The sequence below is a fragment of the Lampris incognitus genome, chromosome 2, assembly GCF_029633865.1.
Source record: "Lampris incognitus isolate fLamInc1 chromosome 2, fLamInc1.hap2, whole genome shotgun sequence".
NCBI lineage: Eukaryota > Metazoa > Chordata > Actinopteri > Lampriformes > Lampridae > Lampris > Lampris incognitus.
The window spans coordinates 33,658,851-33,776,990 of NC_079212.1; the positions used below are offsets into that span (position 1 = coordinate 33,658,851).

Genomic DNA, 118,140 nt, shown 5'->3' on the forward strand with positions numbered 1-118,140 from the left:
GCTGCTAGGCTCGGACGAAGGTGGGTTCCTTTTCCCGCACGTTTTCTTGCGCCAGCTCCCGTCTCCTGTGCGCGCGGCTTTGGCTAACTCCCCGTGTCTGGCCGCTGGTGACTGCCGAGGTTTGGCTGAGGAGGCCGATCGGGTCCTGCTGGCTACCAGACGGTTCTCTGTGCAGAGTGTGGCATCGGAGCCTCTGCAGCCGACGTCGGAGGACGCGGACCCGGCAGTGGTGGCTCGAGTGACTGCCCGGAGGCGGCGCGGGAGAGGCCTCTGTTTCTTCCACCAGCGGTTCGGCGGCAAGGCGAGGCGCTGCGTCCCTCCGTGCACGTTTGAGACGGCGGGAAACTCCAGGGCCAGCGCTCAGTAGCAGCTGTGGGCGCTGGTGGACGTAGTGAGCTGCTCTTCATTAAGGACACGATGTCAGGAAGACGGTTTCTGGTGGACTCAGGCTCGCAAAAGAGCCTACTACCTCCTGCTAAGACAGACAGGTCGGCCGAAGGCGGCGGCCCACAGTTAAGTGCAGCTAACGGTTCGTCCACTGCGACGTTTGGCACAAGGTTGGTGACTGTTTGCTTCCACGGGCGCCATTTTGAGTGGGACTTTGTAGTGGCCGCCATTACTGTTCCTATTATCGGCGCGGATTTTCTGTGTGCTAATGGTCTGCTGGTTGATGTTGCAAACCGCCGTTTAATTGATGCTGTGTCTTTCGCCACTGTTCCGTGCGAGACAAGGGGAGCCGGGCCGTTAACACACGCTAACTTTTTAGCATTAGGGGATGTTTTTCAGCGCTTGCTGGCGGATTTTCCATCGGTGACTACGCCTGCCTTTTCCACCGCGGTTACTAAACACGGGGTAGAACATTTCATTCCCACTCTGGGACCGCCAGTTTTTGCGCGCGCGCGGCGCCTCGACGCGGTAAAATTGGCTACAGCTAAGGAGGAGTTCGCCATCATGGAGCGTCTGGGTATCGTGAGGCGTTCCAACAGCCCGTGGGCCTCGCCGCTTCACATGGTGCCTGTAATATTTGCTAGTAATATTTGATTTGCTAATGTCCCTTACGGCTTTCCGTAGCGCCACAACAAAGTCACGTGATGTACGTAACAACGTCAGTCGGAATCCGGTCGGTGAATAAACACCCAGCACGAGAGAAGTCGTCCTTGCTTTATTAATGTTATAAGTTAACATAGCCAGAGGGCACAGATCATTACATGGTGTCAGAGTAGCGGAGTTTAAATACCCAATATGGATTCGTACGGCGTTCCAGCTCCACGGATGGACTGGGAATCGGCGAACTTACCTGAAGCATGGAGACGATTTCGACAAACAACGGAGCTAATGTTCACGGGCCCCCTGCGCGGGAAGAATGAAGAGGAGAAATGCAGCTACCTCCTGCTCTGGATAGGGGAAAAAGGGCGCGATGTGCACAACACTTGGACACTCAGCGGAGAACAAGCCAAGAAGCTAGAAACGTACTACGATAAGTACACTGAGTACATCACCCCCAAAGCAAACCCGATTTATGCCAGATATAAATTTCATGAAAAGATGCAGGGAGAGAGTGAATCCTTCGAACGATTTGTAACTGAGCTAAAGCTCCTAGTCAAAGACTGTGGCTACCCAAATGCCGACGAGATGGTCAGGGACCGCATCGTGTTTGCCACCAACTCACCCAGAGTGAGAGAAAAGCTACTTAGCCAGGGAGCTGAGCTAACGCTAGAAAAGGCCATAGATGTAGCCCGCTCACACGAGCTAGCAAAGCAACAGCTAAAGTCTATGGGCCAGGGCAGCACACATGAAACGGTGCACGCAATAGGCAGAAAGACTTACAAACCGAACGCACCCAAAGCAGCTAACGCTAACTTCAGACAAAGGGAGGGTAACGTTAGCACCGCCGCCAGGGCGTGTAGCTATTGTGGAGGGCTACACGGCGCTAAAGCCACTTGCCCAGCTAAGGGTAAACAATGCATTAAATGCAAGAAGCTCAATCATTTTGCTAAAGTATGCAAGTCTAGCTCCCAGGGACAGACAAAGTACTACCGCGGCACAGTACATGCCGTCGGAGAGAACCCAGAAGAGTACACCACTGACAGAGAGCAGGAAGAACTGTACTTCGACAACATTACAGTGGAGAGCACCGCTGTGGGAGAACAGACAGAGCTGTACATAGACTGCATCTCAATAGAGAACAACGGAAAAAGCAACGAGCAGGCTTACGTAGAGGTTGGAATTGGCACACCTCCACAGAAGGTAAAGTTTAAACTAGACACTGGGGCACAGGCCAATACTATTCCCACCAACCTGTTCCAGGCGCTGTTCAAAAATGTGACACTGAAACCAGCAATACACAGACTCACTGAATATGGAGGAGGCGCGCTGAGCGTGAAAGGCACATGCAAACTCAAATGTAAGTACAGAGACAATGCAATTATGCTGGACTTTTACGTCATTGACACAAACGCCCCACCAGTCATGGCAATGAAAACATGCCGTGACCTAAACTTGGTAAAAATAGTGATGGCTGTGAGCGAGGAAAACAATGTCACATCACAGAGCATAATGGATGAGTATGCAGATGTTTTCCAAGGAATAGGAGAGTTCCCAGGCGAGTGCACCTTCCGCGTCACACCAGATGCAACGCCGGTCGTCTGCCCGCCACGCAGAATCCCCATCGCCCTACGCAGCAAACTGAGGGACGAGCTTGACAGCATGGAGAAAGGCGGCATAATCTGTAAGGTAACAGAACCCACAGAATGGGTGAACGCACTCGTCATTGTTGAGAAGCCAAAGACAGGCAAACTTAGAGTGTGTTTAGACCCCAGAGCTCTTAACAAAGTGATACAACGACCTCACTACCCCCTCCCCACGCTGGAGGACGCCACCACAAAGCTTGCTGGAGCTGAGTACTTTAGCGTGTTAGACGCGCGGTCAGGCTATTGGGCCATCAAACTGAGCACTGAATCCTCAATGTTGACGACATTTAACACAGTGTTTGGCAGGTATCGTTTCCTCAGACTGCCATTCGGAATCGTGTCCGCTCAAGACGAGTTCCAGAGACGCGTGGATGAAACATATGAAGGATTGGACGGTGTGACGGCCATAGTGGACGACATACTAGTGTTCGGCAAGACTAAAGAGGAACATGACCAGCGTCTCAGAGCGATGCTGAAGCGCACAAGGGAGCGAGGGGTGCGGCTCAACCCCGACAAGTGTCACATATGCGTGTCCGAGGTAAGCTACTTCGGCCACACGCTCTCACACGAAGGCATCAAACCAGACCCACACAAGGTGAAGGCGGTCAAGGACATGCAACCCCCACAGAACAAAGCAGAGCTGGAGACAGTCCTCGGCATGATCAACTACCTCGCCAGATTTGCTCCACACCTCTCACAGATAAACTCACCCCTCAGACAGCTTCTGAAACAGGACAGTGAGTTTGTGTGGGATGCAGTCCACGACAAGGCGTTCCAAGAGATGAAGAATCTCATTACACAGCACCCAGGTCCAGTACTCTCATATTTCGACCCGCAGAAAGAGCTGCGACTCCAAGTGGATGCATCCAAAAGTGGCCTTGGGGCTGTCATGCTCCAAGATGGCAAACCAATTGCCTATGCGTCCAAGTCACTCAACAGCACTGAAGAAAACTACGCACAGATAGAGAAGGAGCTCTACGCTGTGGTCTTCGGCTGCAAGAGGTTCCACGAGTACATGTATGGACGAAAAGTGATTGTGGAGTCAGACCACAAGCCTCTGGAGGCAATACTAAAAAAGCCACTGGCAGCAGCACCACCCCGGCTGCAACGGATGATCCTGGCGCTCCAAAAATACGACATCCAAATCATCCACCGCCCCGGTAAGGACATACCGGTGGCCGACACACTGTCACGCAAGTCAATAGAACACCACGACAGTGACCTACAGGAAGGGATGGAGGCCCAAGTGCACACAGTCCTCAGCAACATCCCTGTGAGCGACACAAGACTCACAGAAATCAAGCAGGAAACAGCGCAAGATCCACAGCTCACCGCACTCAGACGAGCCACACTCACTGGCTGGCCAGACACAAAGAAAAAGTGCCCGCCCAGCATCCAGGAATACTGGAACCACAGAGCAGAAATCTCAGAAATGGACGGTATCCTGTTCAAAGGTGAGAGAATCATTGTCCCCAAAAAGCTTCGCAAGGACATGATACAGCGCATCCATGCCAGCCACCTTGGCGTGGAAAAAAGCAAATGCCGAGCAAGAGACTTACTGTTCTGGCCTGGCATGGGGAAACAGATCGAGGATGCGGTAGCAGACTGCAGCATATGCCAAGAACGGCGCAGCGCAAATGCAAAGGAACCAATGATGTCACACGCCATACCCGAGCGGCCGTGGCAAGTGATAGGCACAGACCTATTCACATGGAACTCACAGGACTTCATAGTCACTGTGGACTACTACTCCAGATTCTTCGAGCTAGAAAGACTTTACAGCTGCACCTCATCTGCCGTCATCATGAAGCTGAAAGCAGCAATGGCTCGACACGGAATCCCCGAGACTATCATCAGCGACAACGGTCCGTGCTACAGCTCTGGTGAGTTCCGCAACTTCTCACAGACATGGGGTTTCTCACACACCACCACAAGCCCCCACTACCCACAGAGCAACGGCCTCTCCGAGAAGACTGTCCAGACGGCCAAACGCATCCTGGACAAAGCCAAAGCTGAGAACAAAGACCCCTACATGAGCTTACTGGAGTATCGCAACACACCGGTGGACAACCTGAAATCACCGGCACAGCTACTGATGAGTCGGAGGCTGCGGTCCATTCTCCCATCAACAGCAAAACACCTGCAGCCACAGATCGCCAGTCAGGAGGATGTTCACAAAAGGAGAGAGGTATGTCAACAGCGCCAGCAGGCATACTACAACCGAACAGCCAAACCTCTGCCCCACCTGCCCGCAGGCACACCAATCCGCTTCCGGCAGGAGGATGGATCCTGGAGACCTGCAACTGTGGAAAGACCAGCGAACACAGAGAGGAGCTACCACATCCAAACCAAAGAAGGTCAGATCTACCAACGCAACCGTCAACACCTGCGACAAAGCAGAGTGAACACTCACACTACGCACACACACACTTCACAGCAGACTGTTACCAGCGCTAACAACAACACACAAGCCCATCAGCAAGAGCATGCTGAACCTCCAGACACGAACAATCAGCGACAACCAGACACACAGCCTGGTTACACCACGAGGTCAGGTCGCACGATCAAACCAAGACAAATCCTTGACTTATGAATGTTAAAAAAAGATAATTTTACACCAACCTGTACTATACCTGCTATGTTTTGAAAAGAAATATTTACAGCGTTCACTTACCTTGTGTACCTACCTGCTGTTTGCAGTTACCAGTAATGAAATGAAAAAAAAGATGAAATGTTATTACGGTGTCACATTTAGACAGTGAAGGAAATGTTTTACACTACTTTGTTGCAGTCCAGTTATATAAGAGTTCCACTTTCATATTCTTTCTTATTAAGATTGTATTCGCTTATAAACGTGCTCAACGTGGTCTGTATCTCTGCAGAGAAAGCAGCACTTTTCAGAAAAAGGGAGATGTAATATTTGCTAGTAATATTTGATTTGCTAATGTCCCTTACGGCATTCCGTAGCGCCACAACAAAGTCACGTGATGTACGTAACAACGTCAGTCGGAATCCGGTCGGTGAATAAACACCCAGCACGAGAGAAGTCGTCCTTGCTTTATTAATGTTATAAGTTAACATAGCCAGAGGGCACAGATCATTACAGTGCCCAAGGCGGATGGATCGTGGCGGCCTTGGGGCGATTTTCGCCGCCTGAACAACATCACCGCCAATGACCGCTATCCCATCCCACACATACAGGACTTTTCCATACGCCTGGCAGGTACCACTATTTTCTCTAAGGTGGACCTGGTGCGCGGCTATCATCAGGTTCCCGTGCGCGCAGAGGACATGCCCAAGACCGCAGTGATCACCCCGTTTGGGCTTTTCGAATTCATGCGCATACCTTTTGGCTTGAAGGGGGCAGCGCAAACCTTTCAGAGGCTGATGGACTCGGTGTTGCGTGACCTTGATTTCGTGTTCGTTTATCTCGACGACATATTAGTGGCCAGTCCGTCAGCTGACGAGCACCTGGCGCACCTGAAACAGGTTTTCCGTCGTCTGGACGAACACGGCCTGATAGTCAACCCGGCCAAGTGTCAGTTTGGACTGCCGGTGATTGACTTCTTGGGTCACCGCATTTCGCCGCAAGGCGCGGTCCCGTTGCCTTCTAAGGTGCAAGCGGTGGCGGAATTTCCCCGCCCGGTCTCTGTTAAGGCATTGCAGGAATTCTTGGGAATGGTGAATTTCTATAACCGTTTCCTCCCTCGCGCTGCCCACCTCCTTCAGCCACTTTACGAAGCCCTGCGGCTTAAGAAGGCTAACGACCCTGTCGACTGGACTCCCGAACGGGTCCAGGCCTTTGACGGAGCTAAGTGCACCCTGGCTAACGCTGCCCTCTTCGCCCATCCCACACCCACGGCGTCCATAGCTTTAACAACCGATGCGTCTCACATAGACGTGGGGGCTGTGGTTGAACAGCGTGTGGCGAATGCGTAGCAGCCACTCGCATTTTTTAGCTGCAAACTGCGAGATAGCGAGCGCAAGTACAGCGTTTTTGACCGGGAGGTGCTGGCACTGCACCTTGCAACCCGGCTGTTATGTATGCACACATCGACAGTGCTGCATTTGATTTGGTGCTGTTCTATTGTGCTGGGATCGATTGGTGATGCCTGCGGGCTCTGGGTTGTTTGATCGGGTCTGCCTTTGATGCTGGGTCAGTCTAAATAAAGAATGGCACGGAGAGGTTGTGTCGAGCGACAGCGCTGTGTCCTGACGTGATTTAAAAATACAATACCGGCATTTCTGCTTCCTGCTGGAGGGTCGCCATTCATGGCTTATGTGGATCATAAACTGCTGACTTTCGCCATGTCCAAGGTGACTGGGCCGTGGTCTGCTCGTCAGCAGCGCCACCTAGCGGCAATCTCCGAGTTCACAACGGACATTCAGGATGTGGCCGGGACGTCCAACCCTGTTGCTGATTGTCTGTCGCGTGTGCTTGTGTGTCCTGTGCACCTCGGTGTGGATTTCGCCGCTATGGCTGCCGACCAGCCCAGCGACCCGGACGTCCTTGCCCTTAGGTCAACGCGTACCAGCCTCAAGCTGGAGGACGCGGTGATGCAGGAAGGCAGTCCTGCCCTCCTCTGCGATGTCTCCACCGGCCGTCCCCGCCCCGTTGTTCAAGTGGCCTGGCACCGTCGAGTTTTCGATTCGATTCACTCCCTCTCGCACCCTGGAGTTCGGGCGTCGGTGAAGTTGGTCGGTTCCAAGTTCGTCTGGCCTGGCCTCCGCAAGGACGTAAAGGGGTGGGCCGCTGCATGTGTAGCGTGCCAGCACGCTAAGGTCCACCAGCACACTAAGTCGCCCCTCGAACCGTTTCCGATCCCGGCCAGACGTTTCGACCACGTGCATGTGGACCTCGTGGGCCCTCTACCTTCTTCACAGGGTTTTACGCACCTGCTCACAATGGTGGATCGGACCACCAGGTGGCCAGAGGCTGTCCCTCTGTCCTCCACAACATCCTCGGATGTTGCACGCGCTTTTCTTTCCTCCTGGGTCCCCCGTTTCGGCGCTCCGTCAGATATCACCTCAGACAGGGGCCCCCAGTTCGTGTCAGAGCTCTGGTCGGCACTTGCGTGATCCTTGGGTGTGCAGGTACACCGCACTACCGCGTACCACCCTCAGGCTAATGGCTTGTGTGAACGTTTTCACCGGTTGCTCAAGGCAGCGCTGTGTGCTGCGCTCTCGGATGGTAACTGGGTGGATCGTTTACCTTGGGTTATGCTCGGGTTGCGTTCGGCTCCTAAGGAGGACCTCGACGCGTCACCCGCTGAGCTGGTGCTCGGTCAGCCACTCCGCGTCCCTGGGGAATTTTTGCCTGGGAGTTCCGCTCCTCGACCCCGTCCGGCCGTTTATCCTTTTTTGTCCGACAGCACTCGGGTTCCAGGCCCCGTTCACCACTGTTTTCCGCGGTCGTTCGTGCCTGCGGAGCTCATGTCGGCTCGTTTTGTTTTTGTACGGCATGATGCTCACCGCTCACCCCTCCAACCCCCATACGATGGCCCATTTCGGGTTCTTGAGACGGGTCCTAAGGGTTTTGTGCTAGATATGGGTGGGCGTAGGGAGCGTGTCACGCTTGATAGGCTTAAACCGGCGCACAGGGTGGCAGGCGAAGTTGTGTTTCCGGCCCAGGTTCCCCGTCGGGGTCGTCCTCCTTCCAGGACCCCGGCAGTATCTTCACGGGTTCAGCGTTCTGCTTCTCAGCCGGATTTGGACTGTGTTTCACCTACTGTTTCGGCTGAGGGACGGCGCAGCCGTTATGGCAGGCTGCTTAAGCCTCCAGTGAGACACTAAGTTTCTTTCCAGGAGTCCCTTCTGGGTGTTCGGGGGGGGGGGCTGTGTGGCGGACACTAGGGGCTATGCCTCTCACCCAGCAGGACTGTGAGCTGGGGGCGTGGTTTACGTTCCCGGGCTCGCCGGGGCAGGGTTGTTCCTACTGCAGTTGGTTTTTGGAGTTGAGGAATAAACATCAAACTCGCCTTGGTCTCGTGCGTTTTTCCTCATTCCTGCCACAGTCCAACATTTTCACACACTACATCAACTAGATTGCAGCAACCCGAAACTGCCCGAGACGTCGGTGATTTTATAACACGTTGGCGGATGCGTGCAGTGGCTGCTTCTACCAAATGTGTTAGAGCGTTTGCGTCTCGCGCGCTTTCATAGTTCGCGCAATATTCTACTGCGCCCCATGGTGGCTTGGTGGTGAAGTGCAGCCATACCATCATTCACGAGAGAAAATGGTGCACTTATTTCTTTTGGAAAACGTGTTTCCTTAAGCATATTTATCTCGTTGACGTAAATAATGCGCATTACGTTGAAAAATTCATTATTTGCGTTTAAAAAATTGTTGGTATTAGCAACCCCCGTAGATGTATGATTTTATTGCTTTCGTTGGAGCTCAGCTCCCACATAACTCGAACCCTGATAATAGTTATACAGTTATCCTTCACTAGAAACAAGGTTTTTTTTTGGGAGGGGTGTCCCTCTTTTTCTGTTCTTAGCCAATTACCCCTCTTCCGAACCGGCCCCGGTCGCTGCTCCACCCTCTGCCGATCCCGGGACAGCTGCAGACTACCACATGCCTCCTCCGATACGTGTGGAATCGCCAGCCGCTTCTCTTCACCTGAAAGTGAGGAGTCTCGCCAGGGGGACGTAGCGCGTGGGAAGATCACGCTATTCCCCCCAGCCCCCCGAACAGGCGCCCCTACCGACCAGAGGAGGCGCTAGTGCAGGGACCAGGACACATACCCACATCCGGCTTCCCACCCACAGACTCGGCAAGTTGTGTCTGTAGGAATGCCCGACCAAGCCGGAGGCAACACGGGATTCGAACCGACGATCCCCGTGTTGGTAGGAAACGGAATAGACCGCCACGCCACCCAGACGCCCCCAGAAAGAAGTTTTGCCTCAATTTTCAGTTCATTCTTTACATCAGGCACAGGCACACATGGGCAATGAATATGCAGGTTTTCCATCCATCCATTATCCAAACCGCTTATCCTGCTTGCAGAGTCGCGGGAATGCTGGAGCCTATCCCAGCAGTCATTGGGCAGCAGGCGGGGGGACTCCCTGGACAGGTTTTCCATCCAAATCAGTGAAAATACTCGGTGTAATGAATGGTTAGACGGAAAACCTGCACACGCATGGCATATGGTTGCCAAGGGCATCACTGTTTTTTTTTACCCCTTTGACTACACAAATTCAATACAATGATCCCAACCATCACACATGCATAAAAGAATAATAGAACCACTCTACAATAAGGCATACTTCGTCAAGCGTTTGCGTGATTACTTATTACTTTAATTAATATCTTTATGCATGCTCAATAATCCAGGTAAGAAAATCAAAGAAGGCCGAATCGGTTCATCTGGATACAACATTTATTGACAATTTTGGTCGTTATGCCACTGTATTATTTATAAGAGTGGGAATACCTGCAGTCAGTTGAGAGTGAAGAGGTCACTTAGGTGAGTGATGAAACATTTCTCTCAATAAACATTGTATCCATATGAACTGATTCAACCTTCTTCGATCATTGATTGACACGTTATAAATCAGTGAAAACATGTTATAAAGCATAAAGACTCTCCGGGTTGCCTGGTGGGGAGCCCACATTTGACCAATAAGAGTGTTTCCATCATCATTCTCTCAGAAAATATGACCAGTGAGGACTGACGATTCATGTTCTAACCAAGTCAATTTTCAATTTTTGCACAAGAGTGGCAGCAACTACAGTTACAGTGGTTAGGTAGTGGTCAAATTTAGGGTAGTGGCTAGTGAGGATTCGGCTATCTTCATCAAATCACTTGGTTTCTTGAGAGAATCCTATTAAGACTCTCATGAGCTCCCAACCTTGCCACCCAAAAATTTGTTTTGTCAATGCGTTATAACATCTTATTACAGATTTATAACACATTAACAAATGAGTTATTGATTAATAAAGTAACTAGTAACCACTGTTTAACTCCTTCTGTATGCCTTAATGTAAAGTACTGCTTCTTACACATCCAATACCCTGAAATATTAAAATACAGTGGACATACAGGCAATATTCCAATACTCTTTATTTCATTTGATCCATCTGTTTTTTCCATGTGCTTTACTCACACCCAACGTATTCACGAGATCCATTCATAGAGTTTGGCCAGGTTGTTGAATACTATGGGTAATACATTGATGTACTTTTGTTTAGGGCTAAACTTCAATCAGCCAGTACATAAAACTGAAAAGTGAAGATGAGAATGTTTCACCCAATTTACTGTAATTTCCTATCAACTAATTGTGCTTGTTGAGTTCTGCATGATTAAAAACATTGTTAATTTTCTGTTGTGAAGAAATGTTCCTTGGAAAAGGTCTCATATTAAATCACAAGGGAGCAGCAGTGTCAAACAGCTTTCTTTCTTCATTCAACTTTAACTGAACTTAGACTTGCAAATATATTAAAATACTCCCTCATAATATTAACTGGCATAGAACAGCTGGTTACTCCCAAACTCATCCCATGAATGGCTCTGGTTGCAGCATGCATCCCTGCCTTTCAGAGTGATAAGGAATAGTCATTCATATTCATCTCATTTGATGTTAGGCACCCAGTCATTCAAGTATACCTCTACAAATACATCCATATGTATGTGTGAAAATACATAATTTGTATATCTGTATGCCCATAAAACATCAAAATATACAAGAAAATTTCTAGAAATTCTCCTTTTAGTTTTCTTCATTCTGTAGTTGGTTTCTGTAAACAGTTCTTATGGTTTAAACTTTTCTTAAAAATCACAGTCACCCACTTTCAATAAATTAGAAAGTAAAATGCAATTAACCACCAGAAATGGTTAAAATGTTTTCTCCTTTCAAAATTAATTATTACAAACAATATTAATAGTTTGTTTTGTAGTTTTAACAGGCATCTTGTTTGCGTTTTATCGTCATAATTCATATGTTAAATAAAAATCAGGAATTAAACACACCAAAACACTACACACTTTAAAAAAAAAGTTTGCATTGTTTGAGAATTCAGTTCTTGGTTTGGCAGCTAAAGTGGCCATTTTGGGTCCAGGGAGGGAGGACTGAGAGGAGCACAGGAGGAATCATTTGCCCGGCTTTCATTATAGGACCATAAGCCTGGCTACCACTGTAGAAACAAGAGCACCCAGCGAGAGAGCTTGCTAGCAAGAGCTCTGTGGGACCAACACAGCCAAATATAGCTTCACTGGCCAGATTTGCAATTTAGGACCAAACAAGTTAAACATGGTTTGCTCACTCACCCAGCCTCTACCTGTAAGGTCAATCAGGGCTAACTGTGGTCAGGGCTTACCATTAGTAACCTTTAGCTTGGTTACTAATACGTGCTCAAATGAGGACACTTTCCTATTTGTTTTGCAACTTGTTGGCAAATATGATTTGATGAACTGGCTGTGGTTTCAAATTAAATTATTCCTGTGATGTGACCATTTAGCGATATTTGACCCTGCTATGGATAACAGGCCCCTGCGGTTGCTGAAGCCAGAAATTAGAGTAGAAGAACAATGCAGATAATCTCTCCATTAGTATGGTTATAATCACCTGATGTTGTGTTTTTTCAAATAAATTGGGTAAGACCTACAAACAGGCAGCGGTTAGGGCTCGGTATCAAACTGAAAATACCTATCAGTATTGCACTGATTTTTGTTGCCACTATAGATATTAAGGCATCATGTGTATTTAAATAGACATTAGGGAACTTAAAATGTCCTTCTTGGATTTCTTCTCTGAGATTTTTTAAGTATAATACAGACAATAGTTATTGTATAATGACTATCGCATTTCCCAGACTATTAGTTGCTGGTTTGTTTCTTTTTAACTCGTTTGGCTGGTCCTGTGACTTATATTCCAAAGCAATTTATGCCAAGTAATTTTGTGGGACAAATACACTGCATTTCCAATAAGGCCACTAGATTGCGCTGTTTAATCTTGTGACTCAATTGAAAACATTGTAGCAGAGTGATGCGCTGGTCGGGTGGGTTCAGGTAAGGTTACTAGAAAATATCACGGGTTCGGATGGGCGGGTCAAAAAGCGACAAAGCAGCACTCCGAGTAAGTTATAAATAACTTACAGAAACATTGCATGCAGCAGGCTAGGCTGTGCATTACTAGTCCACCTTCTTGTCCCCTCTCTCTGTCACTGTCTCTCTCTCAAACACACATATGCATGCACGCAAGCAGCTTTATCAATTTGCGATCATGGTTTTGGTCAATGCATGTGTTTTAGTGTTGAAGCTTCACCTACGAGTTTTTTCCCTAGCTTTTGTTTACACCGCCAAAACATTATTTGGTCAGAAAGAAGACGCTTTTGTGTGTTTGTGTGTGTGAGAGAGAAAGAGAGAGCGAGAGAGAGACAGTTCATATCTATAATGATAGGTTACTTGTTTTGCTGCTATTCAACAATAAAGAACACCATTTGGAACAATTTATCCATGTACTTAGTAGCCTAGACCCAGACACTATTAGGCTAAGATAAAACAGGCTATGCCTTGCAATCAGTGTATTATGCTGGGCAAACAACCCAACAATGAAACTGTGCAACACTACTCACTTTGCTGTAGCCTAGGCTAAATCTGGCGGTTTACTGTTTGGATCGGGTTCACGTTAACACATATTTTAGTGGGTTGGGCGGTGCGGCTTGGCTCTCATAACTGGTCGGGTGGGTGCAGGTATTAAAAAATCCTGACCCGCACATCACTACTGTACCATAATATAAATACGACTTGTTTTTAAAAGCGACCCCCCCCCCCCGCAACAACACGTTTTTTGCTGAGTGCAACTTGTACTCCAGTGCGACTAGTAGTCTGGGAAATACTGTATATATTTTACTTATCAGACAGTGGTATTTAAAAGTTATAGATTTAGACAGAGTTGATTTTAGACGTCAAGCATTGAGTACTCACAAAAGCTTACCGTAGCTATTTGCGTCGTTTATGCCCCTGTCATTTGCACCATTTTGTGCCCCAGAATGAGTATCGGCTAGTTTTTTGGAGGAGGCATGAAATGGCTGCCACCAGAAGATCAAGCAAAAAAAAAAAAAAAAGAAAAAGCGCAATACCTTTGACTCCACCTCTTCCTTTCCTAAGAGGTGTGAGAAATAAAGGGGCAGCCATTTTTGGTCTTGTGGAGGAAGTTGCAGTGGAGGGGTAGAAGTGAAATAGCCCGTTTGAAAATGCAAAGACTACATTTAAGGTTAAGGTCATGGTTTAGAGGTCAAGTAAGTGAACTAAAGGCAGGTTTTCCAAACCACTCTCCTTGTCTTCATCTTTAAAAAAACAACCTGTTTCCAAGTTCACTCTCTCCCCTTTTAATGCTCCTCTCCTCCGTCCACTCCTCCGGTTCAACACCTCCTCTCACATGACATCGGCTCGTTTGTCTCTGACTTTGTTCCTCAATTTTGTCCTAGCCTTGAAGGCAGCTGAATTGAATAGATGCTAGAGAAAGACAAAGAAAGACAGACACAGAGACATTTAGACTGACATTCTTATCACGTGTTACCAATTTCCCTTGAGAATGATGCAAGAACGGTGCAAAAACACAGCAAAAAAAAAAAAGCAACCATTAAAAACCAATCGATGAAAAATGTCAAATTCTTCCAGGTCAAAGATTAGTTGCTACACTAAAAGAGGCGGAGTTACCTTCTCAAATCGTGAAATCTTGCTGCTTTTCACGCCTGAGTCTAGGATGAGGGGTGGGCCCAGACCAAAGATGTCTCTCAAAAGTGGGTTAAACTGGTCAAAGAGATAAACCAAAAAAGAAACCTGAGTACATGGGTGATGGATAGAGAATTACACCTCTGTATATGGGTGTGTTCCCACTTGCTCCCTGCATTTCCAGCCCAACATTATCTCTTACACTTCTAATATAATCAATCTGTCTTTGGGTTGGTTGTTTTTACTGTAAGTAGAAAACCTTTCTTTGGCTTCTACACTTGTAGTATACACTTGTAGCTTTCTCTCATATGAAGTACACTGCCTTACATACTAATGTACAAAATGTGGTATGTAACGAAAGTTTTATCTATTAATTGTTTGGGGCCGATGCTTTTGTAAAGGACGCAGATGTCTTATGTCTGATACATTGGTTTGTGAGCTAACTGGTTTTGTTGTGGAAATATCTGCTATGTACAATTCCTTATTGTTGCAATCAAATGCGATTTTTGTTTGTGTATGTGCATATGTATCTTATTGCAGCTCTACTTGCTGGGCAATGGTTTCACCCACAGTGATCCTGATCATGTGTGTGTACCTGAACTGTACCTTACCTGTAGGTGGTGTCTGACTCCTGATTCCAGGATCTCTTTGAAGGCGTCATAAATCCGCCTCCTCATCCAGCCGTCTATGTACACGCCTTCCACCCCAAACTTGATCTTCTCCTCCATAAAATCATCGCTCTGTCACGAAAAGGAAAGGAGCGAGAGGGAGGAATAAAGACAGACGCACTAATCATAAATAGAGATAAACAAGAACCATGGCGTAAAACAGATTTTTAGCAGAAATGAATGGCTTGTAATATGATGGTCATGATGCCACCATGGCGTTTTTTTTTTTGCCTAGAGCTACTAATGTAGACAAAGGAAAAAAAGTACACTATAAAAATAATACAAAATAACAGCAGTGTACTAATATACACTCACTGGCCACTTTATTAGGTACACCTTGCTAGTACCGGGTTGGACCCCCTTTTGCCTTCAGAACTGCCTTAATCCTTCGTGGCATAGATTCAACAAGGTACTGAAAACATTCCTCGGAGAGTTTGGTCCATATTGACATGATAGCATCACACAGTTGCTGCAGATTTGTCGGCTGCACATCCATGATGCGAATCTCCCGGTCCACCACATCCCAAAGGTGCTCTATTGGACTGAGATCTGGTGAATGTGGAGGCCATTTGAGTACAGTGAACTCATTGTCATGTTCAAGAAACCAGTCTGAGATGATTCGAGCTTTATGACATGGCGCGTTATCCTGCTGGAAGTAGCCATCAGAAGATGGGAACACTGTGGTCATAAAGGGATGGACATGGTCAGCAACAATACTCAGGTAGGCTGTGGCATTGACACGATGCTCAATTGGTACTAAGGGACCCAAAGTGTGCCAAGAAAATAACCCCCACACCATTACACCACCACCACCACCAGCCTGAACCGTTGATACAAGGCAGGATGGATCCATGCTTTCATGTTGTTGACGCCAAATTCTGACCCTACCATCCAAATGTCGCAGCAGAAATCGAGACTCATCAGACCAAGCAACGTTTTTCCAATCTTCTATTGTCCAATTTTGGTGAGCCTGTGCGAATTGTAGCCTCAGTTTCCTGTTCTTAGCTGACAAGAGTGGCACCCGGTGTGGTCTTCTGCTGTTGTAGCCCATCTGCCTCAAGGTTCGACATGTTGTGCATTCAGAGATGCTCTTCTGCATACCTCGGTTGTAATGAGTGGTTATTTGAATTACTGTAACCTTTCTATCAGCTCGAACCAGTCTGGCCATTCTCCTCTGACCTCTGGCATCAACAAGGCATTTTCGCCCACAGAACTGCTGCTCACTGGATATTTTCTCTGTTTCGGACCATTCTCTGTAAACCCTAGAGATGGTTGTGCGTGAAAATCCCAGTAGATCAGCAGTTTCTGAAATACTCAGACCAGCCCATCTGGCACCAACAACCATGCCACGTTCAAAGTCACTTAAATCACCTTTCTCCCCCATTCTGATGCTCGGTTTGAACTGCAGCAGATCGTCTTGACCATGTCTACATGCCTAAATGCATTGAGTTACTGCCATGTGATTGGCTGATTAGAAACTTGCGTTAACGAGCAGTTGGACAGGTGTGCCTAATAAAGTGGCCGGTGAGTGTATGTGTCGGGTTCAATATAAGGGCAAAAGATAAATTCTAAGTATTGCTGTAGTGAGCAATAACAATCCAAGATCTACTAGAATGATGCTGTTCAAAGTCTTGACTTGAAGACTTCATGTTCGAGTTAATGGCAACATTTTCGTTAGATGAGGAAAATGGAGATTATTCCATCCATCCATCCATTATCCAAGCCGCTTATCCAAATTCAGGTCGCGAGGATGCTGGAGCCTATCCCAGCAGTCACTGGACAGCAGGCAGGGAGACACCCTGGACAGGCCACCAGTCCATCACAAGGCCGACACATTCACACCTAGGGACAATTCAGTACGGCCGATTCACCTGACCTACATGTCTTTGGAATGTGGGAGAAAACCAGAGCACCCAGAGGAAACCCACACAGACATGGGGAGAACATGCAAACTCCCAATCTTTCTAAAATAGTTGGGATGCATAGGTTTCATGGTCGGTAGGTACAATGTGAGACACCTGTATTGGCACATGGTATTTGCAAGTACTGAATAATTAATTGTATGTTTACTTGATCTGAGAAAACCCCAGTCTATTCATTTTTAGCCTGTCTACTAACAATTGGAAAAAAATGTCAAAAAAAAAAAATGCAAGATCACACACACACACACACACACACACACACACACACACACACACACACACACACACACACACACACACACACACACACACACACACACACACACACACACACACACACACACACAGTGTCCATACCTCTATATAGTGCAGAACCTCTCTGAAGATGGAGCGCTGTTTCCTCCTGTCATTTTTGGCCCGGTGTTTGTTGCCATCTGTGGCTAAGCCCTTCAGACACTCACACAAGCCCTCACTGTCTTCCACTTCAAAGTCCTACAAACACATGCCCCCACATACAGGGTAATATTGAGGCAGTTTACAGTGATTATTTATGCAAGGAGTATCAGGTGTTTGCATTAGTAGTGATTTGCGTGTGCGTGCACCTTGTTTGTCTCTTTCAGCGAATCTGTGTTTGTATGTCTATTCTTCCTTTGTGTATGTGTGTTTATATGCATGTTTGCAAGTGCTTACCCCATCCACATCTCGTCCAAGTTCCACAAGCAGGGCGATGGTCTCTCCCACTGCAATTCTGTAGTTGACATCGCTACTCTCCAGACAAGCCTGCAGCTTGGGCAGGTGACTGGAAGCCATAGAGAAAGCGAGAGAGAAAGACAAATATAGAAACAAAGAGGAAAAAAACATATGAAATGTACACGTAATACTAATAGCAATGAGACTGATTAACAAGAACAACAACGGTGCAGTGGGTTTTCTCCAGGTGCACCGGTTTCCCCCACCATCAAAAAGACATGCATGTTAGGGTTAGTACTCCTGTCTATGTCCTTGACTGAGGCACGGCAAGACGAACTGGAGTTGGTCCCCGGTTGCTGCACAGTGGCTGCCCACTGCTCCTAGCTACACAACTAGGATGGGTTAAAACCAGAGCGTAATTTCTCTATGGGGATCAATAAAGTATCTCAAAAAAAAAACAAAAAAAACAACAACACTGCCAATACCACTTTTTCACTGCAGATATCAATTCCGAGTATGAATCTTTAAATACAAGCCCAAGTACAATCCATTAACAATGCTGAATAGTGCACTTAGACCACTGGTTTTCAGTCAATGAGCAAAATAACAGAAAAAGAATCAGGTATTTTCCCCCCACCTTTAAAGAAATACAGGCTTCCATGTGCCAAAAATGCAGTAAATCAAGCCATTTTGCTTTTATTTGACATGTCACTTGTGGCTTTTGCCATCAATTTTAGTTTGGGGTAAAATTTCCAATACTCTGTCTCATCCTTTGGATGAGACGTTAAACCAAGGTCCTCACTCAATGTGGTCATTAAAGATCCCATGGCACTTATCTCAGAGTCAGGGGTTCCCCGGTGTACTGGCAAAATTCCCAACCTGGCTCTTTCCATCTGGCCACCTAATCATCCTCCCGTGTAAATGGCTCAACTGATTTTCTCCCTCTCCAACACAAGCTGATGTGTGGTGAGCGTTCTGGCACAAAATGGCTGCTGTGCATCACCCAGGTGGGTGCTATACAATGGTGATGTTCGAGATGAGATTCCCCCTTCACTGTGAAGCACTTTGGGTATCAAGATAAAGCGCTATATAAATGTAATCCGTTATTATTATTACTCCACTTTAGCCTGGTATCCGCCCAATATCTGATAGCAGTACTGGTGAATCCCTAATAATAATGCAAAACAATAGCTATAACAATACAAATAGACCAGTTATAAATATGTATTCATAAGCTTTTCTAAGCCTTTGCTTTTCTATGTGAATGCTCACTCTGGAGTATGGCACAAGGATTGTTAATCATATCTTGGGTCTTGGTCCAAAATAGGATTTAACGTCCTATTTCTACACTAATGATATTGAACTCACATGTCTAGCAGTACAGACAGTCTGGATGCGGGACAGATAGTAACCAGCAGTGCCCAGGCCTGTAGAGCGGCACTGTAGAGCCCAGGGTAGCCAGGTTTGGGGATGGGCAGTGTTCCTTCTCTGTTGGGGTAGGAAGACATAAACACGCCCTCCAAATGGCTCATTGACTTAATCAGATCCTGAGAGAAGCAAAGAGGGGAGCGAAAGAGACGGACAGACAACATCAGAAAAAGAGACAAGAGAAATGAAAGATGGCGAGTACGGGGGAAAGAGAAAAATGTGAGGGAAAAGCAACATTTAGCAGACAAATGGATGAACTGTCTACAAAGTAGGCTGGGAGTGCAAAACCTAAGCACAATTGTTTCTATCACTCTCCTACTGTTATAACCTTCAAAGCATAATGCAGTAAAAAAAAAAGCATAAAAAGGTGAAATTGAAAAATCCCTAAATTTGGCTAAGGCAGTCCAGGAAATCCCTAATGCAGAGACTTTCAATCTGGTTCTCAGGGACCCATGGTACTTCAGGTTTTCTATTCTCACAAGTAGTTCCATACGTTCACCTGTTGTGTCAGAGGTCTAAAACATCTGAAAAAACAGGTGACTGTAATAAACTCACTGGCAGAAAAGAAAACCAGGAGTAATGCAAGCCCCAAGGACAGGATTAGGAACCACTGTCCTGAAGAACCATCAAGTTATGATCCTAAATGGTTCAGCTAAAGTAAGTATGATGTGCTCTCACCTCTCCATCCTCAGCAGAAGAGACATAACAGCACATCCCCAGGGCTCTGGCACACTGGTGGAGACAAGAGGCCGGTCAAATACTCAAAGAATAAGCAAGGAATCAAACACTGACAGAGAGAGTGACCCACAATTTTCTATACTTGTTCCCTATGCTGCTGACACATCATGTAAATGCAGCCCAAAGAGAAACACTGTTGTACCATCATTTGGTTTTGGCCTTTTAGCAATGTATTTTAACAATGAATGTGCATCATACTGAGGGAAGGTTAATCAGCTCTAATTGTTGAATTTATTACATTATTCACAAAGTTAGTAACCCCATGATGAGCAATCTCTTAGATATTTAATATCAATCCAAAAATGCAAAAAGCATTTTACAACACATGAAAAAGTTTAAAATTCTACTTTCACACCTTGTGTAGATCACCAAAGCTACACTGTAACCACTTTAACTGTAATTCAAAGTTTCAGTCTCCAAGACTCAATTTTAAGCAAAACATCATCAACAATTTCATATATACTGCTACTGCAGCTATCTTAACCACTCACGGAGGCTCCGCACACAGCGAGTAAGACTTGAAGTTTTGGGATCACAATCAATCAATCAATCAGATTTTATTTGTATAGCACTTTTCATACAAATAAATGTGACACAAAGTGCTTCACACAATAAAACAATGAAATCAGTAACCCCCCCCTACAAAAAAATAAATAAATAAAAGTACAGGCAAATTCTAGAAAAGTATAAACAAGTTTAAAACTGAGTTAGTGAAATTAATAAGTAAAAGTACCATAAACACTGATTAATTAAAGGTAACAACAGAGCAGAATATATAAAAATAGCAAAATATATAAAACACACACACACACCCCTTATGAATTTAGCTGTAGGCTGTTTTGAAAAGTAAGGTTTTTAACCTGCTTTTAAATGTGCCCAGTGTGGGGGCCTCTCTCAGGTCCTCAGGCAGGGCGTTCCATCTACTTGGGGCGTAAATAGAGAATGCAGCTTCCCCTGCTCTAGACCTAGCACGAGGGATGGTTAAAAGACCGCTGCCATTGGACCTGAGAGTTCACAGGCCATAACATCCTTTTCATGCACTGAAATACAGTCTGATTCGTACTGGCTGAGTCACTTTCTGCCATCTTGTCTGCAGATGTTGATTTGGGTTTACATGTCTTGTCCCTTGTGTACTGAGGAGTGATACCAGTGGAGTTTCTCAGCATTCAGCTTACATGACAACACGCATCACTCTTCCAGCAGACTGCATGGCGCCTCTTTGTGGCATTAGGACAGCAATATAACAATTCCAACAACTTTCTCATACATGATCAATCATGGCTGAATAATCTCTTACAGGCTCTCATTATTGTGTCATTATATTTCCTAACACTTTAAGTAATTGCTCGATTATGAGTCACGTAACAGCTGTTAATTGACTCATAACTGAACATTTTTTTGCTTTTACCGACTACACAAGCGTAAAAGCACATTACTCCTTGTGCTTATGGTTGAAGTTGATTTGCGAAGATGTTTTGCAATTTCTAGGTTTGTCAAAATGTTTCATACACAAATCAATTTTAATGGACTACCTGGTCAAATAGAAAGTTATGGTCGGCAAAGTATCAATGAGGGTTTCCAATATTTGCTGAAAAAATGTTCAATAAAAATGTTTTCAGAAAACAAATACTTGGTGTGTTTTACTATGATCACTCAGCAACACATTTTGTTCCACAGAAGTATAAACAGAATCCCTTCAATCTTGAAAGGTTGAAAATCTGTCATTCTCCCCACTTTTGGAAATTTTGAGTTAATGTTTGCAGGGGTGGGGCTTGAACAATCACTTACCCTCTGGCGTGCTGATATGTTGGCACCACCATCAATAAGGATGGCGCTCAGTATGGGGCGGAGCATCTTGAAGCCCTCCTCCCCCTCATCTCCACCCCCGAGCTGGACGCAGAGCAGGGCAAAGACTGTGGCTGCTGCTGCCTGCTCTTCTCCACCACCTGGACCGACGGAGACAGGGAAACATAAAGACAAAGTAAATGTACTGAATGAGTGAACACGACTCCTGATGCCTGTGCTTCTCCTCTACCTCCTCTAGAAAGGACAAACTTAACTAATAAAGCTACTCCCTTTGGTCTCACCAAATAACACTCCAAGAATCAATTTTATCAAATAAAAATCAAAAGTAACACATCATTGTTTTCAGGAAAAATGGGCAAACAACAAAAGCACCACCCCCCTTTCGCCCATATTGTACTTGACCAATTACCTCACTCTTCTGAGCCATCTCGGTCGCTGCTCCCCCCCTCTGCCAATCCAGGGAGGGCCACAAACAACCACATCTCTTCCAATACATGTGCAGTTGCCAGTCCCTTCTTTTCACCTGACAGTGAGGCGTTTCGCCAGGGGGACATAGCGCATGGGAGGATCATGCTATTCCCCCCAGTCCCCCCCCCCCCAAACAGGTGCACTGACTGACCAGAGGAGGCGCTAGTGCACTGACCAGGACACATACCCATATCCGGCTCCCCATCCGCAGACACGACCAATTGTGTCTGTAGGGACACCCGACCATGCCGGAGGTATCACAGGGATTCGAACCAGCGATCCCCATGTTGGTAGGCAATGGAATAGACTGCTACGCTACCCAGATGCCCCAACATCCTTTCTTTTTAACATTCATGTCCAATCTCCCCCAACCTAGCAGTATACCTTTTGTGCAGTTCGGCAAGTTATCAATACCATGCATCACGTATCAGTATGAGTTGTGATTGTTGTTAAGTTCCTTAATACGTTAGTAATGTAAGTAAACATGCAGTCACGGGTGTGTTGATTGGGTATTTCACAAGGGCTTAAAATGTGGTTTCGTTAATCAGTACAGGAGGTGAAATCTATACTTTCTATGAACCACCACAAGAGCACATCGGACACAAGGCTGTTTTCCTTGAGAGCACAAAGATAGGGTGCCTGTCTGCATCCCTTTATCATGCGTAAATCTATCTGTATAAAACATCTTACATACTTTCTTAAAAAAACTCAAGTTATGTGTCTGCTTAACTTTCTCTCTTTCCATTCCTTCCTTCCTCTCACTTACACATACACGCACCCACACCTCACCTTTTTTCAGACTCCTCTCCAGACAGTCGCTGATGGTGAGGCGCCTCTCTACGAGAAACTCATACAGTACTCTGGAGGAGAAGGCCTGCCGCAGTGACTCCAGCGCTGCAATTCGGGTCTTAGCACTGGTGGGTGACAAAGGCGATGAGTCACAGGAGGGAGTTAATTCAGCTTTCACACCAACACATTTATTAATGCAGCACCTAATACAGCACATAGCCAAGCTGTCCCACTGCCTTGCTCGTCTTGTCATTTCTTTTTTATTTGTTCCTGATTTTCGTGGATGACCCACTAACCAAGTAACTGGGCTGCACAATTCTGGATTAAATGGGAATCACCATTTCTTTGGCTTCAAAGTGAGATCACAATTCTCACTCACGTTTCTCAGAGACACACGCGCGCACACACACACACGTCATAATCATCATCGGCGGTCACTCGGGGTCGAGTATGTCTGTCCTCCATCTGGATCCATCTGGGTCTTCAGGTGGGCATAGAGGTCGATCCTGGAGCCGCATAATGGGAGGACACCTGTGCATGACAGCTTTTTACGTGGAGTGGCTAATGCACCTGCAGCCATCACACGGTCCTCGGCAGGGGGTGGTCAGAGTCCAATGGCATGAAGAACAAAGACGATGGGAGACCGCCCTCTGTTGCAGCCTTCATCCGCCTTCACTGCCATTGTATACCATTGTATACCCATGCAATCCAACAAAGACCTCAACAGCGGAACTGGCAGAAGATGTCTCCAGGTGACAACGGCACCCATTATGCGGTTCCAGGATCGGCCTCTACACCCACCTGAGGACCCAGAGGGAGGGGGGTCACACTCAACTACGAGTGACCGCCGATGATGATGATGACTGCCGTTGTGACCTAGAGACATCTTCCACCAGTTCCGCCGTTGAGGTCTTTGTTGGATCGCACTTCGTCTGGAACCTCCCCCTTGACCTGTCTGCCTTGGGTGACCCTACCAGGAGCCAAGCTCCGGACGGCATCGCTCTTGGGATCATTGGTACATGCAAGCTTCTCCACCACGGCAAGGTGGCGATCCAGGAGAAGACAGACAGACAGACAGACAGACAGACAGACAGACAGACAGACAGACAGACAGACAGACAGACAGACACACACAAAATATAATATAAGTCAACATAAAAGGAAAAAGACTAACCTCTTATCCATGAGATTGTCTATACACTGTTTCAGTTTGTCTTCCATCTCCTCCTGGGCTGTCTGCTCATCTACAGACTCCACTCCTGACATGCACGCACACGTGCACACACACACACACACACACACACACACACACACACGTCAGGCCATTACTTTATTTCAAAGATTACTCTGGAATTTTTGTCTTTATCAGACAGCAGTGAAGAGAAACAGGAAGTGATGAGTGAAGAGAGAAGGAGAAACCATGTAGCAAAGATCCAGATTTGAACCCAGGACACTACAAATACGCCTGAGACAGTGTAGTACCAGCTTAACTGGCTGAGACAGCAGAACACACAGGCCTACGTTCTATGGACCCCACCAAGACTTACATAGCGGCAACAGAGGTACACAGGTTGACCTTCAGTGTGATGGGACCCACCGGGGCAATTCGAACCCTAACCAGCTTTCTCATGGTCAGGGTGCAGACTAGGGCTGTCACACTATTAGATTTTCACAACATGACAATCATGGCCAAAAGAATTCACAATAATGATATTATTGTGACAGCTATAGAAAATTTGAAAAAAAAATACTGCCATCAGTTTATTGTGCATTTTGTCTCTTTTTTGGCAAATGAATTACACTCAAACTACGAGTGTAGGAAGGTGGAGAGAGTCTGTAACCATAACTGTACAAAAGCATACAAAATGAACAATCAGAATCAGAATCATGTTTATTGGCCACGTAGGTTTGCACAAACATGGAATTTTGACTCCGGTTTCGTGGCTCTGTCAGTGTACTTAACATAGAATAACAACACTACAACACAACAATCTTCAAATATATATACAGAAGGATTGACTTATACGGGCAAAATAAGAGGTGATAAGGTGCAACGGTGCAGAGAATATATCAGAGATGCTTAAATAGATGTTAGCAGGTTACTTACATACATGCCTGAGGTTGATGGACATGACAGAGTGTACCAGTATACGTACAATGTACAGTACAGTATATACAAAATGGTTGGATTTATTTGACGTTGTTAAGGGTTAATTTGAATGACAGCCCACGGAAAGAAACTTTTTATATCTGGTTGTTTTGGGGTACAGTGCTCTGTAGCGCCTGCCAGAGGGGAGAAGTTGGAACAGGTTGTGACCAGGCTGTGACTGGCCTGCAGTGATGTTGCCTGCCCGTTTCCTGAGTCTGGAGGTGTATAAGTCCTGAATGGAGGGCAGGTTGGCACCAATGATTTTCTCTGCAGACCCGACTGTCCGTTGTAGTCTGTCCCTGTCCTGTTTGGTGGCCAAACCAAAGCAGACAGTGATGGATGTGCAGAGGACAGACTGGATTATTGCAGTGTAGAACTGAATCTGCAGTTCCTGAAGCAGGTTGAACTTCTTTAGCTGGTGGAGAAAGTACATCCTCTGCTGGGCCTTTTTAATGATTGTGTCTATGTTGGATACCCCCCTTAGGTCCTGGGAGATTGTGGAATACAGAAATCTGTAGGTTTTCCCCGTAGACACCGTGCTGTTGAGTATGGTGGGGGGGGGGGGCAGTGCTGGGGGACAGAGCCATAACATTGGTTGACAGGACTGGTGGGTGTGTGAATGTGAGTGAAAAAAACGATCGATCGCCGGAAAGAGATTTCTTATTATTTATAACAACATAATTTGGGCGATCACCACACTACCCAGTTACTGCGTCACGTCAGAGGTGTGTGTGTGTGTGGGGGGGGGGGGGGACAAAGCGAGAACGGAAAGAAACCGAAATGATTTAAGAAGCACTGGATTGTTAACACAGTATTATGTGTATTACCAACTTGATATCAATATTTCCATCCGTCCATTATCCAAACCGCTTATCCTGCTCTCAGGGTTGCGGGGATGCTGGAGTCTATCCCAGCAGTCACTGGGTGGCAGGCGGGGAGACACCCTGGACAGGCCGCCAGGCCAACACAGGGCCGAAACACACACACACACACACACACACACACACACACACACACACACACACACACACACACACACACACACACACACACCTTGGGACAATTTAGTACGGCCGATTCACCTGATCTACATGTCTTTGGACTGTGGCAGGAAACCGGAGCACCCGGAGGAAACCCACGCAGACACAGGGAGAACATGCATGAGCTTTATGTGATGTTTTATTTTGTCAGTGTGCCCAAAGTCAAGGTCATGCTGAGCGAACACTTCTGGCATGGAGTTCAGTTTTTCAGCCATCCCTTTATTTCATTTTTTAAATATCAGTTATCATCAATACCGGTGTATGGCAATACCCCTACTGCAGACAAGGGCTAAACTCTGCTCTGCGTGGTGGGGAAGTTCAGTGTCTCATATAGTTCGATTTACGCTCTCCACCATACTGAACACAAAGCTATGACATTTACTTTTGGTAATCCTGTAAGGAGAAAGCTCATAGGCTATCCACCTCTATGAGGTTCTGAGGAAAAGGATATAAATATTTGGTCATTGGTACAAACAGGTATATATGGGGAGATTAACAGTCATTCAATGCTGAAAACTGAAAAAAGCAAATAAAATAAAACAAGGGAAGGCCCAACTTTTTCCAAGCACATTTGTACAACAGCAAACACTTTATATAAGATAGGTAGGAAGTAAATAAAACAGCTGGCATGCATGTACATATCCGATTGTGTGGGAGTGTGTGTATATGCATACACATGTACCCACCTGTGCCTTCCTCCAGTATGGAGGCGGTCTCACTGGCGCTGCTGTAGTGACTCAGGATATCGGAGGCAAGGTCATCGTCACTGGCACCCGACTCGCCCTTCACCCCATTCCTACCTCCTGGAGAAGAGAAAAACCCACATGAACATTGGGGAGGTTGAGAAGGCGTAGATAGGAAGAAGAAGGTAAGTGGAATGAAGGGCAGGTGAGGGAGGTGAAAGAGAAGTTTGAGAGAGCAGAGCAGGATACAGACGGATGATAAAAAGGGGTGTAGGTTTGAGGGAGAGAGGGATTTAGTTGAGCAGAGAGGAAAGTACAACACAAATTGAGATGAGTGGAGAGACATTAGGTAAAGGAAGAAAGAACTGGAGACATTTAGACATAAATAGTGCCATAGTTTACACAGATGCAGCTCCATCCAGGTTAATTTTTTTTATATTTAAGATCTCCCCAAAATAGGTTTAAAGATGGGAATGCAACATATTAATAGCCAAACCTTGATAAAGAGGAATATATATATATGTATATATATATATATATACTATGTGTGTGTGTGCGTGTGTGTGTGTAGAGAGAGAGCTGATGAGTGCGCGATGCACGAAACAGGCCTGTACTGCAATGTATTAAAACTTTTTTTTCTGTATCTGCATTGATATTCCGCTCTTCATTAGTTGAGCGTGAGCACTTATAACGACACCATTGACGGTTTTGGAAAAAAAACCCACTATATATATATATATATATATATATATATATAATACACTTTTTAGGAAGGGTAATGTTCATGGTGACTGGCATATTAAGGAAAAAAAACAAAAACAAACAGGAACAATCCACAACACATTTCAACAATGTACTAAGCCACAATTACGAGGTGTTTTGGCCACAATTGCCTGGGAGGGCCAGGAAAATGAATGAAAATAATTATGAAAAAAAAGTTTTGTGCATTACAGCCTTTGATATTAGAGATGGCATCAACATTAAACCCACAGTGCAACCTGCCAAAACTTTATTTTGTTTTTGTAAATGCGTGGGCAGTCCACTCGCCTTAGTATATATGAGTGTTTTAATTATAAAATCTCATATTGTGGCGTCCAGGTAGCATAGCGGTCTATTCTGTTGCCTACCAACATGGGGATCGCTGGTTCGAATCCCAGTGTTACCGCCGGCTTGGTCCCTACAGACACAATTGGCCGTGTCTGCGGGTGGGAAGCCGGATGTGGGTATGTGTCCTGGTCGCTGCACTAGCGCCTCCTTTGGTTGATCGGGGCGCCTGTTTGAGGGGGGAGGGGGAACTGGGGGAATAGCATGATTCTCCCCACATGCTATGTCCCCCTGGTGAAACTCCTCACTGTCAGGTGAAAAGAAGAGGCTGGCGACTCCACATGTATGGAGGAGAGATGTGGTAGTCTGCGGCCCTCCATGGATCGGCAGAGGGGGTGGAGCAGTGACCGGGACAGATCTTCACGTTTCTCGCTTGGAAATTGTAAAACTCTCTGAGAATCTTAACTCTGTTTTAAGGCGATACACATTTGACTATTTTCTTAAGTCAAGTCAATTTTATTTGTATAGCCCAAGATCACAAATTACAAATTTCCGTCAAGGGGCTTTACAGAAATACAGCATCCTGTCCAGGCCAGGGTTCGACATTAACCATGGCCCGATGGCCCGTGGTCATAAAAAGTTACTCTGTGGCCACCATATATCCCCAGTAGGTGGCCCCCTGTGGCCACCAAGTCAAGGTTAAAAAAAAAAAATACCCACCACCCTTCGCAAATGCAACGTCACAGTTCCACAAACATCCCGATTCATTCACGTCTTTTAATTCAACATTCTACAAAAACAGCTAACAATAACTTAATTTTACTCGTCGCCAGCTAGCTGCTGATATGCCGGAGCTGCTTAAGTATGGGTTTACTAAGCCTAACGTTACTCAAGCTGCGAACATGAACATTACAGAAGAACCAGAAACACAAAAGGAATGAACAAACGGAACGGCGACGAAAATTTAGGAGTGAATGGAAGCAAGAGTTTAAGTGGCTAGAATACGACACATCTAAGGACGTAATGTACTGCGTTGTGCCGCCAGTTTCCTCAACAAGCCGAGCAGTCTAGCTCATTTTTCATTAGAAACAATGCCTTCAGGAAACACCACATCACAATTAATGGAAAAAGTGGACAAAACTTAAGGTGCACAGTTGCACACCTTGCAGTTACCTCGCCTGAAAATACAATACACCCATAGGGAGACAAATACATCATATGGAGAGTGGATAACGGGAGAAAATTATTAAAAATTTCAACATGGCATACTATTCTGTACGCAAGGCTCAGCGTTTTCGGTTTTTACCGATTTTCACCGAAAAATACCCAGACTTTTTTAAAAGGAGCAGATCGGTTTAAACTGATTTTCACCCGGATTTTATGTTTCCATGGATCCAAAAGTTGTTCCTTTTCGTGTGAGGTTATGTAACAGTGTCCTCTTGTGGCGAAATTCGGCATGCTGGATGGCTTTGAAAACTAAAAAACTGAAAATGTTGAGCCTTGTCTGTACGTAACGAACTCGCATTTAGTGCTTTCCCTGGGCTTATCGAACTCCACATCAAGAAAGGCGTAGACATGGTGCATGGATATGCAAACGACAAAGCTATAGCAAGGTGGGTTGGTTTAATTCTAATCTAGTTAGCTAGCTAGCTGGTTAGGTTTATATGCTGCAAATTAATGTAGTGCTAATGCTACTAAGTAGAGCAGCTACCTAAATTTATTGGACAAATAATGTATTGTTAGCTACTCTTCATCAGCAGTAGGCTATTGCTGGCTAGCTCATGTAGCATATTTTCTGTTTGTATTGCAGCTAGTTGCTCATAGTTAATGGTATTAACGTTGTTGTCGGCAACTTTACTGCTGTAGATTAATTCCCCACATCTACAATCACATCTGGGAACCAACAGATTGAACACTGGAGAAGATGTGCCAAGCCCGCTATATTTCGGTTCTTGCGGATTAGAATTCTACTGCTTTTTGTAATGTTTTTTTATTGCACTCATGACTGACGCCGGGTCAATGCTGGGAGGGAGGGAGCAAGCGAGTATGAGGCAGAGGGATGCGAAAAAAAACTGAACTGAGACTGTGAGAGAATATATGTACCATATCTTTACAAAAACTTGAGTTTTCAATTTAAATAATTATAAAAAAATATTAATTCTGCCCATGTATTTTGACAATTTTGGCTACAGTTAGAAGTATGTGTTATAGGTTTTCTACTACTTTTTGTAATGTTTTTATTGCAGACATGACTGACAGGCACAATGCTGGGAGAGAGGGAGGCAGGGATGGAGGGAGCAAGAGAGAGCGTGTATGAGGCAGAGTCAGGAGGGGGGTGCAAAAAAGAGACTATGAACTAAGAGACAGAATATGTATGTATGTTTACAAATGAACTTGGGTTTTCAATTTAAATAAATATACATTTTCATTTTGTTGATGTGTTTTCATTTATTGATGTGTCAGTGTTAAGTTGTGTTAAATTGCCTTTTCTGTGTTTTTACATTTGGGCCACCAAATTTAGGGGCTTGGCCACCAAATTTAGGAGCCTGGTGGCCCACGGGGCCAGTGCTTACAAATATTAGCGTCTATCCCTGCTGTCCTTAGACCCTCGCATCAGATATAGAAAACCTCCCTAAAAAAAAAAACCTTTAAAAAGGAGAAAAAAATAGGAAGAAACCTCAGGGAGAGCAAGAGAGGAGGGATCTCTCTCCCAAGACGGACAGACGTGTAATGGATGTCGTGTATACACAAGAAAACACACTTTACAGAAAACAACATTGAAAGAGGACAACAGAATTATATGATATATGAAGAGGATGCCAAGCAGTGTCCAGTCTTAATTATTAAGACAGTAGAAAAGCTGAGAGGGAAATTAAGTAGAGGAGACACAAGAGAGAAAATTTTTGCACGCGTGCATACAAATCCCATACAATGCACCTGTGACGCCTGGGATGTTTCCACAGAACCACTGTGCAAGTAAACTAGAGAACCACAACTACCTTTGAGCTTAGCAAACATTTTAATGGAGCATTTAAACATACAAGTTTCCAAAAATCCCCTGTCTGATTTCGCGCTTTCACAAGCAATGTGACTTCTACAAATTAATAGGGCCTCCAAACGATGATTGGTTAACTCCCAAAGTGAAAATAAAAACTCTTCCCTGCCGCAGACACTTTATTTGGCTGGTGACTGGCAGCAATACCCTATCCTGTAGTCTATTAAAGGATGTGGGTAATACCAGATTTACAGAGGGTGACTCTAGGATGGCTCTCCTCAGCTGTCTGCTTCTGTCAGTAACCATACACCAGGAGTGCTCTCCTTATAGACACGCACGCACGCACGCACGCACGCACGCACGCACGCACGCACGCACGCACGCACGCACGCACGCACGCACGCACACACACACACACACACACACACACACACACACACACACACACACAGGGGGGGGAATACAAGCCTGTTTTCCACATCTAAAGCTGAGAGAGTTCTCCAATTTAACGTTCAGGATTTGGTCAAGCTAAGAACTATGAACTGAACTACATTCAGGGTGTTTCCTGTCAAGATCCTTTGTTTTAAAGAAATAGAGGACAGCTTCGAGCTTGCACCTCTTAACTGAAAGGCTGCTCAAAATGCGATGTTTCTGTAGAAAATTCAAAAATAAAGGTACCACTTGTTTACAGGTCTCCAGTGGACACAGACCTAACCTTAGGGCTACAGCATGCTACATATGAAGTGTTGTCCAGAATATCTGATAGGGTCATTTAACATAGGAAAGCTTTCTGACATTTGAAATGAAAATTTCTACATCCAAATATCTCTGAAATCTATGTGCACTTTCCACTGGTGTGAAAATGAGCAGGGTTTCAAGTGGTCTGCAACTACTATCTGGTCATTCTTTACTCAAACTTCTGCTGCTGCGTCCGGGTAGCGTAGCGGTCTATCCCGTTGCCTCCCAACAGGGGATCACCGGTTTGAATCTCCGTGTTACCGCTTGGTCGGGCGTCCCTACAGACACAATTGGCCATGTCTACGGTGGGGAAGCTGGATGTGGGTATGTGTCCTGGTTGCTGCACTAGCGCCTCCTCTGCTCGGTCGGGGCACCTGTTCGGGGGGGGGGGACTGGGGGGAATAGCGTGATCCTCCCATGCGCCCAATCCCCCTGGTCAAACTCCTCACTGTCAGGTGAAAAGCAGCTGGCGACTCCACATATATCGGAGGAGACGTGGTAGTCTGCAGCCCTTCCTGGATCAGCATAGGGGATGGCGCAGCGACCAGGGTGGCTTGGAAGAGTGGGGTAATTGACCAAGTACAATTGGGGAGAAAAAGCCCCCCCCCCCCAAAAAAACCAACCTGCTGCTTTCGTGTTGACTGCTCACCACTCACTACCAACCACTTTGAGGAAAAACTCTTTTTAGATTTGACTTGAGTCTAGATCCCAAAGACTTCCTGTTTATGATCCCACCCCCCTCTATGACGGACAACTTCTCGTCCCACCTTTGTGTTTATCTAGTTTAGAAAAGGTATGAATGACTTGGCCCAAACAACCTGTCCAACATGGTTGGATGATGGATTATATGAACTAGTTTGTTTTGAAGCATGCAGAAATAAACCTTCAGTATAAATAAAAATTCACTACTTGTTTGTATTCAATAGTTGAGTGTCACATCTATGATACTGTGTCCCCTTGTCAACTTTTAATTCTATTCTGGTACTTATATATATATATATAACTTTGTTAAAAGAAACAACGGTAGGGATAGTGCTCCCTATCCCTACCATTGTGTTTAAGGAGCAAAATAATTCAGCAGGCTGATGATTACTTATAGCATGAAACAGGCTTGTACTGTCTCATAGAGAATTTACTTGACTAACTGGATTTTATATATTTTATTATTATTATTTATTTAATTTTTTTCCTGTGATCTTTTGTAAGTCTTTCATATACACTACCGTTCAAAAGTTTGGGATCACCCAAACAATTTTCTGTTTTCCATGAAAAGTCACACTTATTCACCACCATATGTTGTGAAATGAATAGAAAATAGAGTCAAGACATTGACAAGGTTAGAAATAATGATTTGTATTTGAAATAAGATTTTTTTTACATCAAACTTTGCTTTCATCAAAGAATCCTCCATTTGCAGCAATTACAGCATTGCAGACCTTTGGCATTCTAGCTGTTAATTTGTTGAGGTAATCTGGAGAAATTGCACCCCACGCTTCCAGAAGCAGCTCCCACAAGTTGGATTGGTTGGATGGGCACTTCTTTGAGCAGATTGAGTTTCTGGAGCATCACATTTGTGGGGTCAATTAAACGCTCAAAATGGCCAGAAAAAGAGAACTTTCATCTGAAACTCGACAGTCTATTCTTGTTCTTAGAAATGAAGGCTATTCCATGCGAGAAATTGCTAAGAAATTGAAGATTTCCTACACCGGTGTGTACTACTCCCTTCAGAGGACAGCACAAACAGGCTCTAACCAGAGTAGAAAAAGAAGTGGGAGGCCGCGTTGCACAACTGAGCAAGAAGATAAGTACATTAGAGTCTCTAGTTTGAGAAACAGACGCCTCACAGGTCCCCAACTGGCATCTTCATTAAATAGTACCTGTTAGAGCCTGTTTGTGCTGTCCTCTGAAGGGAGTAGTACACACCGGTGTAGGAAATCTTCAATTTCTTAGCAATTTCTCGCATGGAATAGCCTTCATTTCTAAGAACAAGAATAGACTGTCGAGTTTCAGATGAAAGTTCTCTTTTTCTGGCCATTTTGAGCGTTTAATTGACCCCACAAATGTGATGCTCCAGAAACTCAATCTGCTCAAAGAAGTGCCCATCCAACCAATCCAACTTGTGGGAGCTGCTTCTGGAAGCGTGGGGTGCAATTTCTCCAGATTACCTCAACAAATTAACAGCTAGAATGCCAAAGGTCTGCAATGCTGTAATTGCTGCAAATGGAGGATTCTTTGACGAAAGCAAAGTTTGATGTAAAAAAAATCTTATTTCAAATACAAATCATTATTTCTAACCTTGTCAATGTCTTGACTCTATTTTCTATTCATTTCACAACATATGGTGGTGAATAAGTGTGACTTTTCATGGAAAACACAAAATTGTTTGGGTGATCCCAAACTTTTGAACGGTAGTGTACATCCAATTCAATCTGTCCAAATCCATTTCTTCTTTGTGTTCTGTGTAGTTCAGAGACAAAGCAAGATAGACAAGATTGAGGTGGTTTGGACATGTGTGGAGGAGAGATGCTGGGTATACTGGGAGAAGGAGGCTGAATATGGAGCTGCCAGGGAAGAGGAAAAGAGGAAGGCCAAAGAGGAGGTTTATGGATGTGGGGAGAGAGGACATGCAGGTGGCTGGTGTGACAGAGGAAGATGCCGAGGACAGGAAGAGATGGAAACGGATGATCCACTGTGGCGACCCCTAACGGGAGCAGACAAAAGTAGCAGTAGTAGTAGTAGTAGCAGTTCTGTGGAGTTCTACCACACAGCCACAATCATTAATGAGAACTCACCCTCACATCTCTCCTAAATTGTTCATGCCATTTTCATTTGTTTAAACTGAACTTTTTTTTTAAAAGGCATTTTCTTCTAGTGTCCACAAAGGGATGACACCCTATGGATTTGGGCAATGCAGACTGTCAAAATCTGGACACTATTCAGTTCATCTCAGGCTTGATTTTAAACCATCATCTGCCTTCACATTGCAATGCGGCCATTATCATCATGGATCAAGAAAACTGAAGAAGCTGACAATTTTAACTTTTGTATCTCATGTATATAACAAGTGTAACCCCTGAGAATGCAAACTGCATCTTTGTTCAGCCTGTCTGTTTGCCTCCACTTCAAAATAAGCCTTGCACAACCTCAACAAGCCAATGGGGAAAAAAAAACAAAACTACATAATGTGCGATATAAGCATTTACTACGTATCTTAGAAAAATTGACAAAGATATCATCACTGCAAAATGCAATATAGCAGGATGGGATTCAAAGATGTCAAACTATTGACCTTGGGGCTGCAACAACAAATGAATCGATGAAATCGATACAATTCAATTATAAAAATAGATGGCAATGAATTTCACTATCTATTTGTTGGGTCTATTGGTGTATGCTGTTTCGCAGAGCTGGCTATGTCACTTCAAGAAAAGAAAAAGAAAAAAACATTTGCGGCAGCCAGGTGGCTCACCTGGTAGAGCGCGTACCACATGAGGCTGAGTCCTTACTGCAGCGGCCCGAGTTCGAATCTGGCCTGGGCCCACTGCTGCATGTCATCCCCACTCTCTCCCCTGCCATTCCTGTCTCTCTCTTGACTATCGCTGTCATATAAAGGTGGAATATGTCAAATAAATAAATAAAATTGAACCTTTGAGGCAGAGAAACTGTTCAACAAAAATTATCTGTGGCAGCACTTCAAATTAAATTCAAGTATGGGCAAGCTGCAAACCATTTAAAACCACTCTTGCATGGCACGGGAGCACCATGATGAGAGAACACCTGAAACGAAAACATGTTGGAGCCATGGATTCAACAGCAGGGTAAGTACAAAACTTTAATTAAACAAGTTTGTTTAATTATGTTTTGAAGTGAGGAATTGTTCATCTGACAACAGGTAGTTCTTCTCATTTATCTACATAATAGCCAGGGTTTGCTCACAATCCAGCTTGAAAAGTCTAAGTCAGTTTTTCAAGAAGAAAGCTAGCCTTAGCCAGGAGCATGTGGACATGCTAACATTTTTGCACTGCAATGCAAAATTTCTGGAGAGAGAGAGAGAGAGAGAGAGAGAGAGAGAGAGAGAGAGAGAGAGAGAGAGAGAGAGAGAGAGATAGTATGTGTGTGTGAGAGTGACTTGAGTGTGAGAAAGTGTTACTGCAGTGTTACAGTTAAAGCTATTTGATGTAGAAAGGCCTGTTAAAATGTAGTTTGTTTTACATTTTTCTTTTTTATTATTCATAATTTATTATTATTTTAAAAGCTCATATCCATTCACACAATGTAAAAAAAAAACAACCTGTTTTTGTGCACTTTGTCAAAGAAACAAACATGTATCTTTTGCACATGTAAAGCACACATTTAGCTCTGTTATTTATCCCCCCCTTTTTTTTCCTCCCCAATTGTACTTGGCCAATTACCCCACCTTACGCACCGTCCCGGTCGCTGCTCCACCTCCTCTGCTGACCCAGGGAGGGCTGCCGACTACCTAATGCCTCCTCCGATACGTGTGGAATTGCCAGCCACTTCTTTTCACCTGACAGTGAGGTGTTTCACCAGGGGGACGTAGCACATGGGAGGATCATGCTATTCCCCGTCGTCATCCCCCCCGAACAGGCACCCTGACCGACCAGAGGAGGTGCTACCCGCAGACCCAGCCAATTGTCTGTAGGGATGCCGGACCAAGCCGGAGGTAACAAGGATTCGAACCGGCAATCCCCGTATTGGCAGGCAATGGAATAAACCGTCACGCCGCCCAGACGCCCCATTTAGGTCTGTTATTTGTGTTGATATTGTCAATTGGAATAACATTTTGTTTTGTGAATAAAATTAATCGAAGAAATAATTGACAGATTAATCGATTATCAAAAGAGTTGTCAGTTGTAGCCCTAATTGACCTAGATCTACATTTCACAAAGATGTAGGTCCTACATCTTTGTGAAATCTGATATCCAGCTTCTAAAATTTGAGATTTCAGAAAACCTGGATTTCGGTGAAGAAATGCTGAAAAAAGATGCACTAAAATACCAGAGCCAGCAAGTGTGTGTCTGGATAGGGTCACATTTCTGTTTTTTTTTAAATCACTTATCAAGAAAACGAGGGATTAATGACTAGACTGATAGAGCACTGATAAACTGATACTATCTAGCAACTGAACCCCTAATGACAGATGACAAGAGATAGAGGAAGTGATTTTGCAATAAGCAAGAGATCTTCACATTTCAGAATACACTGCAAGAGGAAACTTTTGCAAACTACGCTGTACTGAAAATGGGAAAAATGCTAGGCTAACTAAGCTAGGCTAACTCTTTGTTTCCTGCTCACTCAGGACTTTCCACTGTTGGTGGGATTACTGGAAGCTAGAGTGTAGAGTGAGCATTTGTTTATTCATTCATTTGGTGTGTATCCAGAATGCCAATTCATTTGTCTTGCGTGTGTGTGTGTGTGTGTGTGTGTGTGTGGCGGGGGGGGGGGGGGTCAACCAGGTCACACAAGGGTGACCCAAAGGTAACAGTGCTTGTTTGCAGCAGTGCGAAATGGGACATGTAGTCTATCAATCAGAACTTAGAGAGTTACAATTAAAATAAGTTATTTTATTTTTAATATTTATTCCTACGCATCCTCATTAGAAGGCATAAATAGGGCGTCCGGGTGGCGTGGCGGTCTATTCCGTTGCTTACCAACACAGGGATCGCTGGTTCGAATCCCCATGTTACCTCCAACTTGGTCGGGAATCTCTACAGACACAATTGGCTGTGTCTGCAGGTGGGAAGTCGGATGTGGGTATGTGTCCTGGCGTCAGCACTAGCACCACATCTGGTCGATCGGGGGCGCCTGTGTGTGTGGTGGGGAGGGGTAACTGGGGGGAATAACACCAGCCTCCCCATGTGCTATGTCCCCCTGGTGAAACTCCTCACTGTCAGGTGAAAAGAAGCGGCTGGCGACTCCACATATATTGAAGGAGGCATGTGGTAGTCTGCAGCCCTCCCCAGATGGCAGAGGGAGTGGAGCAGCAACCGAGACGGCTCGGAAGAGTGGGGTAATTGGCCGGATACAATTGGGGAGAAAAAGGGTGGAAAAAAACAAGAAGACATAAATAGCTATTCAAGAATTGTCTTATCAAAACACTAACATTTCTATATTTACTAATTCTAGCTCACATTGACATTTTTGGCCTTTGCAACCAGTTATGAGCTTGAGTCGCTCATGTTCTGTGTCTATACATGCATACATATCTTGAAGACTAAGAAAGCTCACATGTATGAATGAGTGACAGGATTTGCCCCTGTATTTACAGCACCACCAATTTTGTAATAGCACAATGTGACAAAGTGGGTGAGAACACACCATTTGTCCCATCATCTCAAACATTACCAGGTGTTGGCTTTCCCTGCCACAGTGGTGCAGCCTAAACTCAGGTGCTACTGATTGACCCCAGGAGTATTTAAGCAGTTGCTTTGGAGTTGTTAGGACATCAGTGTGTAGATGTGTGCACATGATGTTAATTTAAGCTCAGTTGTTATGCATTGAGCTTTGTTCAGTTAAGCTGAGTTAACTGTTAATTTGTTTCTTTTGCTTTGTATATATTCTTTTGTTTCACATGTAGCTACACCCTGTAAATAAATCACTTTTGTTAAATGGAAACAGTTTTGAGTTTGCCTCCTACATTTTAGCCACTCGGGTCAGGCTTCCCCACAGTTGGTGGCAGCAGTGGCATCCAGGCCAGTTGGAGGCAGTGAAAGAAATGCCAACCTGAGAAAAACTTCAAGCCACTGATGTGCCTGAAGTTCATGATATCCTTGACCAGCACGGGGCAACAGTCAACTGCCAGATCAACTAGGTTGTGCTTAACTGTCCAGTCTTTGGCGACATCTGGTGCCGAAGCAGTCTGACAGGGGTGTCAGGATGGAGCAGGAAGGCAAGCAGCAGGAGCAGAGGTGGAATCAAGTCCAGCAGCAGTGTGCCCAGCTTCAGCAAGGGGTGCAGCAGGACCATCAGGAGTATCCGCAGCTGTTGGAAGGTGCAGCAATCGTCTCTAACCCCTCCACTGAGCTCAAGGTAGAGTACTCTGACAACCAAGCTATTTGGGAGAGGCCTGATACCCAGACATTGGGGGCATCCAGTGGAGAACATTTCAGTCAAATGAGGTTCCCTGACTGGAGAGGTCCAAGGATTCATGAAGAGTGGAAGAGCCAGATGCCGGTGCAGTACATAAACCACAGACTCTTTCCAGGGGAAGTGAGATGCTTCTGTTACGTCCCGTATTGTTTTTGTGTTTAATGTATGCAGGCCTGCATGTTGTATGGATGTGTCACTCTGTCCTGGTGTGTTGTGGTTTTGTCTCCCCCTAGTGTCTCCATAATTCCTTTTCTTACAGAAGCTGCAGCTTGGATCCACTGTCTATCAAACACACCTGCTCCGTATCACCAATTAGCCACGCCCTGCTCCTCCTCCTATATATAGTCCTAGCTTTTCCATTGTTCCCTCTCGTTCTCCTGGGTAGTGGCACTATCAGGAGGCGAGCGGTTGGTTGGTTGGGTTTTGTGTTTGTCTTGTTTTTGATTAAGACTATGAGTTAGTTTACCTCTGATCAACCTATGTTTGTTTGTTGGTTAGTTTTTCTTTGTTTCTTTTCTTGTTTAAGCTCATAGGGGACATTTGGGTAAGTTGGTAAGTTTAGACACCCTGGGGTCTACATTTACTTTACACGTAGTTTGTTTATGTTATTCTTCATTAGTTTAGCGGTGGGCACCAACCCATGTATTTAGGGGTGCTTGACGCCTGTTAAGGGGGGAGGGGTTTTCTTTTCAGTTTATAGTTTATTTGGTGCCACTGATTAGCGCCCTATGTCCCCCGTGTTGCTGTGTTTTTGTATTAAATAAATATTTCTTAAGTTGTGGTTCTTTCTGCTCACGTTGTGGTTTATCCTGCTTAAATTGTGGTTTTGTGAGGCTGCACCCACATTTGGTTTGTTCTGTTGTGGTAAATGTTGCGCCTTGGTCCTCTGGCCACTAGGGGGCGTAACATATAATGGGGGCTCGTCCGGGATATCTTTGATCCTTTTCACCCACAACAGATACGATCCATATGTTGGTGTGTAGTGCACACTTACGTTTAGGCTGACAGAGGGTAAGTGGTGCTGGCTGTTTGTGCTGTGGTTGTTCTATTAGTGGTTGTGTAGTATTGACCATGAGTAGGGCCCTACCAAATTCACGGTACATTTCGCTCAATTTCACGGACCTAGTTTCTCGAAAATCACAGATTTCACGGAATCTATAAGAAAAATGCGACATTTCACGGCAATTATTAAATTACACTTTTTATTCCCACAGGGCCTGAATAGCCCAGCCTACTGTACACAGCATAACCGTACTGGTGGTTTAATGTAAGCACTGAGCATCCTGCGATGGTGCTTGGCTTCATGCTCTGTCTCTGCGATGAAAATACTTGTCCATGTTTTGACACGGCCCTCTCCGCGTCCAAAGAGTTCGTCGGGACTGACAGACAGCGCCACGCTACTTTAGCAAGATGTGGTAGCCTAGATTCGGAGGATTTCCAAAAAGCTAGCGCTAGTAAAGTTGTGTCCACCTCTTGTGCGATGTGTTTGTAGTTCGGCAATTCCAGCCTACAGTTTTTGTCAAATCCAGGAATGTCCGTGCTGAGTGAGTTTAAATCCACCGTCAAAATAAGTATTTGTGCAGGGTCAAAAATGCGCACTGCTTTCAGGAATTCGGCCGCTGGTTGTTTAAATCTACTTTGCGTAATGTTCTCGTTTGACTCGTCTCCGAACGACCTTGTGGTTCTTTTTCGGCAGCCCTCTTTTTGTTTCACTTTCCAAGTGACGCTGAATCGTTGCTCGTCGACTGTGATCTAACGAGATATTACAACTCGTACAAAATAATTTCCCGCCATCAGCGTGTAAAATATGTTTTCCAAACTCAATTACTCTGTCGTCTGCAGTCGTGTTTTTTGAGGCTTTAGATTTCGACATCTTCAGTACGTTAGGGCCTAAGCTAACATGCTGGCGACAGCTAACTCAAACTATGCTAGTAACAACAATGATCATTGCGACCACCCCGGATGCTCATTTAACCAATCAATGTCTTAGACACGTGAATGCTTTTATTCGCGCATCCAAAATGTCAATCATGTCAGCACAGTATTTTCTCAAACTGGTTGCGCACTTAAATTCTGCATTTCACTGCATTTCACGGCAAATGGTCAATTACACGGGAAGAGGCTGATTTCACGGTCCGTGACGCGATTTTCACGGCCGTGAATTTGGTAGGGCCCTAAGCATGAGTGTATTCAGCCTGGATGGGTTTATCAGTAGTCCATCTGTGGACCTCATTGAACGCTGTAAGAAGGTTGACCTGTATGCCATAGCCGCCCATTATGGTATTGCAGTGTCCAAGAGTTTGAGTAAACCTGCTTTGCGGGAAGCAGTGGTTCATGGGTTGGTGGAACAGCAGGTGCTTGGCGCCGGCGATGCTGCGTCCCCTGACCCTGATCCTTCCCCCTTCCCTACGTCCGAGAATGACCCTATAGTGGGTTCTGAGGAGGTCTCGGAGGATGTCTCTAAGGAGAGCCATGAGGGCCCTGAGGGAGAAGGGGAGGAAGAGAGGGAGGAGGATAAGGGGGAGTTGTTTGGGAAGCCCATGTTGGGCGGGGCTTCTGCATTAACAGATAGGCCATTTATGGCACGGTTTTCCCCCATGCCTTCGTCTACTGGTGTAAGTGAGGAGTTACGGCGCACTTCACCACGGAATCAGTTTCAGCGTGAGGCACAGGAGAGGGAATATACCCATCTGTTGTCCCTCCGGAGACTGGAGTTAGAGATGGAGATGTCTCGACATAGGATGGCGTTAGAAATAGCTGCAGAGAAGGAGGTGAGGTTAAAAAGAATAGAGTTGGAGGCTGCTGCGGCCGCTGTGAAGTCTTCCCCCTCAGCAGAGAAGCCCTGTGCGCTCAAGTATAGCAGCGCGGATTCTTCAGTAGCCTTTAATGTGACCAAAAACATTACTTGGTCCCTCAGTTCCGTGAGGATGAGGTTGACGCTTATTTCGGCGCGTTTGAGCGGGTAGCTCACGCACTGAAATGGCCGAGAGATGTGTGGGCGCTATTATTGCAGTGCAAATTGACAGGAAAAGCCCAGGAGGTAATAGCCACACTCACTCTGGATGACAGTTTGTCATATGATGCCATTAAAGCTACCGTGCTCCGCGCTTACGAGCTGGTGCCGGAGGCGTACAGACAAAAGTTTAGAAATCACCGAAAGTCACCCGGTAAAACATTTGTGGAGTACGCCCGTGAAAAAGAAGCTCTGTATAAGCGCTGGTGCAAGGCTAGCAGAGTCACTTGACTTTGATGCATTATCTGAACTAATCCTCCTTGAGGATTTTAAAAACAGCTTAGAAAATAGCAGGATGGTGACGTATCTTAATGAGCAGAAAGTCACCACGTTAGCTCAGGCTGCTATCCTCGTTGACGAGTTTGTGCTAACGCACAAACACACGTTTGGGGTTTCTCGTCAAGACAACAAGAGCTGGTCTAATTCCCCTGCTCCACTTAAAGCGCAGTCAAGTCTGCCCAGCTCCACGACTCCCTCCAATAAGGAGCGGGAGTGTTATTTTTGCCATCGTGTAGGTCACATAAAACCAGACTGCCCAGTATTAAAACAAAAGATGGCGCAGACCAAACGCGTAAAAGAGGTGTCATTAGTGACTACTCTTCCGGTGAGGGGTTGTGATTCACCAGTGAACCCTGTGTTTAAACCGTTCCTATTGGACGGGAAGGTTTCTCTCTCGGGAGATGAGTCTGATCAGCGTTCGGTGCGCATCTTGCGCGACACCGGAGCTGCCCAGTCTTTTATATTGTCCGACGTGTTGCCGTTTTCTGAGGGCTCCTCATGTGGGTCTAGTGTGTTGGTGCAGGGTTTTGAAATGGGGTATAAGTCCGTGCCTCTTCACCAGATACACTTATCCTGCAGTTTAGCCAGTGGTATTCACAAGGTGGGTGTGCGCTCCTCGCTACCATTGAAAGGTGTTTCATTCCTTTTAGGTAATGACATTGCGGGTGGCAGGGTAGCTCCGCTTGTGGAGGTTCTAGATCGCCCAGTTGTTCTGCAGCCAGATACGCTGGCTCAAAATTTTCCAGAAATATTTCCTGTTTGTGCAGTCACTCGTGCACAGGCACGGAGATCGCCTGGGATTGACTTAGCTGACACCCTATTCTCTCCGGTGTTCTCTGAGGGGACTGTCTCCTCGCTGGTGCCTTCTCTGGATGTTTTCGAGAAGAGTGTTGAATGTAAAAAGGAGTCCGAGTGTGTTAAATCCCCTCCCGAGTCACAGTCTCTACCAATGACGAGGGAAAACCTCATTATAGCTCAGAAGGCAGATAACAGCCTCTCTAAATGTTTTGCCATGGCTCGTATTCCAGAGATGGCTAAAACGAAAGAGGTGGTTTATTTTATGGAGGATGGCCTTCTGATGCGGAGGTGGGCTTTGCGCTCAGATTGTGAATGGAGTGTTGTGTGCCAGGTTGTGGTGCCGCTTCCGTTCCGCCAGTCCGTACTGTCCTTAGCGCATGACCATCTCTGGGCTGGACATTTGGGGGTAACGAAAACTTACGACCGGGTGTTAAAACATTTCTTCTGGCCAGGGTTAAAAAAAGATGTGGCCAGGTTTTGTCGCACTTGCCATGTTTGTCAGGTAACGGGGAAACCGAATCAAGTGATTCCACCTGCTCCCCTGCATCCTATTCCAGCGTTAGGGGAGCCTTTTGAGCATGTGTTGGTGGATTGTGTCGGTCCTCTCCCGAAGACCAAATCGGGTAACCAGTTCTTGCTCACTATAATGTGCGTTGCCACCCGATACCCGGAAGCTATTGCTGTTAGGAAGATCACCTCGCAGACAGTAGTAAGAGCCCTGATCAAGTTCTTTTCTACATTTGGGCTGCCGAAAATAGTACAAACTGATCAAGGTACTAACTTCCTATCAGGCATTTTTGAACAAGTAATGAAAACATTGTCCATTACGCACCGGGTATCCAGCGCTTACCATCCTCAGTCACAGGGCGCGCTGGAGCGCTGGCATCAAACATTTAAGTCCGTCCTGCGCAAGTATTGTATGGAGACGGAGCGAGACTGGGACGAGGGGGTCCCGTTGGCTTTATTTGCAGTGCGGGAGACCATACAAGAGTCCCTGGGTTTTAGTCCCGCGGAACTAGTGTTTGGCCATACTGTCCGGGGGCCTCTGAAGGTTTTGAAAGACCAGATTACGGGCGGGAGCTCGCCTGTTAAAAAGAATGTGCTGACCTATGTGAGTCGCTTTCGTGAGCGGCTGCATGAGGCCTGTCAAATGGCTAGGGAAAGTCTCTCTGATGCTCAAGTCGGTATGAAACGCAAGTTTGACAAGGGGGCCGTCCAGCGGTCATTGCAGGCCGGTGATGACGTTTTGGTTTTGCTTCCAGTCCCTGGTTCTTCTCTACATGCTCGGTTCGCAGGTCCGTATCGCATTGACAGGAAATTGAGTGATACGGACTATGTAGTTAGAACTCCTGATCGAAGACGGAAAGCCAGGATCTGTCATTTAAACATGTTGAAGCGCTACTGCGCTAGAGGGGATGGAGCGTCCGAGACGTCTCCTGGTGCGCTAAGTAGGCCTATGCCTGCTGCGATGCTCACGACCGTCACTGCAGCGCCGGCCGAAATCATATGCGCTCCTCTTCCCGAGCGGGATGAGGATGGCTTGGCATTGAGTAAACTCCAGCAACAGACCCCTCGGCTGTGCAATTCGGAGATGTTGAGGGATCTGCCTTCTCTGATGCCTCATTTGAGTAATGAGCAGAAGTCTGAAATTGTTAGACTTATTTCTGATTTTCCCAGTCTGTTTGGAGACGTGCCTACTCGCACTACGGTTCTGGAACATGACATAGATGTGGGTGGGGGACGGCCTGTAAAACAACATCCGTACAGAGTGAATGCGGCGAAGAGAGCGCTGATGGAGAAGGAAGTGGCTTATTTATTAAAACATGATTTAGTCCAGCCTAGTACCAGCCCGTAGAGCTCTCCTTGTTCGCTGGTACCAAAACCTGACTCCACTGTTCGGTTTTGTACGGACTATCGTAAGGTAAACAAAATCACCGTCCCTGATTCTTTTCCCATGCCCCGGGTTGATGACTGTATTGATACGATAGGTTCCGCCTCCTATGTAACTAAACTGGATTTGTTGAAAGGTTATTGGCAAGTGCCACTTTCATCTCGAGCCGCAGAGATAAGTGCCTTTGTGACCCCTGACGCTTTTCTACAGTATTCGGTAATGGCATTTGGCATGAGAAATGCGCCCGCTACCTTTCAGCGGCTGGTGAATGTCGTTTTTGCGGGTGTGCCTAATTGCACCGCTTATTTGGATGATGTGGTGGTGTATTCATCTGACTGGCCGGCCCATGTGTCTTCCTTGAAGACGGTTTTCCAGAGACTGGCTGATGCCTCTCTCACTCTCAATTTAGCAAAATGCGAGTTTGGGAAGGCAACAGTGACATATTTGGGTAAGCAGGTGGGAGGGGGTCAGGTGCGCCCTCTAGAAGACAAGGTTGCGGCTATAGCTGCGTTCCCTGTGCCAAGTACTAGGCGTGAGTTACGTCGGTTTTTGGGGATGTCAGGGTATTACAGGGGTTTCTGTCGGAACTTTTCGACAGTGGCAGCACCTCTGACTGATTTGATTAGTCCCTTGGTTCCGTTTGTTTGGACTGATGAGTGCCAGTTAGCCTTCGAGAGCTGTAAAGCCCTCCTGTGCAGTGCCCCAGTTCTCAGTGCGCCTGATTTCTCTACCCCTTTCTCTCTCGAGGTAGATGCCAGTTCCCTTGGAGCTGGTGCAGTTTTAACACAGATGGATGCGGATGGCCTGGTTCATCCTGTTGGTTACTTCTCCAAGAAGTTTAGCAGTTGCCAAAGGCACTACTCGACCATTGAACAGGAGACATTGGCGCTGCTGCTGGCACTCCAGTTTTTTGAAGTGTACCTTGGCTCCAGTGCGGAGCCTGTGGTGGTGTTTACGGACCACAACCCTCTTGTGTTTTTGGATAAAATGTACAACCACAACCAGCGCTTAATGCGCTGGGCTGTTATGCTGCAAACATATAACCTTGTTATCCGGCACAAGAAGGGCACTGACAATGTGTTTGCGGATGCCCTTTCTAGAGTTTAAGTTTTGGTTGTTGGATGGAGTAGTAGTGGAGGTAGGGGTGTTGGTGTCGTCAGCCGTGGGCTGACTCTTTATAGGGGGGAGTGTTACGTCCCGTATTGTTTTTGTGTTTAATGTATGCAGGCCTGCATGTTGTATGGATGTGTCACTCTGTCCTGGTGTGTTGTGGTTTTGTCTCCCCCTAGTGTCTCCATAATTCCTTTTCTTACAGAAGCTGCAGCTTGGATCCACTGTCTATCAAACACACCTGCTCCGTATCACCAATTAGCCACGCCCTGCTCCTCCTCCTATATATAGTCCTAGCTTTTCCATTGTTCCCTCTCGTTCTCCTGGGTAGTGGCACTATCAGGAGGCGAGCGGTTGGTTGGTTGGGTTTTGTGTTTGTCTTGTTTTTGATTAAGACTATGAGTTAGTTTACCTCTGATCAACCTATGTTTGTTTGTTGGTTAGTTTTTCTTTGTTTCTTTTCTTGTTTAAGCTCATAGGGGACATTTGGGTAAGTTGGTAAGTTTAGACACCCTGGGGTCTACATTTACTTTACACGTAGTTTGTTTATGTTATTCTTCATTAGTTTAGCGGTGGGCACCAACCCATGTATTTAGGGGTGCTTGACGCCTGTTAAGGGGGGAGGGGTTTTCTTTTCAGTTTATAGTTTATTTGGTGCCACTGATTAGCGCCCTATGTCCCCCATGTTGCTGTGTTTTTGTATTAAATAAATATTTCTTAAGTTGTGGTTCTTTCTGCTCACGTTGTGGTTTATCCTGCTTAAATTGTGGTTTTGTGAGGCTGCACCCACATTTGGTTTGTTCTGTTGTGGTAAATGTTGCGCCTTGGTCCTCTGGCCACTAGGGGGCGTAACACTTCATTGTTGAAAAGGGAGCTCTAGCAGTTAAATGGGCTTTAGACACTTTGAAGTTGACCTCACTGGTAGAGACTTTGTGCTTGAGGCTGATCACATTTGCAGTGGAGTCAGAGAGGCACTAACCCAAGGACGACCAGCTGGTGTCTCTGTCCAGCTCTGTCGTTTTCAGGTCCGGTACAGACCAGGGTACAAGAATGTAATTGCTGATTTCCAGTTCCGTGACTCTGAGGAGTAACGGTCTGGGGGGGGGGGGGTTGACAAAGTGGGTAAGAACATACCATTTGTCCCATCATCTCAATCATTACCAGGTGGTGGCTTTCCCTGCCACCGTAATGCAGCCTAAACTCAGCTGCTACTGATTGACTCAAGGAGTATTTATGCAGTTGCTTTGGCATTGTTAGGGTGGTAGGACATCAGGGTGCGGCTGTGTGCACATGTTAATTTAAGCTCAATTGTTATTAGTTGAGTTTTACTCAGTTAAGCTGAGTTAACTATTGTTTCTTTTGCTTTGTTTAAATTCTTTTGTTTCACATGTAGCTACACCCTGTAAATAAATCACTTAAGTTAAATGGAACTGGTTTTAAGTCTGCCTCCTTCAGTTTAGCCACTCAAGTCAGACTTCCCCACACATGATTATTTGTTCTGAACGCAAATCTTTGGACATGGAAAACAAAAGCCCAATTTAAAAGTTATTACCCAAAATGTCCAATATCATCCTCAATGGTCCATCATATTGCTGAGCTACTCTCTGGGTCAACTTAATTCAAATTAATGATCATCTTACTTCATGTGGGTAGTAGTAACCATCAATAAACTACCCGGCCATTGCAACTGAGAAATCACAGATGATGGGTAATCATGTGGACAGTCTGATGCACTATACTACATTTTTTGTTGCTGCTGTTTTAAGGACAGGTCTAACGGTGGTCCTGTGTCCAAAAATCTCCAAAAATGAAGACAGTGAGTAAATTGATATTGTAACCAATATGCACAAGGGCAAAATCTAAGAAAATATAGATGCAGGTTGTACAAAAAAAAAAAAACTTTAATAACCAGACAGTGAATTTACTGTATGCACTAAAATGGGGACAGACAATTGCAGATGGCTCTAAGTGTCAGCTAAATGTGTACACTTCAACATCTACATAGCAATGCTAACGCACCTTTCTGGTGTGACATAATTCGTTCTTCTCTTCCAGATTAAGGTTAATAGATCCTGGAAAAGAAACTGATTAGTGGTTAGACTCAGGGCTGTACTCCAGGCCAGAGCTGAGAAAGTAATGTGGGTTAAAGTTCGGTTGTCTGACTTCAGGACAGCCAGCTGTAGAATCACTGTCTGCTCTTACTATGTTCCCAATCTCTACACCTAGGCTTAGGAGAACATTACAAAAAGCCAAATGCTGGTAAATCTTAGCTGTAGTTGGGAGGCTTGGCTACTGCACCAACCAATAAAGCAGGTACAAATATTCTTAAAACAGTTGTCTGGATAATTATTGAGTGTGGCAGATTAATTTGGAGCTTCAACCATCATGGCATGTAAAAAAAAAAGTTCCTACCCTGAACTGATTACATCAACTATTACATCAGCCAATTGATTACACCTGTTTCAGTAGGCTTTCCATCTCATGCAATGTTCCTGCTTTGTGGCTGAAACGCCCTTGATAATATCCACTTGTGTCAGTCACCAAGATGGCGCCATGGATGGCAGCCTCAGTTTGTTGATGTGCATTGTTTTGTATTGGTTTTTTTTCTTAAACTCAGTGTTTCGCTACAATACCCAGAGCTTTCACCAGAGAAGAGTTTATGAACATCAGGGAACTACTTTTACAGATTTATTCCCCAACTTTCTCATCCCATCTGCGGAATTACTGGACATTTTGGTCAAGTTGCCCTTACTTTTGTTCATGCAGTGAAACACCGAAGGAGAGGAAAACAAGCTGGCGCGCTCGTGCGTCTCAGCAGAAGTGGACTACGCACTCCTTTGCCAGGAATATTTCTCTCTAACGTGCAACAAACCAGATGAACTACATCTACTGGTGGGGAAGAATAAAGAGACTTTTCTTCATCTTGCGTTTTGCGCTTCATGGAAACTTGGCTGTGTGGATCAATCTGGTATTGATCCACACAGCCAAGTTTCCATCCGGTATTGATCCATTAGAGCGGAAATGGGTCACACAACAAGCTTTGTTTAGCATACTACATTTTTTACCTCAGACTGCTGGCTAGCGAAGCCTTTAGCGGAGTGTGTATGCAAATCACTCTCTAGACCGACATGCATAACTGGTCAGAAATATTCTCAGTGGTTAACCGGCTGGGGTGACCGATTAACGGTTAACTATTGACATCCCTATATTTGACCTTTGCGCTTTTCACCTCGGCTGCTGGAAAAATCTCATCAATTTCAAAATTTAAGCTTTCTTCTATTGGAGCTTAGGTGCTCTGAACAATAATATTAACCAAAGTTGAAGTTGTCCAACTAAGTTGGGAGCTGGCGAGTATTGGGCCAGATGTCCTACTTGCCAAAAGGAATGCAAAGCGCATGGCCTCTCTCAGGTGGCCTCTCGCTTCCTGGTGTAGTGATCGCCATGGGTCCATCAGGACCTTAGCATATAGCTGCTCTTACGCAAATGTGTCCACAGCAGCACCTTCTCATGGTACCTCCTGTTTTTACAAAGTCTGCTGCGGGGGCGACCAGGTTCCCGGCGGTATAACCGGGTGGGTCGATTGGACTCGTTAGCCTTAGTTGGCAGCCCATCTAGGAGAAGGACAACTCTGATTTCAAACCCAGGTAGATGAAGCTCGTTAGCCTTGTCAGGCAGTTCATCTAGGAGAAGGAAAACTTTGATTTAAAACCTCCGCTGCCTTGCAGGTATACTCGTATACAGGAAAGGCTTTGGGAAGAAACCCTGAGGGAAAATCTGCATCCATCTCCATTGCCAGTCGTCTCGCTAGTCTTGCCACTGGTAGTAGGTGGTCTTGGACGAGAGAGTGGGTTTGATGATGCGCAACTCTTCCTCACTTTATCGCGCAGGTCGTCTGTCATCCATCACAGGATGACTAGATGGTCCTTGTTGCTGCGACAGACGAATAACATTAACCGAATGTAAAAAAAAAGAAAAGGATAAAATGTTTAAAGGATGTTTTTGACAAGCTGCTGTTCATAGGTCTATAAAACAGCAAGTTATGGCTTAGCTTTGGCGATCCGGTGCTTATAAAACTTGTTTTCTTACAGAAAAGTGCTGACCAGGCACCCAACTCCTCCTCAGTGAAAAGTAATGGTAGAGCCTCAGGTCCATTGTCTTGCAAAATGGTGCCGTGGAGCTTTCAGAGAGAAAAAGGCATTGCAGATTACAATAAATGTTGTCCCACAGAACATGGTGTTTTTGCTCAGTATGTAAAATCTAAGTAAATATTCGGGGGGGGGGATTCTGATATCAAAATAAGTTTAGGTGATGATTGCTACTGACTAAGGACTTATGAGATGTCATGTGAAGCATTAAGAGAGGGAAAAAAATTATGTCAAGGTTTGCTATTAAAGGTTTTCTCATGGAAATAAACTGCAAATCTGTCTCAAAATAAGAGGTCTCTTTACAGACCTGTTCTCTAACAAGTATATCCTGAACTGAAAATTCAAAGACAAATTAAATTTAGGAGCAAAATCCACAGCAAACTAACTGAAGATGTCCACTTCTACTTTGAATTACAAGTTGGACCCACACCAGGGCAACTTTCAGTTGTCTTAAATAGCCGACTAAACCCATGTTAAGTTAAACACACCTTTGACGAAAACTTCACCAAACCTTTTGTGTGTGTATTATCAGTACTGATTGGTAATGTAGCCAATTAAAGCAATAAAATCCTCACTATCTACTCTGCTCACTGAGAAATGAGTGGACTCCAGTTCAAAGAGCCTTTCAAACAGTATCTGGATTCACTGGGTGCACGTTTCTCTATTGTCTTCCGTTCAATCCTCTGCACTAACGTGGGATGTTACTTCCACCACTGAAAAAAATAGCTTAGCTGAAAGAAGGAGAATTGAGGATATGTTTTTTGAATGGTTTCTTTAAGAGTAGATTAGAGCAAAGATTAGAAACCCAACCAGGCTGTAGTTTTCTGTCTGCCAATTGACGTCACAATATGTCACTTGTCAGAAAGGGGGAAAAAAACTGTTTCACTGCCGCCCTAAAGTACAGAAAGGATTGGGAACAACTGCAGGTGTTTTTCATATGCTATCCCTGTTGGGGATAGTGATGACGTCGACTTATCAGTGAATTCTCCCCTTTAACAGTTTATCTCCACAGGAAAAACCTGAAATGCAATGTTCTACAGCCCAGATTTCTTATGTAACATTTATTCTTGTTTTACATAGTAGCCTGCAGGTTTTCTTTCCCAAACCTCAGCTGAGATAACATGCTCTGCAAGCCCATATTATTTAGCCAGTCTCCTAGTGATCAACCTTCAGCCCCTTTCAACCACCCACATACACACCCACATATACTACATATATAAGTGGACAACGTGAAGTGGTGTGCTCTCAGCAATGTCTCACGTGTCGCCTCCACTGGACTCTATTACTTTTCCATTGCAATTACTCAGGCAGCTCTGCAAGTCATTCACAGCGACAGATGCTCTGGTGATTGACACATATGTATTCTGATACACCCACTGACTGAACAGGGGAAGGAGCTCGTTCGTGTGCTTGGGCAATGACCTGACAATATATAGTCTCCAATCATAAGACACAGGACTCCAAGTAAAATAATATTAAAAGGGCTTCTTTTTATCCATTTAGCTGTAGTTCCCTGTAGCATCTCCGTGTTAACCATCTTGTGGTAAATGAACAAACAGTCATGGTGCGAGTACAAATATGTAAACGCAGTCAATAATCTATCACTTTGTTTCTGCAGCAGGAATGCTAATTATTACTCACTACAAAACAAACAAAAGAATAGCTCGTAATCATATTCAAACATAAAAAGGTTGCCAAAACAAAAACAAAAAACAAACAATTGACACCAACACAACCAGGAAGAAGACTAGGTCAAAACCTAGTATATGGCTGGACCATGTTTGATCAATGTTTGAAATTGTGGCCAATTTCTTAGAGGGAGAGTCAGTGGTAGTGTCTATAATGTGAATTCCTGGATATTAAATGTTCAAATGCAATTTTCTGTAGTGGTGCCAGTAATATTTGTTGTTAAAGTGTACTGAAGTAGCATATCACATGACATGATTAAGCTACGTTCGAATAAAAAACAGGTTATAAATGCAGTTGCAAGAACAATCCTTTCACTTATATCTTGGGATGTTTTGATTTGAAAGAGAACGCAATTGTAATAACTATTCGAATTATCTGTTAACTCCCCCTCTTTCTGTGGATGTCTCTCATTTTTCTAAGACTCACTATGCATTGAGTGTTTTGTCTTGAGTTATTGTTATTTGGGAGTTATTGTTGTTTGGTGGGCTTTAACTGTCTACTCCTCCTTATGTCTCTTGGCGCTTGGAGCCGTTTTTTTCTCCTACTCTGCTCTATGCTGGACTGTTACCGTGTGTATCCAGATTTGGAAAGAACAGCAAAATATTCAGTTCTTAGCGTTTCAATAGTATCCACAAGCAGCAATATATTCCGTTTGTATTTATCTGCAGGGCAATCATGTAGCTTCAGTGACGTTGTTGGTCACTTGATCCAGTGGCCCAATCGGGTCAAACATGATTACTCAGTCAACCACTCTAAACATGATCACTCAGCGACATTCGCAACTGTAGGGCTGGCCCACCGGCTGGTCCAGCAAAAACAAATTGCACAGGTATTAAAGGGTAAAAGCACATTACTGATGTCAGCTGTAGGGTAGATCCCTAAGAGCAGCATGCACTGTGGTGACATGAACCACGTGAGCCTTGTGTGATTATGGCACATTGGCATGGTGTTACAGACATGAGAGAGAGAGAGAGAGAGAGAGAGAGAGAGAGAGAGAGAGAGAGAGAGAGAGAGAGAGAGTAGGAGAGACAGATAGATTTGTAAAACCCTGCTGGAAAGCACTGAATGAGTGAATGAATTCAAACATTTCAATGTCTGTCCATGTGAGGAAGAAGCTGGGAGAAATGTTAACCAAAGGGTTGAAGTAAGAGCAGCACTGTTGTCTCCAATGAACAGTAATCAAGTAAACGTTGCGGAAATCAGCCAGAAAGATCAGAGGTTCAAGTAAAAAATAGTCCTTTGAGGTGATGTTCACCTTATCAAATGGCAGTTAAGATCAGACTTGACTTGGGGCACTGAAGGTTGATGTGCATTGGAGCTGAAAGAATGACAAAGGACGAACTAAAGAAAGCCTAAAAAAAATAAGACAGTATTTAGGGGTCCTTGTTAAATGTACAAACAGTTGAGGAATTGATGAACTGGTCAGGTAAGCAAGTTAAGTATGCTACAGCTTATGAGTGGCTCTCACTTTCAGCATGCAAGAAAGTGGGATTTAATGACCGACTAAGCCAGGCTAAAGCTGTGTGAGGAGGACGGGTCAAGTATTGACAGTTACCTTTCAACGGCAGCGGGGCTCTAGCCGACAGCTGCAGCTGGAGAACCTCCTGACGGAGAGAACCTGAAGATGATGGAAGAATGGATGGATGATGGATGGATGGATAAAAATGGATGGATGGACAAAAGGGTGGATAGTTGGACAAAAGGATGGATGGATGGGCGGATGGATGGATGGATGAATAAAAGTGTCAATGGATAAATGGACAACAGGGTGGATGGTTGGATGATTGATAGAAGGTAGTATGGTGGAAAGACGTGTAGAGGAATGGGTTTATGATGAAAGGATGAGATGGATGGATGGATAAGTAGAACAAAAGATGGACGGATTGGTGAGGGGAGGATGGATGGAGAGGAGGGAGAAAAGAAATGGCAGGGTGATGAAAAGAAGTCAGATGGGACGAAAAGATGTGATTGCGAGGGTGGGATGACCAAGATTGCAACGAACACAACAAATCAAGGCCCTGTTATTTCATTGATGAAACTGAAACTAAATATTAAATTATTTTCATTTAAATAGATATCAAAACTGTGGAAAACAGCAGTGATTTTCTTCAACACTTCTAACACTAGCCTATTGATTGTAACAGAATGGTAAAAGTGAACTGGAAAGCCATAAATGGATGTCACAGTAGTCTTATTGAATACACACATTTTTGACACCAAGAAGTAGGTTTACAGGCATCCAGACAAAGAATGTTAGGTATTGAGTCCAAGTATTAATTTATTAGTCTACTTCAATCATAACACTTTCTGGAGGTGTGTGTGTGTTACACGTGATGTGTATACTGCCTGCCAAACTACGTTATTCCACAAGGCCATACAGCATGGTGGCGGCTCGCATCGCCCTCTTAGGCATGTGCATAGTCCGCACCACTACTGTACAATGATAACGGTGTTTGCTCTTCTACCAGACTCTCAGTCAGACAGAGCGAGAGACAGATGTACACACAGAAAGAGTATATGAACGTGCAAGAGTGGAAAATATCTATTAATGCCTTTTCATATGGGCCCCAGGTCCAAAGAAAGATCCATCTGCATACATGAGTCATGTCGAGCCACCTAACACGATTTTCACCTAACGTGAGCCGTTTGCAGTGACAGTAAACCGGCACGTGTTTTTATGGCTATGCACGTAAGGTTAACCTGACAGGTGTTCCGTTTTAGTTTATTTTTAGTCAGGTACACTAAATGGATCACATTTCTGTGATAACATGTCAATGTGTTTACAAGAGCCCATGATCTGACAAAGTTTTGAGTGCAGTCTGCACATGCAACTGCCAACGCAGAATGGCTCTGACACCTACAAAGGCTACCAATGCCACCACACTCCTAAAGCTGCAGAAAAATAAACAACGCATGTCACAAACCACAATGCAACATTCTTAAGAGATGGCTTAGTTCGTAGGAAAAACAAAGCTTTTTTTTAAAAGGTTTGCCCACCATATTGGCGTGGGTACCATGATAGATGCCACTCTTGCTCCAAGGTGTGGCAATCTAATTGCACAGCGTGTGACATTTCTTTTTACAACTGTCACGTTCAAAGCTATACAACTCAAACCTGGCGAGTTCCTGCGAGGAGGGACTTAATCGGCTAGTAAGGTGACGCTTTCACCCGTCAGTAAAACTTACCCTGCTTACTTGAGCCACGTTTCCCTTTTTTATTCCGTGGCATCGTCGAGCCGCACTTCAGCCGCTGCTGCCACAAGTCTCGGCGAGCTATCTGACGTTAGCTAGCTCGTTTGTTATCAATCAAAAACGGTCTCCCCTTCACGCGGATCCGACAGGCCAGTACGTCCGCAGCGGCACGACAGCAGAATGGTTCCCTTGTTCCGACAGCTGGAAAATCAACTCCCTCCTTATCGCTTGCGTTTACACATATGCTAACTTTAGCTAGCTTCTTCCACTGCTAGCCAATAAACACCACCACGTTTCCCCAAACTCTTTCCCTCTCTTCCGTGTAGGAGCCGAGAGTTGTTCGTGGGACGGAGGAGAGGGGGAAAAGAGACACGTCTCTCAACGTTTTTCACAGACTATTATCTATGATTGTCCCCGGGTAATCTATACCTAATTCCTGGTTGGGAGGGTATGTATTTTTCAAAAAGTTTAGGACGGAGTTTTGAACACGCCACAGTCGCGAGGTCCACCATCTTCTCCTCGGTAGCCGGTTATACCGCCGGCAGATGGGGTTGCCAGGTTATTTTTGTAACAACCACCTTCCCGGGATGCCAAAACTGAGATCAATTTTCGCTTATAAACTCACAATCAGACACGATTACATTAATCTTTTCATTAAAAAATACCCAACAGGATATTTTCATACTACAGCACTTGCAATCCCTAATACGTGGATTGAACATCCCAAAAACGACTGAAGATTGTCACGAGGTACAGAAATTGGGTTTATTCAAAAGACATTTTGTAAACAAATTAAAATATTTCAAATGTTTAAGAGAAGCATAATTTCAAATAGATGTTACGGAAAAGTTAAATTCTAAATTGGCCTACAATTATTCATCATCCACATTCAACCACAGTACACATTGAAAGTAGATTTGTTTGACAATAACTGAAAAACCTAAAGGTTATTGGTATAATTTCAGTATAAAATCTACATAATTACTTATAATACGTATCTCTCGCTCTCATATATATATAAAATGTAAGGCATTCAGACTCCATGAAGTTAGAAAAACAAGTCGTACACCACACAGAATATAAGAAAATGACTTTTCAAGTTAATCTATTAGTGTACCTTAAGCTTTTTCTCGAAGGTTTAAGATGTGTCACGGACAAGTGTGGACCTCAGGGTATCTCACAAAGCAGGATTAGCAAATTAGCCAGATAATTTGATTATAATGACAAGAAATAGCTTCTAAAATGTTTTCTTTGCTAGCAGTAGCCAATATGCATAACCAAATCATATTCTTAACCACTACTTCCAAGTTTGGTTTCACAGATTCAAATCAATAACACCAGGAAATAGCACCATCCTCTTCAGTTGTGTCACTGATGTGGAAACCATGACATTGAAAACATAATCATAGCAACCCAGGGCTCATATTAAATTTATCCAAACACCGACCTCACTCGATATTTTCACATGTGATTCACAGTTATCATTCATTTCCCACTTTAATAAGTGTGTTTTAGATTGGGTAAGATTTCTAAACTGGCCCTAGTAGGACCGTTTCGTGTCTGCTGCAATTAAGTGGCTAAAAAAATGACTTTGAAATTTGGCTCCATAATACTGTCTCAATATTAAAACTGCTAGCATGTCGTGCCAGCTTTCTAAAACTAGCATTAAAAAAAGAGGAGATGGTTTCAGTCTTGATACTGTGTGCTGTAAATGCAAAAAAAAAACATTTGGAAGCACATTGTTTTGGTCCAACAGCAAAAGAGTATATTAATACTATCATTACTTTTTAGTAAAACATATTCAGCACAATATTAATGTGCCATTGAATTGCAATATAAAATGACCACAGTTGAGCTGAGTAAAGTATTATTGTTTCTTGGGTTTTCATAGCCTGGATTAGTTGTTCTTTGAGAGTCCGTTACAGTGTAATAGCTACCTTGAAGGGAACTTCACTTATCGTTGTTTTGATTTATTCTTTTGCTTTGAGTTAAACTCTGCTGTACAGTAAATCTTCAAACCAATGAAATCTTGTTAAAAGTAGCATCCAAGCCCATATTCGTACATTTCCAAGATTTTCCTGGTTAACATTCATTGCCAATTTCCCACATCACCAGTGTAACTACTTCATAGTATACTATTGACCACTGACCACACTTCCCACGGTGGTTCAGTTTCACTTTATGCCATACTGGCGAAACAATGCTGAATGCATGTAGTGTTTTATGTTTAGTCTATTGACTACCGAATGTTTTGCACCCTTTAGTCATTAAACTACAGGATGCTTCCAGTATTATATGTGAGCTCCAGTTGTCCTTATACCATGTGTGCAAATATGTAAAGCGAAACTTTAAAAATACCTAATCGATACGGTTTTACTGCTATCACCATGAAAAATCTTTTAAACTTAATCTTTAAACATTTAATGCTTATAGTGATACTGGCAATAATATAGACGTGCTGGTTAGGTCTCATGAGACCAGCAGACAGACTTATTCTATAATAATTAATAAACATAATTCTTTTTTTTTAATCCAGATAATCTAATGAATTCAATACTTTTAGGCATTTCTGCCTCAGTCTGACATTGTGTTGTCAAAGGTAAACACAGGGGGGCAGCAATGGTGCAAACTCAACCTCTGGGGACTGTAAGAAAGCTGTGAGTGTGCGCGTGACCTCCAGTGGTTGACTGGCTGGTTGACTCATATATGGGAATGTGTGCCCTGCTTGTGTGTGAATGTCGTGCATATCTGCCTGCATGTGTCTTTAAATGTACATGTAGGAATCTTAGTATGAATGTGCATGTGTATAAATGTGTTATGGAAAGTTGAAATGATCACAGTATGCCTTTCTTTCTTCACCCCATTTCCAATAAAAACACTCACATCACCTGCCACCTATTGTAAACACCAACAGCCACAAAACTGACATTTTTGTTCACCTGGCACAGTATGTTGTTTATTTTGCACTAACTTGAGTTATGTTACTGCCTGCACACATGTGGACCTTTTATATTGGGCTAATATTTACCACCAATTCCCTGACAGCTACTCCATTAATGTCTAGAGACAGAGACCAGCTTGTTCTTAACGTTTGGACACATATAAATTATGTAATGCAAATACACTTGGAATGAACTGAGGTGACTGCACTTTCTAAAAATTGTTGTTGCCATGAAGATAGAAAGGCGATTCATGGTCATTTTGGCTTTCCAAATGTTCAGTGCATCTTTTCATGTGCATGCACACATGCATATGTGTGTATGTGTGTGCATGTATGAACATGTGTGTGTGTGTGTGTGTCTCCCATCCTAGCCAGAAAAGTAGTTGGTGGGTACAAAGGGCATCTTGCTGATGACAGCGGGAACAGCTTTTTTCCTGACTTCCACCTGCACAGCAGTTCCATTTTTAGCAAATGGCGTGTCAACGTAACCCATGGCAACGTTTTTCTTCAGGCAGGGAGAGGGGCAGCCGCTGGTTACCTCACCTACAGACAAAAGCCAATGAGGATGGAAGAAATGCATTGTGCTTGATATTTTCCCTTTGTCCGCATGTTTGAATGTTGTTCGTATGTTAAGGCATTTCTACCTAATAAGACAGTTTGCAGATGACAGTCAAAGGCCTAAACACTATCAATAAAAGATCTTTGGAGGAAAATAATTTAAGATGCGCTTTCTTCGTGTATGAGACTGACTTATTTGGCAGCAGACTGACTAGCTTACCCACATACTACTTTGTAGCTTGGTCACGTTCAAAAGAAGTTCAAAGGTTGAATCAGTTCATCTGGATACATTTATCTATTCATCTATCTATTTATTTGTTTATTTATTTATTTGGAATTTCCCCCCTTTTTCTTCCAGATTACATCTGGCCAATTACCCCACTCTTCCGAACCATCCCGGTTGCTGCTCCACCCCCTCTGCCGATCCAGGGAGGTCTGCAGACTACCACATACCTCCTTCAATACATGTGGAATCACCAGCTGCTTCTTTTCACCTGAGAATGAGGAGTTTCACCAGGGGGACATAACGCATGGGAGGATCATGCTATTCCCCCAGTTCCCCCTCCCCCCCGAACAGGCACCTCAACCGACCACAGGAGGCACTAGTGCAGCGACCAGGACACATACCCACATCCGGCTCCCCGCCCGCAGATACGGCCAATTGTGTCTGTAGGGACGCCCGACCAAGCCGGAGGTAACACAGGGATTCGAACCGGCGATCCCCGTATTGGTAGGCAACGGAATAGACCGCCACGTCGCCTGGACGTCCTTGATATGTTTATTGACAGATCCAGATGTATCCAGATGAACTGATTAAACCTTTGATTTTCTTACCTGGATTATTAAGTATGTATACAGACATTCAAAAGAGGTAGTTCACGCCTTCTGTCATTGCTTCAGTTCTAAATCACCTATTCATCATCCAGCAGAAATCCTTCTTTCTTCAATAGTCTACCCATCATTGGCTTGGGATGTCTGTGTTGTGTCTGATTACATCTCCATCTCTCTCTGTCTCTTTCTTTATTCTACTCTCTCCACCCTCTCAGCAAGTAGTGCCGATTGTGCACAACTTTTTGTTGTGATGAAAATTATGCCTCTAAATTTCATTAGTAAAAACATTTTTTGGGATACTTTTATAACTAAACAAAAGTATAATTTATGACCATTATGTCACTATACATTGTTTAGAAAGAAATTTGACTGCATTGCACAATTTCATTGCACATTTCTCTCAGTATCATTGGTAGTTTACTTGCCATGGAGCCGCACCACTGTTGAACCAATACATAAGTAACAACCACACACTCCCTTTTGCAAATCACAACTGAGTTATTCCCTCACCTATGACTTTTCCATCAGGGCTGAGTATGCGTGTGTGTTGTCTGACAGGAGGCCCAGTGGACACCAGGCCGACCCGCTTTCTTGCTGTCTTGGCCTTGATTTGGGGCACAATAATATCAGCACCGGGAAAATCTTTGGTCTGACGCCGGCGCTTTCCTGTGTGTAAAAGAAAAGGAATTAATACAACATAATTCAAGCTGCTTATTAAAGCCAGGAATTTGACTTCCATACTCATGTTCTTGTGGAGAACATTTTTCTCGAGTTTCTTTTTTTTTTGGCGGGGGGGGGGGGGGGCGACAAGTTTTCTTGGATATTTAAGATGCATCACTCATTCAAAGATGCGAGTGCTCACTTTCCAAGTCATTTCAACTGTTAACAGCCTGCCAGTTCAGCACTATGCAATAATTCATTATACATTCATGCTGTCTAGCTCTTGCTAATAATGATGGGCTTAACTGTTTGCTCTTGCCTTATAGTCACTATTAAACATATCCTCAGTATTATGTAATCCTAATTCTTAATCACAGAAAATAGAATCAGTTCGTTATGCCACAATACAGTGGCATAACGACTGAAAACATGAAGCCAATCATTGTTTTCGGTCGTTATGCCCTTGTACTGTTTATAAGGGTGGGGATACCTGCAGTCAGCTGAAACTGAAGATGTCACTTAGATGAGTGATGAAACGTTTCTCTCAATAAATGTTGTGTCCAGATGAACTGATCCAACTTTCTGTGATTTCCTTACCTGGATTATTGAGTATGCATAACCTAATTCTTAAAGTGCCATTCAAAGTGTTAAACATTGGTTTCATGCCCTGGAAAAAACAACACTAATAAAAACCCTTACCTATGGTCCAAACTAAGGTGGCCTCGACAGGTGTGGTGGTCTCGTCGATGTCATTACCATAGAGACAAAGCCCCGCCTCCAGCCTCAGACTGTCCCTGGCACCCAGACCAGCCAGCTTCACCTTGCTGTTGGCCAGCAGCTTCTCAGTCAACTCCACCACCCTAGACTGAGGTACTGAGATCTATGAGATACAGGGAGAGGGAGAACAAGAGAGGTTATGATAGAGAGAATGACAGGAAGAGAGAGGAGAGAGACTGAAAAAGAAAACGGGAGACAGAGATGGACAGACAGAGAGAGTAGGAGAGTGTATGTGGTTAAAGGCGGCAGATAAAGTGACTCCCACCTTCCTTCTGTTATCGGTAACAAGGGGAGAAATGGTGAAGGAGAAAGTGTGATGAACAGACAGATATTGCCTCCCACATCTAGCCTGTTTTCAATGAGGACCAGAAGCAGAATAGGAGTATAAAGTGAGTGTGAAAGCAAGAAAGAATAAATCCAAGACGCACATGCACTGTATCAAGACTCTCGGCACACTACTGACCATCAGTCAAGGTTTGACTTTCAAATAGAGGCCTGACAGAACAGTTTGTAATGAGATTGTAACGTCATCACGTCCTGCTTCAGGGCAATGCAAGAAAAAGGTTCTGTAGCTTGGTGGTGGCAGGACTCTTAAAAGCTGAAATCTGGATCATGGAGTCAGTGGACATAATGCAAATTGAGACACACATACCATTGTTGACCTCTTTGACTGGGTAGGATGAACACTGATGCAGTGGCAAACACATTCCTACTCAGGCAGGAGAAAGGACTGAAACTTGATGATATGGCGATGCTTCTGTTGGACAAGTAATCTACCAATTCTATGGTCAATATTACAGAAGAATAACGTTCCCATATAGATTGATGTTTTTGTAATACATTAGATTGTCTGTGTTAGCTTTGGTCCAACAATGCTGTTTTTAATGTTTACTGCTGAGCTGGTGAAACACAAGCAACAATGGCTGCCACACCTTGTTTGCAGTTCTTGCTGACAGAGAGAGAGAGAGACAGATCGAGGAAATCATGGATTTCAGCTCTACATATAGGTACAATGATAAGAATAGGTGTTCATTTGTTTTTTGTATTTTTCCCCCTTTTACTCCCAAGTTGTACATGGCCAATTACCCCACTCTCCCGAGCTGTCCTGGTCACTGCTCCACCCCGTCGATCCGCGGAGGGCTGCAGACTACCACATGCCTCCTCCAATACACGTGGAGTCACCAGCCGCTTCTTTTCACATGACAGTGAGGAGTTTCGCCAGGGGGAAGTAGCACGTGGGAAGATCACGCTATTCCCCCGTTCCCCCTCCCCCCCCAAACAGGCATCCCGACCGACCACAGGAGGCACTAGTGCAGCGACCAGGACACATACCCACATCTGGCTTCCCACCGCAGACACGGTCAATTGACCTTTCGCAAAGTCCCGCCCCCCTTAGTTACTGCCCGTCAAGCATTTCAGAACTATCCAGGCAGTAGCCGGAAAACACCAAAACATGAAGGAAGAAATCAGCGCATTGTGTGGGTAAAAGTAACAGTAATAATACGTTAGCTGTATTAGCTATCAATAATAGCTAGTAGCAAGCTTAGCTTGGGGCAGACAGGTATTTTTGTTGATTTTGGATGGATTAAGCTGGCCATGGGGTCTGCTATACTGCGAAATCTATTGCCGACATTGCACTTCTTGCGTTCTGGGTTTCGGGAAGGGAAAGAAAATTACACCCCCTCCAAACTTTTCAGATATCTAGTATCCGATTTGCAGATCCCATAGGCACACCGTTTCAGCATTTTGTTGTGTTTGAAAGCTTGAAAGACCGTTGCTAAGGTAGGATTGGACAAGCACCGTTCTGGGGCGGTACTTTGCGAAAGGTCAGTTGTGTCTGTAGGAACGCCCGACCAAGCTGGAGGTGACACGGATTCGAACCGGCGATCCCCGTGTTGGTAGGCAAAGGAATAGATCGCCATGCCACCCGGTGTTCTTTTGTTTGGTTTAATCACACCCATGTTAATAATAGTTACCAGATTTGTTTCTGAGCACTCCAGTTCCCAGAGACCCTTCAGAAGGAAATCGCATCACCGGTGTTATTTTGTCAGCACCTTCCTCACAACCAAACTTAGAACATGACTGAACCTGAGTTTTTAGCAACTGATATTGTAGTATCCTGGGCAAAAACATAGAGCACAAATAGTTTACATCTTCACCACAGCCAAATTTGGAAGAATAAGACAGGGACCGTACATAGCAGCGAGAGTGAAGAAGGAGCAAAGCTGTTATGGCTGACAAGCACATACAACAAATTAAGCTCGTAAAATACCTTTCACTACAGCAACACAACAACATCAATAGCTAAAACACAGGCTCATCCACTCGGATTTATTTTTTGTTTGGCAGTGGGAGGGTGCTGGCGAAAACTGTTAGGATTGTAACTTTTAAGGTTGGCAAGACAGGTGTTAAAATGGCACCACCACGACAAGTCTACCTTCGGCCATACGCCCATGTTAAAGCTTCACATTGTATTGTCACGTCTGCAAACAAACAAACAGTCCAAGCTTCACTGGCTGACCTTCTTAAACCAGCGAGAGGAATCAAAAGAAGTAAAATAGGCCCAAGTGGGTGAAGACAGAAGGAACCTCACCTCCACCCCGTCTTCTCCCGTGTAACCACAGCGGGTCACCCTACAGTCAGGAATGCCAAACACCGTGGCCAGGGTGGAGTTCATAAAGGTCAGCTTGGTGAGGTCCTCTTTCAGCCCTTGCTGGAGCACCTGGGACATGGATGGACCTAAACACAAACATTAAATTAGTGTAGTCACTCGGTTAGCTGGTAAATTGTTATTACTCTAAAGACCTAAATGGTCCTGGGTACTGGCAGCCAGTCAGTTAACAAATAATTTAGATGTGCAGGATGAAAGACCCTAAGATGATATAGAGATATTAGGAGGGTACCAAAGGAAAAACTGATTGACAGACTGAAAAATAAATTTTGTACAGAGGGAAAAAAGTAATCAAAACAAATAACAAGTGAAGAGTGAAACAAAGAGAGAAAGAGAATAAAAGAGAAAGAAGGTAGAAAAGAGGAAAAATAAACAATGAAATTATTTTACCTTGCAGAGCAATCAGTGCTTCATCCAGAAACTCCAGATCCACATCAAGACCTGCTGCTTTAAACTCTGCCAGTCTGGCCTGACACACACACACACACATTAATATGGATGACACACAGGTCTTTAACTGTTTTTCAGGTGTCTCATCTACCTCTCTGTTTGTCTGTCCGTCAACCTATCTTTCCAATTGTTTCCCAACTGGTCTATATATACTCAGTCTGTCTGTCTGTCTGTCCACATAACAGGATGTCTGACTATCCATTTGACTGTAAGTACCTTCATATGAGCAGAGTCCTTGTCAGCACAGCCAGCATTGGACACAACATAGAGGTAGCCCTGGTCGGTCTTGGTAACAATGAGGTCATCTATGATCCCCCCCTTCTCATTGGTGAAGAGGGACAGCGTACCCTGAGAAGTGTTGGAAGGTGAGAAGCCGAGAAAGTAAACGAGCGAATGACTGAATGAGCAAGCACGCATTAAAGCAGCAGGTAAACAAATTTCACCCACAGGTTGTCACTGATCCCACCTGGTTGTCCTTCAGTTCTGCAACATCCGCCACCACCAGAGACTCTATGAACTTTACTCGGGCTTTGCCGTGGACTTTGGTCTGACAGGAAACACAGAAAAGAGCGTTGTTTAGCAAAACACTGTCACTACCAACATGAGCCATTATTTTTAGGGTTTTTTCTGTAATGATGCTTGCATGTGAAAACGTTTTTGATGTGCAAAAGTTTGATCATTTCAACCAGCCCTCAGTATAGCATAAGATAGTCATTTCATAATGTTAAAGATATGCCTATATCTTTGGGTGAACTGACTTTACAAACAAGAAAACCTTAATAAAACGTTTTAATGCTCTTCATAAATGAACAAACTTGCTTGACATCATATTCCTGTGTGTCGAATGTGGCTGTCTAGTATGTGTGTGTGTGTGTGTGTGTGTGTGTGTGTGTGTGTGTGTGTGTGTGTGTGTGTGTGTGTGTGTGTGTGTGTGTGTGTGCAATGCAACACTCAATGTAGCACGTTTGCATTCTTGCAAGCGTGTGTACCTTTTACGCTTACCTGTAGCATGTGACTAACATCGAAGATGGCGCAGTGCTCTCTGGTGTGCATGTGTGAGGCGATGTGACTGTCTTTGTACTGGACAGGCATACTCCAGCCTGCAAACTCCACCATCTTGCCCCCTCGCTGTCTGTGGAAGTCAAAGAGCGCTGTCTTCTTCAAGGACGCCTGGGGATGACAAACAAAATACACCATAAATTTAAAAAAAATAACAGGAAGATTAAAAAGCGCTGTCCAGATATGATTAGTAGCACTGGAGAAAGTCTCGTGCAGCAGCTCTCACAGACAAACCTATCTGATGTTGTTATTCGGGGATTGAATCCATGTGACTCAAAATGATGTGATTACTACAAAGCATGTCTCGACAGCAGTAATAGTCATATCATTGACTAATGTTGTGGTATGTACTGTGCTGTAGTTGTGTCGGGTTTTTGTTTTGTTTTTTTTTACTTTAGTTTCCCTAGATGTGCAGAGATGCAAACTCATGGTGGGAGAAAACGGAGACAGGAACAGTGGTTGACATAAAATTACTGAGAAATCATTTAAGCATGTACCAAAGTTTTGAATAAAAAGGTGACTGTCACCTAAAAGTGACCAGTTCAGGGCATCCAGGTGGTGTGGCGGTCTATTCCATTGCCTACCAACAAAGGAATCACCAGTTCGAATCCCTGTGTTACCTCTGGCTTGGTCAGGCGTCCCTACAGACACAATTAGCCATGTCTGCGGGTGAGAAGCCGGATGTGGGTATGTGTCCTGGTCGCTGCACTAGCTCCTCCTCTGGTTGGTCGGGGCGCCTGTTCGGGAGGGTGGGGGAACTGGGGGGACTAGCGTGATCCTCCCATGCGCTACACCCCCCTGGCGAAACTACTCACTGTCAAGTGAAAAGAAGCAGCTGGCGACTCCACATGTATCGGAGGAAGCATGTGGTAGTCTGCAGCCCTCCCTGGCTCGGCAGAGGGGGTGGAGCAGCAACCGGGACAGCTCGGAAGAGTGGAGTAATTAATTGGCCAGATACAATTGGGGAGAAAAAGGAGGAACCCCCCCCCCAAAAAAAGCAGCCAGTTTGCCTCCCTGACAAGACAACTGAACTGAAGTCACCATGCAGATAGCCTACTGTTTGTCTCTCATGTGTGTCAGCTAATCCTCATGCTGTCCTGATCAATGGTGAGGGTGTCATACAGTCTAGATTAGGCTAGTTGTGGTGTAATAAGCTCTGATCAATGACGTAGCCTGAATTTTGCCAGGACCAATATGCCCCCAAACTAATATTAGGAGACAATAATGTAATACAGGCATACAATTTGCATCACTCATTAAATTCACTGACACACAATACAATAAGTATAACCCAAATGATCCCCACGATACTAATCCATTGGGTCCAGATAATATGACTCGCAGTGGAAACAAAATAAGTGTGTTTTATCAGTCACAGAGTCATACTTTTAGTATATTACATTTCAGTTTATCCATTCAATGACATATTTTAGCCACTGTTGCCGTCTGTTGAATCCAATCCACCAAGGAGAGGTTTAAATGAACTGTAGAGAGTGGCTCAGTGTAAAGAAGATTGTTCTATTCATTTGTACATTCAGTACATTAATCTTTCATCATTCAACCCATAAATGCAAAGTCCTTTGACGTACAGTATTACATCTTTCTTAAAAATCATGATTACTACAATAATATTTTCTAACACCTGCCAAAGGACTCGTTGTGCCCTACAAATGCAACAGGTTCGTTGTGCCTTCAGGTAGGAAAAAGGACCTCATTTCAAAAAGATTTCTTATTTCACAAAAAGGAATCATTGAAAAAAAAATCTGCAATGATTATTAGACAGCTTGTTCCATAAAATATGACAAAGTACATCAGAAAGAGCAGAGTTAGTCTATGTGATATTGTTTGTCTTAATAGCATATGGGTCTGGCATGGCACAACAGAATAGATAATATAAACTGAATAATGACAGAAATGTGAATTCTATTTTATTCTGGTGTGTGTGAGCGATGTTACAGTCTTATGTTCTACTTTGACCTTAAGCCTTTGAACCAGACAGGGTGGGCTTATCAGTGTAGCACCAGTGCATTGTGGGATGGAGAGTGCCGGTACTTTCTAAAAGGCACATCTAGTTTACGAAACCGGTCAGGTCCAAAGTCAGCTCTATCAGTCTTAAGAGGCATGTGTGCATGTATGGCTATATCTTACCATGTGTGCTGAAACACTAATCAGTCAGCCATAAAAAAGACAAAGCAATCAATAGAGAGAAGACATGTGCTCTGCTGCTTTACTGATTCGGGGATACACACCAATTTACACACACCTATATGTCACACAAATGGCTGTGCACAAACACACACCACACTCACTCAACTGCTGTTGGTAGAGCAGTCCATATGTTCGGCATCGGGAAATTTTTTTACCCTTTATCCTTTCTGTGCAGACTTATGATACTACGGATAAGAATAAATGTGAACGTGGACATTATGTACGTGTGTGAATTAATTGTAAAGTGCTTTGGCTGTTGCAGCTAGAAAAGCGCTATATAAAGTGCAACTTGATTGATTGAAAAGAGAGAAAATGTGTGGGGTTTTTTCAATTTGGATTTTATCTTCAGGGTTTGATTCATTATTGGAAGATTACCTCTTATTCATAGATAAGCAGTTCATATTGCCAATGCATTAATAGTGAGGAGTATTATGCGTGTATAAATGAATGAATGAATGGTCATTAAAGGACTAAACACACTGCAAAACTTTGCATTCAGCAATATCAGGCAATGGCTTAATGCAAGACCTAAAAGTAACAAAGTGACAAGTCATTCACTCGTGGTTTTAATAAAATCATCCTCCACAGTCCAGTGAAGCGAGCAGGCGGCCTGGAGAGCAGTCTGATGGGACAGATGTTCTCCATTAGGTCCGCATGAGCTAGCTGCAGTGACACAAATAAAAACGGTAGTTGTAATTATCACTACAAGGCCTATTTCTATGTTGTGTGTAAGGCCAGTACAGCTAGCGTTACGCCTCCATGCACGGTCACATTACAAACGTGATGCTGAAGAGGATCTGAGACGAGTCCTGCTACAGAATGGACACACAGGTCAACTGGGTCAATTTCCACGTGAACATTTGGTCGCATATTAGGGAACAGTTCGCCCGATTGTGTGGTACTTGATGGGTCCTGTACCTCTGAAGTCGAAGCTTGCCTCAGTTGCGGTTTGGCCCCAGATCCAAAACGGGCGACCCGTCCACTTTGCCTGGAAACCCGCAGACCGAATCCGGACCCCGCACCCCGGACCAGCACCCGAGACCACATTGTGTCGACAGTTTTAAATCCGAAAAAAAAACACGCACAAATCTGATTCTGCAACACTTTACGGTGCCGCCAAACTATTTGGACTCCGCACTCAGTTTTTCTGCTCTCGCTGCAAAAAAAAAAAAAAAACATCAAAGCGTGACGAGCTGCACGGCATTATGGGGAATGTAGTTTTGCAGGGTTTCTGTACCCTCTTGCCAAACTCAACCTCGATCATATTGAAACGTAGAGATAACAGTCTCATATCAGCGCAGTACGCTGTTTCAGAAAATGGACAGCATACCGCAATATGAGAGACCAAAGCAAACGATTGGACATTTTATCTCTCTAGCAAGAGGCACTTTTCCACCGGTCGGTGGACCCTCCTCCCGTAATGCTGGTCTGGGGAGAGACCCCACAGAGCTCAAACTGTTGGGTTGGGGATGACCTCACCAACACTTAACGCACCTGCTGTATATATGTGGCTATTTTAATTAACGTCCCTGTATTTTGACCATTTAAACCGAAATGTAGACAACTGATCATGTCTCTCATAATTTGGGAGTGAGCCTGGTCCCTTACGGATTTAGAAAGAGTCTTAGTAAAATAAAACTCAGCTGTGAAAACTGTTCACATCAGTCTGTACTTCACATGACGTGTAGTGTTGGTTATGATATGTCTGTGTTACTGAATTGTGGCATTGTCCAACCATTTTCTAACTTGAATTTCCTTTTACTCGTGTTAATGATGGTAATCTATTGAGCATTTACATTATGTCAATAATCCCAATAATCATACCATATTTAGATGTTTGTATGTTGACACGTAAATATATCTGCTAACTCTCTCGTAAGTCCCGTTGGATGAAAGGGACTGTTAAGGGAGAGAGTTAAAGTAAAAAAAAGTACATCATAAGAAAGAAAATAAAGAAAGTCTCTTTATTTTGTCATACCTTACAATGAATTGTATTCTTACAATGACATTTGTCAATGACATTTAACCCATCCTATTGTATAGGAGCAGTGGGCAGCTGCAGCGCCCGGGGACCAACTCCAGTTCTTCTTTCCACTGCCTTGCTCGGGGGCACAGGCAGGAGTATTAACCCTAACATGCATGTCTTTGCATACAAACGCCACACAGAAAAGGCCTGGGGTTTGAACCCAGGACCTTCTTGCAGTGAGGCAACAGTACATTTTTTCATTCTTTTATTTTATAGGAAAATTAAAAAAAAAAACATACATATTTTAAACTAATAGGGAAATAAAAGATCTCCAACAGATTGAACTCTGCAGAATCAAAGAGGATAAGAATTTAAAATTAAAACACAGTCAGGCGAGACAGAAAATAGACGTAACCTATAGGCTTTGGCATGGCCTGCAGCCAACAGGCCCCAAACCAAATCAAATAAAAAATACACATACAGTTAAGGTCAAAATTATTAGCCTCCTTCATGAAATCAAACAAAAACCCTTAACTTTTCCATGGAAATGACCATAACTAAAAGTGTTTATAGTTTAATTGCTTCTAAAAGAACCAAGACAAAATTTCCTCTAAGCTTCATTAAGATATTTTACTGATGCACTGAATTGAAACAAGAAAAAACAAAAATGACAAGGCCAAAATTATTAGCCCTCTGACAATTAATAGTCAATAGTGTAACCTTTCTGACTCACAACTGACAACAACCTCTTATGGTAGTTCCTAACTAGGTTGGCACATGTCTCTTGAGGGATCTTAGCCCATTCTTTCATGGCAAATTGTTCAAGCTCATCCAAATTGCATGGTTTTCGAGCATGGACATTAATCTTGAGTTCCCGCCACAGATTCTCAATAGGATTGAGATCCGGGCTCTGAGAGGGCCACTCCAGGACCTTTATTTTGGTGTCCTTCAAAAAGTTGTGGACCAACTTGGATGTATGCTTCAGGTCATTGTCTTGCTGGAAGACTCAGCAGCAACCTAAAGCTAGACTGGCAGCAGATTTCTTTACATTATCCTTCAAAATGTCAACATAGTCTTCTCTCTTCATGATCCCATGCATGCACCCAAACAAGGTTCACTGTGCCTGAAGCAGCAAAACAGCCCCACAGTGTTGTGCTCCCACCACCATGTTTAACTGTGGCAACTGTGTTTTTAGGGTTGAAGGCCTCTCCCTCCCTTCGCCAAACAAAAGCAACATCCATGTGCCCAAACAGCTCAAGTTTAGTCTCATCAGACCAAAGGACAGACTTCCAAAACTCATGCCCATGGTTCAAATGTTAACAGGCAAACTTCAGTCTGGCTCTGATGTGCCGCTGTGTGAACAATGGAGTTTTTCTTGGATGATGACCTGGAAGCCCACCACAATGAAGAGCCCTCACAACAGTCTTCCTTGAAACATCAAGTCCAGAAGAATCCAGTTCAGCAACAATCTTCTTGGCAGAGATCCGGGCATTGTTGTTGACATCTCTGACTATTTTCCTCCCAAAAGTTTTTGAAATCTTGCACTTTCGACCACATCCAGGTTTGTTTTTAACAGAATTTGTCTCCTTGTGCTTTGCAATGATGTAACATACAGATGTTATGTACGTTGCATCATTGTGAAATGCTTGGAAATGGCAGCATAGCCTTCCCCCTTAAGATGAGCATCCACTATCTTCTTTCTGAGTTCCAGACTGATCTCTTTACTTTTTGGCATGATGAAATTACTTCTTACCACGAATTTAAGAGTAGTCCCTCTCAATCAAGTGTTCAAGTGCCACTAGCCCTGTTCATTGGAGTCCCTTAAGTATTAAGTTCAATGCTGACTGATTGCTCAGGTGTGGTTTGAAAGCTGATTTATTGGTCAGGTGTGGTTTGAAAGCAAAAAAATCACATGGGGGCTAATAATTTTGACCACCTCAATTTTCACTACAGTTGGTATAAAGCAAACCTGAAAATTTATTTTTCATTCCAAAATGTACCAAATAGGGGTCTTAACATTGATGAATGTTTTACTATGTAAAATTTTATGAATGATGCAAACATTGGGCAGAATTTTAGGGAAATGTTCCATAGTTCCTTGGGGGCTAATAATTTTGACCTTAACTGTATCCTATCTCCAATACATCTTACCCCACACATTACACCATTTAATCAAAATCCAACCACCTGGCCACCATGCCAGGGCCTATCAGTACTAATCACAAACATTGAAACCAGTACTGGCTCTCCCTCCTCCTTTGAATAGAAAATCACTTCTTTGCATCTATGGGTGCTGAGGGTCTTACATTAAACCTTTTGAGCCATTCCCATTTCAGATATACTGATTTCATGGCCATGACAGTACTCCTGCAACTGTTGTCCCTGAAGGACTAACAACAACAACGATACTAAGAAGAAGAAACTTAATTTAAAGAACAATTTTCAAAATACATGTTATAAAGTGCTTTCTAAGACACAAATAAACAATAAGGAGTATATATTAAATTGGAAATAAAAAGAAGGATATGCTGATATGAGCTTTATAATCTTGTCATTGCCCAGACAGTAGATATTCAATAATCACTGCTTTGACTTTGTCTTTATTTTTGCTTTTTCAACCAGTCGGGGAGCGACCTGCATGAACCTGTTGGATAATATGTGATGTTGTTTTTTCTTCTTCCCAGCATTTGGCTAATTTCATTAATCGGAGTTCTTTAGGGTTCAGTGCCTGGCCCATGAGCACTTCAGCAGGGAACAAGGCTGTTGCAGTGTTCATGCTCATCTTTTAACTCTGTGTGTGTGTGTGTGTGTGTGTGTGTGTGTGTGTGTGTGTGTGTGTGTGTGTGTGTGTGTGTGTGTGTGTGTGTGTGTGAGCAACAACCAGAGGTTCCTGACTAAAATCTTTGCATGTAGGCAACAGCAGAAAATGTCTGCTTCAATAATAAAGGGCCCGTCAGTGATCTGAAGGTTGGACTGTTTCACATGATTAATTGTCAGGTATGTTTTTCTTCTTAACCGTGCCACTTTTTATGCTTTGCAAAGGAAATAGTCATTGCCATGATAAAATGACAATTAAAATAAGTTATTTTATATGATATGATATGTCTGCTGATGAAGCGGTGCTTTTTGTTGTCTTGGTTAAATCTCCTCCAGTGGCAGATAAGTCACCTTGTCATACTTTTACAGTAATGTTACCATGCAAAGACCAGAATTTTGTCTGTGAGTTTCTTGAGAGGCCCTTCATGGGTCACCCATCCTGATGCATATCACTTCATACCTGGTCATGGTCCTGGCCTAAAGCGCCCCTATATGGCTTTGAAAGTAATAGCCTCCATTAGCATGGCCCCGGCCCTCAGAGGAAACATGTCAATCTAATATTCCTGCAACCGAGTGAAGTTTCACCACAACCAGTCTTATAGACCTGTATGTCTCCACATTATTGGAAGGTTAAAATTCTCCTTTATGGGCCGACCCTCGTGCTCACAAAGCCTGAACAAAATCCCCTTTATAACTTGTTTATTCAGATCAGTCCACTCTGATAATGGCCTGATCGATAAGCTTTAATTCATGAAAAGTTTCAGTGGTTTTGGAATGAGAGGTTGCCCGTGTCACCCAAGGGCTTTAACATGGATATTTAGGTCTGTGTATGTTCCCGTGAACCCCTTCATGCCCTCCACCCTTATTACCGAGTCATCCTTTGGCCTAAGACCTAATAATACCTCCATGTGTCCATAGCTATTTTAAGCATGAGGGATTTCAGGGTGGAGGGGCAAAATGAGGGGTGGGGCTGACTCTGTCTCTCTCTTTATACATATAGATAGATACGTAGATCTATTTATCTTTCTGCTGTCCCGTCTCGCTGTCGGTCAATCAGTTGATTGTCTTCTCTCTGTTCTCTTTTTCTATCGCTCTCTCCTCCACCAGCCCTTTCATTCTCTCTGTCTCTCTTTCTTACACACACACACAAACATAAACACACAGTCCTCACATGCTCAAAATGGGAGAGGGAGGGGCTTGGGCTGTGGGCATTTGGGCTTCACTACAGTTGTTTGCAGAGATACACATACACACACACACACACACACACACACACACACACAGTAGGCGACACTCGGAGTGGGACTTAAACATAAAAACCTTGAAGTGTCTCTTTCTTTTGATACAACTGGGAATATATCTACTTGGAGCATTTGGATTCTGACTTTCAGCAAGATTTCGGGGATGGTTGTTTTAGCTGTGGGTGCTGGACCTTGTTGAGGAGGTGGTCTTCAGACAAACTTTTCACTGTATGCCGGGTGCTGAAACACACTACGGGAAATCGTGTGTTTGTCTGTGCATTTCTATAAAGACTTGGAGGGAATAAGAGAGAGACACACACACAGAAGAGAAAGAAAACTGTCAGACACTACAAGAGGACACACACACTCATTTAAAACCCTGTGGTCTTTCTCTCCAGGCCTTTTCATGGTGACAGAAGGTAAGTGGCACAAAGGTTTATATGCTGTTTCTGTTCAGTTAAACTGTATATTGTTTATAAAGGATGATCACAGCAAGACAGTAGGTGTGAGAGAGTGAATTGTACGTAACATAGACTGTGAAGCCAGAAAAAAAGTTTACACCGTCACAAGTACTTTCCTCGTCTGCCACTAGGCCACATTAGGAAAGCACCAGTCACGTGACCCAACAAGCCATCCGGGATACATTCAGCAGCACCACACATGATGTACAAATACTTAACATTAGAAATAACTTCCTAACACTGACTTCCAAGGATTAGGACACCTTCCTCTCCCTGTCTGAACTCACCTACTTATCCGCTTTGTTACTTTCTGCTTATTAGCGGGGAAGAAAAGTTTGAGTTGAAGTTAATTGACCACCAAGTAAGTCTGCACACTGTTACATTGTCAAAAAAGTAGTTACATACTTAATTTTCAACTAATTATATGATGCAAGATATCATTCTGTTCACACTGCAAAAAAAAGTTACAAATAGGTCATTTCTGTATATTACAGAGTAATTTACTGTTAAGTAGTCATATATTTAGTATTGCAAGTATTGTACTGCTTATGGCAGTCCACTGAGATTCAAAATGACATCCCTTCCATTGACAGAGGATGTATAGTTAGATGTGACAGCCACGGTGGCTATCTAGTTTGATCCAGAAGCCATGATATTGCTGTTTGTCATGGAGAGAGTGAACGGTCCCAGTCATTTATAGACACAGTGTATACAGCACAGTGTATGATCATGTGAAATCAGCCCTTAGTAAGGGAGATGACCCAGGAAGCCTGGGTACAAGTCTGGGATTAAAGGGTTAAGGTAGTTTAGGTGTACTGGATCAGCACCTCTATCTTGGGTGTCATAAATGTAGACTATATTTCATATTGGATGCAGTCTAGAAGTGGTCCGTCAACAGGAAGTTGGTCAGTAAGTAATTCGTAAAGCAGACAGGCAGGCATTACGTTACAGTGAACAGACAGTCACAGCCAATCAGGCAATGAGTTAGTCAGTAAATTTGAGCAACACTCAGTTTGTCAGATAGTAAGTCAGTAAGCCAGGCAGTCCGAAAGTCACTTGGTAAGCCAGTCTATAAGTTAGTTAGTTGGTCAATCAGTCGTTCAGTTATCCAAGACAGTCAGCCAGTTGATTGGTCAGGTTAATCAGATTGTAAACCAAACCGATTGTCAGCCACTTGGTTTGTTACTCAGTCAACCAGTCACTCAATCAGTCAGTTCATCAGTGAGTGAACCAGTCAATCACTACAATTTGTAAGTCAGCCCACAGTAATTCGGGAAGCCAGCCAGTTAGTTGGTTTGTCAACTAATCACGTCAGTCGGTTAGTCGTTCAATTGATTTGCAAGTCAATCAGTTTTTTCCCTTCGGAGTTTTTACACCCCAGTCAGCTGGGGTGATTCATTGTACCCATTTCTTTTTCATCTCCTCTCCCCCTTTTCCTTACCTCCTTTTATGCCGTGCTTGTGTAACTTTCAGGAGGAGAGATGTCGAGGCCTCCCTCCTCTCAGACCACCCCTCAGTTCTACAGGGTCAGCGACAGAGACCTCACCGAGATTGAGCTACATTCCGTGGACTCCATAAACGACCTCCACCGCATCCACCCCGAGCACAGCCACAAAGGTACACACACACACACACACACACACACACACACACACACACACACACACACACACACACACACACACACACACACACACACACACACACACACACACACACACATACACACGCACACAAAGTTCAAAAGCCAAGAAACTAAGAGCGTAATATCTTGGGTAATAGCTAGAAAAAGTATATCAGAAACTAAGGGTGTTTACATGTCTAGGAATACCAGCAGATCCTGGGATGTAAGAAATAACAATAATAATGATAATAATAATAAGGATGATGATGATGATAATAATAGTAATAATGATGAATAATAATTAAATGGCCATGTGATGGACTGGCGGCCTGTCCAGGGTGTTTCCCCACCTGCTGCCCAATGACTGCTGGGATAGGCTCCAGCATCTCGTGACCTTGATCAGGATAAGCGGCTTGGATAATGGATGGATGGACATTAATAAGTAATAAAGGGCGGCAAAGTGGCGCAGTGGTTAGCGCGGTCACCTCACAGCAAGAAGGTCCTGGGTTCGAGTTCCGGGGTAGTCCAACCTTGGGGGTCGTCCCAGGTCATCCTCTGGGTGGAGTTTGCATGTTCTCCCCGTGTCTGTATGTTTCCTCCGGGTGCTCCGGATTCTTCCCACAGTCCAAAGACATGTAAGTCAGGTTAATCGGCTGTACTAAATTGTCCCTAAGTGTGAATTTGTGTGTGTTGGCCCTGTGATGGCCCAGTGGCCTGTCCAGGGTTTCTCCCCGCCTGCCTCCTAATGACTGCTGGGATAGGCTCCAGCTTCCCCCCTGATCCTAAGAGGAGGCAAAGCAGTTTGGATAATGGATGGATGGGTGTATAATAATAATATCTTTGTACATAATGAATGCATTATAACAACAATAGAAACTTGGCTACTCCCATAAATTCCCTTGAATATAAAAGGAGTTACAGAGTAACACATATAAATTATGAACAAACAAGAAAACTAACAAAAAAATAAAATTGTGAAAAAATGTCCATCTTTGTACAGACTAAACGCTGTAAGGGACCGGTTGATTGCAGTGAAAGAAGGCAATCTACTGTATACAGATACTCATACAATGGACTTGTCCTGACTTGTTACTTGTGAATGAATGAATTCAAGTCATTGAAGTAATCAAAATAAAATCCAATAATTAATTTACTAGAGGCAACCAAAAAAAAAAAAAACAAGTAACAAAGTTCCTGCAAAGAAAATATTCTAACGGGAATTTACACAGATCTATGTATACTCCACTTTGCTCTGAAGGATAGTGAGCTTGGTCACTCATAACAAAGAACAGTGGATGTTACATTGGGCCCATAAGCTAGTTGTAAACATTAATTGTAATTTAATTTTTGAAATTAATTTTATACTAATTTCTTACAGGAATGAGGCCACCTCGTCCGCTGTCTCACCCCCCCTCCCCCAATGGGAACCTTTATTTCACGCAAGGCGCGGCTGCTGTCAATCAAAGGGCACATCCGATCAACAGGAAATGGCAGAGTCGTCTGCAGGATATGGTGACACCCAGCTCGACGCGTAGTACCAAAGCAATGGGCTGCGCCATCATCTCTCTGCTGCTGCTCACGGCGATGCTCATTCTCTGCTTTATAGGCAAGTCATATCACACCAAGACCACACATGCAAAGTCAGAATGGCCTAAGGCGCTACACTCAGGTCGCAGTGAGTCTCCACTGGAGGTGTAGGTTGGAATCCCACTTCTGACGACACTTTGACTAATGGCGCTTCCTAATCTAATATTCGTTGAGACCATTTTGGGTTGTACTTAGTCTGATGTGAAATTACAGGAATCTGTCCAATGCAGGAATTGTAATCTATCCCAAAAAAAACCCAAAAACAAATGCATGAAAATCCAATTTAAATATTCTCATTGTCCCAGAAATTTTAATCAGCTCATCTGGACACAATGTTTAGCGGGAGAAACATTTCATCACTCATCTAAGTGACTTCATCAGTCTCAACTGACCGCAGGTATCCCCACCCTTATAAACAGAACAGTTGCATAACAACTGAAACCAACGATCGATTCAAATGTCAGTTGCTATGACCATTAACTAGAGTTACAATGGCCATACTTCACATACAGGGGGCAGTACTATAGGGAGAAGCATGGGTGTGCTATGGGTTCCCCAGTTTCATCTAGAAAGAAAATAATAAACAAAGCCACTTTATTTTGTCATTGTACAGTTATATGGTTACAATGGAATTTGTTTGCTGCATTTAAACCATCCTATTGTATATAAGAGCAGTGGGCAGCTGTGGTGCAGCACCCGGGGACCAACTCCAGTTGTTTTTTTTAGTGCCTTGGTCAGGGGCACAGGCAGGAGTATTAACCCTAATGTGCAGGTCTTTTCGATGGTGGGAGGAAACGGGAGCACCCGGAGGAAATCCATGCAGACAGGGGGAGAACATGCAAACTCCACACAGAAAGGACCTGGGACAGCCTGGGGTTCAAACTCAGGACCGTCTTGCTGTGACGCAACAGTGCTAACCACTGGACCACCATGCCGCCCAATAGGGTGGCCAACTTGTATATGGAGGAAGTGGAAAGAGGGCTCTGATGTCCTATCCAGGGACACCACCTAGCCATTGGTTCAGATTTGTGGAAGACAGCTGTGTTAAAATGAAACCTCGGGATGTACCACATTTTGCCAACCACATTAACTCGGTTTACAACCAAATCAAGTTCACCAGGGAGGATGTGAAAAATTATAGGTTAGCCTTCTATGCCAAGAGGGAATGATCATCCCTGAACCGGGGGGGGGGGGGGTTGAGTACATCTGTCGACAGATGTACTCTTGGTCTTCACAATTCAAACCAGCGTTCCTCCCTATCAAGGATGTGTACACCCTCATCCTGAAAGAGTGGCCACTGGCACTTAGATGGGTTTATCATAGTACACATGACCACTGTATCTCTAGTTAATGGTCACGCCAATTTGAATATGAAACCGATCATTGTTTTTGGTCGATATGTAACTGTGCTGTTTATAAGGTTGGGGGATACACACAGTCAGTTGACACTGAAGAGGTCATTTGGACGAGTGGTGAATCGTTTTTCTAAATAAACGTTGTGTCCAGATGAACTGATTCAACTTTCTGTGACTTCCTTACCTGGATTAATAAGCATGCATAGACACTAATTCTTTGTATCTTCCTCCTCCAGTCCAGCAGGGCGGCGCCCTACAAATGCTGACTGAAGCAGTGAGGGAGAAACAGGTTGTTTCCACAGAGATATCGCAACTGATGCAGGAGCTCCTGGCAATAAGACACAACTTGACAGTCTTGAGAGGGGAACCTTGAAGAAGATGCATCCAATACAACTAAATGTACAGCCCTGAGGCCCACATCCAAATGTCTGCGTACACACTGCAATACAATATGCACACAAGACACAAATGGTCTCTGAGTGCGTAAATGTAGCAGTGCATTGCTCAACCATACCTCAGGCTATGTTTGGGCTCTGTTCTTACTTTTCTCTTTCTGCTGTCGCCTCATGCTGTACTCTCTCTGCTCTTTTCTTGTACCACTTAAATACACTGCTCAAACAAATAAAGGGAACACCTAAAAACACAATATAGACCTCGATGAATGAAATATTTGGTGGTCCTCATTCCACCTGGTGGAAATTAGACAATTTACCAACAGGTGAAACTGATTCACAAATCAGTGTTGCTTCCTAACTGGACAGGTTGATATCTCAAAAGTGTGATTGACTTGGAGCTACATTGCATTGCTTATGTGTTCCCTTTATTTTTTTGAGCAGTGTATATATTTCCACCTGATTTTGGTAGTGAAGGAAGGAGAGGGGTCAAAATACACTCACCTTGACCGCTGTTCACACACTAGGAATATGCTTTGGATGTGCTCACATCCTAAATATACAAGTCATAATACACTGAGACTCTTGGGCACAGCACTCTAGGGTGAGAAAACTGCATGCCATTGACAAATTAAACTCACAGTGAATAGGGTTTTGATCAAGCAAACTAAGACAAAAAATAAAACTTTTTTAAACATGTATTTGCTGGCCTGTATGTGTCCCTGTTGTGTGTATGCTAAAAAAAACTGTCATGTATGTTTGTGGGTATGTATGCCTAAAAGGTGAGCACGTGCATTAGTGAAATAGGCCAAAATGCTGGTTAAATCCCATAGGTTCTCTTAACCAACAAGCTCAGCCACCCATAAACAGCACGTCTCTTTCAAAGTTTTGAAAGGATAGTGTCCATTTGAAATCAGGTCAGTAACAATTCATAAATTGTGTTTTAAAGTAAGATTAAGAATGAATAAAATGTCTACATTTTATAGTAGGGAGCTGTCAATTCAAAGACTGTAATGTTGGTGACATTGTTGGAGACTGTGTCTTTATGCATGCTATGTAATCCAGGTAAGGAAATCACAAAGTTGAATCAGTTCATCTGGACATAATGTTTATTGAGAGAAACGTTTCATCACTCATCTAAGTTACCTCATCAGTCTCATCTCACCTGCAGTCAGTTGAGATTGAAGAGGTCACTTAGATGAGTGATGAAACGTTTCTCTCAATAAACATTATGTCCAGATGAACTGATTCATCTTTCTGTGATGGATGGCGATTGTAAAAATATTGAACTTCTCCTGAATGGCAATTTTCAAAGCATTAATAGTGAGTGCTTTGTTAACATGAAAATGACAAATAAACAAATGCGATACACAAAACTGTCAGATAGGACTTTTAATCAGGGAGAAAAAAAAACAAACAAAAGACATTTGACATTTTACAATGTGCTTAATAAATGCATTAGTACTTGGGCATTAGATGGACAGATCTATCTAGAACAGATATTTTACTTCTCATTCCTGCTCTCTTGACATCTCTCCCCAATCCATCCCAGGTAACAATGGCACAGGAAGTGCTTGAAGTGTTCACTGGAAGGATCGGGGTGGACATTCGCAAAATTAAGGTCAGAAGTCACAGCTGAAACTAGTGCATTCTTAGTGCCGTTCCCAAGCCTGGATAAATAGATAGGGTTTCGTCAGGAAGGGTATCTGGCATAAAACCTTTGCCAAATCAAATATAGTACACTATTACTACTACTACTATTTTCAGCTGCTCCCATCAGGGGTCGCCACAGTAGATAATCCGTTTCTATCTCTTCCTGTCCTCTGCATCTTTCTCTGTCATGCCAGCTACCTGCATGTCCTCCCTAACCACATCCATAAACCTCTTTGGTCTTCCTCTTTTCCTCTTGCCTGGCAGCTCCATATTCAGCATCCTTCTCCCAATATACCCAGCATCTCTCCGCCACATATGTCCAAACCATATCAATTTTGCCTCTCTTGCTTTGTCTCCAAATCGTCCAACCTCAGCTGTCCCTCTAATACTCATTCCTAATCCTGACCTTCTTCGTTCCAATGAAAATCTTAGCATCTTCATCTTTGCCACCTCCAGCTCCACTTCTGGTCTTTTCGTCAGTGCCACCGTCTACAAACCATACAACATATAGCTGGTCTCACTACCATCTTGCAAACCTTCAATTTAACTCTTGCTGGTACCATTCTGTCACAAATCACTCCTGACTCTCTTCTCCACCCACTCCACCCTGCCTGCACCCTCTTCTTCACCTCTCTTTCACACTCCCCACTTACTTTGAACAGTTGACCCCAAGTATTTAAATTCATCCACCTTCGTCACCTCTACTCCTTTCCTCCTGACCATTCCGCTGTCCTCCCTCTCATTCATGCATTATGTAATGTATTGATCCTACTGACTTCCATTCTTCTTCTCTTTAGTGTATTACTCCACCTCTACAGGCTCTCCTCAACCTGCTCCCTACTCTCACTACAGATCACAATGTCCTCCACGAACATCAGAGTCCATGGAGACCTCTGCCTGATCTCGTCCGTCAACCTGTCCATCACCACTGAAAACAAGAAAGGGCTCAGAGCCATTCCTTGATGTATTCCCACCTCCACCTTGAACCCATCTGTCATTCCTACCACACACCTCACCACTGTCACACTGCCCTCATACATATATCATGCACCACTCTTACATATTTCTCTGCCACTCCCAACTTCCTCATACAATACCACACCTCCTCTCTCGGCACCCTGTCATATGCTTTCTCTAAATCCACAAAGACACAATTTAACTCCTTCTGATCTTCTCTATACATCTCAATCAACATTCTCAAAGCAAACATTGCATCTGTGGTGCCCTTTCTTGGCATGAAACCATATTGCTGCTCACTAATCATCACCTCTCCTCTTAACCTAGCTTCTATTACTCTTTCCCATATCTTCATACTGTGGCTGATCAACTTTATACCTCTGTAGTTGCTACAGTTCTGCACATCACCCTTATTCTTGAAAATCGGTATCAATATGCTTCTTCTCCACTCCTCAAGCATCCTCTCCCGTTCCAAGATTGTGTTAAACAATCTAGTTAAAAACTCCACTGCCATCTCTCCTAAACATTTCCATGCCTCCACCGGTATGTCACTGGACCAACCGTCTTCCCACTCTTCATCTTCTTCATAGCTGCCCTCACTTCCTCCTTACTAATCCACCACACTGCCTGGTTCACTATCCCCACATCATTCAACCTTCTTTCTCTCTCATTTTCTTCATTCATCAGCCCCTCAAAGTACTCCTTCCACCTTCTCAACACACTCTCCTCACTTGTCAGCACATTTCCATCTCTATCATTCATCGCATGAACCTGCCACACATCCTTTCCAGCTTGGTCCCTTTGTCTAGCCAATCGCTACAAGTCCTTTTCTCCTTCCTTAGTGTCCAACCTCTCATACAACTTGCCATATGCCTTTTCCTTTGCCTTCGCCACTTCTCTCTTCACTTTACGCCACATCTCCTTGTACTCCTGTCTACTTTATTCATCTCTTTATCCCACTTCTTCTTTGCCAACCTCTTCCTCTGTATACTATGCTATACTTCCTCATTCCATCAGCAAGTCTCCTTGTCTTCCTTCCTCTGTCCAGATGACACACCAAGTACCTTCCTAGCTGTCTCCCTCACTGTTTCTGCAGTGGTTGTCCAGCCATCTGGCAACTCTTCACTACCACGCAGTGCTTGTCTTAACTCCTCCCTGAACTCCACACAACAGTCTTCTTTCTTCAACTTCCACAATTTGATCCTTGGCTCTGTTTTCACTCTCTTCCTCTTCTTGATCTCCAAAGTAATCCTACAGACCACCATCCGATGCCGTCTAGATAAGTTCTCCCCTATAACACCTTGCAGTCTCCAGTCCCTTTCAGATAGCAACTCCTGCATAAGATATAGTCCACCTGTGTGCACTTTCCTCCACTCTTATGTATCACCCTGTGTTCCTCCCTCTTCTTGAAATAGGTATTCACCACAGCCATTTCCATCCTTCTCGCAAAATCCACCATCATCCATCCCTCCACATTTCGCTCCGTGGCACCATACCTGCCCATTACCTCCTTTCCCTTCACCAAGATGCCCATTGAAGTCTGCTCCAATCAACACGCTTTCCTCCTTGGGTACCGTCACCACCACTTCATCCAATTCACTCCAGAATTCTTCTTTCTCTTCCATCTCACACTCAACTTCCAGGGCATATGCACTGATAACATTCATCACCACACCTTCGATTTCCAGCTTCACACTCATCACTCTGTCTGACACTCTCTTCACCTCCAACACACTCTTGACACACTCTTCCTTCAGAATTACCCCTACCCCATTTCTCCTTCCATCCACACCATGGTAGAATAGTTTGAATAAATCTCCAATGCTCCTGACCTTTCTACCATTCCACCTGGTCTCTTGCACATATAGAATATCAGGAATCAGGAACACTTTATTTGCCATTTCATTTCATGTACTTCCATACATGAAATGAATCAAAATATTGTTTCCACCAGCCCACAGCAGTGCAAAATGAAGACAAAAACACATATCCAAAAACTACAACAAGTGTGAGAGCACGCATACTAACTAACACATATATCTAAACTAACATATATATCCAGACTAAAAAAAAAAAATCTATATCTACCTTCCTTCTCTCCATCATATCAGCCAACTCTCCCCCTTTACCAGTCATAGTGCTAACATTCAAAGTTCCAACTCTCACCTCCACACTCTTACCCTTCCTCCTTCCCTGCTGCCTCTGGATATGCCTTCCCCCTCTCCTTCTCCTTCATTACATTACATTACAGTCATTTAGCCAATGCTTTTATCCAAAGTGACTTACAATAAGTGTATTTGACCTGCTCCGTTGCACCCCTCTTTCCTTCACCCAACAGTAGCATAGTTTCCACCAGCACCCTGCTGGCCAACCGTACCGGTGGCAGTCGTTGGTAACCCGGGCCTCGACCGATCCACTACAGGTGCTCACTCCTATCCATAAGGTGAACAACAGACCATATGGGTGTTTGCATCCAGTCTCAATTATATAAGATTTTTTTTCTCAACACAACAGTGGTGTTTTAAACAGGAAAACTGGGATTCTTAATCAACATTCTGATCTTGAAAGGACAAAAGTTAAATTAGATTTTTTTTTTGTTTTTGTTGCCTCGACTGCGACCGTGGGGCCAGCCCTACACACGCAGTTGTCCATAAGCGAGTGACTGAGTGAGTGACGGAATTACACGATTGGTCGTCCGACCAACGATGTCGCTGGCAAATACGGAAGTGAGAGTTTCCCTATTGGATGCGACTAGGCCTCGTTGCAAAAAAAAAAAGTCCAAATTACAAACACCTGCGCTAAAATACGACGGCGACGAGGGACAAAGAATTTTTTTTAACCTACAATGGCCCTAATACGCCGTCGTACTGATAGCCACACGCAGTTCGAGTAAAAATGATTAGCATCTTCAGAGATCCAAAGGAGTTGAATCAAGTGCAACTGGACTTGGTGTATATCCGTGAAGACGTTTCGCCTCTCATCCAAGAGGCTTCCTCAGTTCGTGCCTTTCTTCAGAGAGTTGTGGGTTAAGTGAAGCGCATTTATAAGAGGTGTCACTCCCAAACTTGCCTGTGATCATGACAGCAAATTGTAGCCAGGCAATTATTTCATATAAAAAAAACAAATCTGTGCTATTTAACCGTATAAATCAGGGTTTGAAAACTGCTGTTCGGTACAGCTGCTGTTCACGGAACTGATGTCAAAACAGCTGCTTTTTAAAACGTTGCACAAAAACAGCCACTTTCTAAATGTAGTCGTGGGCCAGCCATATACCTAGTGTCATTTTTCAATAGTCTGTTCAATTCCATCAATTCCATCAATGTTATTTCTTAACCTCGTGAGATGTTGTTTTCTCTTTTACAATGATTGTATGTAGGGTTTCCCCTCAGAACTGATGAAGTATTAGCACCCAATTTTAGAAGCCTTAAGAAGGTCAAAATGGACATGTTAACGGGGTATTTTCTGTCGCCTTATGATCGCGAACGCCGGACGCCGTATAAATCAGGGTTTGAAAACTGCTGTTCAGTACAGCCGCTGTTCACAGAACTGATGTCAAAACAGCTGCTTTTTAAATGTTCCACAAAAACAGATGCTTTCTAAATGTAGTCGCAGGCCAGCCATATACCTACTAGGTTTTAACCTAGTGTTATTTTTCAATAGTCTGTTCATGAAAGGACAAAAGTTGAATTAGATTTTTTCAACATAATTGACACAATGTAGAATATAATTCACACCACCATTACATTAAAAAATAGCCCTAGGCTGCACTAAAAGTGTCGCCATTATTCAGAAAGGATCTCACCCAGTTTACACCGAAATCAATGGCTTGCAGAACACAATTCTTTTTCACCCAAGCGACTCAAAAATTCAACAGGTTGGCTTTTGTGCTCTAATACTGCCATCTAGTGGGCATGTAGGCGAAGACACCACATTAAATGAACATGTCAAGTATGTTCATGTATACAAGCTCCATTTTTTCTCAATAAGTAACCAAAGACATGTAGGTCAGGTGAATCGGCCATACTAAATTGTCCCTTGGTGTGACTGTGTATGGCCTGTGATGGACTGGCGGCCTACCCAGAGTGTCTCCCCACCTGCCGCCCAATGACTGCTGGGATAGGCTCCAGCACCCCGCAACCCCCAATTGGGATAAGCGGCTTGGATAATGGATGGATGGATGAAAGTAACCAGTAGCCCACAAAAAATGCAGATGTTAAACATGTCACCGTAAGTCAATGTTAACTCTTAAACCCAATTCATCCATCCATTATCCAAACCAGTTATCCTGTATGTATATCCTTTATAAACCCAATTCAATCAATATTATTTTTTAATCTCAATTCATACACGGTAGGTTGAGTGAGGAATTGTCTTCTCTCCTACAGTGATCTTATGTAGGGTTTCCCCTCAGAAACTGATGAAGTAGTAGCACCCAATTTTATAAGCCTAAATACGTTCAAAATGGACATGTTAACGGGTAGCACCCAGTTTTAAACGCCTTAAGACGTTCAAAACGGTCGCGTTATAACGGGGTATTTTCTGTCGTTTTACTTGGCGCATTAATGCGAACGCCGAACTAAACACATTGGTCTAGTCCGCGTGTCGTGTAAGCGATTCAATTAATACAGCCACGCTTTCTTCGGAAGTGACGTCAGGATGGCCGGACGATCCGAAGGCAGCTGTTCAGATCGTAGTCTCCCCTGGAGGCGTGGGTTCGAATCCCACTTCTGACAATTCTTTGATTATTGGCGCTCTGTAAACTGTTATTCGTCGACGCCATCTAAAGTGTGTCGTCCGTAATCTGATGTGAGACTGAATGTATCCGACGCAGGGATTGTAATGTACCCCCCCACCAACGAAAAAAAATCATAAAAGCGGCATTTAAATACTCTTACTGTAATTAAGCATCGTTTGCCCTAGGAACAAATTTGCCTTGTGATGGCTTTTAAAATTTAAATATCCTTAGCCTACAAAATATGCAGTTGTTAATAATGTCACCGTAAATCAATATTAACTCTTAAACCCAATTCAATCAATGTTATTTCGTAACCTCGTGAGATGTTTTCTCTTTTACAATGACTGTATGTAGGGTTTCCCCTCGAAACTGATGAAGTAGTAGCACCCAATTTTATAAGCCTAAATACGCTCAAAATGGACATGTTAACGGGTAGCACCCAGTTTTAAACGCCTTAAGACGTTCAAAACGGTCGCGTTATAACGGGGTATTTTCTGTCGTTTGACTTGACGCATTAATGCGAACGCCGAACTAAACACATCGGTCTATTCCGCATGTCGTGTATGCGATTCAATTAATACAGCCACGCTTTCATCGGAAGTGACGTCAGAATGGCCGGGCGGTCTAAGGCGCTACGTTCAGGTCATAGTCTCCCCTGGAGGCGTGGGTTCGAATCCCACTTCTGACAATTCTTCAATCATTGGCGCTCCGTAACCTGTTATTCGTCGACGCCATCTCAAGTTTCTCGTCCGTAATCTGATGTGAAGCTGAATGTATCCAATGCAGGGATTGTAATGTACCCCCCCCAAAAAAATGCATAAACGCGGCATTTAAATACTCTTACTGTAATTAAGCATCGTTTGCCATAGGAACAAATTTGCCTTGTGATGGCTTTTAAAATTTTAATATTCTTAGCCTACAAAATACGCAGTTGTTAATAATTCACCGTAAATCAATATTAACTCTTAAACCCAATTCCATCAATGTTATTTCTTAACCTCGTGAGATGTTGTTTTCTCTTTTACAATGATTGTATGTAGGGTTTCCCCTCAGAACTGATGAAGTATTAGCACCCAATTTTAGAAGCCTTAAGAAGGTCAAAATGGACATGTTAACGGGGTATTTTCTGTCGCCTTATGATCGCGAACGCCGGACGCCGTATAAATCAGGGTTTGAAAACTGCTGTTCAGTACAGCCGCTGTTCACAGAACTGATGTCAAAACAGCTGCTTTTTAAATGTTCCACAAAAACAGATGCTTTCTAAATGTAGTCGCAGGCCAGCCATATACCTACTAGGTTTTAACCTAGTGTTATTTTTCAATAGTCTGTTCATGAAAGGACAAAAGTTGAATTAGATTTTTTCAACATAATTGACACAATGTAGAATATAATTCACACCACCATTACATTAAAAAATAGCCCTAGGCTGCACTAAAAGTGTCGCCATTATTCAGAAAGGATCTCACCCAGTTTACACCGAAATCAATGGCTTGCAGAACACAATTCTTTTTCACCCAAGCGACTCAAAAATTCAACAGGTTGGCTTTTGTGCTCTAATACTGCCATCTAGTGGGCATGTAGGCGAAGACACCACATTAAATGAACATGTCAAGTATGTTCATGTATACAAGCTCCATTTTTTCTCAATAAGTAACCAAAGACATGTAGGTCAGGTGAATCGGCCATACTAAATTGTCCCTTGGTGTGACTGTGTATGGCCTGTGATGGACTGGCGGCCTACCCAGAGTGTCTCCCCACCTGCCGCCCAATGACTGCTGGGATAGGCTCCAGCACCCCGCAACCCCCAATTGGGATAAGCGGCTTGGATAATGGATGGACGGATGGATGAAAGTAACCAGTAGCCCACAAAAAATGCAGATGTTAAACATGTCACCGTAAGTCAATGTTAACTCTTAAACCCAATTCATCCATCCATTATCCAAACCAGTTATCCTGTATGTATATCCTTTATAAACCCAATTCAATCAATATTATTTTTTAATCTCAATTCATACACGGTAGGTTGAGTGAGGAATTGTCTTCTCTCCTACAGTGATCTTATGTAGGGTTTCCCCTCAGAAACCGATGAAGTAGTAGCACCCAATTTTATAAGCCTAAATACGTTCAAAATGGACATGTTAACGGGTAGCACCCAGTTTTAAACGCCTTAAGACGTTCAAAACGGTCGCGTTATAACGGGGTATTTTCTGTCGTTTTACTTGGCGCATTAATGCGAACGCCGAACTAAACACATTGGTCTAGTCCGCGTGTCGTGTAAGCGATTCAATTAATACAGCCACGCTTTCTTCGGAAGTGACGTCAGGATGGCCGGACGATCCGAAGGCAGCTGTTCAGATCGTAGTCTCCCCTGGAAGTGTGGGTTCGAATCCCACTTCTGACAATTCTTTGATTATTGGCGCTCTGTAAACTGTTATTCGTCGACGCCATCTAAAGTGTGTCGTCCGTAATCTGATGTGAGGCTGAATGTATCCGACGCAGGGATTGTAATGTACCCCCCCACCAACGAAAAAAAAATCATAAAAGCGGCATTTAAATACTCTTACTGTAATTAAGCATCGTTTGCCCTAGGAACAAATTTGCCTTGTGATGGCTTTTAAAATTTAAATATCCTTAGCCTACAAAATATGCAGTTGTTAATAATGTCACCGTAAATCAATATTAACTCTTAAACCCAATTCAATCAATGTTATTTCGTAACCTCGTGAGATGTTTTCTCTTTTACAATGACTGTATGTAGGGTTTCCCCTCGAAACTGATGAAGTAGTAGCACCCAATTTTATAAGCCTAAATACGCTCAAAATGGACATGTTAACGGGTAGCACCCAGTTTTAAACGCCTTAAGACGTTCAAAACGGTCGCGTTATAACGGGGTATTTTCTGTCGTTTGACTTGACGCATTAATGCGAACGCCGAACTAAACACATCGGTCTATTCCGCATGTCGTGTATGCGATTCAATTAATACAGCCACGCTTTCATCGGAAGTGACGTCAGAATGGCCGGGCGGTCTAAGGCGCTACGTTCAGGTCATAGTCTCCCCTGGAGGCGTGGGTTCGAATCCCACTTCTGACAATTCTTCAATCATTGGCGCTCCGTAACCTGTTATTCGTCGACGCCATCTCAAGTTTGTCGTCCGTAATCTGATGTGAAGCTGAATGTATCCAATGCAGGGATTGTAATGTACCCCCCCCCAAAAAAATGCATAAACGCGGCATTTAAATACTCTTACTGTAATTAAGCATCGTTTGCCATAGGAACAAATTTGCCTTGTGATGGCTTTTAAAATTTTAATATTCTTAGCCTACAAAATACGCAGTTGTTAATAATTCACCGTAAATCAATATTAACTCTTAAACCCAATTCCATCAATGTTATTTCTTAACCTCGTGAGATGTTGTTTTCTCTTTTACAATGATTGTATGTAGGGTTTCCCCTCAGAACTGATGAAGTATTAGCACCCAATTTTAGAAGCCTTAAGAAGGTCAAAATGGACATGTTAACGGGGTATTTTCTGTCGCCTTATGATCGCGAACGCCGGACGCCGTATAAATCAGGGTTTGAAAACTGCTGTTCAGTACAGCCGCTGTTCACAGAACTGATGTCAAAACAGCTGCTTTTTAAATGTTCCACAAAAACAGATGCTTTCTAAATGTAGTCGCAGGCCAGCCATATACCTACTAGGTTTTAACCTAGTGTTATTTTTCAATAGTCTGTTCATGAAAGGACAAAAGTTGAATTAGATTTTTTCAACATAATTGACACAATGTAGAATATAATTCACACCACCATTACATTAAAAAATAGCCCTAGGCTGCACTAAAAGTGTCGCCATTATTCAGAAAGGATCTCACCCAGTTTACACCGAAATCAATGGCTTGCAGAACACAATTCTTTTTCACCCAAGCGACTCAAAAATTCAACAGGTTGGCTTTTGTGCTCTAATACTGCCATCTAGTGGGCATGTAGGCGAAGACACCACATTAAATGAACATGTCAAGTATGTTCATGTATACAAGCTCCATTTTTTCTCAATAAGTAACCAAAGACATGTAGGTCAGGTGAATCGGCCATACTAAATTGTCCCTTGGTGTGACTGTGTATGGCCTGTGATGGACTGGCGGCCTACCCAGAGTGTCTCCCCACCTGCCGCCCAATGACTGCTGGGATAGGCTCCAGCACCCCGCAACCCCCAATTGGGATAAGCGGCTTGGATAATGGATGGACGGATGGATGAAAGTAACCAGTAGCCCACAAAAAATGCAGATGTTAAACATGTCACCGTAAGTCAATGTTAACTCTTAAACCCAATTCATCCATCCATTATCCAAACCAGTTATCCTGTATGTATATCCTTTATAAACCCAATTCAATCAATATTATTTTTTAATCTCAATTCATACACGGTAGGTTGAGTGAGGAATTGTCTTCTCTCCTACAGTGATCTTATGTAGGGTTTCCCCTCAGAAACCGATGAAGTAGTAGCACCCAATTTTATAAGCCTAAATACGTTCAAAATGGACATGTTAACGGGTAGCACCCAGTTTTAAACGCCTTAAGACGTTCAAAACGGTCGCGTTATAACGGGGTATTTTCTGTCGTTTTACTTGGCGCATTAATGCGAACGCCGAACTAAACACATTGGTCTAGTCCGCGTGTCGTGTAAGCGATTCAATTAATACAGCCACGCTTTCTTCGGAAGTGACGTCAGGATGGCCGGACGATCCGAAGGCAGCTGTTCAGATCGTAGTCTCCCCTGGAAGTGTGGGTTCGAATCCCACTTCTGACAATTCTTTGATTATTGGCGCTCTGTAAACTGTTATTCGTCGACGCCATCTAAAGTGTGTCGTCCGTAATCTGATGTGAGGCTGAATGTATCCGACGCAGGGATTGTAATGTACCCCCCCACCAACGAAAAAAAAATCATAAAAGCGGCATTTAAATACTCTTACTGTAATTAAGCATCGTTTGCCCTAGGAACAAATTTGCCTTGTGATGGCTTTTAAAATTTAAATATCCTTAGCCTACAAAATATGCAGTTGTTAATAATGTCACCGTAAATCAATATTAACTCTTAAACCCAATTCAATCAATGTTATTTCGTAACCTCGTGAGATGTTTTCTCTTTTACAATGACTGTATGTAGGGTTTCCCCTCGAAACTGATGAAGTAGTAGCACCCAATTTTATAAGCCTAAATACGCTCAAAATGGACATGTTAACGGGTAGCACCCAGTTTTAAACGCCTTAAGACGTTCAAAACGGTCGCGTTATAACGGGGTATTTTCTGTCGTTTGACTTGACGCATTAATGCGAACGCCGAACTAAACACATCGGTCTATTCCGCATGTCGTGTATGCGATTCAATTAATACAGCCACGCTTTCATCGGAAGTGACGTCAGAATGGCCGGGCGGTCTAAGGCGCTACGTTCAGGTCATAGTCTCCCCTGGAGGCGTGGGTTCGAATCCCACTTCTGACAATTCTTCAATCATTGGCGCTCCGTAACCTGTTATTCGTCGACGCCATCTCAAGTTTGTCGTCCGTAATCTGATGTGAAGCTGAATGTATCCAATGCAGGGATTGTAATGTACCCCCCCCCAAAAAAATGCATAAACGCGGCATTTAAATACTCTTACTGTAATTAAGCATCGTTTGCCATAGGAACAAATTTGCCTTGTGATGGCTTTTAAAATTTTAATATTCTTAGCCTACAAAATACGCAGTTGTTAATAATTCACCGTAAATCAATATTAACTCTTAAACCCAATTCCATCAATGTTATTTCTTAACCTCGTGAGATGTTGTTTTCTCTTTTACAATGATTGTATGTAGGGTTTCCCCTCAGAACTGATGAAGTATTAGCACCCAATTTTAGAAGCCTTAAGAAGGTCAAAATGGACATGTTAACGGGGTATTTTCTGTCGCCTTATGATCGCGAACGCCGGACGCCGTATAAATCAGGGTTTGAAAACTGCTGTTCAGTACAGCCGCTGTTCACAGAACTGATGTCAAAACAGCTGCTTTTTAAATGTTCCACAAAAACAGATGCTTTCTAAATGTAGTCGCAGGCCAGCCATATACCTACTAGGTTTTAACCTAGTGTTATTTTTCAATAGTCTGTTCATGAAAGGACAAAAGTTGAATTAGATTTTTTCAACATAATTGACACAATGTAGAATATAATTCACACCACCATTACATTAAAAAATAGCCCTAGGCTGCACTAAAAGTGTCGCCATTATTCAGAAAGGATCTCACCCAGTTTACACCGAAATCAATGGCTTGCAGAACACAATTCTTTTTCACCCAAGCGACTCAAAAATTCAACAGGTTGGCTTTTGTGCTCTAATACTGCCATCTAGTGGGCATGTAGGCGAAGACACCACATTAAATGAACATGTCAAGTATGTTCATGTATACAAGCTCCATTTTTTCTCAATAAGTAACCAAAGACATGTAGGTCAGGTGAATCGGCCATACTAAATTGTCCTTTGGTGTGAATGTGTATGGCCTGTGATGGACTGGCGGCCTATCCAGAGTGTCTCCCCACCTGCCGCCCAATGACTGCTGGGATAGGCTCCAGCACCCCGCAACCCCCAATTGGGATAAGCGGCTTGGATAATGGATGGACGGATGGATGAAAGTAACCAGTAGCCCACAAAAAATGCAGATGTTAAAAATGTCACTGTAAGTCAATGTTAACTCTTAAACCCAATTCATCCACCATTATCCAAACCAGTTATCCTGTATGTATATCCTTTATAAACCCAATTCAATCAATATTATTTTTTTAACCTCAATTCATGCACGGTAGGTTGAATGAGGAATTGTCTTCTCTTTTACGGTGATTTTATGTAGGGTTTCCCCTCGAAACTGATGAAGTAGTAGCACCCAGTTTTAAACGCCTTAAGACGTTCAAAACGGTCGCGTTATAACGGGGTATTTTTCTGTCGTTTTACTTGGCGCATTAATGCGAACGCCGAACTAAACACATTGGTCTAGTCCGCGTGTCGTGTAAGCGATTCAATTAATACAGCCACGCTTTCTTCGGAAGTGACGTCAGGATGGCCGAGCGATCTAAGGCGCTCCGTTCAGGTCGTAGTCTCCCCTGGAGGCGTGGGTTCGAATCCCACTTCTGACAATTCTATTGGCGCTCCGCTGCTTGTTTTTTTCCCCCACCCGCATTCCGGGAAATCTGCCTCTTATTGGCTAGTACTCGTTGCCTCCGTTGATTAGGTTGGTTAAGGTTAGGGTGGGGTTAGGGATAGGGATACGGTTAGCCAATCAGAGATAGAGTAGGGGCGGGTCTTCCCGGAATCCAGGTGGGAAAAATAATAACGCAGCTCCGTAACCTGTTATTCGTCGACGCAATTTAAAGAGTGTCGTCTTTCATCTGATGTGAAGCTACGTTAATTATCCAACGTAGCGATTGTAATGTAACCCATCAAACAAAAATGCATAAAATCCGATTTAAATATTCTCACCATAATTAAGCATCGATTGCCATAGTAACAAATTTGCCTTGTGATGGCTTTTACAATTTAAATATCTTGTATTTGGTGATCTACTAAATTACAAGTTTTGTGTACTATAAAGTGTACTCGCAGTCAGTAGTTCTCAGGCTGGCTTGCATAGGATGTCCTGCACACAGAATAAAAAGGCACACTTTTAGCCCTGAGTTGTCCCAGTGTCCTCGACCAAGATGCTCTGTCACTACTGTTGAAGTCGCTGTTTTACACTGATAGTTCTTCACAGACATACACAATCATGTGCATAGTTATTATATATTCCCTACTTTACCTCCTTTTATGCATGCAAATTGTTTTTGTTTTATGTCTAGTTCTCCTCCTGCTCCTCAGAATTTTCATGCCTTCTAACAGACTTTGAATGAACCGATTAACAGCTGCATTCAACCGATGAAAGTGAAAAATACCCATAAAAGAGCTAACACATCAGGCCTGTACTCTGCAGTCTACACCCATCTACAGGCCAGTGGCCACTCTTTCAGGGACGAGGATGTGCACATCATTTATAGGGAGGAACGCTGGTTTGAACAGGGAGTCAGAGAGGGAACGACCATCCCTCAACCTAGGGGGTGGGGTGGGGGGATAAGAGTACATCTTTCGCCATCTTACAATGCTGTGATTGCCACTATTCCCCAATCCTCTGTGAATAGTATACATGGCCATTGTAACCCTAGTTAATGGACACAGTAATTTGCATATGGTCATTATGCCAATGTATTGTTTATAAGGGTGGGGATACCTGCAGTCAGCTGAGACTGAATAGGTCACTTAGATGAGTGATGAATCGTTTCTCTCGACAAAGGTGGCCATATGAACTGATTCAACTTTCTGTGACAAAAATAAATAAATAAAATTTACAAAAAACTTTTTTAAACATGTATTTGCTGACTTCTGGTAATGGCGGCATGTTGAGCAGTCGTGGTTTCTCCTGCTCGGTTGCTAATTCTACAACTTTAACACTTTAAACATTCATAACCGCCTTAAAAAGTAAAGCATCTCGTGATTTTAGGCTTGAATAAGCAAACATGACAAGGAAAAAGAACAAGGACGATCAAAAGACAACCGGAGGGCTCGGTAATGAAGAAAACGTGTCTGCAGCCAACTCCGAAGAGGACAGCACAGCACCACCTGCACAGGCGGGTAATACCGACTTCACTGAAAGCACAGAAAACTCCTCCACCTCGGACATCATGAAGGCAATACTGTCATTCAAACAAGACTTTCACACAGAAATGGACAGTGTATTGGCAGCAATAAAGAATGTTCAACCCGACATTAAGGAATGCAGCAGCCGCACTTCTGAGGCAGAGCAACGCATTTCCACAGTGGAGTATGCTATCAACAGTCTGCAAGCCACGGTGGATAAACTTGAGAAGGAGCAAAAAGTTTAGCTAATAAAGTGGAAGACCTGGAGTGCAGCAGCCGTCGTAATAATGTGCGCATATTGGGCATACCTGAGAAAGAGGAGGGATCAGACCCCTGTTCGTACATGGAGAAAAGGATAGCGGACAATCTGGAGATACCGGCCCCGGTTCTGGAGAGAGCCCACCGATTACCGAACCAAAATCCTGGCTCTATGCCGAGAGCACTCATATAGTCCATGGGCCAGAGCCCAAAATTTCCTATTTCGGTACACTCAAGGTGGCAAAACTTACTTATAATTTTTGAAAGGATCCATGTCTGTAGATGATATTTTGGTATGATAACCATTCCTGAGTGGCAGCTGTATCACAGTTATCAGCTCATGAAGTTAACCACCCCCTAAACTAAATTGCATTTTAGACGCTGGTGCATATCCTGGTTTAGCCTCATGGTCAGGACATTTTTCAATGTTCTATAATATTGTCTTTGGTATCATTTTAAAGGGGACCTTCTTAGCTTTCATTCAAGCCCTGTTGTGGATATTTCTCACAAATATAGAGGTCACTTGAGCTCTTCAACCCGTCAATAACACACATCTTTCTGCAATGTTCGCCTAAACTATATACTTTCTTTTAGCCCTGTGGCATCTAGGAATATCAGGGACACAAAACACAAAAACTGGAATACTCACAGGACTGTAAAGATTCAGGAAATGTATAATATACCCATACTATTTCATTGTGTGAGGTGATTGTGAACCTTAAATTAGAAGGGCATTATTACTAAGAAACTAACTAGACCAAAGCCAGTTAGTCCATGGGTCAGACCAGATATCGATATCACCCAAGGTGACACAACTTCACTGGTACCATTTTATTTGGTACACTAACAGAAGTAAAATAATACATGATAACCTTTCCAAATGAGCAGCTATTTCATTTTTCTTTCAGGAAACCTGTTTCTGTGCCTCTCACGATTGTGTATTTGCCCAGATTTTTACAAATATAGCATTTCAACACCCCTTGTACTGATTAGCCTAGCTTAAACTCTGGGACAGTTCTTAGTTGGCCAACAACCAAGGATAACCAGTACTGTGTACTTCCATTCATTGTGCTAAGCTAGGCTAACGTGCAGCCAGATAGCTTTCTACTAAACACATATAGAGGAAACTGGTATCTATCTTCTTGTCTCACTCTGGAGAAGATTGTAAGCTAATTTCCCATAATGTTAGCATGTTCTTTTAATGTATATGTTAATATGATTAGTTAAAGTGGCTACGAGGAACTTTCATCTTGTGTTGATTTTAGCGGCCTCATGTGGACAAAATACAGCTGTTGCATAGCAACTAGGTAATGTATCTATTTGTGGCTATGTAAGATAAATAATGGTAATATGACGCTGGTGAAGCAAAGTAAACTTTGTTTTAGTAGTGTTCATACACCTAAGTTACATGTATTTGTTTGTATGTGGCAGGTGAAAACTGACTGAATATGGCCACTGGTGAACAAGCAAGTTTTTACCCAATACCAAAGCGCCCACGGGTGGAGTGCATTATCCACTGTTCTGATGATACAGATAAGCTGGTTTCACTACAAAGTGTCGACTCATGGAGAACTCTGCTCAGGGCAGCTCAGATACGAAATCATGCACCAGTTTAGAAACTGGCAAAACACATTCCTGAGGGACAGATTCCAGCAATCTACCACAGAAAGTGTCGCAGTATCTTCACTATGAAGCAAATTCTTGATGGCCTCCTTGCAAAAGAAAAGAAAAGTTGTGTCTCTGCTGAAGAGAAACAATCTAAGAGAGTAGCTCGACATGCTCCAAGTACATCTAGGATTTATGATGCAGAGTGCATATTTTGTCAGAAAAACAGCAAATATTCCAAGAGACAGAATACGAGAGAAGTACTGGTGCAGTGTCGAGAACTGCGAGCTGATGCAAAGATCAGGAGTGCAGCCACAAAGAAAAGGGACAGCAGAATCCTTGCCATTGTGAGTAGAGACCTTGTAGCAGCTGAAGGGCACTACCACAGGTCATGCTATAGACTTTACACCAAAGAAGAGGTTTCCAAAGGAGAGGTTGCCAGCAATGAAGATGATGATGCTGCAGCCCAGTATGAAGCTGCTGTGAATAAGGCATACAATGAGCTGTTCCTCTTCATCAGGATGGAGCTTTTTGGCAATCCTCAAGTGATGACAATGACTGATCTCTCTTCTAGACTGGTAGCTTCAATGAACTCCCAAGGCATTGCCCAAGTCAAGGAATCAACCAAGAAGCACATAAGGCGAAACCTGGAGAGTGAGTTTGCTGGAGCCTTGCAGATATTCCCTGATGAGAAAGGAAAATTCCTCCTCTATCCCGATAACTTGTCCATGAGGGAACTTGCCAAAGAAAATCAGTCTCTCAAAAGGGAGCTGCAGACCCTGAAAAGTGTCAGTGCACAAGATGTTATAGCCAAAGCAGCCATCAAATTGAGAGCAGACATTAAAAGTCAAGATGTTCCTCAAACCTGGCCGCCTGAAGTCAAACCAGAAGCAGAATGTCCTACCATTCCAGAGTCGCTCATTATCTTCCTGTACTCTCTACTCACAGGCTCAAATGATCCTGATCATGCATCCCAGAGAGTGAAGTGCCTTCTGCAGTCATTTGGCCATGACATAGTATATGCAGTGACATGTGGTAATACCAAGCCTTCCAAGCACATTGTTCTGCCATTCAGTGTCAAATCGTTGACAGGAAATGTAGAGTTGATAAACATCCTCAACCGACTTGGTCACAGTGTGTCCTATTCACAGATGGAAGAGATCAACACTGCCCTGTGTCTCCAGAAACTCTCATCATCAGGGAGTGGCATTGCCCTTCCAGCTAACATCCATCCTGGCATATTCACAACTTTAGCCTGGGACAATATCGGCCGTCTTGAAGAAACTGTCAGTGGTGAGGGAACATCTCACAGAGTCAATGGGATTGCTGTGCAAGCAAAGCCAGGCAACCCACTTCCTGTCCAACCCATGCCCAGTGTTCCCAAAACAAAGAAGAGAAGCATTGATGGACCCCCACCAATGTTACCAACTTACAATGCTGGACAACGGGAAGGGCCACCACAAAGCAAAAAGTCAGATGCCGATACTGCAGCCAATACTAAGCTTGCCAGAGAGAAAAACCTTCTTTGGGTCCTAGCACGCATGTCACAACAAGAAGAACAGTCAGTCAGCAGCTAGACAGGCTTCAACATCCTGACTCGAGGAGAGATGACGGTCATCCCCGACAATATAGGCTATCTGCCTACCATCAATGCTCCAGCGACACAAATGTCTACTGTCAACGAGGTGCTTAACCAGTCACTGAGCATCATGCAGTGCTTAGGCCTGAGGAAGATTGTCTGTGTCTTTGACCAAGCCCTGTATGCGAAGGCTGTCGAGATCACATGGAAACACCATGACAAGTTCCATGATATCATCGTTAGGCTTGGGGTATTCCACACCATCTGCACACTGCTGGCAATAATAGGAAAGCGTTTCCAAGATGCTGGACTCAACGACCTCTGCATTGAGTCTGGCATGATTGCAGAAGGCTCAATTGCTGGTGTTATGGATGGCCGCAAGTACAACAGGGCAGTGCGACTACACAAGCTCCTGTATGAGGCTCTCATGCGACTGACCTTGAATGGTTTCCTGTCCTGGTTGGAAGAAACTCACAGGAATGACATGGTTCACCTGAATGAGACACTGAAGACCATTGACAGCCTTGGGAAAGAAGTCTCCCAACATGCTTTGAAGGAGGTCCTCGAGAACAGCTCTTGTACACGCATCATGGATCTATTTGAAGTCTACCGTGAGTTCCTTAGAGGTGGAAACGGCAGCCTCTCGAACTTCTGGATGTCCTATTTGGACAGGGTTGAAATCTTGTTGGGGCTCATCCGAGCATCCAGAGAGGGAGACTGGATGCTACACTTGGCTAGCATTCGAGCAATGATCCCATGGTGCTTTGCTTATGACAGGATGAATTATGCACGCTACCTCCCCTACTACTACGCCCAGATGTCTGAGCTGCCCATCACACACCCAGATGTGTACACAGAATTCATGGAAGGAGGCTTCTCAGTCCAACTGGGCTCCACCAATCCCTTTGGCCGAATCCCTGTTGACCAAGCTATAGAAGAAACGGTGAACAAAGACACCCAAACAGCTGGAGGGACAAAGGGATTCAGCTTGAAGCCAGGAGCTGTGACCAAATATTATCTCACAGCTGAGTATAGAAGCATGTACCTCAGACAGCTGAGAGACCTGACAGGTGAAGGCAGGTGCAAATGGTCTCATCCAGATCTACAGAGTCCAAGGATCAAGAGAGATGAAGCAGATGTCCAGTCTCTCATGGACCTTATGGAGAATAACTGGCTCAATCCTATGTCCCCTGATGAGATTGATTTGGTTAGCCTCTCCACTGGCAACATGGCTCCACCTGATGTGACCATAGATCTCTTGAGAGCTCTTGAGAAAGGAGAAGAGGCCTACCAAGCATTCCAGCAAACAAGGTTAGATGCAGACCCACCACCTGTGAAATTCCACGACAAGATGACCAAGTAAAGTCTGAAAACATTCTCCAATGTCAGCACAAAACAAGCTCATGGAAAGAAAGCACAGGATGTGGTTCTGAAGGCAGATAGAAACCTTTTCAGTCACATGATCCTGGTGGCTGAAAGCAGGAAGGTGAATCTGAAGGATGTCCTTGCCTACCCATTGGGCCCACTACCATGGGCCCTGGCAAATGCTGATGGGTCCTTACGAAAAACAAACAAGGCTGCACTTGCCAGAGAGCTTGAAAAGAATGTATCTCCTGCAGAAGACATCCCAATCCCATCTACTTCCATCATTGATGGGATGAGCCTGGTCCAAAAAATGAATGGCAACAACAAAACCTTTGCACAGGTGGCAGAGTCAGCCTTGACCCAGGTCCTCCATGAGGGAGCACAGAGTGGGAGGATTGATGTTGTTTTTGATGTCTATCACCAGACTTCGATCAAAGATGCTGAACGACTGAACCGGGGTGGAGACATCACTCTCCAGTACAAGAATCTTGCAGGGGGACACCACGTCCAGCAGTGGAGAAAATTTCTGTGCAGTTCCTCCAACAAGACCAGTCTCATCAAGTTTCTGGTGGAAGAGTGGAAACTCCCACGATACAGAGCTATGCTGCATGGCAAGGTGTTGTACATGACCTGTGAGGAAACCTGCTACAAGTTGACAGAAGATGGGTGTGAGGAAGCAGCAGAACTGCACTCCACACATGAAGAAGCTGACACCTGTCTGCTCCTGCATGCATTGCATGCAGCAAATGCGGGCTCAAAGTCAGTTATCATCACAGCTGAGGACACTGATGTCATGGTGCTTTGTCTTGGCTTCCAGAAGGACATCACCTGTCCCATCTACCAGAAGTGTGGGACTCAGAACCGCACACGGTTTGTCGACATCACCAAACTGGCAAGTTCACTTGGAGACAGCATCTGCGACAGCCTAATTGGCTTACATGCCTTCACAGGCTGCGACACTGTCAGTGCATTCGCTGGTCGAGGGAAGCTGAATGCCCTGAAGATAGTGAGAAAGCACACTTCCTGCCAAGAGACTTTTAGTCAACTGGGACAGACATGGAATGTGAGTGATGAGCTGTTCCAGAAAATTGAGCAGTTCACCTGTCGGATGTATGTTGCTAATAGCAGCACTGCTGGGGTGAACAAACTGCGTTACCAGCTCTTCTGCACCAAAAGGGGAGAGGTTGAGTCCAGCCAGCTGCCACCATGTAGAGACTGTCTCTTTATGCATGTTCAACGAGCCAACTATCAGGCAGCAATATGGAAGTGCTGTCTGCAGGCTAACCCTGTGGTGCCAAGCCCTACTGAGTATGGATGGACAGACGATGAAGGCAAGCTGGCCATTTACTGGATGCGCTCCCCACCTGCACCAGATGTGGTCTTGGAAATGCTAACATGCAAGTGTGTGCATTCATGCAAAATGCCAAGCTGCATGTGCCTGTCAAATGGACTTCCATGCACAGACATGTGCAGGTTACAGACCTGCAGTAACCAAAAACAGCAGGATGGTCCAGAACTGGACTTTGAACTTGGGGAGTCAGATGATGTGAGAAACGAGCAGTTTGATGAATGACAGTGTGATGATTCTGATGGTATTACTGTGGTAGTAGTCTATTGATGCACAGGATGTTGATTCTGGACTTGGTTACCCAGAGCTTGATAACAATAATGTAACCATATTCACATATACCCATTACCCTACCCATTACCATTACATATACCCACTAATGATATGGGATTACATGTATCATTGACTAAGTATATGTAAATGTCAATGTTGTTTAAAATATTAAAATAGTTCATTACCTCACTATGGTATTCCTTTTTATCATGTATTTTGATTGTGTATTTAAACAAATGTATAGAGACCAGTTTGTGACCTAACTGGCTTTGGTCTAGTTCTCATTTAAGGCTCACAATCACCTCACACAATGAAATAGTATGGGTATATTATACATTTCCTGAATCTTTACAGTCCTGTGAGTATTCCAGTTTTTGTGTTTTGTGTCCCTGATATTCCTAGATGCCACAGGGCTAAAAGAAAGTCTATAGTTTAGGCGAATATTGCAGAAAGATGTATGTTATTGACGGGTTGAAGAGCTCAAGTGACCTCTATATTTGTGAGAAATATCCACAACAGAGCTTGAATGAAAGCTAAGAAGGTCCCCTTTAAAATGATACCAAAGACAATATTATAGAACATTGAAAAATGTCCTGACCATGAGGCTAAACCAGGATATGCACCAGCGTCTAAAATGCAATTTAGTTTAGGGGGTGGTTAACTTCATGAGCTGATAACTGTGATACAGCTGCCACTCAGGAATGGTTATCATACCAAAATATCATCTACAGACATGGATCCTTTCAAAAATTATAAGTAAGTTTTGCCACCTTGAGTGTACCGAAATATCGTCTGGCCCATGGACTAATAGTGAAATGCTTGAATTATAAGGACGGAGAGGGCATACTTCAAGCTGCGAGGGTGAAGAAAGAGGTGATCTACAAAACAAAATAAGATTCCTCCCGGATCTGTCTGCAGAAGTTTACAAAGAGCAGAGACAGTACGACGACGTGAGAAAAAAGCTGCAGGACAGGGGGATCCTCAAACACCGCATAACTTCCCCGCCAGGCCGCTGCTGACCCACAGAGAGGGGACAGCCGTCTTTGACAGCCCGGTGGACGTGGATAAATACATCAGGGAGCTGGGAGAACCGGAACCTGGAGACTAATCAATCAAGACACTACAAATCCAACATTACAGTTAAGATATGGTAGGTTTATGATGCTTACACTAAGTTTAGCTTAAGAGACTTGAATTGGACTCATGTGTTACACCAAACTTCAGGTGTTTAAAGATAAAAACGGATTCATGTCTCATAAAAACACTGGTAGGCTATAGCTCAAGTTAAGATGAGAGCGAAAATTTTAGTTATAGGCTTAAACAATTTGACAATAGCCTCACTGTTTTTTCCCCTTTTCTTTTTTCCTTTAATTATATATATATATATATAAACGTGTTACTCTAATTACTTTTTACTTCGGTGTTTGTATATGTGCACGTGTGGTATATATATATATATATATATATATATATATATATATATATATATAGCCTACATATTCATAGATTTAGGTTTGAGATGTTATAAAACTTAAAACTAAGTCTGTTGTGGTTACACCGCCCCGAGCTGCCTCCCCCGCACGTTCAAGCCACTCCCCCAGCTCGGACGTGCCGGAAACATCCGAGCGCTCGGCTCGCGCTCTGAGGAGACGAGCGCTGCACTGCACCAGGTGTTTGCCATCATCCATCAGGCACACCTGTGGCAATCAGGCAGCCTTCTACAAGAAGCCCCCCCAGAACGTCTCTCAGTGCTTCGACGTACTGAACCCTGCGGTAAAGTTCTGACAAGCCCTCCAGCGGTCCTTGCATTCTGTTTATTCCCCAGTGTCTTATCTTCGTGTCTCTGTTTCCTCCCAAGACTCTCCCTCCGCGATTTCCACGGCTCCCCGCGTCTCCCTCGTCCCCAGCGACCTTCACGTTTCTCCCCGGACCTCTCCTGCGATCTCCCCCCTTGTCCCTCTATCTGGACCCCTCCTTTCGGACTCGACTTCCCGGATCTCGGACCTGGACTTTCTCGGACAACCCCTCTTGGATCACGGACTGGACTTTCTCGCCAGATGCACGCACATTTTTTTTCAACACCTCCTGGTCATTTACATACCGCACCACACATTGGCTAAAAACACTCACACATAGTTATACACGCAAACCACGGGACACCACACAGTTTATTCACACATCCCACTAACAGAGCGCCTTTTTTTTCACCATACATTTCCCTCCCACAATAAAACCTCCCTTTGTAGATTTTGACGTCATCTCGTGTCTGTCTGTCCTGGGTTTCGCCACACGGGTCAGGTTCTGGTGCGCGAGCATAACAGAACGTCGAAGTCATTATGGACCCAGGCAAACCCAAGGAGCGGACGGTCCTTGTGACGCCCCAGAGCCCCGTCCCCCTAGAGGCAGTAGTAAGAAGTCACAGTTGCCAACTTGCCTCTCTCCGCTCAGAGATTACTGCCTTCACCCGTGTCACCGGAGAGATCAGCGATCTTCAGTCCGGCTCCCAGGCCGCGACGAGCGCGTTAGATGCCCTCACCGCGCAGATCGCTGCACTCCACAGCGGTCTCCAGGATGCGCGACCACCCTGCCCTGGCCTCGGTCTCTGCCCCCAGCTCGGCCTCCGGTTTCCCCGTTTCTGGTCCCGACGTTCCCCCTCCTCCGAGTCAACCCCCACTGGACCCCCGGTGCGAGCCTAACCTCCCCTGCCCCAAGGCCTTCGGTGGGGAGTTCGAGCTGTGCAGGGGTTTCCTTGGTCAGTGTGAGCTCCTGTTCAAACACCAGCCAGCTAGGTATAGGACAGGAGAGACCAAGGTAGCCCTTGTCATGTCCCTACTCAGCTGGGCCATAGCGGCGGTAGGCCATACCGAGCAGCTCGCCTCGGACTATGGTGCCTTCCGCCGCGAGTTCAATCTGGTGTTCGACCGCCCAGCTGACGGGCAGGACGCTGCCGGCCGCCTCCATTCCATCCAACAGGGAGCCAGGTCGGTGGCAGATTATTCCTTGGAGGTAAGGATACTCGCGGCAGACAGTGGGTGGGATGACACTGCGCTCAAGAGCGCGTACAGGAGGGGGCTGAGCGAGCCCATCAAAGATCTCATCGTTCGGGACCGCCCTGCCTCCTTCAACGAGCTCGTCGCCCTCCAGATGGACGAACGGCTGCGGGAGCGGCGCCAGGAACGCGCCCCGCGCGCTGGCCCCTCCCATAGACCAACCCCCGTCCGTCCTACCGGTGCCTTCCCTGGGTCAGCGTCCCGTGGGCTCTCTCCACCCTCATACTCCCCCTCGCAACCCTGGGTGGCTTCTGGATCCAGGCCGGAGGAGGAGCCCATGCAGTTGGGTCGGTCACGGCTCCCGCTGGAGGTTGGGGAGCAGAGGATGCATGGCTGCCTCTACTGCGGGAGGTCGGGCCACTATATCAAGGCCTGCCCGACTCGCCCAAAAAGACCCGGCTCACTAGTGAGGGGTGTCCTAGTGAGCCTGACGACCCTTCCTCAGCCCCAGCCCAAGAAGGAGCACAACCACCTTTTTCCGGTCACTCTCACCTGGGGTAACCACTCTGTCTGTTGGTGCACTCCTGGATTCGGGGGCGGACGAGTGTTTGATGGACATCTGGCAGGCCGGCATTCCACTCGTCCCCCCCCCTAGACACACGGCTCACAGCCCAAGCCCTAGATGGTCGTTCACTTGGTAAGATCACACGCAGCACTGCTTCCCTCACTCTTTCGGGTAATCACGTGGAAGCTATCCGTTTCTTGGTTTTGCGCGCCCCTGGTGTTAGGAAGGCCGTGGTTGGAACGGCACGATCCCTACATCTCTCGGTCTACTGGGCGGATTTTGGGTTGGAGCGTTGCGTGTCATGCCAACTGCCTTCGCTCCGCCCACTCCCCGTCCAGCGGCCTCAGACCCGTGCCTCCTCCCACGGATCTCACTGGTGTTCCTTCCATTTATCACGATTTAGCCCCTGTATTTAGTAAAGACAGTGCACTTTCCCTCCCCCCTCACCGTCCCTATGATTGTGCCATAAATCTCTTTCCCGGGGCCGCCCTTCCCACCGGTCGGTTGTATAACCGTCCCGGAGAAGGAGGCTATACGCAATTATATCAGAGTCCCTGGCCTCAGGAATCATAAGGCCCTCGTCTTCCCCGGTGGCGGCGGGCTTCTTTTTTGTGGCAAAGAAGGAGGGCAGCCTGAGGCCTTGCATAGATTATCGAATGCTAAATAATATCACGGTGAAAAATAAATATCCACTCCCCCTTATGAGTTCCACGTTCGAGCCACTCACGCCACGGTGTTCACGAAGCTGGACCTGCGCAGCGCGTACCACCTGGTGCACATCCGGGAAGGGGATGAATGGAAGACGGCCTTCAACACCCACCTAGGGCATTTCGAGTACCTCGTTATGCCCTTCGGCCTCACCAACGCCCCGGCCGTCTTCCAGGCATTGGTCAACGACGTGCTCCGGGACATGCTGAACACGTTCGCGGTGGTGTACCTGGATGACATCCTCGTGTTCTCCAGGACTGAGGAGGAACACCACCAGCATGTCCTCCAACGGCTGCTGGAGAACAGGCTCTTCGTGAAAGCCGAGAAGTGCGTGTTCCACTCCGCCTCCGTGGAGTTCCTTGGCCACATCGTGGAGAAGGGGCTCGTCCGCACTGACCCCATGAAGACCCGAGCGGTGGAGGAGTGGGCACGGCCACCAACAGGACGCAACTCCAGCGCTTCCTGGGGTTTGCGAACTTCTACCGGCGCTTCATCAGGGGGTTCAGCCGTGTGGCCGCCCCCCTCACTGCACTCACCTCCAACCTCCGCCCCTTCTCCTGGACCTAGGAGGCAGAAGCCGCCTTCTTGGCCCTGAAGAGGCTGTTCACAACGGCTCCGGTGCTCGCCCACCCGGACCCGTGCAGGCAGTTCATCGTGGAGGTGGACGCATCGGACACGGGCATCGGAGCCGTCCTCTCCCAGCGGTCGGAGGAGGACCAGAAGATCCACCCGTGCGCCTTCTCCCGGCGTTTCAGTCCTGCGGAGAAGAATTATGACATCGGCAACAGGGAGTTGCTGGCCGCCCTAGAGGAGTGGAGACACTGGCTGGAGGGAGCAGGGCAGCCGTTCATCGTATGGTCCGATCACAAGAACCTGACCTATGGACGGCTAAGACGCTCAACCCCAGGCAGGCGCGCTGGGCTCTCTTCTTCAGCCGGTTCGACTTCACCCTCACCTACCGCCCGGGCACCAAGAACGTCAGGGCAGACGCCCCAGACACCATCCTTCCCCCGGCCCGGGTGGTGGGTGTCGTCACCTGGGCCATCGAATCAGTGGTAAAGGGCCCAGGCAATGGACCCCGGAACCGGCCATTTGTGCCTCCCTCTGTCCGGCCCCAGGTGCTGGAGTGGGGCCACTCCAGCCATCTTGCCTGCCACCCCGGTGTCTACCGAACGGCGGCCTTCATCCGCAGGGGTTTCTGGTGGCCCACCATGGAGGCAGACACCAGAGAGTTCGTGGCAGCCTGCGCCCGCAGCAAGGCTCTCCAGCAGGTCTCCTGCGCCCCCTTCCTGTCCCCGGCCGACCTTGGTCCCACATTGCCTTGGACTTTGTAACTGGCCTCCCCGTGTCCCAAGGCAATGACACCATTGTCGACCGGTTTTCCAAGGCCGTCCACTTTGTTGCCCTCACCAAACTCCCCTCTGCAGCCGAGACGGCGGACCTTTTCGTCTCCCACGTCGTCCGACCCCATGGGATTCCCCTGGACATTGTCTCTGACCGTGGTCCCCAGTTCACTTCGAAGGTATCGCAGGCCTTCTGTAAGGGGATTGGGGCCACGGTCAGCCTCTCCTCCGGCTATCGCCCCCAGACCAATGAGCGGGCCAATCGAGCCCTGGAGGCGGCTTTGCGTTGCGTTACCACCAGCAACCCCGCCTCCTGGAGCAAGTACCTGCCCTGGGTGGAGTACTCGCTCAACTCCATGGAGAGTTCGGCTACCGGTTTGTCCCCTTTCGAGTGTTCCCTGGGCTATCAACCCCCTCTGTTCCCCCATCATGAGTTGGAGGTGGCGGTCCCGTCCACGAGGGCCCATCTCCGCCGATGTCGGCGCGTTTGGAAGACCGCCCGGGCCGCTATGTTGCGGGCCCGGCGCAGCGCCAACCGGCGGAGAGTGCCGGCCCCAGCTTATCGACCTGGCCAGAGGGTATGGAAGCTGGCTCCCCGCTACGTCGGTCCCTACACCATCGATCGCATCGTCAACCCTTCGGCGGTGCGTCTCCATCTCCCTACCTCACTCAAGATCCATCCCGTCTTCCATGTCTCGCACCTCAAACCGGTAGCCCCCTGTCCAAGCTCCTCCACCCCCCCAGGGTCCTCGGCGGTGGTGACATGGTCTGGGATGTCGACCAGCTGCTCGCCGTACGCCGCCGGGGGCGTGGGTACCAATACCTGGTGGACTGGGTTGGCTATGGACCCGAGGACCGCAGCTGGGTTCCCCGGTCCTACCTGGCCGACTCCGGGAGGAGTTCTATCGGGCCATCGGACGGTCTCCCGTAGGAGGGGGGGTCCTGTTGTGGTTACACCGCCCCGAGCTGCCTCCCCGGCAGTCCCCGATCTGTTCCTCATACTCCAACTTTCTGGAGGAGATGAGGAAAATTTTTGACCACCTGGTTCGAGGTAAACAGGCCGCCAAGAGAATGCTTTCCGTTCATCAGGGCTGTCGCTCGGTGGCTGAATTAGCAGTTCAGTTCCACTGCCTTGCAGCTGAGAGTGGCTGGAATGAGGAGACGCTCCAGGAAACTTTCCATGACACCATAAAGGACGAGTTGGCATCTTGGGAAGAGCCTGACGGAGTCGATCGGCTTATTGACCTAGCTATCAGGGTGGACAACCGTCGGAGGGAGAGAACAGGTAAGATATCCTCTGCTAACACCCTACCTCGTTCTTCTCCACCGTCTGTCTCTTCCAGAGTCCGAGCCTATGCAGTTAGGCAGAGCCAAACTCACCCCTGAGGAAAGGAAACACCGGTTAAGCACCCAAAGCTATCTGTATTGTGGTCAGACTGGCCATTTCCTCTCCACTTGTGCCTTACGCCCAGTAAAAAAAAAAAAAAGGGGGGGGGGGGCTCAACAATAGTGGGAGAGATATTGTTGGGTCAGACCTCGGATTCCTCTCCCCCAACAATGCCACCCTCTCTTGGCTGAATCAGAAGCTCCCACTACCTGCTTTTGTTGACTCAGGGGCTGATGAGAGTTTTTTGGACTGTAATGTTGTGACCCAATTGGCACTGGAGACCATTCCACAGGAAAGACCCCTCACTGCCAGAGCCCTCGACGGACAACTCCTTGCCCGTGTAACCGAGGGGACAGAGCCAGCCAGCCTTCGTGTCTCTGGTAATCATCGGAAGATGATTAGTTTCCCTGTCTTTGACTGCCCTGGTTCTCCTCTTGTCGTCAGTCATCCCTGGTTGGTTCTCCATAGCCCTTACATAGACTGGGATGCTGGAAAGGTAATATCTTGGAGTTTAAACTTGACCTCCGGAATGCTTGCCACCTTGTCTGCATCAGAGAGGGGGATGAGTGGAAGACAGCCTTTAAGACACCTCTGGGCCCTTTCGAATATCTGGTCATGCCATTCGGTCTTACTAACGCCCCCGCTGTCTTCCAGGCTTTGGTGAATGATGTGCTGAGAGACATGACCATCGCTTCGTCTTTGTTTATTTAGATGATATCCTCATCTACTCCCTCGACACTCACCAGCTGCAAGTTCGCCAGGTACTCCAACGGTTGTTGGAGAACAAACTGTATGCCAAAGCAGAGAAGTGCGAATTTCACTCTGCAACCATCTCTTTCCTAGGCTACATCATTTCAGAGGGCCACTTACAGATGGACCCGGCAAAGGTCACTGAGTGGCCAACCCCTACCAGCCTGAAGCAGCTGCAGCGATTTTTGGGATTTGCCAACTTTTATAGGCATTTTATCCGCAACTACAGTCGCCTGGCAGCGGCTCTCACTTCGACCTCCGTTCCGTTGGACCCCTGAGGCGGAGACCGCATTCCAGGAACTCAAAAGGCGCTTCACAATGGCTCCTGTTCTGATTCAATCAGACCCAGAGGCTCAGTTCATCGTTGAGGTGGATGCATCGGATACTGGGGTTGGTGCTGTACGCTCTACACTGGATCTTAAACGGCATCCCTGTGCCTTTTCCTGTCAGCTCTCACCAGCAGAGAGAAACTACGACATTGGCAACCGGGAACTTCTGGCGCTGAAACTAGCCCTGGAAGAGTGGCGCCACTGGCTGGAGGGCGCCAAACACCCCTTCATCGTTTAGACCGATCACAAAAATCTAGAGTACAGCCAAGAGGTTGAACTCCCATCAAGCCAGGTGGGCCCTGTTTTTTTGGCAGGTTCAACTTTACTTTAACCTATCGTCCCGGCTCTAGGAACATCAAACCTGATGCGCTCTCTCGTCAATTCACCACGGAGACCAGCTCAGAACCAGATGCCATCCTGCGTCATTGCTGCCGTTACCTGGGAAACTGACTCCCATGTCTGCCAGGCCCAACAACATCAGGCCGACCCAGGTAACGGTCCACCTAACCGCCTGTTTGTCCTGAACTGTCCGCTCTGAGGTTCTCCAGTGGGGGCACTCGACCAGACTTTCCTGTCAATCGGACACTTGCCTTCCTTCGTCGATGCTTCTGGGGGCCCACCATGGAGCAAGACACCAGGGAATTTGTCGCTGCCTGCTCGGTCTGCGCCCAAAACAAGACTTCTACCAGGCCAATCTCCGGGTTACTTCTTCCAGTGCCTAGCCGTCCCTGGTCCCACATGGCCTTGGACGTCATTACTGGACCTCCTCCTTCCAGCAGTAATAGTTATTTTCACAATCATTGACCAATTTTCCAAATCTGCTCGTTTCATTCCCCTACCCAGACTCCCGTCTTCGAGGGAGACTGCAGATCTCCTAGTTAATCAGGTGTTCCGGTTACATGGCATACCCTATATAGTGTCCGACCGAGGACCCCAGTTCATTTCCCAGGTTTGGAAATCTTTCTGTTCTGCTCTTGGTGCCACTGTCAGTCTCTCGTCTGGTTTTCATCCCCAGACCGAGCGGGCAAACCAGGAGCTGGAGGCGGCATTACGGTGTATGGTTTCTGCTAACCCATCCCACTGGAGTTCAGAGTTGCCATGGGTGGAGTATGCCCACAATTGCCTCATCAGGAATGTCACCCTTTGAATGCTGCCTTGGCTATCAACCTCCATTATTCCCGGACCAGGAAGAGGTTACAGTTCCCTCTGTTCAGGACCACTTGTGCCGTTGCACCTGGAAAAGAGCCCATGCAGCTCTCCTGAGATCCTCCACCAGAGCCCAAACTCAGGCCAACCGTCACCGTATTCCAGCCCCTACATAAACCCCCTGGGCAGAAGGTATGGCTCTCATCCTGGGACATCCCACAGAGTGGAGTCCCGTAAGCTTTCCCCACGATTTCTAGGACCATTTGAGATACACTGTCATTAATCCCTCTGCAGTCCAGTTGAAACTCCCTGCTTCCCTTCACATCCATCCACCTTTCACGTGTCTCAGTATCAAACCTGTTTGCTCCAGTCCCTTGTACCCCCCCGCAGCAGCTCCCCCTCCATCCCGGATTATTGATGACCATCCTGCTTACACTGTCTGGCGGCTGTGTGCAGAAGGGGTCAAGGATTGCAATATCTGGTGGATTGGGAAGGAAATGGCCCTGAGGAGTGCTGTTGGGTGCCACATCCTGGATGCTTCCCTTGTCCAAGAGTTTCACGCCCAGCACACTGGCAAGCCTAGTCGGGCGCCACCTGGCGCCCGTAGGGGGGGGCTGGTACTGTTACATCTGTCCCTCCTTCCAAAGGCTGCTTAACCTGAGCCACTCCCCGAGTATCAGTGTGTCTGTCTCTCTCTCTCTGTGTTTGTGTGAGTGGAGACAGGTGAGCAGAGCCTCAACAGCTGCAACCCATTCCATGATCAAGCCAACCTGCTATAAAAGACCAGCACTGCCACTTCCACCCTGCCCTCTGATCAGTTTGTGTTGCATCCAGCCCTTGCTCGATGTTTTTTTTTGTCTTTTTGCTGCAGTCATCCTGTTCTTCAGATCGCTGCTCTCCCCGGTCCTGCTTCCCCAGCCCAATTCCTTCCACTGTGTTGTCGCCTTAGCTGGCCCCTTGTAATAAACTCCGAAGTCAGTTGGAAGCAAGTTTTGTGTCTGCACCTGTGTCCCATAACAACTAGAGGAAGTTATTCCACTTCTAAAACATCCAGACCACGTTGGATTTGTAAAGGGGAGGAGCTCAGCTGATAATTTACAGACTCTTGCATCTGATGTGGAAATCGAGAAGACCCAGTGGTTGCCTTCTCTCTAGATGCAGAAGAGGCATTTGATAAGGTGGGGTTTTTGTTTTCTATTCTAGAGAGATATGGGTTTGGACCATTGTTCCTACAATGGGTTCAACTAATGTATACAGATCCGATGGCCACTGTTCTCACCAATGGTATCATGCCACCCTCTTTTAAGCTAAGCCGCGGCACTAGGCAGGGCTCGCCTCACATTTTTGCTCTTTCTCAAACCATTAGCACTGGCCTTACGCGTGAATAAGAATATAGTGGGAATACAAGCGGGTTGGGAAGAACAAACTTTCTTTATATGCTGACGACATCCTAGTGGTATCCTGAAATGGCTGCATCAGAAATTAATTTAGTAATAGACTCTTTCTCTGAGATATCGGGATATACAATCAATTGGAAAAAATCAGAAGCCATGCCACTATCCAAATTATGTCCACCGGTCATTAGAGAAAAATGGCAGTTCAGATGGATGCCGTCCGGCCTAACACATCTGGGGATTAAACTAATACCGGGTCTGAATAAGATGATGGAATCGAATATAGCTCCTATCATTCAAAACATTCAATCTCTGTTGCACAATTGGACTAAGATGAATATATCACTGTTCGGTAGAATAAAGCTGGTGAACATAATTATAGCGCCTAAAATACAATATATTCTATACATGCTACCCTTATTATTCCCGCACTTGTTAAAACAGTACAGCACAGTAATTGAGCACTTTATCTGGATGGGAAAAAAAGCCCTTATTTAACCGTACTAAGTTATACACAGCTTAAGAACCGGGGGGGGGGGGGGGGCTGTCACTCTCAAAGATTGACTGGTACCATTATGCCTTCTTTCTCTCCCAACTTCCTAAAATGAATGTTCCTCCAGACCAGGCTCCTGCTTTGGTAAGGATAGAAGAACTAGTATATCCTTCCTCCCTGGAGGCATCTCTGACACAAATGGGAAGAGCAATACCATTCAGGAACCAAGTTATCTTTTGCTTGGGAATCTTAGAGAGTGGCACATATTATGAAATCCAATACATACCTCACACCTGAAGCATCCATATGGTACAATAAGAAGCTTCTCATAGGCAAGAAAACATTCATGTGGGAAAGATGGAATAGGTATACATCTCCTTGGAGATCTGTTTGGGAAAGACTGAATGAAATCCTTTGAGGAAGTGAAGACGGAATATAATCTAGACCAGTGGTTCTCAACCTTTTTGGGGTCCTGGACCCCCTGCGTATTTTTGATCTACCCTGAGGACCCCTCCACCTGATCTTGGGGGAGGGGGGTTGCAATTTGATAGAAACAGAAACTGCGTTTTAAATTGCATTATAGCATTCACTCTTTGGGGCAAAAATAAGAGCTTTCAGTTGTAACTTAGATATAGTTAACAAAACAGAATTCTTATGCAGTAACTTTCAGATATATGTAACAATTTTTATGCAGTAACTTTTAATGCAAACGGGAGCGAGATCTCTTATTAAAATACAATAAATTACACTTGTGAAACAGATGTAATTAGAGAAAAAAGTCCTGTTTCCCTTTATAGTTTAGGTAGATATAGGTCTCGGTCACATTTGAGTAAAATAATCCTACCGGATTATTAGTGTTTCTCAACCGGGGGTCCGCGGACCCCCGGTTGAGAAACACTGATCTAGACAAATCAGACTTTTGGAAATTTTTGCAAATTAGGCATTGTATATTGGGCCAGGTAAAATCTGAATTGAATCCACAAACTAGAATACAGGATCTATTCCATACAACATGGATGGTAAAAGGGGGGGCCTCTATTTTATGTGCACATTAGGGAAGCACACACACAACTAGAGGACCTAAAAATGTGTTGGGAAAAGGATGTTTGGGGGGGGGGGGGTTCGACAGTGCTCTGGGAGAGGATTGTTGCATCTTGGCATAAATGCTCACGTGAAGCACAGTCACAACTCATTCATTATAAGGTGATCAATAGAAGCTACTGGACCCCATGTAAACTGGCCAAACAAACTAAGGGACAATGATGGTTGCTGGAGATGTGGTAAGGAGTCTGGGACTTTAGTACATCTACTGTATTATTGTGAGATGTGGGACAACATTGTTGTTTTTCTGAACAGGATGTTGAAGTTATCACTGATTAAAACCCCAGCACTGTGTCTTTTGAGACTGTTACCAGAAAATGTCAGAATGTCTAATCGTATGAAACTATGGGTACAGCTGGCTCTGATAACTGGCTGTAGAATCAATCTGAGACACTGGAAATCCTCGGCTCCTTCAACCTACAATGAATGGATGGACACAATGTATAAGATGGCAACATATGAACGAATCACTTATAGAACGGCAGGTAGAACATGTTTAAGGAGGTCTGGGGCTTATTCTTCACAGAAATGGGATGTGGACATTGAAATAGATGATTACTCTGCATGACTTTTCATATGGACTCTATGGCTATGTGTCTTGTTTTTAATTTGTGTATGTTTACTTTTTTTGTTTTTTGTGGATTGTTTGGGTGTATGTTTAAAAACAGGAAAAGAGGAAAGTTGAGTTTGTTTGATACTTGTGTTACGATGCATTGTGTTTGTGGATGCAATTGTTGATCTGTCCAGAAAAATATCAATAAAAAAAAAAAAAGTACACTTCACCATGGTATTGCACAGTCCATCATACATTCCGTTGCACAGTTTGTGTAAAGTTAATAAATTTCCACTCATTTAAACCGTCAAGTGTCCATTCGGCTGGATGAGAATGACAGCGCAGCGCCTCGCCGCACGCCGAACATCTTACTTTAAAGACGAATTTCTCCTTAAGCCCTGTGCTAAAGTGGACGAAGTCAAGTGGCAGGGAGTACTCACAGGTGCGAGGTGGGAGAAACGCCTGACCTTGCCAAACAGATTCGCTGAGAATGCCGTTCCTACTGCAGCATGGTCCGTTCACCTCAAACACGGCAGCCGTCGTCCCATTTCCTTGTGTCTCAACCCGAACTCGCACAACTCCGTTTTGCAGCTACTAACATTTTGGTTACGTTATCACAATCAAACATTAACTTCACATCCACACTCAAACTTTCACAGTCTTCCTTAGTTAGCCACTGTGTTCTTTTTTTCGTCGTCACACAAGTCCCGCCCTGTACTTTTTTTTTTAAATAGGTTTACAGTTCTTGACAGTCACTGATTGGCTGATTAATTGTTCAGTCATTATTAGAGGCAATTTAACCCTCAACAAGTCAGTCAGTCTTATATGTGGCTCGCTACATTCTCTCCTTCCAAACCCTGCCACAACGGAGACTTCTCCACAGCACTGGGACTTAACATCAATTGTCCTTCATTTACTATTGCTTAACATTGTTATCGTTTAGCTGGTAGGAATTAAGGCAAAGCATTCACAACCAACAATGAAAAGTATACATTTTATATAACATACATCAGTGGAACAAACATTGATAATGCAAGACAAAATACAATGATACTCAGGATTATTTTGTGATATAGTCCTTGAACTTAATGGGGAATTGACCCCTTGTACTTCTCTGATGCCGACTAGGCCTTGGCATATCCTCACTATCTGCCCTGGAATTCATCTGCATCCTCAAAAAGGTGCTCCCCCTTCTGACACATCCTCTGTGAACACCTGGTTTTCACCTAGTCCTGACTGCTCACTTTGTCCCCCCTCCCTGTCAGGACTGTCACTGTGTGATGTGCTGTGGGTGGGTGTGGGGTGGGTCTGAGTGGTGCGAGGATGACTACAGGGCAAATACACTACATCATAGGTATTGGATGTGGACTGATACTGGGCCCTTTTGTGAGTATGGGGAACTGCTCTTGAGCTGGGGACTTCAAGGACACAAGGTTTCATCTGATCTCTATGTATGACTCTAGTAGGGCCACCAGACTCAGGCCTAACTGTGAACACTGGCATATCAGAATGGTTTTGAGCCACGATGAAATAAGGATCTGACTCCCGCTGATCCTGAATCTTGTTCCTGCCCCTTGGTCGATGGTTCCGCAAAAGGACTTTGTCTCCTGGTCTGATGAGAGCTCCATGTGCCTTGCGGTCATATATCCCTTTGCGCTTCTGAGAAGCCTCCTGTGATGCTGTCCTTGCCACATCAGCTGCTGCCTGTAGTCGTTGATGATGGCTTAGGACCCAGTCATCCATGTTCTCAACATCGCTAACTTCTAGGTCCTTGCCTCCTACGATGTTTCTGGGAAGACACACATCACTTCCGAAAAGTAAGCAAAATGGGGCATATCCAGTGGAGGAATGGACATGGCTATTATATGCCATGACCAACTCTGGCAGATGATCCTTCCAGTTCCTTTTTTTTCCCCCCTTTTCTTTTTTCAGTTCTTTGTCTTTTGCTAGCATGCCTTCCTTCAGAGGCTTTCCTGGTGCAATGTCCCTGCACAAGCAGGCGAGGGGCCAAGGACTACAGCTCGGAGAGTCTTTTGTACAAGGCGGAAGAAGCGTGCAGTTCTCCACAGCAGGCCCCAGGAGGGGACGGGCCAGAGGTTTCTCCACCCACGGTGATGCTCCATTAATGCAGTTTGGGAGAGCAGTAACGCCCCCCTCACGAGTGTCCCTGGATTGTGCAGAGGGGTGCCCTTGTCAGGGGATTATGGAGATCGTGGTCATAAAACTCTCAATCTTGCGCCTACAGGGGCTTTGTCGCCATATACTTCCTCAAGAATCTTAAAGACCATTTTGATGTCTGTGGTGCTATCTTCCAGCATGAGCCTTACAGTTAGCTTTGCCTCCCCCTTCAAGTGTTGTTTAACAATTTCAACGTGATCTTCTTCTGGAACCTTACAAACTTTAAAGTAGGACTTCATTGAAGCTACACACTCTTCTATGCATTGCTCTTCATTACCTTGATTCCCACTACAGTCAGAGCACTTTCTGTCTCTCTGTATATAAACTGTAGCTTGGTTTTTCTGTTTGAGGACTACAGCTTCCCTTTGGTCGCTCCTGACCTGCTCAAGGAGCACTGTATGCTCTCTCATATGAGCAGACTGTTCAGCAAACACGGCTAGAAGATCTTCAAATTGCTGGCATAACTCATCCATTCCTTCCATCATGCTTACATGAACTGAGGACTGGGGCTCTGTCACACAACTCAAGTTAATTAGGTGCTACAATGAAATTATGATGCCAAACATGTAACGGGTAAACTACCCATCTAGTGGGGTGTTTCATTTTGTGTGCTGGTATAGGCAAAAGTAAATGTTTACCCACCTCACAGCTTCCCACTCTTTTTCTCTAGCTGGCAGACAGAGTTGGTAGAATGGTAGATAGGAACTATAACAAATTTAATTAAACTTAACCCAGCAGTTAGTTTCCAGGGGAAAAAAACAAAAAAGAAACCTTCACTGTGTCTCTAAACACCTTGATACAGTATAAACTCAAATCAGATAAATCAATAAATTCACACTTTCTTTTCTCACACCGGTGGAGTTTCTTGGTAAGTTTCAAAGACAATAAAATAATCTTATTCCTATTTTCAGTAAGAAATTCCTTCCTAAACCGCTTTACTCTACTGAGAAAAAAGGTGAAGGCAGCAAAAGGCTGCGCTTCCAGAATGTAACCCTAATGCCCTGATTACCCATGAGCCCAGGGGTCTTCTGAAGCAGCACAGGTACCGGGAGGCCAGAAGGGCTGCCACTTCGGCGGTCGCGGAAGCAAAAACTCGGGTGTGGGACTTTCGGTTGACCTCAAGGATTTGAATGTTGCCTCAAAAACGGACTGCAACCTCACTCAATCTGCTCTTCCAGCATTACAACAAACATTTCACAACAGTACACTTCACCACAGTATTGCGCAGTCCATCATACATTCCGTTGCACAGTTCGTATAAAGTTAATCTACTACTACTTTCGGCTGCTCCCGTTAGGGGTCGCCACAGCGGATCATCCGTTTCCATTTCTTCCTGTCTTCTGCGTCTTCCTCTGTCACACCAGCCACCTGCATGTCTTCCCTCACCACATCCATAAACCTCCTCTTTGGCCTTCCTCTTCTCCTCTTCCCTGGCAGCTCCATATTCAGCATCCTTCTCCCAATATACTCAGCATCTCTCCTCCACACATGTCCAAGCCATCTCAATCTTGCCTCTCTTGCTTTGTCTCCAAACCGTCCAACCTGAGCGGTCCCTCTAATATAATCGTTCCTAATCCTGTCCTTCTTCGTTACTCCCAGTGAAAATCTTAGCATCTTCAACTCTGCCACCTCCAGCTCCGCCTCCTGTCTTTTCGTCAGTGCCACTGTCTCCAAACCATATAACATAGCTGGTCTCACAACCATCTTGTAAACTTTCCCTTTAACTCTTGCTGGTACCCTTCTGTCGCAAATCACTCCTGACACACTTCTCCACCCACTCCAACCTGCCTGCACTCTCTTTTTCACCTCTCTACTGCACTCCCCGTTACTTTGGACAGTTGACCCCAAGTATTTAAACTCAGATGTCTTTGTCACCTCCACTCCTTGCATCCTGACCATTCCACTGTCCTCTCTCTCATTCACGCATAGGTATTCCGTCTTGCTCCTACTGACTTTCATTCCTCTTCTCTCTAGTGCATACCTCCACCTCTCCAGGCTCTCCTCAACCTGCACCCTACTCTCACTACAGATCACAATGTCATCCGCGAACATCATCGTCCATGGAGACTCCTGCCTGATCTTGTCCGTCAACCTGTCCATCACCATTGCAAACAAGAAAGGGCTAAGAGCCGATCCTTGATGTAATCCCACCTCCACCTTGAACCCATCCGTCATTCCAACCGCACACCTCACCAGTCACACTTCCCTCATACGTATCCTGCACCACTCCTACATACTTCTCTGCAACTCCTGACTTCCTCATACAATACCACACCTCCTCTCTCGGTACTCTGTCATAAGCTTTCTCTAAATCTACAAAGACACAATGCAACTCTTTCTGGCCTTCTCTATACTTCTCAATCAACATTCTCAAAGCAAACATCGCATC

At 44.9% G+C, this 118,140-nt stretch overlaps 3 protein-coding genes and 4 non-coding genes across 7 annotated transcripts; 5 read left to right on the plus strand and 2 right to left on the minus strand.

The window, feature by feature from the left end:
• Positions 1-13,490: 13,490 nt before the first annotated feature.
• On the minus strand, positions 13,491-55,264 carry ifrd2 (interferon-related developmental regulator 2). Its single transcript, XM_056274486.1, has 13 exons — positions 54,748-55,264; positions 53,117-53,179; positions 26,753-26,869; positions 24,052-24,136; positions 22,878-23,002; positions 21,603-21,760; positions 19,755-19,808; positions 19,017-19,195; positions 17,649-17,757; positions 17,316-17,450; positions 14,980-15,108; positions 14,354-14,446; positions 13,491-14,149 (listed from the first exon to the last, which is right to left on the minus strand). The coding sequence occupies exons 1-13, from the start codon at positions 54,788-54,790 to the stop codon at positions 14,069-14,071; spliced, it is 1,371 nt and encodes a 456-aa protein (XP_056130461.1). The 5' UTR covers positions 54,791-55,264; the 3' UTR covers positions 13,491-14,068.
• A 1,691-nt stretch (positions 55,265-56,955) lies between these two features.
• amt (aminomethyltransferase) lies at positions 56,956-68,050 on the minus strand. Its single transcript, XM_056274764.1, has 9 exons — positions 67,827-68,050; positions 64,644-64,811; positions 64,108-64,188; positions 63,858-63,989; positions 63,582-63,660; positions 63,114-63,259; positions 60,443-60,623; positions 59,594-59,749; positions 56,956-58,237 (listed from the first exon to the last, which is right to left on the minus strand). Exons 1-9 carry the CDS (start codon positions 67,953-67,955, stop codon positions 58,062-58,064), a joined length of 1,248 nt encoding a protein of 415 aa, XP_056130739.1. The 5' UTR covers positions 67,956-68,050; the 3' UTR covers positions 56,956-58,061.
• Positions 68,051-72,983: 4,933 nt separating this feature from the next.
• Positions 72,984-79,420, plus strand: si:dkey-20d21.12 (uncharacterized protein LOC556245 homolog). The gene is made up of 4 exons (XM_056275183.1): positions 72,984-73,351; positions 74,867-75,010; positions 76,396-76,623; positions 78,196-79,420. Exons 1-4 carry the CDS (start codon positions 73,339-73,341, stop codon positions 78,330-78,332), a joined length of 522 nt encoding a protein of 173 aa, XP_056131158.1. The 5' UTR covers positions 72,984-73,338; the 3' UTR covers positions 78,333-79,420.
• A 6,881-nt stretch (positions 79,421-86,301) lies between these two features.
• On the plus strand, positions 86,302-86,384 carry trnal-cag (transfer RNA leucine (anticodon CAG)). The gene has a single exon. It is a non-coding gene; the product is annotated as a tRNA-Leu (tRNA).
• Positions 86,385-88,705: 2,321 nt separating this feature from the next.
• Positions 88,706-88,788, plus strand: trnal-cag (transfer RNA leucine (anticodon CAG)). The gene has a single exon. It is a non-coding gene; the product is annotated as a tRNA-Leu (tRNA).
• A 2,322-nt stretch (positions 88,789-91,110) lies between these two features.
• On the plus strand, positions 91,111-91,193 carry trnal-cag (transfer RNA leucine (anticodon CAG)). The gene has a single exon. It is a non-coding gene; the product is annotated as a tRNA-Leu (tRNA).
• A 1,579-nt stretch (positions 91,194-92,772) lies between these two features.
• trnal-cag (transfer RNA leucine (anticodon CAG)) lies at positions 92,773-92,855 on the plus strand. Its single transcript has one exon. It is a non-coding gene; the product is annotated as a tRNA-Leu (tRNA).
• Positions 92,856-118,140: the final 25,285 nt, after the last annotated feature.

Excerpts from the sequence above, each read along its gene's own strand:
- si:dkey-20d21.12 (XM_056275183.1), top strand. Across the intron at positions 75,011-76,395 it reads CCCCGAGCACAGCCACAAAG|GAATGAGGCCACCTCGTCCG; the intron begins GTACACACACAC and ends AATTTCTTACAG. Across the intron at positions 76,624-78,195 it reads GCTCATTCTCTGCTTTATAG|TCCAGCAGGGCGGCGCCCTA; the intron begins GCAAGTCATATC and ends TTCCTCCTCCAG.
- ifrd2 (XM_056274486.1), bottom strand. The coding sequence starts at position 54,790 with ATGCCACGGAATAAAAAAGGGAAACGTGGCTCAAGTAAGCAGG. Across the intron at positions 26,870-53,116 it reads AGCCCCGCTGCCGTTGAAAG|GAGGTAGGAATGGGGTGAAG; the intron begins GTAACTGTCAAT and ends TCTCTTCTCCAG. Across the intron at positions 24,137-26,752 it reads CATACTGGAGGAAGGCACAG|GAGTGGAGTCTGTAGATGAG; the intron begins GTGGGTACATGT and ends CGTGCATGTCAG.
- amt (XM_056274764.1), bottom strand. The coding sequence starts at position 67,955 with ATGTGGTCTCGGGTGCTGGTCCGGGGTGCGGGGTCCGGATTCGGTCTG. Across the intron at positions 63,260-63,581 it reads AGCACTGATTGCTCTGCAAG|GTCCATCCATGTCCCAGGTG; the intron begins GTAAAATAATTT and ends GTTTGTGTTTAG. Across the intron at positions 60,624-63,113 it reads CGGGAGAAGACGGGGTGGAG|ATCTCAGTACCTCAGTCTAG; the intron begins GTGAGGTTCCTT and ends TGTATCTCATAG.